The following is a 108,126-nucleotide window of genomic DNA, read 5'->3' as shown; positions in this document are numbered from 1 at the left end:
ATAACCCTGAGGCAGCAATGGGATGGGTAAAAGAACTTGAGAAAATATTCCTGGTAATGGACTGTCCTAATACTTATCGTGTAAACTTTGCCACATACTTGTTGATTGGAGAAGCAGAGCATTGGTGGACAAATACCAAAAGATATTTTCAAAGCCAAGGAATAGAGATTACTTGGACAATCTTTAAAGATGCCTTTTTGGAAAAATATTTTCCTCAAAGTGTAAGAAACAGAAAAGAAATAGAATTCCTTGAACTGAAACAAAGAAACATGACTGTTGGAGAATAAGTGGCAAAATTTGAGGAATTATCCAGATATTCTAATTATGTACAGAATCAACCTAATGAGGAATGGTTGACAACTAAATTTGAATATGGACTAAAACATGAACTAAAAAGTATAATAATAGGACATCATATCAGGAATTTTTCATCATTAATAAACTGGTGTAGAGACATTCAAGCAAGCATGAAGGAAGCTGAGGAGGGAAGAGAGAAAGACAGAGTTTCAAGTCGGAGAAAGAACGATGACAACAACAAAGGGAGGTTTTCACGGGCACAAAACTCAAGAAATAACTTTGCTAACAACAGAGGAAGGAAGAATACAAGTCAGATGAATCCTCAGATTTAGGTATGTCCAAAATGCAATAAGAATCATGCTGGAGAATGCCTAGCAGAAAGAGGCGTATGCTTTAAGTGTGGAAAGCTTGGACATATGTTGAGGCAGTGTCCTCAGAATCAAGGTCAGAATTCATCAACCCAATCTGCAACAAGAGGAAGAGTTTTCACTCTTAGTGGTCAGGAAGCGACTCAAGCTTCAAATTTGGTTCAAGGTACTGGTCTAATACAAGATTCTCTTATAACTGTATTGTTTGATTCCGGGGCTACTCATTCTTTCATATCTTTATCTTCTACTCAAAAGTTAAAGTTACCAATATCCATTCTATCTTCTTATCTTGAAATCTTTCTTCCTACTGGAGAGAAAATCACCACATCTCAAGTCTGTAAAAATTGTCTTCTTCAAGTCGAAGGGAAAGAATTTAAAATAGATTTAGTTTGTTTGCCTATGATTGACATTGATGTAGTCCTTGGTATGAATTGGTTGTCTGCAAACTGTGTGGTCATTGATTGTCATAATAAAAAGATAATTTTCACAAAAGAGTTAGAACTTCCCAATCAAATTTTCTTTCTTGTCAACTTTCCAACTTAGAAAGAGTTTGTTAGATGGAGCACAAGGATATGTTCTCTTTAATCTTTCAGAAGCAAAGGCTAAACCTGATGCAGCCAATATCCCTGTTGCCTCTGAATACTCAGAGGTTTTTCCGGATGAAATTCCAGACAAAGAAATTGAATTCTCCATTGACCTGATACTGGAGTAGGTCCAATTTCTATTGCGCCTTATAGAATGTCACCAATAGAGCTTGTTGAACTAAAGAAACAATTAGAGGAACTTCTATCAAAGCAGTTCATCAGGCCAAGTGTGTCACACTAGGGAGCACCAGTGCTGTTTGTAAAGAAGAACGATGGAAGTGTGAGGTTGTGTGTGGATTATAGGCAACTAAATAAAGTCACCATTAAAAATAAATACCCTTTACCTAGGATAGATGACCTTTTAGACCAGTTGAGAGGAGCCACAATATTCTCTAAAATAGATTTGAAGTCAGGATATCACCAGATTAGAATTAAAACTGAAGATATTCCAAAAACAGCCTTTAAGACTAGGTACGGACATTATGAGTATCTAGTAATGCTTTTTGGATTGACAAATGCTCCAGCAGTATTTATGGATTATATGAATAGAATTTTTAGACCTTACCTAGATCAATTTGTAATGGTATTTATAGATGATATTTTAATATATTCTAGAAATAAAGAAGAGCGTAAGGAGCATTTAAGGACAGTATTACAAATTTTAAAAGATAGGAAATTGTATGTCAAACTTTCAAAATGTGAATTCTGGATGAAGAAGTTAAGTTCTTAGGGCATGTTATATCAAAAGAAGGAGTGACAATTAATCCTAGTAAGATTGATGTTGTAATACACTGGGAGAGACCTAAGACTATCACTGAGATCAAGAGTTTCCTAGGATTGGCAGGATACTATAGAAGATTTATTAAGGGATTTTCACAATTAGTGTTACCTTTAACTAGGTTAACTAGAAAGGGAATTCCTTTTGTTTGGACACAAGAATGTGAAGATTATTTTCAAGATTTGAAGGATAAGTTGACATCTGCACCAATTTTAATAATCTCCGATCCATTAGAAAAAAATTAGATTTACAAAGATGCATCTAGGAAGGGATTAAGATGTATCTTAATGCAAAAAGGAAAAGTTGTAGCTTATGCATCAAGACAATTGAGATCTTATGAGGAAAATTATCAAACTCATGATTTAGAATTGGCTGCAGTAGTTTTTGCCCTTAAGATTTGGAGGCATTATTTGTATGGAGTCAAGTTTGAGATTTTTAGTGATCATAAGAGTCTTAAATATTTATTTTACCAAAAAGAATTGAATATGAGGCAAAGGAGGTGGATGGAATTTTTGAAAGACTGTGATTTTGAACTTAAATACCATCTAGGAAAAGCTAATGTGGTAGCTGATGCTTTAAGCAAAAGCTTTCTTCACATGTCACATTTAATTGTCAAAGAAATGGAATTGTTGGAAAAATTTAGAGATATGAAATTATTTGTCACTGTATTACCTCGAAGTTTAGGTATTAGTGAAATAAAAATAGATAATGAGTTGATAGATAAAATTAGGAAAGCTCAGCAGGAAGATTCTGGTTTAGAAAAATCTTTGAAATTGGAAGGATTTACCAATGGGGAAGATGGTTTGGTGAAATTTCAAGGAAGGATTGTTGTACCTAAGAAGGAAGAATTGATGAAAGAAGTTTTGAATGAGGCACATAGCAGTAAGTTCACAGTTCACCCTGGTTCCACCAAAATGTATCAAGATTTGAAAAAGTTATTTTGGTGGCCAGGAATAAAAAAGGATATTGCTGAGTACGTTTCAAAATGTCTAGTTTGTCAAAAAGTGGAAATTGAACATCAAAAGCCTTCAAGATTACTTCAATCATTAGACATACCAGAGTGGAAGTGGGAAAGTGTAGCTACTGATTTAATCATGGGTTTACCAAGAACCCAAGAGGAGTATGATGCAATTTGGATAATTATTGATCGATTAATCAAATCTGCTCTTGTTCTACCAATTAGGGCTCAATATTCTATTGAGAGGTTAGCCCAACTATATATTAAAGAAATTGTTAAACTTCATGGGGTACCTCTAACTCTCTAAGTATTGTATCAAATAGAGACCCTAGATTTACTTCTAGATTTTGGGGATGTTTACGCAAGCCTTTGGAACTAAGTTGAGACTTAGTACAACATATCATCCTCAAACTGATGGTCAAACTGAGAGAACCATTCAAACTTTAGAGGATATGCTGAGAGCTTGCATCCTTGAACATGGAGGTAGTTGGGATATATACCTACCATTAATAGAATTTGCTTATAACAATAGTTATCACTCTAGTATTAGAATGACTCCATATGAGACACTCTATGGAAGAAATTGTAGATCTCCAGTGTGTTGGTATGAGAAAGGAGAAAAACAGTTATTGGGACCGGAATTAGTCCAAGAAATCTCGAGACAAATTCAGATGATAAAGAAAAACCTTGAAAAGAAACAAAGCAGACAGAAAAATTATGCTGATAACAGGTGAAAACCTTTGTCTTTTGAAGAAGGAGAACATGTCTTTCTTAAACTTTCTCCTACCACAAGTGTAGGCAGAACCCTCAAAGTTAGGAAATTGAATTCTAGGTATATTGGTCTGTTTCAAATACTCTGAAAAATAGGGTCAATTGCTTACCAACTTGCTCTTCCACCTCATCTTTTCAATCTCCACAGTGTTTTTCATGTTTCTCAACTTAGAAAGTATGTCCTAGACCTCTCTCACATTCTTGATATAGACTCAGTACAAGTTAAAGAGAATATGACTATTAGTACAAGGCCAACTCAAATCCTTGACAAAAATCTAAAGCAACTGAGAAATAGGGTGATTTCGTTAATTAAAGTACGTTGGGAAGGACTTTCACCACACGAAGCCATATGAGAAAAAGTAGAAGATTTACGAGATAGAGTTATCCAGAATTTTTTTAGAAGGTATGTCTAAATTTTGAGGGCAAAATTTTATTTAGGAGAAGGGAAATGTAATAACTGAATAAAAAATAAAATAATAATAATAATGAAAGTAATAATGTATAAAATCATAATGATGATGATGATGATGATGATGATAATAATAAATAAATAAATTATTATTATTATTATATTTGCTATAAATAAATAAATTATTATTAATAAATAAATTTTATTTAAGTTACATCTGTAACTACATAAAATGATAAGTGCAACATTAAATGTACTATATGATAAGTCTTATGATGAATACTATTAACTTATAAATATTTAAATACATATGATAAATATAATATTTAAATTTTAACATGTAAATATGTGAATACATTATAAATATACATTATACCACTAACTGTAAATAGTAACTAATATGACTTTTAATATGAGACATTGATTAGTTAATAAAATATTTAACTGAATGATAGATAAATTATAATAGATATGTACTGTTTTATTTATTAATTTAATATTATAACAACTGTTAATAAAACTATATGTGTTTAAAATCATAAGGAAAATAAATTGTACCAGTGGAAAATATTAATAATAATCAATAAATATATATTAAATTATTTTCTTAAAATTCTTATAATAATCACAGTAAATTATTTTTATTTAAATATATTACTAAACCACCTAAATCATTATTTCAAAATAATAACAATACTATAATTATTATTTATAAAAATTAAATGAATATTATTTATTATTAAAATGAATAGTATATAAGATAATATTATAATTATATATATATATATATATATATATCGCAAGGAGGGGGCACGTGGAACACCCCCTCCGAGCCACAATCGCAATGCTTTTTAATTAGAGTGATGTAAGTCAAATGATGTAACTATTATGATGTAAAAAAAAGAAAAAAAAAAGAAAGGAATGAATCAGCACCTAATAACATGTATATATATAGATGCAGTGCTAAATCAACACCTAATAACATGTATATATATAGATGCAGTACTTCACTTTCATTTGGATAGGAAGGTAAGAAAAATTTACAGAGAAGAAGAGAAAACGTAAGGTGAAGAAGACGAAGAGATAATAGGGAAAAGGTAATATTGAGAGAGTAAAACCTTATCTCTATTTTCTTCTTTTTAATTATATTTTTTTTATTTATGTTTAGAAAGTTGTAATGTTGTTGTTCTGCCAAAATATTTTATGAATTTCTTCTCTTCTTTAATATTGTTTTCATCTATAGTTTTACCTTAATCTTTCTTTTAATTTTGTTCTACTTATCATGTTAACGTGACTTTTACCAAATTTTGAATTTTTTTATATTTGATACCAAATGAATATTAAGAGAATGTGTAAATTTTAACTTAATGATGCTGTTGTGAAGTGACCCACAAAAGTTTGGGATCAGAAGGTTTGAGGGTAAGGGACGCCTTATGATGGCTTGAGCTCTGCCATATCATAACCTTTCACATGCAGGAGACCCACAAAATTGGGTATTAAATTAGCTTCAATTAAATATTACGCAATTCAATATTAATATTTGTGATATTATTTCAATGTATGAAACATACTTAAGAGATTGATATTTTTCGTTATTACGGTTGAAAATGGTTATAGTTTAAAAATTTCAATATTACTGAGAATTATCTCACATTGTTTATTTTGTGCTAACCTTTCCAGAAAAACATCATGCCTAACTTATCTTTTTCTGAAGAAGGATGAACTGTGAATATTTATTTTTATGACGATCGTTGGGAATTCTACATAATAGTTGGAAACCAATTAGGAGCAGTAGCCATATTCTATGCAGGCAGTGTGGAATCTACACATGTAGGCTACACTAGAATGAGAAGTATGTATTGAATAAACGTTGTAACCTTAGATAGTTAGGAATGTAATATATGTGTGGAACAGATGTAAAATATTTAGAGTGTAAAATATTTGTACTAACTTACATCATGTATAAATAATGAAGGATGTTAGTATTTCCAGTTAATCTTTCTAGATTTATTTTCTCAGATTTTTTATTTATTTACTATTATTATTAAATATATTGGTTGCGAACAATGTGATATTCTCTATATTGGGATAATTAGAGGATGTTACACCTCTCACATAATTTTTCTATTTTACCCATATTTTTTATCTGCTTTTTTATTTTACCCTCTATTGAACTCAGGGAACATGTGGTATAGGACCACTCCTTTCTATCCGCATAAGAAAGTAAAAACATTCATAGAATAAAATTATAAGAAATAAGTTATTCTATTTATTTTTTTTCCTTATATTTGCTTACCATTTTTTAATATCATTATATTAAAATTTCAACTATTCTTATTATTCCTTTTTTTATTAAGATTCTGATTTAATGATGTTGAAAAATAGTAAACAAAGATAGACTGAAAAAAATAAAAATAAAAAAAACTATTTTAAATAATAAAGTTGTTAAAAGAAAAATAATTTTGAGGCTACGTATATACTGAACATTCGGTATAATTTTAATTTAAATATAAATAAATAATATTTTTATATTATAATTATCTTCTTTGAATTTTTTTTTTTTTAGAAAGGAAGTACTTTAGGCATCGAAAATGTGTCCTTTGAAAAGATATCAATATTTGAACACGCGACATGACAGTGGATTGGATAAACTTAATTTTTTTTAGTAAATAAACTTAATTATTATTGATAAACCTTTAGTTTATCTTGTTTTATAGACTAAAATTATATGAATTATCAAGTTAAATGAGTGAAAACTAGGGTTTATTGACATAAAAGCATGAATTTGTGAATTATGGATTAAATAATATATATTTGCTTATTTTGAAGGTATTTGATGATAATTGAAAGCAAATATGAAGATTCAAAAGATGAAGATCGAGAATTGAAGATATGAAGATCTTATTTGAAGAAAAAGAAAGAAAATCAAATTCTTGAAGAGGAGGCTTAAGCCTCCAATCTGGGGCTTAAGCCCCCAAATACTCCAAAATTGTAAAAAGCCACTGCTTAAGGGTGCTTAAGCCCCCAAATTCAGGCTTAAGCGCCCTCATACAAATCTGCACTACTGTCCTAGGAGGCTTAAGCCCCCAAATTCAGGCTTAAGCGCTCTGAAAGACCCAACTTTGGCCCACTTGAAGTATCTACCTAGGGCAAGGATTCTTTGCCCATAAAAACACAATTTGGGGCAGAATTACACACTTTTTCACATTCTTGGTGAGTTCTTCGTACTTGGAGGCAGAGGGAACACGGAGAAATCAACAGTTCATGTTCGTGAGAGGCAGAGACGGATCAGAATCAAGTCTGCACTTGAGTTATTGAAGAATTCCCCTTCAAATATGGGATTTGGGGAAGTCTTCTATTTTCTTTCTTTCTTGATTTCACCATTTCCGGCTAAGTTTTTATAGTAGTTAGGGTTAGATGGAACTCAATTAATCTGTTATGTTTTGAATAATTCTTTATGTTAATTTTTCTTTTTATCATGAATGAAATTGTCTTTTCGTAATGCTTTCTATGAGCTTGAATCTTATAGATTGATCTTAGATAAATATATGGAAATAGGAATGTTGGTGCATGATGCTTATCTGACAATTTCATCTTAAACCTTATGATTCTAGGGATAGACATAGGTTTTTGCGCAATCTTGAGATTCTTGAACTTAATGCTTATTTTCTTGGAGAATAACCGGGGAACTAGGGTTCTTGCAAGATTATAAAGATTTAGGGTAACAAGGAATTGAACCTTAATTAACTTAGAAAGAATCGTTGAATTGATATTAAGGACGATTAACTTAAAGAAAGAACTCAAACATAATAGATAAATTGAGGGAAATCGAAGCCCTAGCTACATTTTTTCCTATCAAGTAATCAAATCTTTAAATTCTTGTTTTTATTTTTGCTCTTAAGTAGTTTTAATATTTTAATTTTTAAATCAATTCTTGATCCAAATCCAATTTTGATTGTCCAACTTAAGTTGATGTAGTGAATTAGTGCTTGAATTATAATCCTCGTGGGGACGATCTTTTACTTAATCATTATATTACTTGTACGACCAGTGCACTTGCCGTGAGTCGCAACAAGTTTTTGGCGCCGTTGTCGGGGATTATTACTTCAACATTAATAGTACCTATAGATTCTTTAGATTGGACCTTATTTTCTGCTATTTAATTTTTTGTAATTTCAATTCAGTTTTTATTTTTTATTTCTATAATCTATTTTTCTGGTTTACGCGAGGTACTGTTGACACCGATTCCTTACAATTCGATCCTGAGATAGAGAAAACAGCAAAAAGAAACAGAAAGATCGCTAGAGAAAGAAGGCAGGAAGAGAAAGAAGCTTCAAGCTCGACAGAACCGAAAGAAGAAGCTATGGCGGATAACGATCAACTCCCACCTATTCAGAGGACGTTGGGAGATTACATGAATCCTACCCGAGTTCCGCAGACGACAAGTATTGTTAGGCCAAACATGGATGCTAACAATTTTGAGCTTAAGCCAGCACTGCTGCAATTGATTCAAAAAGACCAGTTCGCCGGAGGAAGCATAGAAGACCCTTACATTCATCTCGAGAATTTTCTTCTTTATTCTGACACCTTAAAGATGAATGGAGTCTCTCGTGATGATATCTTACTCAGGCTCTTCCCATGCTCACTGAAGGAAGAAGCAAGAGGTTGGTTGCAATCACTGCCTCAAGGAAGCATCACCAACTGGGATGACTTGGCAACCAAATTTTTAGCTCGATTTTTCTCATCTTCAAAGATGGCAAAGCTCAAGGCAGATATCACTTCTTTTGAACAAAAAGAAAGTGAATCTTTATATGAAGCATGGGAAAGGTTTAAAGGACTGCTTAGAAAATGTCCACAGCATGGTTTTGAAGCCTCGGAGAAAGGGAGAATTTTCTTCCAAGGGATGACGCTTAACACAAGAACCTTGGTGAAGGCTGCATCAGGAGGTTCTTTGAAAATGAAAACTCCCGAGGAAGCATTAGAATTGCTGGAATCTCTAGCTTCTCAGGAGTTCGATAATGCTCCAGTATCACAGAGGAGAGCGGGGATCATGAAACTTGATGGTTATGATGCATTATTGGCCCAAAATGAGCAAATATTATAAATGAACAAGAAGCACCAGCAACAGTTAGATGCCCTCACAAAGCAGTTCACAAACTTCCAAGTCTCTTCTGTCAAGACTCTTCCAGTTAGTTGTGGAATTTGTGCAAGTGCTTATGCTACAAAAGAATGTGATTTAATGAAGGCACCTGAAACTGCTGAAGTCAACGGATTCTGGTATAATCAAAAGAACCAGAATAATCCTGAGAGGAACCAATATAGGAATGCCTACAATCAAGGGTGGAAGAATCAGAATCAGCATCCAGGATTCAGTTACAAATCCAACCATCAGCTCAACCCTCCTTTTCTAGTGCAACCACATCCCCCACAACAAAGTAAAACTTCTGAGTGGGAGAAAACTTTTGCACAGCTATCCAAGACCACTTCTGAATACATACAAGGTGCAAATGCTTTCAGAGAGGACACATCTGCTTTCATGCAAGAAACTAGATCAGCACTCCGGAATCAAGAAGCTTCCATAAGAAATCTGGAAATTCAGATTGACCAGTTGTCAAGGCAATTTGCTGAGAGAACCAAGGGTACCTTCCCGAGAGACACTGTCATTAATCCTAGAGAGCACTGCAATGCAATTTCCACAAGAAGTGGGACGGTGATACAACCTATAGAGAAGCAACCTGAAGAGAATGAGAGAGATGTGGAGGCATCAGTTGAAGAAAAGAATAATGAAAAGGCAAAGGATACTATTGAAGTTGACAAGAGCAATCCTGAAAATGTTGAAAGGAAACTATTTAAATGGGAGAAGAAGAAAGCTTTAGAAAGGAAAGACAAGCCTTTGGATCTCTCCCCATATGCTTGAATCCCTTATCCTCAGAGATTAAAGAAAGAGAAGCAACAATATTCAAAGTTTCTAGACATATTCAGGAGGTTGTAGATCAACATTCCTTTTGCTGAAGCTTTAGAGAACATGCCCAACTATGCAAGGTTCATGAAGGATCTATTATCAAAGAAGCATAAGTTGCCGGAATGTGAGACGGTAAATCTGACGGAGGAATGTAATGTTATCATCCAAAAGAAGTTACCCATCAAAGTCAAGGATCCAGGGAGCTTCAGCTTTCCATGCACTATAGGCAAAGTGGAAGTGGACAACATTTTATGTGATCTTGGAGCTAGCATCATTGTCATGCCACTCTCCATGATGAAGAAGCTGGGGATTCCTGAAGTGAAGCCCACAAGAACAATAGTGCAACTGGCTGACCGCTCTACAAAGCAAGCTTATGGCATCATGAGGATATATTGGTAAAGGTTGACAAGTTCATCATTCCTGTTGATTTTTTCATCCTTGATATTGAGGAAGATGCCACAATTCCAATGATCTTCAGAAGACCCTTCTTGGCAACCTCAGGAGCGCTGATTGATGTGCTTAAAGGCGAGTTGATCTTACGGGTAGACGGAGAGCAAGCAATTTTCAAGTTCTTTGACAAAGAAGTCCCATCACCTAAAGCTCAACCGGAAGATCAAGTCTACTATATCAGTGAAAAGAAAAGAGAAGAAGAGCACAAAGAGAATTCTCCTCAAGATGGTAAGCTAAAGGTTAAAATGGAAAAGCTTAGGAGAAAGGGAAAGCACATAAAAGCCAAGTTTAGAGTTCCTGAGGATACTTTATCTCATCTATATGCACAGGAATATTATAGAGGGACACAACTTTTTAATGAGAGGGCTTGGTCATCACTAAACCAATGCTTTGAGCCACCATGATCGCAAGTCAGGTGTGTCAGGCTCGTGATGTAAAACAAGCGCTTATGGGAGGCAGCCCAACAATTTATAGATTTCATTAGGTTAGTTTTAGTTATTTTATTTGTTTTAATTGTTAGTCAAATAAAAATACAAAAATATAAGCATTGAGACTAATAATCAATTTGTCTTGAGATGAATTTGGTAGGTAAGTCTGAGAATAAAGCACACAGGTATAAAATTCTCATTATTTACTTATTGATGTGCAATGTTGTCATGAGAAGACTTTAGAAAATAGAGAAGAGTTGTGAAGAATTTTTTTGTTTAGGCGGCTTAAGCCCCCTAAAATCCTGTAAGAAACATTTATTCTCTGCCCCAGAGCGCTTAAGCTCCCAAAAAAATGCTTAAGCACGTTTCGAAATAAATAGTCTGCATTCGCAGTGCGCACTTAAGCGCCCAGAACGGGGCTTAAGCGCGGTAATGTTAAAAATAGAGCATCATTCGCTGCAATAGAGTGCTTAAGCGCACAATAGAGCGCTTAAGCGCGCTCCATCAAACTAGATTTTTAAATTTCCTTGTTCTTTTTTCTTTTTATATTTCCATCAGTGCTTTAATTTTTGTTCTTTACGTTTATTTTCTTTTATTTTGATTTTGTTTTCATGATGATACGTGATGTATATTGAGATTGTTCTTGACAATTTTGGGATATTATGATATTCTGTCCAGTAGTGTTAAGATCTGTGATATGTTTCAGAGTACGATTATTTTTCTGATTTCTCGCTAAGGATTATTTTTAGATTTAAATTATTTGTTGAGGACGGCAATATTTAATCTGGGAATAGGTACCACGCGATCCATCAGACCACAAACTTCACATGGTAGGAAGAAAATCATGATTATACAGATAATATCCAACTATACAGGGAGCTTTCTCAATTTGCCTTTTCGTATTATTTTACATTAATGTTTAATTTTATTTTATATTATTTTCTCTTAAAAAAGTTATTAGAATTTTAGTTTAGTTTTAAATCCTCATTCATCCTCAATCACTAAATTTTGGTGATTTTTTTTTTTTAAATTTCCATTGTGCTTGATATATATGCGTAAATGAATAATTACATGAGATTGTTTATTTATTAGATCAAGAGTATAATGATGCAACCTCTGTTTTCACAAATAAATGAGCATCAGTTAAACAAGTTTAATAAGTCACTGGAATAACAAAAGAATAATAAGAGTGATCTGGATAAAGAGTAGAAGATAAGTCTTGCACCCATGGTCGTGAGCTTTTGAGCCTAAACAGAGATTTTATTTTGTGCACTTTACTGTTTGAATCACTCTAGAACATGTTTTGTTTCTGCTTGAAATGGTCTGTGGTATGCATTTGATGAAATGATATAGGCAGTTCTTTCTGAAAAGCTAGAAAGCCAAATAGCCACCCTTGATGTTTATCCTTCGATGAAGCCCCTTGAGCCTAGGCCTATTTGTTCATTGACAACTTATTGTGAATAAGCTACTCCATACACATCCTCACCTGAACTGATATATTTTCAAATTTGAATGAGGAACTGAGTATAGTTGAAACAAAATAGAGAAATCAAACTCTAGTGTATGGAAGAAAAATGTGAAAAAAGAAAAAAGCCAAAAAGTGGTAGAATAATGAAATGAAAAGAAAAAGGTTGAAATGTGTATTTTTACAGAAAAAGAAAAAGGAAAGAAAAGACTCATGTTATATGAGTAAGTGAAAAAAAGAAAAGAGGAGGAAGCAAATAAGAAAATATGTTTGCTATGTGTTGAACAGTTATATTAGTTCCTCTTTGAAATTGAATTTTGATCAGTAAGTCACTTGCCCAGATAATTCATTCCCTCTACCTAAGCCACATTACAACCTTAACAAAGACCTCTTGACTTTGTATACCAATTAGACTCTGGAGAGTGAGAATATAAACAAGTCTAGGTTATTGTTAATTCAGTGAAGCAAGAGTGAAACACATACCCTCACACACTTGAGAGTGAGTGAATAAAAAAAAAATCCCAGTGAGAGGGTGTTGTGGATTTAAATTATACTACTCTTTATCTTGAGAACTCATGTTATGATTTTATGACTAATGAGTTATGAACGTTTGCTTGAAACTGATGTGTCGTTGATTTTTATAAAGTCTGAATACTCTGATATCTTATTATTGATCAGTTTCCTGTTGATAATTCATTGAGCATGATCAGCCATCTCCTTTCCTATAGTTTTATTCTAGTTAATTGCTGAGGACAGCAATCTTCAAATCTGCGAATTGTTTGATAAACCTTTAGTTTATGTTGTTTTATACACTAAAATTACATGAATTATCAAGTTAAATGAGTGAAAACTAGGGTTTATTGACATAAAAACATGAATTTGTGAATTATGGATTAAATAATATATATTTGCTTATTTTGAAGGTATTTGATGATAATAGCAAATATGAATATTGGAGAGATGGAGATCAAGAATTGAAAATATGAAGATCTTATTTGAAGAAAAAGAAAGAAAATCAAATTCTTGAAAAGGAAGCTTAAGCCTCCAATCTGGGGCTTAAGCCCCCAAATACTCCAAAATTGCAAAAAGTCACTGCCATAGGGCGCTTAAGCCCCCAAATTCAGGCTTAAGTGCCCCGAAAGACCCAACTTAGGGCCACTTGAAGTATCCACCTAGGGCACAAATTCTTGCCCATAAAAACACAATTTGGGGCAAAATTACACACTTTTTCACATTCTTGGTGAGTTCTTGGTACTTGGAGGCAGAGGGAACGTGAAGAAATCAATAGTTCATGTTCGTGAGAGGTGGAGACGGATCAGAATCAAGTCTGCACTGGAGTTATTGAAGAATTCCCCTTCTAATATGGGATTTGGGGAAGTTTTCTATTTTCTTTCTTTCTTGATTTCACCATGTTCGGCTAGGTTTTCATAGTAGTTAGGGTTAGATGAAACTCAATTAATCTGTTATGTTTTGAATAATTCTTTATGTTAATTTTCCTTTTTATCATGAATGAAAATGTCTTTTCGTAATGCTTTCTATGAGCTTGAATCTTATAGATTGATCTTAGGTAAATGTATGACAATAGGAATGTTGGTGTATGATCCTTATCTGACAATTTCATCGTAAAGCTTATGATTCTAGGGATAGACATAGGGTTTTGCGCAATCTTGAGATTCTTGAACTTAATGCTTATTTTCTTGGGGAATAACCGGGGAACTAGGGTTCTTGCAAGATTATAAAGATTTAGGATAACAAGGAATTGAACATTAATTAACTTAGAAAGAATCGATTGAATTGATATTAAGGACGATTAAATTAAAGAAGGAACTCAAACATAATAGAGAGATTGAGGGAAATCGAAACCCTAGCTACGTTCTTTTCTATCAAGTAATCAAATCTTTAAATTCTTGTTTTTATTCTTGCTCTTAAGTAGTTTTAATATTTTAATTTTTAAATTAATTCTTGATCCAAATCCAATTTTGATTGTCCAACTTAAGTTGACGTAGTGAATTAGTGCTTGAATTATAATCCTCGTGGGAATAATCTTTTACTTAATCATTATATTACTTGTATGACCGGTGCACTTGCCGTGAGTCGCAACAATTATCATTAGTAAGGAAAATGATTCGTTTACAATTTTTTTATAAATTATACTAAATCTAACCGGTCATAACTAGTGATTAAAGTATGACCAATCAAATATAACATCAACATCAACATCAACAACACCTTTATCCCAAATTAATTGGGGTCGGTGGTAGATGAACCCACATGAAAGATACAAAACGGTTGAAAAAAAGTTAAAAATAAAAATAAAATAAAAAATAAAAAAAATAAAAAAGTAAAAAAGCCAAAAATAAATAAATAAAAATAAACAAATAAAATAAAAATATAAAATAAGATAAAATAAAATAACAATATATGTATATATAAATAAATAAAAGTAAAAAAGAAAGGGACAAGAAGAAGTGGGGGAAATGAAAGGGAAAAGGACTAAAAAGGGACCATCTGGAACATAGGAATAACAGCGGGTCTAACCCTCCACCATACTTATAGCTTTTCTCCATTCCGTTCTAAGACATACTGTCCGCCAATCTATATCTCACTCCATTAAATCTTGTTTTACTACTTTCCCCCAAGTAAGCTTCGGCCTACCTCTGCCTCTTTTTGTGTTGAGCTCTTGGTAACAAACTTCTGTTCTTACAGGAGCATCCATGGGTCTTCTCATCACGTGCCCAAACCACCTCAATCTATGTTCTCTCATCTTCTCGGCTACCGGTACTACTCCGACCTTTCGTCGAATATCTTCATTTCTTATCTTATCCATCCTTGTGTAACCACACATCCACCTTAACATCCTCATCTCTGCTACTCCCATCTTATGCTCATGTTGCCTATGTGCTGGCCAACATTCTGCTCCATATAGCATTGTCGGTCTTACTGCCGTTTTATAGAATCTTCCTTTTAACTTCAGGGGGATTTTGCGGTCACACAAAAATGCAGATGCACTGCGCCATTTCATCCACCCTGCTCTGATTCTGTGATTTACATCCTCATCAATCTCTCCACCGTTTTGTAAAATGGAGCCCAAGTATTTAAAAACATCTTTTTTGGGTACCTCTTGACCATTTAGATGCACAGGTTCTTGGTCCTCATCTCGTACCAGAGAAAACTCACACTTCAGATACTCAGTCTTGCTTCGACTTAATGTGAATCCTCTGGATTCCAATGTGCTTCTCCATAATTCAAGTTTTCTATTAACACCCTCCTTGCTCTCATCAATAAGCACAATATCGTCTGCAAAAAGCATACACCATGGCACTTCCTCTTGAATATCTTTTGTTAGTTCATCCATAACTAAGGCAAAGAGGTAAGGACTTAGAGCCGACCCTTGGTGTACACCTACCGTGATAGGAAAATAACTTGATGATCCGTTACAAGCTTTTACACATGTAGTAGCCCCATCATACATAACATAATTTATAAAAATTTATAAAAAAAAATAATTGTAAATATAACTTTCACTTATTAATAAAGATACAAACGTTACAACTTACAATCATTTATGGGCCAACATTCTAGATTCTGCAAAAAAGTTGTTGCATATATGTAGATTGATTTGTGGATAGAAAATCAAGGCTGAGGTCGCCTCTTACGGGCAAGAGGTTTTTCATCTCTACAACCTACGACTCTTATTCGTATTATGTTTTTTTTTAAGAAAAAGTATAGTCCTTATAAAGGATGTAAGGTTATATAATTTTAAGTGAGAGAAATAGATTGATCATAGGAAGAGAGTGGACAAAAAAAAGTGTGAATCTCACTTCTTTATGAGAGTAAAATGACACAAGTTATATCATTTAAAAGGATAAATATTTTTCTCTTTCTTTAATCAAAGATAATAAAACGTTTTTCAAGATTCAAAAGAAATTGTAAAAATTATTTTAAAATTAAAAGGAAAGTGCTAAAGAACTCGTTGCAATTTTACTCATTATTTATGTTTTTGAGCATATCTTTTTTAAGGGAGCTTAATTCAAGCTTGACTATAATACAAATAAATAAATAAAAGGATAAATTATATATAACCACCTTCAATTTAAGTGCTTTTCAAATTACCACTATTCTTTTATTCAAATAATTAACCCTTTATAGTATAAGATTAAGAGGGAAGATATACATATAACTTAAAAGTTTTACAATCTCTTTTCACCAAATTTTAATGGTTGATTTCCATCAATCTAACGGTTATAATTTATAATTTTAATCATAGTATAAGAACCAATGTGATATGGGATCACGAATTCGATTCTTACTACAAAAAAATGGACTTATGCAATATCCACGCTTCAAGCCTAAAGGACTCTTCTTGCATGAAGGGATTGTTATAGAGATATTATATAAAACTATTGAAGGCTCATCACTTAGCTTAAACTTTTGGTTGAAATAGTTCTTTATATGGTATTAGAGTGATACGAAGGAAGGAAGAAGAATAACAAGTGCTCCTTCATGGATGAAAGACTTTGTAATCATGTAATAGAGTTACTGATAGGATATCTTACTTTGTATCACTGATATGGGTCCTATACCTTGTATTACTGATATGGGTTCACAGTAGGTAGTTAGTCTGTGCATGTGATGAGGTGGCTAGGTAGTTTGTTTGGTGGTTGTATATAAAAATGACACATGTATTCGATGTGGCATTCAATTGAGAAATAACAGAAAACAATTTAGTTCTTAAATTCCTTTTCTTTTCCTTGTAAGGGTTCTGCACCCTTAACATTGGTGCTTTCATTACCTTGAACCTCAGAAAGTGCATCATGCGGCTTCAAGATGTGGCGGAGGAGTTGGGTTCCTTTCAACAATGTGTGGATCGAACTTTAGAGGAGATCCAACAACGTTTCACCGATCATCAGAACCAGTTTCTGACCATAAATACCCAGCTACAGCAGATCCATGCAGCCGTAGTTGGAGGGGGAAATCAAACGGGGGAGCATGTGCAACCGCGAGTCAATCCGGGTTCTTCGAGCAATGACAATTCTGGAGCAATTCATTCAAGGTTTGATCCGAATGACCCACGAAATATCATGAAATCAATCAAAATGGAGTTGCCTTCGTTTGTGGGTACAGATCCTGTTGGTTGGATTTTTAGAACAGAATTGTATTTTGGGTTGCAATAAATACCAGATTCCCTTAAAGTTCGATTAGCAGGAATAAAGATGGAGGGAATGGCAGGTCCGTGGTTTCAATGGTTATTTAGTGGGGGTATCATTCAATCGTGGGAGGAATTGAAGAATGTTGTGAAGCAACGTTTTGGAGGTACATTCTATACTGATTTGAGAGGGTTCTGTCCAAATTATCTCAAGTGGGAGCCCTTAATGAGTATATTCAAAATTTTGAGGCTTTGATTAATCAAGTGTCAGATTTCTCAGATGAGGTATTGATGTGTTTTTTGTTTATGATTTACAACCAGATTTGAAAAGGGCCATTCAACTTCATAGACCAACCTCTCTTCATCAAGCAATGCAAGTAGCCATTACTTATGAGGCTCATTTTGCTGAGTTAAGGGGTTCCTTCACTTCTTATAATAAGGAGTATACACCAAAACCAATTTCAATTGTGGAGCAGTATAATCATTCTAATAATCAGGTGAAACCAGTGCCTCCCAGCTTACCAGCTTTTCCTTCTAATGTTCCTATCAAGAGGATGCCACAAGAAGACTTACAAAAACAAAGAGATATGGGATTTTGTTATACTTGTGATGAGAAGTGGACCTCCAAGCATCGTTGCAAAGCTAAGATGCTGCTACTAGTGGGAGACAGTGAAGAGGTGGCTGCAGACATGGAGGAACAGATTGTTTGGCAACCAGATCAGGTTCATCAGGAATTTCAGGATGCAGCTTTTCACTCCTTGGAAAGTGAACAAAATCCTAGAGCTCTGTAATTCCAAATTTATTTTGGAAAAAGGTTAGTTCCCATCCTTATAGATTCAGGAAGTACCCATAATTTTGTTCAGAAAAATATTGCTGAGGAATTGGGCTTGTCTATGGTCAAGGTTCTTAGAATGAGAGTATTTTTAGACAATGGAGAATTTTTAAACTGTGAAAGAAAATGTCCAGAAGTTCCTTTGAACATACAAGATCGTTTTTATATACAACCACCTAACAAACTACCTAGCCACCTCATCACATGCACAGACTAACTACCTACCGTATGACCCATATCAAAAATACAAGGTATAGGACCCATATCAGTGATACAAAGTAAGGTATCCTATCAGTAACTCTATTACATGATTACAAAGTCTTTCATCCATGAAGGAGCACTTGTTATTCTTCTTCTTGCCTTCGTATCATAGAGCCTCAGTATTACAAGTTCAATCTTTACCGTCTGTCATTTAATTAATAATTAATTAAGTATCGTGGAGTAGGTAGGTTGGTCTGTGCATAATCCACCCTTCAAGTCCAATAAACTCTCATGTGAAAGAATATATTAGAGAATAATATAAATTATTAAAAACTACCTTATAATATAAATCATTAAAAACCACCTTACACTTGAAATGAATCTTCTTGTTATATTTTTGCCTATTTGGGTTCTGAGTTCTTTTTCTTTTTTTTTCAACAATTCTTCTTGCTGCATCCTCCATTTTTGTTTCTCAATAATATTCATCAATTTTGTTTCGTTGTTCCTGCATTTTCTTTCTTCTTTTGTGCCGAGGATATGTGATAGAACAACATAGTACAGATTTATAGTTATTTTATACAATATAATGTTTTCTTATATTACTTCTTGTTATTCGAAAATTTGGGAAAAAGCACTAATTCATGGCATTGCAAGTACTCTCATGGCCTCGACACTCTTTGCTGACAAAAATGGCAGATTGTGAATATCTATTTTATTTTCTTTTTTTATAGGGTCTTTTTCAAGTATTGTTAGAAACTACAACGCATCCTACTATTTATCTATTTAGGCCAAGCTTTGAGCTTTCTTCTTTATGCAAATTAATCGAAGAGTACTGTGATGTTCTGTTGGGTTGTAAACAATTTTTTTTTCCAGAAAAAAAAAAAAAAAAAAACTAGGTGGTATAGTGTTGCATGCTTTACTCTTTGTTCCTACATTTAAAAATACAATTAATGATAATTGATGAATCAAAAACCTAAAATAGTCATTTCCTTTGTCCAAAATTTCTCTAGCGAGGACCGTTTGATGGCATATGGCAGAGGCAGCCTTGGCTGCTGAGAAATGTACAAAAGAAGTATAATTTGAGAAATGTACAAAAACCTAAAATAGTCATTTCCTTAGTCTTGCATATCTAAGATTCAGTCGAGTGTCATGCATCATCACGTGTTATTAAAATATTTGGCATGCCCATTAATTAGACGGTAGAAAGAAGAGAATCAAAAGCTAATAAAGCCATTAATTAATGCTATATTGCTATGGTCATATGTCCAAAGCCCCAAGCCGAAGGAGAGGGAATAGGGAAACTTCACAGAAGACAAACTTTTAATCATTTCTGTACTCGAGCATTTGAGAGGTGCTTATAATTATCCTGAACCGCGGCTGTGTTTAATTGGTTGTTGAGAAAAAGTAAGAGAGAAAAATATTGTCGGCAAATGTCATGGGAGAGAAAATAAATTTCAGTGAAAAATAATACTATTAAGTTTAAGGCAATGCTTTTCTCATGTTACATGAGATAGCATTGTCATTGTCTCACGTAGAGACATAATTAGGTGGGTTCTATAATTAAAAGAAAAAAAAATTATTGGCTCGGATTTCGATATATGTGTAACATAAAATAAGATTTCTCATGTGACATGAGAAAAAAAATTTCTAAGTTTAATTGTAGGGTGAGTAATTGACTTATGATTTGTACCAACCCTTACCCACATTCAGTTGCGGATCTATGTGTGTGCAAGTGTCCACACAAATTTTTTGGAGAAAAAAGAATAAAATATATTTTGGATCATCAACAAAAATTACAAGACCCAATTTAATCTCTTAAAAAAAAGTCGACTCGTGATCCCTTTAAATTCCAAAATACACTCATGTTAGTCTTTTTGAGGGATTAATGTGGGTCAGAGGACCATGATTTTGATTATCTAGGTTTATTTTTGAATTCTGAGGGATCAAGAGTAGACTTTTTTTTTCCTAAAAGATTAAATCGAGATCCGTAATTTTTGTTGAGGACCCAAAATGTTCTATTGTAACAGTTTAATTGACTCTTGATTACTTTTTTTATATTAAGTTAAAGTTCTCTTTTCTTTTTTGTTTATATTATTTTGTATTTTAATATATTTACAATTTTCTTTAAAAAAAATTCCTTTATTCTTTTATTCTAAGTGTGTAGACATTAAAAAAAAATTATAGGTCCGCTATTGCCCACATTGTTTGAGATTTGCAGATAAAGGTTTAAAAAAAAATCAAAGTTATTAAAATCGGATCGTCCAGCCGATCCGATCAGTTGGTTTAGAAATTGATCCATTAATCGGTCTAATTTCAACAATGGATTTGATATGATGATAAACCGTGGTTTAATCGGTACCGATTTTCTTTCTCAAACCAGTTTGTGAAAATGCATACACAAAATGTTTCACATATTTCATCCAATGTTATTAAATTTGGAGTGGTTATCGACTTGATCGGGATACCAATTCAACTAATGAATCACTGGTTGAACCGCATTATCCGGATAGATATATATATAAATTTATACTCAATTATATAATAAATATTTTTAATGCAATTTAACAAACAACCCAATATAGTGTAGTTGTAACTTGTAAGTACTATGATTTATATTCCCCTAACAAGGATTCGATACCACTTGCTATAATTTCAATAACAATTTGCATAAGTTGGGATTCGAACCTGCATTGTTGAGAATAACAAATATAACACTTACATCAGTTAGGCTACATTTAGTTGTTTATTATATAATTATAAATATTTGAGTATAATTGAGTTGTTTGTTAAATTGCACCATTAAAAATATTTATTATATAATTGAGTATTGTTGGGCTGTATAGGGGAGCTCATGGAGGGAAGAAACCGTCAACCATGAGCCAAGTGAGCAATGACATTAAGTGGACTCGAAACACTACAATCAAACTCAAAATCTTAAGGTATTAGGTGCATGGGATCCATCCACTTATATAGTGCTCACTTAGTCCATTTTTAATAAATATGATATTTTTCACTCAATCATTCACATTTAGATTCATCAACAAGTATAAATTATAAATTTATATATATATCTATTTGAATCATGCGGTTCAACCAGTAATTCATTGGTTGAACCAATGATCCACTGAATCGATATCCCGACCGAGTCGTTGAGCGGTCCGAATTTAATAACATTGAAAAAAATTATTATCTAGGAGGGCAGAAGAGATAGAGTCATGCTAAATGTGAATCATGGAAAGTAGCACATATTGAGGGCACTAGTTTAAATAAGCTAAATGTGACAAAATTGATCTTCTCGAATAATATTTCATTTGTAGAGGATGTCAGTCATGGAGATATAAATTAATAATAATTTGTTTACTGTTTATTTTAATATATTATTTTATCATCGTTGATTTATATTTCATGGCTGAAATATTGTTACCACAGCTCATGTAAAGGTGAGAAAATCGATTCTGAAACCCACTACTAACAAGTAATAAGATGGAAGCGCGTGTAAAAGTCCAAAACCATTTCTATTTATAGCAGTCTCCCTTGGTTTGTAGTGGCCCGAATCGCTTATGCATGTTAATTTTGTGAAACCATTCTCCATCTGTTAAGATTTGCCTCAGGATAAGAGGACCCAGCAAACACCATTTAGCAAAACCTGCCGACATCATTGGGGATTGCCCTTTTCCTAGTATAGAGAATAATTTGCATCCTCTGTTTATCTTTAACAACGTGGTTAAGCTTATAAATGGCATGTCAAGAGATAGGAAAAATACTGGTATAAATTCTGCACCCATAGAAATCACTTTCAATCCTTAATCGGCAAATTCATTTTTCTTCTTGGATTGATCAATATGTCATGTTTAAAAGCCCAAACTGTTCTATTAACACCCCGTTTCTCACTGAACAAAACAGAGTTATTATAAGTTCAAGCTGATAACTACTAAACAAAAAATAATAATAATAATAATAATAAAAAACCGGAATTCCGGAAACAGATCTCCCTGATTTGTTTGGGTACGAGTAAGACTAGAATATATGTAGCTTTATCTTATCTATTTTCACAGAGAAATTATTTCATGGATTCGATATTCTTTCCCCAATTTGCTTCAGGGAGTGATGTATAAGCATTGATTATACATAACCTTACTTTTACATCTCTACAAAAAGAATGTTTCCTAGATTCGACACCCTTACCCTTACATTTTTTGCAAAAAGATTTTTTTCTGAATTCAAACACCTTCCATTCACAACGAACATCCTTTCCTCTAATTTTACACAACTTGAAGGAATTTTTTGCAATCTGTTCAAATGCCTAGAATAAAAGTATATAAACATGCAATTCTAAGCTTCATTAGTCTTCAACCAGTGTAGGATTCAGTAGTTGTACAATATCTACGGAGTAACAAATAGCCAATCCATATCAAGTGGCAAAGACAATAAGTTGGAGAACAATAGACGCATTGATAAATTCAACTCTTGTACAAAATAAGCTTTACTTTCATCAAGGTCGAGCAAATTTTATCTATGAATGGTGCCTCTTCCCTAGAAACTCAAATTGGGAGGGTGAACCAAAATGAATGGTGCAGTTAACTACAAGAAAAGTGCCAAAAAGAAAAATAAAAAATAAAAAAAGGTACTTTCATTTTAGTAAAAGTAAAGGGTTCAGTACATACAAAACAGAATGCTCAAATGACATCTAAAGTTGTTAAATTTGGTGGCTATTGTTTTGCTTCAAGGGCTGCAAAGGTTCTTCAAATCCTCTTCCTTTGCATACCAGGTTGGTATTATTTTTGAAACATGGGGATAAAGATCCTTGTACGAGTTCCTAATGGTTCCTTCTGCAACTCCAGTGGCAAACGATATATCTGCACCAACACAATGGGTCAGATACATATTCACAACAGCATAGCAGTTAACTCTTATAATAAAGAATAGCTGCATACATATGAATGTTTCTCTAGAAACCTATTTGAAATCATTTTAAATTCCAAATTTAAATTCACCACATCAACAACTAAGAAATTAGAGAGACAATTTTCACAAACAATTAATCCAATTAATATGTTTGTATTCCACGCCTTCATGTTTCCCTCTAATAATTGGCACAGACCTTTGAGAGGTTTTTTATCTTCTGAAAGCTGAGTTATGATGTATATAACTGCTGCAGCAATTGATATGGGACTCCTCCTGGCAGATTAAACATGTTATTAGAATCAACCATAAGAATATAATAGCATCCATCCGAAGATCATGGGGTACAGAAAAAAATTAGGATTCAGGAAAACATTAAGGTAAAGTGGAACAGAGTACGAGTTTATGACAGTGAAACCTAAAAACGTGAGAATGGATTAAAAGAGGATATGCAATAATTTATGTCCTTCAGAAGTCATTGTTGTAAATTTTAGGAGTGACCCAGTTACATGTGTAACACATGGATACATGGATATACATGTCTCCCAGAAGTTCTGAACCCAAAACTCACCCTTTGCCTAATTCATAATAAATGGCAAAGGAGTTTAAAACCAAAGCTATTTTATACAACCCTTGACCATTTCCTCATTTAACACCTCAGAGGCTTCACTTATCTATCACACACACTCCTCAGAGTTTCCACTAATCTCAAACATGCCACATGCTCTTCACAATTGCACTACTTATAATTTGCGGTGACTCAGTTACATGTGTAAGTGTAACACATTGATACATGCATATACATGTCTGACAGAAGTTCTGAAACCACAACTCACCCTTTGCCTAGTTCATAATAAATGGAAAAGGATTTTGAAATCAAAGCCATTCTATACAACCCTTGAGCATTTCCTCATTTAACATCTCAGAGGCCTCACTTATCCCACAAACTCCTCAGAGTTTCCACTAATCTCAAACATGCAACATGCTCTTCACAGTTGCCCCTTCTCGAAAACATGCCTTACACTAATCATAGTTTCCACTTCTTCCATAGATGCAACACACCCTCCAACTTCTTCCCAAAGGGCAATATGGCTAAATCTAAAGCTAATTGCACAATCTAGAATACTTATAAAGCCCTAATCTTTAGCTGATATTATTGGTTAATTTTATCACAGAAACACTGCCCAGCGTTTTAACTTTTTCACCTAAATTTCCTCTTAGAAGAGACATTAGGTTTCATTGAATTCATAATCAAGAATAGCTGTACACATATCTTGTATTAGTATGAAAAAGTAAACTATACGACAAGTCAATATTTAGCAGCGAATATCTATTTCAGTCTCTAAAGAAATACAAGACAAAGTAAAAGTGACCTTATATCAAATTCTTCTGATTTCTGAACAGCCTCCTGTGCAGCTTTAACAGCTTGATTATTCATACCAAGGTTTGAACAAAATCGCCTCTAAAGATTGAGATGAAAATAATGTTAATGGTACAAAAAAAATAAAATTATATAAGCAAACATAGCAGGCTGTGCTACACAAGTACAGATCAATAAAGAAAACTCACCATAAAGTCTCCAGCATGTATTGTTCCCATCTCCACAGATTGACCTTTTTCCAAACCCAGTTGTTTCACTATGTATTCTTTTGCTCTGCCAATTTCCTTCTTTGTTGCTCCATTGGCAACAGAGCAAATTTCTATTTGAAATTCATAGGTTAAGAATAACTCGTTCATATAGGAAAAGATAAACCGGAAAGCATCTAAATATTAGAAGAATCATAGGCTGTACCCTTTACAGTGCGAGGCTTGTCTTCTTGTCGACAAGCTATGTAGAGGCAGGCAGCCAATAACGCGTCCTGATTTCTTCCTCTACTAGACTTCTGATCTTCAACCCTCTTGTATATCTCATTAGCTCGATCCTTCAAATCAATTGCAAAACAATGTCAAGAGGACTAAAAAAAATACTAACTTTACATGAAATTTGAAGGTGAAGAAGATAAGAGAACAAAACTAAAATAATTGTTTCAAGGTGCAATTGACACAATGCAAGGAATATTGACATTGTTCTTATAAGCTTCACATAACGGGAGGGTGTGAAGAAACATTATCCAGTCCTTCTCTCCATCAGTTAGCATCTAGTCATTGCTCGTAACTACTTGCTTTACGAACATCATTGTTTAAAACAGCATGCCCAGACAAGTTTCACCAGCTTTGGGGACAAATTTTAAACTATTTTATATATTTTCAAAAGAAAGTTTTTATGTTTTAGCTCCCATCACTTCTGCACAATGCATAATAAATTTTTCAAAGCTCAAAGGCCAAATGATCCAAACCACACTAAAAGTAGGATTGCAGTCTCTCCTTTTTTTGGGCATAAAAAGCATTATAGTCTCTTATCAAACAGCCCTGTTGCTCAATACTATCCAATTTAACAAAAGCTACAATAAGAGGAGGATAATATCATTATAGCAAACTTAATTGGAGCTTCCATGCCTACAGTCAATCACAACGATCACATATGCAGTGCATACACATATATGCAAGTTCATGAAACTTGTCCTCAAATGATTTAAAAAATATGGGAGGAAAAAAGCTATCCAGATGAGAACATGCGATACCTTGATGGTTGCAACGAGTCCCAACCTGAAATTTTATCAGCCACGTCAGCAAATTTCACAGTTGTCTCATTCAAGAAAAAATAAAGACAAATAGTCACATTTTCTAAGAAAATCTAGGGGGGGGGGGGGGGGTGGAATTTGAGAATTTAGCTTTAATAGGTCAGGATCATTGTACACCGTTGTAGATTGTACACCTATTTATATCTAACAATTCTGATTTATTAGATATATGAGCTGTTAGATGAATCCAAGATTTGGGGTAAGATTTCTTATTTTTATTCTTAATTTTACACCGCTGTAAGAATAACTTCCATGTCATACTGGTTAAATTGAACAAAAAATAACCAAAGATGTTATGAGAAGGGAAAGACAGTATAATGTTCAAGGCTAAAATTTTTAAAGTAATAATAATCGCAAAAAAACAGATTGATCAATTTGGAATGTCAATGTAGACATGCTGAAACCTGAAACATAGCTTTTGATTTCCTTTTCCTCCACCAATCACTTAGGTTAAGATTAAGATAATGTTAGGTTCATATCTTTAGCTGCATTTATATTATTGGGTTGCGATGATCCTGGTACTCAGCCCTGCCTTGCTAATCTCTGGCAACATTGAGTAGCCAGAATTTACATCCCTAAAATGATTTTGAGTCGCTAATCATGTTGAAACTATTTCAACACTAAAACAACCAATTGGATTCATGAACAAAAACAAAGTAATTCCTTCACCCTTAAAAAAAAAAACCGTTGAAAATTTTGCGTTATGACATTCTTCTCCTACTTTCTTTCCTTTCAGGAAGAAACCAAATCAACCTTCAGGATAAGTCAAGAGATTACATCAACAAACTGATCCGGATTTAATTTTAAAATCTGAGTTTCATTTCGAAGGCATAAAATGAGGAAACCCTAGCTGACCTATCGGACATGGTGGCGATGGTCTTGAAGGCGAGGATCAAGCCGCGATCGGGGTTGGAACCGCGATTCTGCCAGCGGCCGAGGGAAGAGGAGAGAAACTCGCCGGAGGCGCCGTTGGGTTTGGCGATGACGGTGGAGAGGCCACCGTCAGTGAGGAGAGGGTTTGTGGGACCCCCGACACGAACGGGATCGTTATCGCCGGACTCGTTGGCGAAGGTTCGCCACTCAGAGGTCTCATCAATGGAGTGCGACTCCAAGACGAGACCGCACTCCGAACACACCGTGTCCCCCGCCGAGTGATCGCACACCACCTCCGTCTGCCTCTTACAATCGGAGCAGAACGCATCAGACATGGTTCCTTTCTCTTTCTCTTTCTCTTTCTCTCTCTAGGGTTTCAGGAACAGAGGGAAAATTGTTAATGGTTGGTTGTCGTTAGATTAATTAGAGGGAGTGAATTTTATTTTTTTTCCTTCAGTTTCTTACTTTCTTTCTTTTCTGGGTCGTTTTGTGTTTTTTCTTATGAAACGGTAGAGAGAGGATTGAACAACGGAGTTAGTGTGTGTGTGTGAGAGTATTTATTTAACATTGCGAGTTTTTCTTTCGCATTTATAGCCTTGAAAATAAGAGGGTGAAAAAATTTATTAATAATAAAAATTAAAAAAAAGAGTGGGTTGAGTTGTTTTGTTTTGTGTGTGAATGGTTTTGGTTTAGGAAAGTCATGTGGTTTTCGTGGAGTTGGGAGGATTAGAGTGTGTTTGGATATTGGATTAAGAAATTGAGATTTTCACAGGGATTTGAACATTTATCAATTGAATCAATTTCTTTTGGTTAAATTTTTATTTTTTTTCTCTTGGATAAATAATAATTATCCTTCACATGAAGTAATCCTAATTAAATCAAGAACATTCATATTATAATGGGATTAATTCTCTAAAAAAAAAAAAATCTTTAGCCATTATTGACTTGAATAGGATTATCCTCCATGAAAAAATACATGCGGCTCATCAAAACAAACAAAAATTTAGATTTTCCGTGATATCTCTCCTTCCCCAATTGGTTGGTTCCGACTCCGTTTGCATGCTTTCTTTATTGTCATTTGCTCTGATTGTCAAAAAATTAAATTTGTTAAATTTTTTTGTATAAAAAATGGAAAAGTATGTATCATTTTAAAAGATACAAAATTATATCATTTTAAATAAAAAAAGATATACATCATAAAAGAGAGAGCGGGAGAAAAAAGTTTTAAAAATATAAATCTTGTCTCTTTGTGAAAGAAAAAAAACACAAGGTATGTTATTTAAAATGAGATATATTCTTCCTTAAAAAAGAAAATAAGTAATATCTTATTACATAATTCATACTTTTAAATTTCTAACTTTCCTTTTTAATACACAGATGCTAATATAATAATAATAAACATTAGACCCATGTTCATTGTCAAAGGGTATTCAAATTGGACCCCTTCTTAATAAGTGTGTGGGACTCTTCCCATCGACATAAAATACACTAATACAGCACGCTCGTCATATTTTCTTTAATTATAATTTTTTTAATTAAACAATGCTTTCATATATTGATTTTACTATTTTTTTATTTTTGGTTCCATTTTTTTTCATGTTATAAGAGAGAATTATTTCTTGTAAAAAAATAATCCTGTATTACGATAGTATATAATTATAATGATAAAATTATTTTTTTTCCGCCACGTCAATCTACAATATCTGAATAGAGAAAAAAAAATAACTTTAATATTATATTTATGTACTATATGTAATATATAGTTATTTTTTTTTAAGAAAAATTTTCTTTTTCAATAATATAAGAAAATGATTACTTTTTTTTTTACATGAAATTGCATTAAGCCGTAACAAAGAACAATAAAATAGGGGCTACTTTTTTTCCTATTGCAACAGAAAAACATCTCCTTTTACAAACCCATAAAAAAATTTGCCTAATCTTTTTTTTTTAGTATGGCGGGTTCCATCATTTTATTTTTTTGTCTCCAAAGTTAATAATTTCTTCTGAAAAACTCTGGGAAAACTAACTAAGCTGGATTTACCACAAATAAAAGATTAAGGTCTGCAGGAAAAATCCAAAAAATTTGTAATCCTCCTGGACAAATGGTGATAATAGGTGATTTACCAGACAGTCAGCACTAGTGTTCGCTTCTTGATACACATGCTGCAGTTGGATGTTCCATGGTCTAGCTAACTATTATTTACTATTATAAAGAGAGTTGATTATTCTTAAAATATTAATATTCCACTAAATAAATATATAATAAACAATAAAATGATATATATTACCATCCTATCCGTTAGAATATTTAGAAAATCTCGACATATCATATGATATTTTGATTATATTTTAGAATAATTTTGTTTAGCATTAGAATAGTGTGGGGAGGAAGAATCAAAACCCCTCCTTTTTCCTCTAGTGCGCCACATGGTTGGCGTGATGAATTCCATTTAGCAGGCAAAGGCATTCTTCTAATGGTGGATTCATTACAAGACCGTGCAATACTTTTGCCATCTTCCTTAACAAGAGTTATGAGCTTGTCCTGACTTCTAAGAAGAACTACATCATTCTCGTGGCAAGGGATGAATGACTTTCTCTTATGTGATGATCCCAAAGATGATGTAGTAAGTGTTGAGTATGGGTCATACTTCGTATTCTGATGAGAGTCCTTTGATGTTGGGGTCGGTAGAAAGGCAACTGGGGTCTCGCTCTTTGTAATCCATTATTCTTAGTAATTTGGGCTTGAGCCCATAAATGACTTTTATTAGGGTTTTCTAATTCTATTTATATTCTCTTTGTAGATCGAGTGACTCGTAACTAATGTCGGTGAAGTGAATATAGTACAGACAAGCTTGACGTAGCCTATATTAGGTGAAACAGGGTAAATCACCATGTGAATATTCTCTCTTCCTTTTCATCTTTTTCTATTTTGCAAATCATGTTTTTTTTTTTTGTCGATTTCCAACAATTGGTATCAGAGCTTTGGTTTTGCGACCGGGGTTCCTGTGGCAAAATGGGGTTTCGCAATTTGGGGTTTTTTTCTTGGCGTGGAGAAAACTGCGAACTTGATCTGGAAAGGATGGCGATTGGCCAATCATGGATCGGAGTTGAAAAATTTGAAGGAAAAAGGTTCGAGTTATGAAAATTGAAGGTGGGGGCTTTACTCGTTAACAGGGACGTGTGGTACATGATCAAAGATGAGAAGTCATCGGGTACTAACAAAAAATGACAGTGACGGAACGTCAGAGGAAGGCTAGTCGAAGGAGTCGGAGGATTTGAAGGAGTGGACTAGAGACAATCGAAAGGTGTGAAACCTGATCTTGTTATGCCTGACAGATAACGTTCTCGTGAACATAACTTTTGAGAAGACCGCGAAGGATCTATGGACAAAGCTGGGAAGTTTCTATCAAAGCAAGTCACACGTGAACAAGATGTTCCTACGAAGGAAGCTGTATAATTTGAGGATGAGCGAAGGTAATTCTTTCTCTGCTTATTTAAATGAAGTTAACATTGCGTGTGCGCAACTTTCATCTATAGATATAAATCTAGATGAGGAAGATAAAGCTTGCACCTTGTTGTGTTCACTACCCAACTCTTGGGAGCACATCATTGTGTAAATTGATACTGGCATTAATAAACTGCCATTCGAGACGATTGTTGCTGCCTTATTGTCCGAGGAGATGAGAAGGGTAAGTTCTGAAGGTACCAGCAATGAGGCTCTAGTTGTTAGAGGGCGGAACGATGACAAATCAAAGTCGGGTCATAGAGGAAGATCGAGGGAACGGTCAAAGTCTCGTGATAAATCTAAAGTATGGTGCTGGAGGTGCAAACAGGTTGGACATCTAAGGAGAAATTGCAGAAATAAAAGCGTAGGTCTTCCTAAGAAGCGGGATGATACATCATCTTCTAGTTCTGGTACAAAGAAGGATAATAGAGATAATGCAGGAGATTTGTAAATGGCGTTCGATAGTCATAGCGACTGCAAATACTGGATCATTGACATTGGAGCATTGTTCCATATGACACCTCATAGGGAGTGATTCTGCACCTATGAATCATATTTTGGCGGAACTGTCATAATGGGAGATGACACGACTCATGTTATTATGAGGCGTGGAAAGGTAAAGCTGAAGATGAATGACGGAACAGTCAAAAATCTGCCGGACATGATACATATTCTAGTGCTTACCAGAAATCTAATCTTCGTAGGAAGTATGGCAAATGCAAGTATTAATTTCAGCAGCGATAAATATTTTGGCAAGCTAACTCGGGGAGCTTTGGTGATTGCAAGATAAGAGTGCCAAGGTAAACTGTTGAAATTGCTGGGTAGCATAGTGTTCAGTGGTGAAAGCTACATAATGGAACAGGCAGAAAAGGACACTGTTATGTTATGGCATATGAGGCTGGGGCATATTGTAGAAAAAGATATGGAAACTCTGACATCAAAGAAGCTGATGGATGGAATTTCGAGTTGCTCTATGGAGTTTGGATTTTGCGAGCATTGCCTACAAGGGAAGCAAAATCGGATATCTTTTGATTCCATAAGAGAAAGAGCTGAGGGGATTTTAGACCTGATACATAGCGATGTGTTTAGCCCTACACCTATTGCATCACATGGAAAATCAAGGTATTTTGTTTCTTTTACTGGTGATATTCCAAATATGTGTGGTTATATTTCTTGCGTAGCAAAGATGAAGTGTTCGATAAATTCTGCGAGTTCAAGGCTTTGGTGGAAAATTAGTTTGACCGAAGAATCGAGGTGTTGAGAACTGACAACGGAGGGGAGTTTGTTCAACAAAATTTGATCAGTTCTGTGCGAGCAATGGGATTGTATAGCATAAGACTACGCCCTACTCATCTCAATAGAATGGGGTGGCAGAGAGATTGAATTGTTCTCTTATGGAGAAAGCACAGAGTATGCTGAGCAATGCAAGCTTGGCAGCTGAGTTTTGGGTGGAAGCAGTGACTACTGCTTGTTATCTGAAGAACAAATCTCCTACAACGGCCTTGAAGGAGAAGACTCTGTATGAAACACTGTTTGGGAAAAAGTTAGACGTATCTCATGTAGAGTGTTTGGTTGTGAAGCATATGTGGATGTACGCAAAGAGAAAAGAAGCAAGCTTGACATTAAATCTGAGAAGTGTATCTTTATTGGGTACAAGGATGGCATCAAAGAGTACAAGTTATGGAATCCTGATACTCGAAGTGTAACTTATAGCAGAGACGTTGTGTTCAGGGAATCTAAGCCGAATAAGATTTTTCCGAAAGCTCCTCAAAAGCAACAAACTGTGGAGTTAGATGTGGGATTTTAAGAGGATGCAGTAAACTCATAGGTTGGAGTGGAAAGTTCAAATTCTGAAGAGGTTGAAGATGAAGATTCTGAAATTGAGGCTAAAGCTGAAGCACCAATATTGAGAAGGTCCACAAGGGATAGAAGACCATCTGAGAGGTATACACCTGAAAACTATATTCTCTATGCTAGTGATAATAATTGTGCCTTGAATATTACGGATGATGATCCAATCACTGTAAGACAAGCTAGGAACTCGGAGGATGCCAAACAGTGGGAGGAAGCAATGAAAGATGAGATGAAGTCTCTGATGAAAAATCAAACTTATAGTTTGGAGAAACTACCCGCAGACCGAAAGACAATTGGTTACAAGTGGGTGTTCAAAAAAAAGGTTGGTGCCAATGGGGAGATTGAGCGCTACAAGGCTCGGTTGGTTGCAAAGGGATATTCACATACATAAGGGGTTGATTATGGTGAGGTGTTTTCACCTGATGCAAAGTTAAATTCCATAAGGCTGGTTTTGTCTGTAGCAGCTGCATATGACCTAGAGGTGGAGCAGTTGGATGAGAAGACGACTTTCTTTCATGGGGATTTGGAAGAGGTTATTAACATGAAGCAACCAGAGGGGTTCATAGTAAGAGGTAAAGATAAGCTAGTATGCAAGCTGAATTAATCTTTGTATGACCTGAAGCAGTCCCGCAGGATGTGATACATGAAGTTCGACACCTATGTGGTGAAGCTTGTTTGTGACCGCTGTGATGCTGATCATTGTATTTATGTGAAAAGATTATAAAGTAACTTTGTTATTCTAACTTTATATGTTGACGACATGTTACTCTTCGACTGTGTCAATATCCTTTTCTCTAATTTCTTGGCCACCCAATCTTGAGTAGCCCTTTTATTTTGGAACACTCTGTAGCATGTGTGTGTCTTATTAAATATTTTTATTTGGAATGTGCTTAGTATGGTGTTCCAAACACAACATACCATCCATTCACAGTCTTCAATACTGCATTTTGCCCTCACTGTGACATTGTCATTCTTTACCCAGATAAACTGTCTCCCAGGACTAATGTTATAGTCTTTCACTGCACATTTAAAATGCTCCAAATTCAAAAACTCCATGCCAAGTTCTAAATAAACATGACCAAAGGCATCATGTTCATTAAACTTTGGTAATACAAGTTCACAAGTCATCATTATCACTTGCCTCCTTAATTCCTCAGAAAGATAAGTATATCCATCTTCTTCAAATGACATGTGCTCTTTTTCTTCACCAATAATTTCCTTTGAGTCTTCATTGCTGCCATCCTTCTTACTACTCTTCTTCTTTGGGGTTTTTATTTTGCGGGCTTCTTTTTTTTTTCCACAATGTGCAAACTGATCTCTTTCATCATCTGATTGGTCCTCAACACCTAGGGGGAGGCTTATATGCCTCATCCTCTGCATTTTTATATGAATCCGAAGATGCAATATCATTATTTGCACTGTCATGTTCCGAAGAATGACCACCATCCTTTGCACTCTGATGCTCGGAATTCACCCCATCATCATCTGCACTCTCATGCTTAGAATTCACCCCATCATGCTGTGCATTCTCATTATAGGTAGAATTAACCACATCATCCTCTGCACTGTCATGTCCAGGTGAACCAAACTCAGGAATTGAAATGCAGTCTTCGAAATAGATATGTATCTCATTGCCATTACTAAGGCAACCTCACACATGACACATACATCAGAATCCTTACTAAGAGGTTTGAGACCTCGCTCTAAATCAGGTTCACCAAGTTTTTGTCACATCATTTTTTTACATTTTTCATACCCAAATTCCTTAAACAGAGTGTCAAGGTCACGCAAATTAACATAGTCAATAACCATCTCAACCAATGAGTCAACTTTACCATTTACATAGGTAAGCACTCCATCATCATCTCTAACTAAAACGCAACCATGATGATAAAAAATGACTACTGTATATTCAGTCATCTGTACAAAACAAAAAATAACATAACATTCTTTAATCCGATGAATTCCAAAACTCCCAACACACCGTAATGGAAATAATTTATAATAACCTAGGAATAAAAAAAAACCTAAATAAACAGACAAAGGAACATGCGTTTGTGTCCACTTTGCATGTGGTTTTTGCTAACACTTGGGTCAAAATTCGACCACTTTACTGTAACAGGGACCACTCACTTTAAAGAGTTGCTTATTTTAAACCCTAAACTGAAACATGGACCACATTGTCCACGAAACATGGACAAAAAAAACACATTACACAACAAAAAGTACAGGGGACCACAGACAACAAAGAGCAACTGAAATAAAAAATTCTGCAAAATTCATTACACTTAACTTAAACCGAATAAAGAGCCTTGTACTACACCCAAGTGTGCAAAGCACGAATTCCCTGCGAGTGCTGAAGCGCTGTAGAATCAAAACGAAAAATGTGCAAAGTATACTAGCCACAACGTGATTCACAATTCCTTCTCAACAATGGATGTCAAACTTCCAAGTCTGGGATATGGTAAAATGAACAACGGTTAGGTGAAGGGTACATATGGGTTTTTACTTGTTTCTGCAGCAATGTGGAGGTTGTCCTCCATACGACGACGTTTCTAGTCCAACGTGGTAGGTGAGTTGCCTTACTAACGATACACATCAGCTCAGTTTGTGACGTTGTCGGATTGTGAGCAACGGAAAGACTAACGTGGGACCACTTTTGTCTTTGTTGGGGATTTACAAACTAATTTATTTTTGTTAGGGACCAATAAGGGGATCGTATTTTTTGTCACGGACCCAAATGAGTATTTACTCTTTTTAAGGCGTGGTTTTGACACGTAGGCTACTATTATAAGACACTAAGGGGTTGTTTGGTAAAGGTATGTTTTTAAGAATGCCAGAAAAGTGTAAATGGGTTTCGTAGTTACCTATGTTTGGTAGGAGTTTTTAAATTATTTTCTCAGTCATCGAATTTACCCAAGAATTGCCTTTAGGGGCCGTTTGGTACAAGGGTTTTTTTAGGATTTTCGAGAAACTGAAAGTGGTAATCTTATTTATCCACGTTTGGTACAAGATTTTTAAAATTTTCCTGGGAATTTGATTTTCCCAGGATTTTATTTTGTGTGTAATTTTTTTTGAAAAAACCATCAAGGAATACCATCCAGGAGGTGGTATTTTAAGATTTCTATGATAAGGGAAAATTTAATACAACTAAACATAGCATCAAGAAAATTAACCTAATATTCCCGAAAATATGTTAGTCTACCAAACAACTTTTTGGTAACATTTCCAGAAAACTCATTTTCACATCATATTCTTGAAAATCGTGATTCTCAGATAAAACAAAATTTCTTCTCTGCCAAACGCCTCCTTATGAAAAAAAATGTGTGCTACTTTCCCTTATGAAAATACCACCAAAGAGGTGGTATTTTTGGAATACTAGATGTAAGGATTTCTTGTCAAAAATTTTCAAACACCCAGTTACTTTATGAGGTTATTTTCGTAAAACTCTTCCATATTTTCAGTAATATTTTATTATCAATCAAACATACACAGAAAAATTAACCAAAATTTTCGATAATATTTCAACATACCAAATAACTTTTTCATAACATTCTCGGAAAACAAATACTCTTACCATATTTCCATTAATCAAAATTCCCGATTAAAAACAAAATTTCTCCTATATCAGAAGCGCTAACAGAGATAGCATGTCTTTGGTATAATTGCAACTGCAAGGGATATTTTAGTCTTTAGGGTGGATGGTCAAGTTTTGCTTTGGACTCTGTAATACTATCACTAGTTTGGTAGTGGTTGGCTGGGATTTTCATCTTTTTAAGTTGAGGGCATTCCAGAGAGATCTGAAATCATTGGTGCCGATGATTTGAGAACTACATATGTGTCCTGTGTTTGGACTTTGATCATTTCGAACGATTCAATATCTTATTGGATTTTCCAGTACCAGGTTGTTGGGCTCAAACACTTTCATATTCTCTTTTTACTCAATTGAGCCAATAATGGGTTTTCATTTTTTTATTTTTTTTTTCATGTTGCCATATTAGAGCCTTATAATCTTTATTGATAATGTGATTGTTCAGAAATTTGTGAACTTTCATACATTGGAAGGATAGAGAATTAGAGATGAGAAGTCACTTATTTCTGGGATTCAATCTCTCTCTAATTTTTGGGGATTTTCTCCTCTCTCTCTCTCTTTTTTTGTTGTTGATGAAATTCACTAATTCAGGTTATATATACAGTGAAAAGCCTCTGATCCATTTTGCATAAATTGCAGCCCATCAGCCATAAATAAAATCTTTATGTAAATGGGAATGAAGAATTGGGTTAGGAGTTTGGACTTATTATGACAAGAAAAAGTGGTGTACAATATAATGTGTGCACACATGTGATTGTGAAGTTCATTCCACTAGTGGTGTGCTGTGTGTATAGTCTTCATCTTTTATCTTCCTCTTTTCTGAAGCTCTTAATTTGTCTGTCTCTCTGAAATTTGGAGCAACAGCGAGCACTTTATGGAGTCTGTGCTTGGTAATTGGCCATCGTACAACCCTCACAACTTCAGTCAGATTCGACCTTCGGATCCTTCTAGTTCTTATGTAAGTTGTTTATTTTCTTCAAATTAAATCAAACCTTAATAAGTATTTGATAATCCTTGTGGAACTCATTCAAGTATTCAAACTTTATCACTTATTGAAAATTCTGATTGTGTATGATCCTGAGTTTATGCTCTTCTACCATCTATTGTGATTGAAAGTTTGGTGAAAAGAGAATTGCCTTATTCTTTTTCTTTCATTCCCCTTCTCCCTTTAGTACAAAATTTGGTTGTTAACCATCAAGATAAGACCTTCTTGTTGAACACACTTGCATATTTGAATCCCACCATTCAATTTTGAGAATATTTCTGAAATTGTTAAGTTGGTGGTACTTGGTGTAGTTGTTGTAATCAAAAGAACTTATATTTGCAATCTTTAGGTTTTTTTTTTTTTTTTTATCACATGGAGGATTATCTCTTGACATTCTGATTGTTATTTCGACTTGGATAATTATAATTCGTAACAGACTAACAGTGATTTTCAATTTGTTGTTGGCCTGACGTTGAACTCTTTGGCATTGTTGTTATATGCAGCATTGTGTCTGGGAAGATATCCTTTTCATCGCAATAACATTACTAATTTATCTTCTTCTTTTCTTTATATTTTTGCTACTTTGTCAAAATAGCCATAAAGTAATTGTAAGTTTGAAACTTTTCAAGCATGGGATGATTTTCTATCCTTTTGTTTCTTCTGATTTTTGTCTCTAAATATAATACTGTAAAATTTGACTTTCTTGCCCAATATTGGAGCAATAATAAATTCTTCAGTAACATAAGAGTTTTACTCTTATTTCTAGTTAGTTGAAAAACTGGAATTATATTTAATTTGTCCTTTATAGTATAAAAGTTTCTTTTTGGCTTTCAGCCATACTTGTTTCCATGATACCCTGATATAAATTTATTTGTTTTCAAAAAATTTACCTTCTGATGTATATAGTTGTACTTGTCCTTTATATATACTTGCTTAATGTGTTCCATAAACTATTTTAATCTAAATTTCAAGCAAAAGACATATTACCCATGAAATGAGCTGTTAGCTGTTGAAAATGAAGGTCATTGGATTCATATTGATACCTTTGCTGAAGGATATAAGTACGATTACATGATACATACATAGTTCTTGCTTTTTTATTAACAATGTTATCAATGGGGAGGATGTTTCTCTAATCAATTGCATTTGATAAGGAAGCCCAAATATGACAGATATGATTTCCAAGATAAAGATACTTAAATGTGTCACTGCTTTTCCTTACCAAGTTGCAGAGCTGTGTGTATCTTTTGGAAATTGAAATTTGCTATTTTTTAAATGAGCTATTTTCGGGCCAACTCTTGTTTTTTATGCAAGTTGCTACTTGTTTCATTCAAAAGCATATTATTGATCACCTAATCATATTTTTTATTTGCTTTAAATAAGATGAAATTTCTGTTTCTGAGTGTAGAAAATGACACCAGCCACTTACCATCCTACTCACAGCAGGACCCTTCCATCACCTGATCAAGGTAGTGAAAAGAACTTTCTTCTACTGACTTCCCTAGTTATACTTTGCTGTTTTTAGTTGATTGATAATCCGTTTGAAAAATATGTATATTCCCTTCGGATTTTCCCCTTAATCATGTTTTTGGAGGAGGATCCAAAGTGCATACATTAAATCTTTCAATCACAAAGAAGCAATTTTACCACGGTTCCATTGCATTAAAACCACTCCCTGTTAAACCCGACTAGCGAGTGTGGGGTGGAGAAAATCCTTGTATGCAGCCTTACCCTTGCATATTTTCAAAGAGGTTGTTTCCTGGATTCGATTGCATTACTTAAAAAAATTTGTTTGTTTACTCCCAAAAAAAAAAAAAAAGTTTGGCTTATATAGGAAAGGTAAAAACTAAAAGATGAGGAAACATGATTATTCTTGGTTGCACTTTTTTATTTTGACATAGATGTACATTCAACATTTGCTGTCATGCTCACTTTTTTTTTGTTGTTGGTAGATTCACCGGTGTTTTGTATTTGAGAGTTTGCTAACCTGTCAAAATTTCTTCTGACAGTGATAAGTACCGAGGCCAAAAATATCCTGCTAAGACACATATATCAGCATGCAGAGGAGAAGGTTAGTCTTGTAAGTTAAAGCTCTTATATTTTGGTGCAGGTAGATATGCACATGCTTGTGCACATACCTATACCTACCCATCACGGTGCAGGGATCTAACAGCTGCACATGGCCATTTTCATTGCAGTTGAAACCAAAAAGAGCTGCATCTGATAGCCTTTTACCAGAGCATGCATGCAAGCAACCAAGGGTTTCCACCTGACACTTTTCATTGACCAACTGATGCATGTGATTGTGAGCTACTTTCTCAATGATTCACAAGTGCTTGACGAAGAAGAAGAGTTTGGTGCTTGTTTGATGTGGTGAACTATTTTGGCAGCTACAGACTTTGGAGTATGTAAATTTGAAGTCTATTAACCCGCATCAAAATTTTACAGCAAATGAAATGATGATATGCTTATGTTGTGAATTTGTGTGCCATGCTTCGTGTGCTACACAGTTAACAGCTGCTTCTCCACATAAGTTTGAAAGAGATACATGCTTTCTATTTTAGCATTTTCAAAATGCATCTTTATCTTCTGGATTCTGGAATATGTGGTGCCATAATTTTTCTCGTTAATTTGTTAGTTTCAAAAGTGATTTATTTATATTAGAGAGATATAATATAAAACAATTGAAGGGTCATCACTAAATAGCTTAAGCTTTTAGGTGAGTTGTTTTATTTACAATTTATGTGGCGGCTTTTACTCACATTCCTAACCTTCAAGGGTTCATCATTTATCAACCCATTAAGAATTCAAAGTTCCTTCTAAGATTTAAGTCATCTGGTTAAATAGCAGTACTTAACAGGATTGGTCTAGAAATAAATGGTTATGAATAAAGTTTGATAATCTTGTAACTTGTATTAAAAGAAGAGAACTGGAACTCACCTCATCAATCTTATAACAATTATACTTTAATATACAAGTTGTCTGATGGTTAATCAGCCGTTGTAAATAGAAATATTTTTCTCTTATGAAAAAAAAATGGATAGGTCATCTTTCTCCAATATAAGGGCTTATGGTATTTAAAGAGTATTGGATCAAGCCCATTTTAGAATGTTATACACTCAAAATGCATATAATGAAGATTATGTCTTCTGAAGCGACTAATATTGGTCTAATAATAAGGGATTTAAGTAGTCTTTATGAGTTTATAGATTCAAACTTTACTGTAACTATTGTATCAAAAAAGAGAAGTTGTGTCTTCTGCTCTCAGCAAATTAAACAAACAGAACCGCAAAGAGGTTATGAAACTCAGGAACAAAGTTGACCTATGTTTTCACTAGTCGTAATAATTGTGTATTTCATGAACAAGGATGACTAATTGTCAAAGGTATATAAACAAGTGTTGATTTATAAAAAAAATTAATTTTGGACGACTAAAATATAAATATAGAAGAAGGACTTTGAAGAAAAATCATGTTTTAGGGAAATAAACACACATATAACAAACAATTTTTTTTCTTTTGTAATTTTAAAAATTTTAGTCCCATTCCATAAATATGGAATTACCAATGCAAATTGGGAGGCTTTATATATTAAGTTTCTGGATATTTCGTTCATACAAAACATTTTGAAATTGGCAGTGGAAATTGTTGCCTAAGTAGGAAGAAACAAAAATTTTAAAGCTCTTTCTAGTTTCAACCATGAGATGCCTTTCCCACTTATCCTAGTCATTGATAATTTGTTGTGAATACCAAAACAGAAATCTTCACAAATTACACCTAAAATGAGATGCATTTTCCATTGATACTTTGGTATGTGAAGAACCAGTTAATGTATAATTTTGTTTTGAGGGTCATAATCAAAACCTTTCACATATATACACGCATTATTGTTATTATTGTAAAATAAATATATAGTACTGACTTAAGTAAAAAGAAAAAGAAAATATTAATTTAAAAAGAAATGTTATGATAAATAAATTAAAAATATTCATATTGCTATTGCAACCATAAACGATCCAGAAATCAAAAAAATAAGAGGAAGAGAAGTGGGCGAAAGGACGCCGCCATCATCGCCTCTGGTTTTCAACATTTTGCCGCTTTATGTTATGGGTGGTGGCACACCAGACAGACACTATTATATGGTTCTCTTTTCATTTTAGTTAGTATTATATTTATTGTGGATAACATACATGCATGTGCAGTTCAGTTTGGCATTATGATTCTCTTGTCTTTCTTTGGTGTATTTTTCTTTTCTTAAGTAACATTAAGTTTACAATATTTTTGATGTTAGTTAAGATTAATATATATATATATATATATAAAAGAAAAAAAATTAAAATTAAAATTTAAAAGAAGATAAGATCATAAAGTTATATATGATTTTTTTAAAAAAAATAGAGTTATGGGTATTGTTTTTGGAGAAGGATATACTTGCCACCAAAAAAGTTTACTCCTTTTACAACTAATCTAATTACCGTTGATTTTCGTCAATCTAACGGTTATAATTTATTTGAAATTATTGGGTCGTATTTATTAATTAATTATTAATTCTAAATAAACCTAATAAATTATAACTGTTAGATTGACGAAATCAACAGTGATTAGGTTGATTGTAAAGGTTGTAAACTTTTTTGGTGTCAAGTACATCCTGCCCCATTGTTTTTTGATAAAGAAATTTTGATATTTAATTAAGATTTTAAATGATTATAAAAAATTTATATAGTATTTCATTGTGGCAGTTAAGATTTTTTTAAAAGTCTATCTAAATTCAGTAATACTCGATCAAAATTTTAAAAAATAAATAAATCATCTTTTAGTATTCAAAAAACTATAAATTTAATTGGATTTCATATTAACATAAATTTTTAAATAATTTTTTAATAATATAAATATTTTTTTAACACAAATATAAATATTATTCCTGCCTCATAATTCCACCCTAACGTTTTGAATTTAAAATTACTTATTAATTTGTGAGAATTTACAAATCAAAATAATTATAATTTATATATACTCAACATTTAAGTATGTATTCTCTAAAGTATATATTGTAAATAAAAAATTTCTAAATATAACTCTTTATATATATATATATATATATATATAATATTTTCAAAGCGGAGTTTTTCTTCTAGATAAATTAACCGCCATTTTCTTTGTATATTGTTTTTTTTTAAATGTGTTTACATGCATTGTTCTTGCAGATTCTTTCTTTATTTCTGCCTTATATATGTTAATTTAATTTATTCTATATTAACTAGCCGCCATTTCCTTTATATATTATTTTAAAAAAATCAATTGATAGGCATTGTTTTTTTGCTGCCTCTTTCTTTATTTCTTTATTTTATTTGCTAATGTAATTGCTTTCTTTGTTACCGAGTTGGTCTACGCATGCTATAGTAGTGGATTTGTAATAATTATAAATTGCACTGAGGTATATTTTTAAAGGATATAATTTGTATTTTTTTAATGAGTTTATTTTATGTCTTGCTGATAAAATAAAGTGTTAATACAATTTTTTTTTTCTCTCCAATTACATCAGTTGATGTTAAAGTGAAAAAAAGAAAATTTTCACATAATAACTGTCTTATTGATAAGATATAATGTAAGATACTAAGATGACATAAGTTATGTCTTTTAAAATGACATCGACAGCACCCTAAATTGTAATTTAAGATTTTCCCCCATTAACACGGATACTTAAATGAGTGGTTCTCTAAAAATTATTTTTAACTAAGGAAAATAAATTTTTTATCACTGAAATCAATAGTTATTTTAAAGTGATCCATCTTGTATGTGAAACAAACATAGTTCGAATAAGATCAATCAAATAAACAATAAATAGATTGGAAATAAATAAAAAAGACAATTATCAGTTGGTGGAAATTTTCTTTAATGTTGATTAGCCGTCATTCTTTATATAATTTTATAAAAATATGTTTACAGGCATTGTTGTTGCAGCCTCTTTCATTATTTCCTTATTTTATTTGCTAATTTAATTGCCAGTTTGCCACTGCTTCAATTACAGGTTTAGAGAGTTTTATATTAGCATTTGTTTGGAGAGTTGAGTCATTATTGCTGTGGTAGATGGCAGTTTTGGAAACAATACTTCCACTGATATTCCCAATTTCTCTAATAATTTCTTAGTTGGCCAGTTGTTGCTACCACTGCTTTTCTGGTGGCGTTATTTTATTGTCTTTCTAACTTTTCTGGTGGTGGCTCTTTGAATTCCATTTTTATGTGTTTATATATATTTTTTGCTATTTATTTTTTCATTATATTCAGCATGTTTCGAGGCTTGCACTTGAGATATATTTTGTCATTTTTAGGTGAATTTTTTAAAATAAATTATTTCTCCTATTATATGAGATTAAATTATCTTCAGTAATTTCAAAAATACATCATTTTAAATATATCACAGGAATTTTGATTGTTTATTTGTTAAATAATTTAATTTTCTCAATCCTCAAAATGATTTAATTTTAAATTTGTTGAAAGTAACTTCATCTTTTTATGACACGAGAAACGATAAACTTTTTTTTAATTGTGGTTAAATGAAGAGAATGCCTCTTGTATTTTGGTGTACACAATTTTCTCGCAACAAAATCTTAGATGATGTGTTAATGGCTGTAAATACGTTAGTTGAATAATTAACATAATACTTTCTAAATGTTTAGAAAAAAGAGAAATTCTAGAAGATAATTATGGAGCTGACTTACCTTCAATTTTAAACGAATAAAAATAAAATAAAATAAAATATACAAATATTAATTTGCTGCTCACGCCAGCCGCGTAAAATAAAGCGGTTCATTCCTCACATCCCCCATATGCGAATGGGCAGAGAAATTTGTGGGTTACCCAATCAGGAATTAGGCGATCTTACTGGAGGGTGGAGGGGAAGGATTCATTTATTTTATTTTATTTTTCAGAAACTTACAAAGATCATTGTAAGATGGAATTATTATATTCAAGTTTATTTTTGGCTTTATTTTTTTGAAAAGATTCTCTTATCATTTGACAAGAAGAGATAACCCCCCAATAAAAATATATATTTTCATTTAGATTATTCAATGTGTATTATATTAGGTAAAATATTAAAATTGTAAAGTTCTAATCTTTTTTAACAAAATAATAAATATTATATAGGAATTCAACAAATTAATAATTTTAACTTTCTTCATTAAAAATTATAACCGTTAATTTTGTGAATATTTAAATAATAGTATTATTCAACCAGCTCGGCTCAGTTCGATTTGGTTGGTCACGCGTGTTAGATTCAAATGATTTTTTATCCAAAATATTTGTTGTTTCTCTCTAATTTTTTCAAACTAAAACGTTACTTCGTGTCAAATTTTTGAACCAAACCGGTTATTTTTTGTTTCATTTCAAGTCTGAACTGAAATGGTATGTTAGGTTAATTTTGAAACGAACTATCACCGGTCGTAGTGGTTCAATGCCGTCAATTATGACGGTTCGCCGGGGGTGGTTCACCAGTTCATTATGTTCGGTTAGTGTCTATATATAGACATTAGACCCTTTATAAAACTATTCGAATTTTTCTATCCTTACTCTGCCGAAATTTTTCTAAGTTATACCTATACATCCATACACGTGCCTTAGGCTTAAGAAAAGTGCAATTCTCTATGGCATTCAGTTGTGTTTGTTGGGGCTCCTTCAAAATATTATCCGAATTTTTTTTGTCCTTACTTTGTCGAAATTTTTCTAAGTTATCCCTATGCATCCATACACATAGTGCCTTAGGCTTAGGAAAAGTGCAATTCTCTCTGATCTTCAGTGTTGTTCGTTGGAGCTCCAGATTGTCAGTGTCGTCACACTCTAGAGACGTACATCTGTTCTATCTTGGGAGTAATTGTTCATCAAGCCTTCGGCATCATTGTGGGGAACAAATTATCTTAAAGAGACAACTTCGTTGGGCTCAAATTCTTCCATTTTCTACATACTTATTTTTGATTCGTACACATTTCTTGTGAGTCTGTGCCTTTTCTTTTTATTGCACTTTATTTTTACAATTAATTAGTATATCTAGTTTCATACCTATGTTCAAATCTCTCAATATTTTATATACCACCCACTTTCTTTTACAACATAGTATTAAGTATTAACAAAATTTTCATAGTCCACATAGACTTTAAATACGGGAATAATCCAACAAGTGGTAAATATTTGAAAATAATATAAATTATTAAAAAAAAACTCCCTTAACATCTTAAAATTTTGGATTATAGTGATTCTTTACAGTAAATAAGAAGTGAGTTCTAACTTCCACGGTATTCAAACCCACCATATCAGATAAATCAGTCACTTCTTGCACGTATTATCCACATTGCTTAACATTCATGATTTATTTGTCCTTTTTTTTAATAACAGGAATTTGTCTTTGAATAGAAAATTTACTCAAGTCAAGCACACATACATATAATAATATATTCCTCTATTTAAATAGGTTTTGAATTTTGTTCAAATTACAATCAACCCATTGAATTCCAAAGAGCCTTAAAAGAAATACAATTATAAATTCAATAAAAAGGTTTTAGGACATAATTTTTAAGGGAAAATTAAATACGCACTATAATTATATTTTTAATTTAAAGAAGTCAATAATAATAATGTACAAAGAGTTGCTCAGCAAAAAAAAAAATGTATAAAGAGTTAATAGTTTTGGGATTCTCCCTAATATTCCACAAAGACAACTATCATCACAAACTCTGGATACATAATAGTGGATAGTCGAGAAAACTAAGGAATTAAAGCATATATGATTCTGTTATCAAAAAAAAAAAAAAAAAACATATATGATTCCGTCGCAACAATTATCATTTCTTGATGTATTTGAATTTTTGGAATAGTCAAATCACCAAAGTATAAATATTTATGTGAAAGTTATCTCTCGACGAGGAAAAAAATTGTCTAACATGATGCATTATATCATGTCGAGACAATATTGGTATTAGGGGTGTTAATAGTAATAATTTGGTATCGAACTCACTTTCATTTGAATCAATTGAGTTGCCTTTATAGGCATTACAATAGCTGTTATACATTTGAATACAAACTTATCTACAACTATACTATTTTATCTTTTACTTAACAAACTCATCAGAGAAAACAAACTAAACAAATAAAATATTCTGCAACAGCTAACAACTACTAAATATCTAACGGCTAGATGACTGTTACAAACAGCCTACTAATTGCAATAGTTAAGCTAACGACTTGATGACTTTGATGACTGTTACAATCCTTGCTAACAGCTTGAGCCTACTAGTCCAATATCCTTGCTAACACTCCCCCTCAAGTTGGAGCATGGAGACAAGAAATGCCCAACTTGGGAAGAAATGTAAGAAAGGATGTCTTGCTCAATGCTTTAGTGAAAATGTCAGCAAGTTGTGAATGAGATCGAATGTAAGCAGTGCGGATGGTGTTGGCTAGGAGATGCTCACGCACAAAGTGACAATCTAACTCAATATGTTTGGTCCTTTCATGGAAGACAGGATTGGCAGCTATATGCATTGCTGCTTGATTATCACAAAATAATTTCATTGGTTCAGTTTGATCAACACCCAAGGAGGCGAGGAAAGACTTTAACCATATGAGCTCTGCTGTAGTTGCAGCCATTGACCTATACTCTGCCTCTGCGGAAGAGCGTGACACAGTCAATTGTTTCTTTGTCTTCCACGATATAGGTGAGGTGCCTAGCATAATAAAAAAACCAGATACAGATCGGCGCGTCAAAGGACAACTTGCCCAATCTGAATCACAATATGCATGAATTTTGAGATCACTCGCACTAGGTAAAAGAATTCCTTGGTCGGGGTTAAGCTTGAGATACCGTAATACCCGTATAGCTGCATCATAGTGTGCTTCCTTTGGCGACTGCATGAACTGGGATAGAATGTGTACGACGTAACTGAGATCCGGACAGGTTATAGTGAGATAAACAAGTTTCCCAACAATCCTGCGATAACGCGCAGGGTCACCAAATTCAGGACCATCATCAAGAGCAAGGCGATGGTTTTGTTCCATAGGAGAATGAGCTGGTCGACAATCAGTCAAACCTGTGTCACGCAAAATATCTAATGCATACTTCCTTTGGCATAGAAATATCCCATCCTTGTTCCTTGCTATTTCTATTCCCAAAAAATACTTTAACGTGCCTAGGTCCTTGATTTTGAAGCAATGATTAAGGTAGGTCTTTACCTCTTGGCAAGCTTGGTGGTCGTTCCCGGCAAGAACGATATCATCAACATAGATAAGTAAGGCAAGAAAAGTAGAGCCACGTTGTAATGTAAACAAGGTGTAATCCGCATGTGATTGAACAAATCCATAAGCTTGAAGTGATGAACTCAACTTTGCGAACCAGTTCCTTTGGGATTGTCGTAGCCCGTATAATGATTTCTGAAGACGACAAACTTTATTCTCATAACCTGAACTGAAGCCTGGCGGAAGTCGCATATAGACTTCCTCGTCAAGATCACCATTAAGGAATGCATTGTGTACATCCATTTGATGAAGCTCCCACCCTTTTGCGACAGCAACAGCCAAGAGAGTTCTAACGCTCACCATTTTTGCTACAGGAGCGAAAGTTTCAGTGAAATCCTCACCTGGAATTTGACGATTCCCAGCAATAACTAGCCGTGCCTTATACCTCTCAATACTGCCATTAGAATGGTACTTGATCTTATAGACCCACTTACATGGAAGTGCATGTTTTCCAAACGGCAAGTCGGTAATACGCCAAGTTTTATTTTCCTCAAGAGCACGTATTTCAGTACTCATGGCATCCATCCATTCCTTACTCTTCATTGCCTCCTTAAAAGAACAGGGTTCAGATCTTGCATCAATAGCTGCAACAAAGGCTTGATGTTGATTAGAGAATTTAGTTAACGTGACATAATTATGTATTGGATATCGCATACCTGAGATGGGAGTAGGTGAGGTGATATCGTGACTTTGTGCATGTGTTTCCGCCAAGTTACATTGATATTCACTAAGATATTGAGGCATCTTACGGACACGTGTAGGACGTGATGCTCCCCTTTCCTCATGAGCTGCAAGTATTGGTGTTGTTGGAATTACATCAAGAGGACTAGGCTCTGATGTGCTCCCCCTTTCCTGCAATGGTTCTTGGTATGTCTCTGTGGTACCTTCAAGAGAAATGGTAGCTTCATCATCCTCATTTTCAGCAAAAAAACCAGCCACTGGTCTTTCATCAAAAGGCATTGTCAAAGGAAGTTGAGGAGGAGAGGAAGTGACTGATGTTATAGCAAAAGGGAATTCTGTTTCGCAAAACTGCACATCTCTTGACACAAAATATTCATTTGTCTCAAGATCATAAACTTTCCACCCCTTTTGTCCATAAGGATACCCTACAAAGACACATCTCCTTGAGCGCGGACTAAACTTATCTGTGGGTTTGGGTTGTGTAGTGGCGTAGCACAAACACCCAAATACTTTTAAATTGCTATAGTTGGCTGCATTGCCATGAATGAGCTCATGTGGAGTCTTTCCACCAAGGACCTTAGAGGGTGTTCTGTTGATGAGGTGTGCTGCAGTTAATACACTTTCTCCCCAAAATTCGATTGGCATATGAGCTTGGAACAACAAAGCTCGTGACACATTCAATATATGTCTATGTTTGCGTTCGACTCTCCCATTTTGCTGTGGAGTATACACACACGAAGTCTGATGGAGAATACCTTTCTCACGGAAAAGCTCAAGCATATTTTTAGACTTAAACTCAGTTCCATTGTCTGAACGAATGATTTTTACTGATTTACCAAATTGATTGTGCACCATAAGAAGGAACCTGCGCATTTTCTCATAAGTTTCACTCTTCTCGCTCATTAGACAAACCCACACTGAACGGCTAAAATCATCAACTATCGTTAAAAAATAATGAGCACCAGAATGAGAAGAAGTACGATAAGGTCCCCATATATCACAATAAAGAAGTTCAAAACAATCATTGCTATGATGATTACTGACAGAAAACATAGTTCTAGTTTGCTTGGCCCGACAGCACACATCACAGGCCTTATTATCTACACTATCAAATTTAAATTTTGCAACAAAAGGAATCATTGAAACAGCTTCAAGAGAGGCATGACCCATCCGTTTATGCCATAGCTCTAGAGATTCATGGGATCGAACTGCAAACGCTGCTGTTTGGTTCTGCCGAATCACATACTCTCCGTCTTTGAGATCACCCAACCCAATCACCATCTTCAGCTTGCGGTCCTGCAAAACACAATTCTCATTAGTAAACAACACATCTTCTTCTTGTTGTTGCACCAATTGAGACACAGAGATCAGATTGCATCTCAGATTGGGTACAAATAATACATCAGATAAAAGAAAATGTGGATTGAGTGCATCAGTTCCTTTCTTTATGGCATGTGTTACAGCTCCATTAGGTAGCCCTACTGCAAGTGATTCAATATTTTTAACATTCTCCAACAGTTCAAGTGAGCCAGTCATGTGACGAGACGCACCACTATCAATGAGCCAATCATAAGAAACAACGTTACCAGATAATTTTTCAGCAGGAGGATGAGGTTTATCCACCAATGAAAGCAAGCGCGTCACCACGTCTGTCACAACTTCTGGAGTTAGAGCAGAAAAGGCAGCAACATGTTCCTGTGACTCCTTAGTTGTTGCAGCATTTGCACTATTCTGTGTAGTGTGAAAGTTGCTAGAGTTTGGATGACTTCGTCCTCCTGCAAAGCGCCCACGTCCTCGCCCCCTGCCACCTCCACGATTGGGATAGCCAAAAGTTTGCCAACATTTAGATGATTCATGGTTAGTCTTTCCACAATGGCGGCAAGGTACACGCTCGGCGAACTTCTCCATCCCTGTAGGTGCTACAGTTTGTGCAGCACAACCTATGACATCAGCTCTTTCATTTTGTGTACGAATTATGGAACGATGTGTTTCCTCCTGTGTGACAATGGCATAAATCTTGTTCAGTGATGGGAGTGGTGTGGTATTCAATATCTGTGTGCGTAGGTGCCCGAATGTGGCTTCATCGAGTCCCATAAGAAACTGGTATACTCTATTGTTTTCCTTCTCTTCCTCTACTTCTTTTGCATATGCGCATGTATCTCCACAAGTACAAGACTTGTACACTTTACTCCCTTCAAGCTCGTCCCATACGGCTCGCATTTTTGTGTAATACGCTCCCACACTGCTACCTTGTTGTTTAATTGCAGACAAACTTGCTTTAAGCTGATATACTCTTGGAGCATTTGCAACTGAGTAACGCTCTTTTAAGTCGTCCCAGAGGTCCTTGACATTATCAAAACACTTGATGAATGGCTGGAGCGTAGGATCAATAGTGTTGTGTATCCAACCATTAATCATTGAGTTACACATCTCCCATGCATTCCACTCTTCAGTGTCGTTCTTTTCTGGCGTCTTCACAGACCCTGTAATGAACCCCAATTTGTTTTTGGCCTTGAGTGCGTTTTTCATGAGCTTAGCCCAATTCTCGTAATTGGCTTCACCTTTTAGCATCACTGTTGTCAACAAAATCCCGGGATTATCAGACCCTCCCAGATAGAAAGGAGAGCCATGATCCGAGATTATTTTTGTTTTGCTACTTCCCTCCTTAGCCATTCTCAACTGACCAAGCTTTCGCACTTGACGTAAGGCACTCACTCAGAGTTTCAATTTTGCGGAAGTGTTTAACAGAGATCGTGCTCTGATACCATAATACTTTGGTATCGAACTCACTTTCATTTGAATCAATTGAGTTGCCTTTATAGGCATTACAATAGCTGTTATACATTTGAATACAAACTTATCTACAACTATACTATCTTATCTTTTACTTAACAAACTCATCAGAGAAAACAAACTAAACAAATAAAATATTCTGCAACAGCTAACAACTACTAAATATCTAACGGCTAGATGACTGTTACAAACAACCTACTAATTGCAATAGTTAAGCTAACGACTTGATGACTTTGATGACTGTTACAATCCTTGCTAACAGCTTGAGCCTACTAGTCCAATATCCTTGCTAACAAATAGGCCGAGCCAAATCGAATTTTGGTCTTAAAAAGTTAAGTCTGTGTTTAAATGTGTCAGTCTGCTCAAGTTTGTTACCTGTTATAAATACTACTATAGGCCAGTGGCCTGGCTTATTTACAAAAAGTAAAAGCCTGGTTTAGCCTGTTTAAAAAAAATAAAATAACAAAAAGTTTATCCAAACAGAATATACAATCATCAACACTAGTAATTCCATAAATATCATAAATTCAATATATATCCAAACAACATAATATAGAATAAAATCATTCAAAAAGTCTATTTAACCAATAAAATGGGGTGAAATGGATTGAGGAGAAAGAGAGGTTATTACAAGTAGTATAAAAAAAATAAAAAAATAAAATAATATAAGAGGCCAGGAGAGGCTCTAAGGCCGAGCTTTTAAATTGGAGTCTGAGGCCTTTTTATTAAACGAGCTTTTATACAAGTTCAAGCCTGGTGTGAACAACCAATTTTAGACATGTAAGCTCAGGCCTTCACGAGCCGAGCCAAAGGCCCTTGAAAGGCCCCTGGCTCGTTTAGCACTCCTAATTGGTATCCATTCATTTAACCCATATTTATTGTGAAATTTAATTGAATTTTTTAATAAATCACTTAATTTGTTCAATAATTAAATAATATGATATAATTGATAATTAAATATGCAGCCCATAATAATATAGAAAATACAATTTTCTAACATATAATAAATAATTTATTAACTTAATTAATCACTTGAAAAATTAATTTTTAAAATCAAAACAATTCTGGAAAGCTTTGGATATTCAAAAGCAGTGTTAATAAAATCGGACTGACCCGGCCTAATCGATCCGGGAACTGATAAATCGGTCATATAACCGGTCCGGTTGAAGCAACGAACCGACCATGCATCATAACCGGTGCGACCCGTCCGACCTGGCCGGCTTTAATGAAAAACGGTGACTTGGCCCGATCCAAAAAAAAAAAATTCCAAAATTGTTTAAAAAAAATAAAAAATCATAATAGATATATTTGAATATTTTTTTGCTTATTGACTTACATAAATAATGTACCTACAACACTAATATTATCTTAATTATGCACTATACAGAAAATGTTGATTTGATTTATAGTTAGAATTATCGTTTTCCGAACCTAAAATCTCGTATCACGATCATTATATTTTTGTTTGATTCTTTATTGGATAATAATACGAGATTTATTATTTTTATATTAAAATATTTGAAACTTTTATCATTTTTTTAGATATTTATATATATTTATAATTTTTTAATATAAATTATAAAATTATATATAATTATCGGATCATACGATTAAATCAGTAGCTCACTGATTGAATAAGTGACCCTTACTTTAATAAGATCAATCACTAAACCGATTTTAATAGCATTGTTCAAAAGCGTAAATTTTGCGACATAATGCAATTACGCAAGGAAAGGACGGATGATATTGTAGTGTCGCAGTCGCTACGATTCAACGCGAGCGCGGGCTTCGATACCTGAATTAGCGCGTCATTTGATTAGCTTTTCAAGTTTGAACTGTTCACATGGTTCCCCAAGTTCAGGGCCATAAAGCACATGTGATTTTGTTATTTTCTTTTTCTTTCAAAAAGTTTCTGCATTAAAAACTACAAGATTTAGTAATTTTTTTAATAAAAATCTTTTAAAATAAATTGTTTTTTAATGTGTAAGTAAAAGTTAAATATTTAACTTAGAAAAAAATATCTATCTTTTTAAAGAATATAAGCTTATATTATTTTAGATCATAACAGTTTATTTTCATCCATCAACGATTATAATTTATTGGGTCAAACTTAATGGGCTAAATTTATTATTAATTAATTAATAATTTTTATCCAATAAATTATAACCGTTGATGGACGAAAATCAACGGTTAGGATCTAAAATGATATAAATTTATATCCTTTAAAATGACAGATGTTATTCCCTTTAACTTAATATGTTAAAAATTAAATTATTAATATTTAAAAAAATATGCAATTGCTCAACTTAAAAATAAAAATACAATTTATTTGCCATCCAGGTCATAGAACTTGTTGGCAATGGTATGCTGCCATTAGCATTATTTACGAAAACCGTGATCCTCTTAAAACAGGTTCAAGTCTAGCTCTAACGTACTTTAATTTATTAAAAATATGAAATAATAGAGCGTTAAAAGTTTTTATTAATTAATTTCTTCAAAATAATATAAATATTCGTTAAAGAATAACTTAAAATAGTATAAACTTCTAAAATTTTATCAGTAAAAAAATGTTAATAACCCTTATCTTTATTAATCTTCTTTTAATGCATATAAAATAGAGAAAAATATTTTTCAGTCAATGGAGATAAATTTTTCTTTATGAGTTAAAAATGATGTTATTTCGAGGTTAGAAAAAATATATTTTTGTAATTCTATTTTATTTCATAATTATAATTTTTTAATCTTATAATTCGAAAATGACATTATTTTAAGTTTATTGAAAATAACTTTAACTGGAGAAATATTTTTTACTATAAAATAATATGAAATATAAATATTAATGTAATAAATTTTTATTTTATTTATAAATATAATAAAATTTATAATTTTATGTATTCATCGTCAAATAATTAGAGATATAAAACACTGTGATGTAACTTAATCGCTTGTAGTATACAATATACAATTAGTTTTCTTTATATTATCATATATTATCAATCCATATCTATCAAAAGCAACGATTTTTCCCCCCAAAGATGAAGTTTTTTTCCCTATATTGATTAGCCGTCATTTTCTTTATATATTATTATTATTTTAAATACAGGCATTGGTCTTGCAGCCTCATTATTTATTTCGTAATTTTATTTGCTACTTTAATTGCCTGCTTATTTGTAATTATCAAACGTAACCTAAGAGATTTTTTTTTTCATTGATGGAGTTTTTCTTCTATTAATAAAATCACATGATACAAAATGAAAGTAAAATTATTAAAATACCATACATTTTTTTTTCCAAACCCCCCAAAATGATGTTGTTTTAAAATTACTAAAGATAACTTTATCTCAAGTTATAAGATAAACACTTTTTCCATCATTAAAAATCTGTTTTACATGCAATGTTCATGCAGCCTGTTTCTTTATTTTTGTATTTTATTTACTAAATTAATTGCTGCTTCAATCGCTGGTTTACTTAGTGGATTTGTATATTATTGTAACCTAAGATTATGTTTTCATTTGGTGGAGTTTCTCTTCTATATTGATTAGCCGTCATTTTTATATATACATTATTATTATTATTTAAATCTGTTTACAGGAATTGTTCTGGCAGCATCTTTCTTTATTTCTTAATTTAATTTGCTAATTTAATTGCCACTGCTTCAATAGCTGTTTACTTACCATATACTGGTGGATTTGTAATCAATTGTTTAGGAGTTGAGTCATTATCGCTGGCGGATGATGGTTTTTGAAACAAATCCTATTCCCAATTTAGTTGCCTAGTTGTTGCTACCACCCTAACTCTGCTCTTTCTGGTGACGGTCCTAACTTTCATCTTCCTATTCTTTTATCCTTTTTTTTAGCTCTTATTTTTCTTTTCTTATCTTTGAAGGAAATATTTTTTTACTTTTTATAAAAGAAAAGAAAAGAATGTCTACTAAAAACAAGAAAAGAAATTTGATCAAATCGAAATTTAACAAAAGTTATAAATTGAATAAGATACTCATGTCAAAATAAAGAAAGAAGCAAATATAATTTACATTTTAAAATAATTAATTATCTGTAACTTTGTTTCTAATTCTCCAAAATTATCATGATTAAGTGTTTTCACAACGAAAATCAATAGAAAAGTATTAGAACTTGAAGAGTATTCGTTTTATTCCAAAGTAGATATGAAACTCGCTATTATTGCAAAACCATCACGATAAAAATAACCAAAAGGGAAATAATAAGAAGATGTTTAATAAAAGGGACAAAATTAAAATCGTGCTAAAATGAATAACAAAGACAAAGGATCTGTTATTGAGAGAAGCCAATTTCAACATATTCAATAGGGAAAAAAATATCTAATGTTACTTTAGATAACTTTGTCTAATGTTCATCGAAACGACGTCGTTTTGGAGTTGAAAAATTAAAAAATTAGAACAACAAAAATTATTATAACCCTGAAATAAATTAAAATTACAAAAACACCATAATTTCTGTCCCAAACGACGTTGTTTCGATAAACATTAGATAAAGTTATCTAAAATAATTTTAGAAAAAACAAACCCTATTCAATATGTAATAAATTTGAGCACCCTATCAAAAAATTGTAAAAAAATGAAAGAGGAAGAAGATGAAGAGTCAATCACAAAAAAATAATCATGACAACCCCAGTTCCTATATTCCAACACACTAAAACTTCTAATCAGAGAAAATAGGTTTTATTAACGTGAAAACAACACTTATTATTTCCATTAGATGATTTTAATTACTTAAAAATGAAATTATTAACTACTTTTTCACTTTTAAAAAATTCAGTACATTTATATTTTATTTTAATGTTTTAAAATTATTTCTGTATTTTTCGGGTGATTTGTGCTAGACTAGTTTTTCAATTACGAAATATTATAGTTAGGTCATCCTTTAAAAAAAATTTGGGCCAAGAGTTGAATATTTACAACTTGCAACAGCCCTTATTTCTGATTAGTCTCATATTTAATTTGAGATTGATTTCATATATATGCAGATTTTTTTCTTGTTCGGATTATGAAAATATGTGTAGATGAATATTTGTAGTACATAACTGGCTGCAAAGGATAATTAATGTCATGAAATTAAAAAAAGAAATTGTGTAATTGGAACAAGAATAATTTTTTTTCCCCTCTGCATCGCGTAAGATGGTAGAGCCAACCAGATTCCAGAAACGAAACAAAACATTAACTTAGTATAAATAAATAAATGAATGCATTCTTGGGGAATGGGCTGAACCTTTAGCCATCACTGTTTTCCCGCATTCCGGATTAGTTCCATAGCCGGCTCAAAGAGTCGAAGCTCGTGAGGATACCGGAGGGAGCCAACTCGTCTCAAAGAGATAATTAGAGTTGAGTAACTCCAAAAATAAATAAATAAATGAAATATTACTCTTTCTACGGAAAGAAAAAAAATTAATTGAAGAAATTTTTTCTTATATATTCACAAATTAGGAGAGAGAAGAGACAGAATAAAAGAGAGGGAAAAAAATATAAAGTAGATTCCATCTTTAATTTGTAAATGTATGAGATAATTTTTCTCTTATATAATTAAGGATGTTAACGAGTTGAGTCAGGTCAGACTTTGATATTAAAAAGTTAAGTTTGTGTTTAAATTTGTCAGATTAATCTAGTCTATTAAAAAAATAAGACAATAGAAATTTATCCAAACTAACAACACTAATAATTTTACAAAGATTTATAAATTTAATGTATATCTAACAATATAATATAGAATAAAATCATTCAAAAAATTTATTTAACCAATAAAATATGGTGAGGGTCATTATGAGAACTTAAAAAATATAAAATAAAAATAAGAGTTAGTATATTAGCCAGGCTGAAACACTCGTTGAACTTTGGATCGGAATCCTCTCATCATGTCATGTGGGGAATCGTAACCCTATAAAGTGGATCAATAGTAATAAAAGAGGAGAGAGAAAAAATGTTAAAATAGATAATTACGAAATCATAATTGTTGATTTAACTTTGTATGGTTGTGATATTCTCACATAATTATATCATATTTTTTTTGAACATGAAAAAATCCATTTTCATTAATTTTAGATATGTAAGTCAACGACTTCACGAGTCATAATAAACGCCTCTAGTTTATTTAGCATCTCTACATATAACATAGAAGAAATATTTCCTGAGAAGCCACTGCGATTGATTTAATAATTAAGAATTTGAATAATTTGTATTATATTGTGTTTTCAATTTTCTTGCATTAAAAACAAAATTTCCTAATAAATAAACACTAGTTTTGAACAATAAATAGGAAACATTCTATTCTTGTATAACACGCGGCTGACGTAGTTGACTGAGAACAGCGAAACCACAGCAGAACATAGAAAACCGAGTTCCCCAACCAAATGAAACACCTCTTCTCTTCTTTTAAACCCTCCTTTTCACACCTTCTCTTCCTTCTTCCTTCTTCCTTCTTCCTTCTTCTTTCCTTTCTCTCTCTCTCTCACTCTTCCATCAAATAACAAGTTAAATCATCTCAAAGCAAAGCACTTTCTTCCACAACCTCACACCCTTTTTCTCTCGCAACAAGCAAAACATCTTACGAAAGAACACTTGGGCTGCACTCATTTGTTACTTTTTCTTTTTTTTCCCCCTCTCTGTCTTGTTGATTCTGATATTGTCAAAAGTGTCAAATATCGTGACTTTAGACAGAGAAAAAAATGGTTCACTATCACCGCTACCATCAACCCAGAAAGGCTTCAGAGTTTGTAAAAGATGAAGAGTCACAGAATCTTGTGTTGGATTGCTCAGGCTCTGGTTACTACAGGAGAACCAGGCCAAAGTTGTTGTCTTTTCTCTTCCTCATCAGCTTTCTCTCATGTTGCTATGTCTTGGCACCTCTTTTCCTTCGGGATTCTTTCACTTTTTCTCTTTTGTGTAAGCATCTAACTAACCTTGTGCTCAACCTGAAATTTCGTTGTTTTTTGTTACTTTATGCTTTGTGTGTTGATCTTCTTCTCTTGCTTTTCAGACTCTCCTGGAACTAAAAATGATGGGAACGAAGATGGGGTTGATGTAAATGCTTCTTCATGTTCTTCAGTTTCTAGTGGTAACTATTCCTATTCCCTTTTCTTCTATCTAGTTGTTCTTGTTTCTAGTTTTTTTTTTCATGTATTCAATTTTAGATGTTCAGTCATATATAGTATTAACAAAATGAATAGGGGTTAAACCCTTGGATTTTCCTTGCTTCAGTTGATAGCTAAGAAAATTAAGCTGGTAAAGTAATGGAATTTTTGTCTTTTACCAAAGAGTTTACATTTTTTGAATCATAAACTTCAGAAATATAGTTTATTTCGTTGTTTCCATGTCATTTTATCCTAATAATCTTTCATGCTTCATTTGTAATGCAGGAACTATATGTTGTGATAGGAGTGGTCATCGTTCTGATATCTGTGTCATGAAAGGTGATATAAGAACACACTCTGCTTCCTCTTCAATCTTCCTCTACAACTCAATAAGCACCAACAATGTTTCAAGGGCTGTTGATGGCAGAAAAGATGAAGAGGATCAGCTACTCCAACATGAAAAGATCAAGCCCTATACTCGAAAATGGGAGACAAGTGTCATGGACACCATTGATGAATTGAACCTCATCTCAAAGAAAGTGAAATTAGGTAATGCTCGTCATTGTGATGTCCAACATGATGTTCCAGCAGTGTTCTTCTCTAATGGGGGCTATACTGGCAATGTTTATCATGAATTCAATGATGGAATCATACCTTTATACATTACTTCCCAGCATTTTAACAAGAAGGTTGTGTTTGTGATTCTTGAATATCATAATTGGTGGCTCATGAAGTATGGAGACATTCTTTCTCATCTATCAGATTTTCCTGCAATTGATTTTAGAGGAGACAACAGGACACATTGCTTCCCTGAAGCCATTGTAGGTCTTAGAATCCATGATGAGCTAACGGTGGATTCTGCGTTGATGGAGGGTAACAAGGGCATTGCTGATTTCAGAAACCTTCTGGATCGAGCTTATTGGCCTCGGATTAGGGGCTTGATTCAAGATGAGGAAAAGGAAGCAGAAAAGAAATTGAGAGAGCAAATCTCTTCATCCCCATCATCAGAAACCTCACAACAAGAGTATATTAAGCAAGAGGTGCAAGAAAATACATGGAAGAAGCCTAAGTTGGTTATTCTCTCTAGAAGTGGGTCAAGAGCTATAACTAATGAGAATTTGCTGGTGAAGATGGCAGAGGAAATTGGGTTTTTTGTGGAAGTTTTAAAACCTGGAAGAACAACAGAATTGGCAAAGATTTATAGGGTACTCAATGGAAGTGATGTCATGATTGGGGTTCATGGGGCTGCTATGACACATTTTTTGTTCTTGAGACCAGGTTCTGTGTTTATTCAAGTGGTTCCTCTTGGTACTACATGGGCAGCAGAAACTTATTATGGGGAGCCTGCAAGGAAGCTTGGTTTGAAATACATTGGCTATGAAATTCATCCTAGAGAGAGCTCCTTGTATGAGAGTTATGACAAAAATGATCCTATTCTAAGAGACCCTGCAAGCATTACCAAAAAGGGGTGGGAATACACAAAGAAGATCTATCTTGACAGCCAAAATGTTAGATTGGACCTCAAAAGATTCAGAAAAAGGTTGCATCGAGCTTATGAGTACAAAGTCTCCAAATCAAATCTGAATGTTCAACACCAACCACTGTAAATTTCAATGGTTTCATTTACCTCTGTATGTTCATTCTTTAATGTGGAAAAATTATAGTTTTGAAGTCTTAAACATTCTTATGCAGTCCAAGACAACCTGAAAAGTTCCTAGTGTGATATCTTGTGTACAGCAAGCATTTAGAAATATATACTAGGATGTGTAAGTAAAAGCAGCAACTTTTGTCAATTGTCACTTCCCTACATTTTGGTGTGAAAAACAGTTTGTGTAACATTGTTTACTTCGGATTAATAAACCATAGAGGGTGGTTTCAAATTCTGTTGAGAGGTTAAAGTTGATCATGAGATACTTAATCATTCTAGAATTTATTCTTGGAGGACATTTCTTGAGTAAACCCATGCATGTTCCTTTGGAACTTAAGTATGCTATTAACAACCTTAACCGTGAGGTTCCTTTCGAATTCAGATATGTTACTAGGCTGTGACTTATATTAAAGATTTGAAGTAACTTATCCTTATTAAACTAATGACATTTTTTTAAGTAAAAAGAACAAAGGTCATAGACTCATAGGGGAATCTGAAAAAGCACATTACAGCAGTGCAAAGCTGTCAACAATTTGATATGCAGTTACAAACTTATCCTACCATAGATGTTAAGTCTGTGTCGAGCCAAAAACAAAATGAAAAGTCTCTGTTTAGGTTTTGGACTTGCATTCCTGTTTAACATAAGCCAGAAGGCATTTGAATATGTAACATTTCAAGACATGTAAGTGGAGTCAAATTTTAAAATTCTCACGCAAAATTATGAGTAGATAAAGTAATCCAATAATAGTCATACGAAATTGGAAATTTTAGTGAGCATCAGAAAAATATATAATGTAATATACCAACGTTCTTGGAACCCAAATGCATATGTCATTTCTGTCATGTGGCAACGTTATCCTCGAGGGTTGTGTGTACTTGTGTTGTGCATGTGATGATACTATCAGTGAAGGCATTATTGTATCTCAGTATGGCAAGTCCATTATGGACATGTGATATGTTGGCAGTTTCAACGGGGACCACTAACGGTTATGAACTAATAAGAAGTAACATGCATGTATTGTCGGGGTTTTTAATATAACAAAAAAAATTGAACATATAATCTAATATAAATTATTCAAATATCTCATCAGTAGACCAATTCTAATGGCTTGTTATTAATTATAGATATCCTTGTTCATAAAATTTTATATAAAATGTTACCCTCATTAATATTGAATCTAAACCATTCTCAGGATTTATGAGTTCGTTAACTAAATCGTTTATTCGTAAGTGCTTTGTAACAAAAAGTAAACAATATAATACAAGTAATTCACTGCCATGTGATAACTTGTATTGAATGTTTACCATTTAAATTGAGTGCTTAAGTAATACCAAATGAATTTGTATTTTCATTTTCTCAAAATTCAAGCGAAAGTAAGAATATAAAACTAGAAATAACTTTTGACTTGAGAATGTTTTTGACAGAATTGTTGCATTTTATAATAAAAAAAAAAAAACTTGTATGAACTATTTTAATGATCCATGTTCTAATATTTATTTAATGGGATAAGATATTCTATCTATCTTTTTTTCTTATCTACTCATCTTCAATACCATTAGATCAGAATTTCACTTTCTTTCTCCTCTTGAAATTCTGAATCAATGGTGTTGGAAATGGTAGGCAGAAAAAAGAAAAGAATAACCTATCTATTTTTTAATATGTAACTATCATGTGATTTACTGATTTGGTCACATGGGATTTGGAAGGACCCTTTAGTCCAAGACTCGAGCATGTAGGGGCACAAGGAATTGGGCTTGAAACTCCGTTCAAAACTTATCCAACATTATACAATTTTGTTCAATTTGGAGACATATCTATGATTATGCGAACTTGGTTATCATTTGCATTAGAGGTGGCAAAATGGGCTCAGCCACCCCGCCCGTCAAACGGGACGAAGCGGGTTGAGTTTTCCAAACCCGCTGCCTGTGAAGCCTGTCCCGCCAAGCCTGCCAGCCCGTTCAGGCTGAATTTTTTTATTATTTTTTTTTAATTTTTAATGTAAAATGTCACGAACTTGGCGGGCAGCCTGCCCCGCCCGCCCAAACGGGACGAAATTTCTAACCCACCTTCGAAGGCAGGGGAAGGGGGGAGGGGGGCAGTCCAACCCACTTTTTTGACGGGCTTATGGCGAGCTGATGCGGGGCGGGACAAGCAGCCCACTTTACCACCTCTAAATTTTGCATTGAGAAACATTGTTGAGTGCATTATATATGTCACTTGCTATAGCTCAAGCCTTATTTAGCCAAGCCCAGTGGATTAAGAACAACCTTAGAAGAGGTTAAAAGGATAAACTTGATCCTGCCTACACTTGAAGTTTTCAATTTATTTTTGTGTATGAACTAAATCATAATTACAAGAATGCCCCTTTGGAAAATGTAGATAGCCTCCTTGAAATATTATATCTACATGTACTTTCTGGCCATCTTTGCAGAATGTTAGTTAATTCACAACCACCACCACAACCCCCGTAAAAAAAAGAAAAAAAAACATGTTTTTTGATCTGAAAACAAAAACTCCGACAACATTGGAGCATGTGCTAAACTACAGTCAGCATTATTTGAGTGCTTCGAGTCAAAGCACCACAGGCAGTGGGACTGATCTATAGCCACCGTTTTGAAGCCTTGGTGGCTGAATAGTCAGGAGGAGGTGTTCTAGCATTTCTGTCCTTTTCATCTACAAATATGACACACAAAAATAAAATGGGCTTAGTACATAACATAACATAACATAACATGATTGATTTTCTCTATCTTTCATATCACTGAGAAAATGGGAAGTTCTAGAGGGTCCAACTTACATGCTATTGGCTTCCCTCCAATAGAAGATCTGCGGGAGTAGTTTGGTCCTTCAAGAGATTGCCTCCTTACACCTCCCTTGATGGGTGACTTGACTTCAACCATAATAATTTGTTGGCCCCTGCAAAATAGTGGAAGATTGAGTAAAACACAGTGTAATAATCAAAATGAAGGTTAAAAAACACTATGGTTATAAGTTAAAACACACCTCTTATCAGGGCCATTAATCAGTTTACCAATTGATCTTAAGGATTTTCTTATCTGGGATGCTTTTCCATTTGTGCTACCTAGCACCTTTGTTGTCTGGGAATCATTGCAAGATGTAATAAGGTCACTCGGCACAGCTCCTTGTGCATCATTTCTATCTAGCACTGGTGGTTCAGGTTTCTGAGGTAGTTCAAGAGGATGAATATGGATTCCATTATCCACTTTAATCAATCTCTTCTGACTGATAATGCTTTTAGGACTTTTAGGAGCTTTGGCTTGCAACTCTGAACTGGAATTGACATTGCTGAAATGGCTATTTAGCTTTGACACTGCTTCTGGATCTTGCAGTGGACGATATTTCAGCAGAGACATTGACTCATATTGTAAAGTTTTGCTTATATCAGCTGATGCTTTTCGTTTAACAATTTTTGAACCTTCCAAGCTTAATCTTCTTGAACGAGGTATGAGAAGCGGTGATTTGGCTCCACTTTTGTCCTCAGGTTTCACAGATTTGTTGTCTGGCTTTGTGGCGCTGCAATTCTCAATGCTAAGTCTTCTTGAACGAGGTATGAGAAGCGGTGATTTGGCTCCACTTTTGTCCTCAGGATTCACGGATTTGTTGTCTGGCTTTGTGGCGCTGCAATTCTCAATGCTAAGTCTTCTAGGGCGGAATGGAGTTTTCTCAGACACCAGTGTTGGTTTCTCTAATGGAGAGTACGGTTCTTTAGTTCTATTGAACATTGCTTTGTGAGCTTCCATTGCTTTGTGAGCTTCCTTATTTGCCAGTGCAATCTTAAGGTTTTCAACCTAACATTCATATAAAACACAGGGAAACCAGTTTACTTTAACTTCATTTGAGTTTAGAACACCACTCAATACTTTAATTCTTACATATGTCTAAACATGATCTTTTGAGAAATGTCAAGCAACCTATGATGCTGGGAGTGTTTAGGCTCAAGAAAAGTTAAGTCCGCATGCTTGGAAATAATAACCAAATGGTGTGGCTTTAAGTAGACATTCTTACCTGTTCTTTAAGTTGCATAACCTCGCTGCTTTCTTTGTTCAAACGGGCCACCCCCAGTTCCACAGTGGAAACTCTCTGAGCAAACTTTAGAGTAGTCACTGTTTCACCAAAGGAATCTGCTTCCGGACTCACATGAGCAAACATCAACGTTTTAGCATGTCCACCTAATGCAGAAATCTCAAACTGTCATTAACATATTGCCATATCGTAGAAAATCAAGGTAGTCAGTCTCCAAAGCTTTTCTGTGACATAATCTCGTTGTGTAAGAATATGAAAATTGGAATACTGTAAGAGAGTAAAAGCTGGAAAAGAGCATGAAAATGATAGGAAACTAGTGTGTACCTAAGGAGTCCTGCAATAGAAGTGTGAGCTTGCTGTTCCTGTAAGGGATGTGAGAATTCTTTTGAGCCAGGGCTGTGATCACATCTCCCAAACAGGAAAGAGACTTGTTAATAAATTGTGCTTCCTTTAGTCTTTCCCCTGTGACTTCAGACTTGTCTACTCGTTCACTTCCAGCAAGGTCTACTAAGTGCAGGCAACTGCGAATGGTGCTCCCAGATGTATCTTTGCCATGAACATGCACAGTAAGTACACTGAGACACATTGAACAGCCTTATCGGTGTCTAAATCAAACTCAACTACTTTATGTTTTAAAGTTCTGAAAGCATTATTGAAGGGGGAATGCAGTTACTAGAACTCCTGAAAAAGTTAAAAACTCACCTGTGAGAACGACTACTCCTATTGTTGATTGCAGTGGAACTGACGGCACGATTAACCTCACCAAGTTTCATGAGGGCCATAACATCAGCTGTAGACTTCACCGGACGCAATATAGCATCAGGAAGGCTCAACCCGTCGTCATTGCAGCTACGGATCTCTAATTTGAGGTTAGTTAAGGAGGCAAACTACTTGCAAATAGTAAGACAGACCAGAAGACTAAGAATAAAGAAGCTTTCTCTGCCTTGTCTCTTTAGAAAAATGTGAAAAATGTTTCTGATCCTATGTAATGATCAGAATATGAAAAGGATATTTGTTGTCTGTTTTGTCCTCTGCAAGTAGGTCTCTAACTTGTTCATTGTAAATCTCAACCATTTGAACATAAATGTCATACTGTATAATGTCCTTCCTTTGATTAGAAATTTGAAACAAATCTTTAAGAGCCAGAAAATTGATCCCCATATCCTTAGATGTTCCACCTTCAGGACCACTCTGCCACAAGAAAGAAACATTAGATGGAAATATCCTGGCTTTCTGTTTGCAAATACAATAATTAGTCATTGCTGGTTCTTGTATTGGTCAATGGCCAAGATAATAATACAAAGGAACCAGTAATAGTATCTTTCCTATCTGAAATGTAATTTTCATCACGATTTTTCATCTTTTATAATCAAATTAAATAAAACAGATCCATGGTGCAACTGAAGCAGAATGATATCAAGCATCTTACCATGGTGTAAGTCTTCCCGGATCCAGTTTGACCATAAGCAAAAATACAGACGTTGTACCCATCCATCACGGATCTTATTAATGGTTTGGTGTCCTTAAAAACCTCATCTGAGTACAAAATAGTAAATTTCAATAAAGAGATGGAAAGAGGGGGAAAAATAGAGATAGTTAAATTGGTGCCCAAAATATGGCCAAGAGCTTGTGGAACTCTACCTTGGCCAGTTGTTGGACCAAAAACCCGATTAAACTGAAAAAGTTTCCTTGCATCTTTTAGTGTTCGTGATGGATCTAAAATGAATAGAGAACCGTCTTCCCCAATGAAATCAATAACATTCTTGCATTCAGGCCGGAATGAGGGCCTGATTCTGCAGTACACTCTAATATTACCTGATTTTGAATTTGAACAAGTTGACAAAATTATCTTTAAGGTCAAGAATAGACAAAAAGAAAGTGACCCTTTAAATATTAACATTATTAAAACTAAAAGTAAGTCAACCTTTCAAATCTTGGACCATGTTGTATAGTTTCCTATTCTCTTCTACCACTCTGTGATATCCCAGAGCTTTGGTTGACATATCCCGTATTTGACTTCCTGTATTCATGCAGTAACACAACACCAGACTATCAACAGAGTTTTCAGAGACAATATGCATTATAAAAACAGGTAAGCAAGAAAATTTATCTGTTCGAAACACCTATCTATTGAAATTGATCATTATCTTATTAATTTTTATCTTCTCATTCATTAGAGACTTTTGTCAACGATGACGTAAAAAATAAGAGACTTGCAAAGTTAATGGCTATTCATACCAATATCATTAAAAAATCTCTGAAACTGTGACTGCATCTCTTCAAACTCATTCTTAATTTTCAACTTCAAAGCCTTGAGATCCTGAAAAAACACATGATTTCACAGGTAAATTCTTAATAAATGTATTAGACCTCTGTTGAAGGCCGAGTCATGCTTTTACCAAAGCTATTCTATGTTTTACTGGGAACAGAATATAATAAACAACCAGATTTCTGTGACCTTGCATCAAAAAGACAACTCAATCCATATTTCTATGGTCATTAAGGCAACAAGTTTATTTCATCAAATATCATTCTTGCTTGTTGCATATATATTGTGCTGTATGTGAAGAACTCCAGAAAGTAATCATGCTTCAACAGAACCAACATATATTCAATATAAAGAAATTGAAGTTTAAGTGAGATACTAATGACCATACAAAATAGTGAAAGGATACACTATTTTGTTATAACCTTTGCAATCAATATTACCCACTAATGCTTTCAGTTTCCCGCACGATAGGATGCTACACATTAGTTCTAGATTCAGACAGGACTAAATTTAACTGAGAAACAAAAAAACCTTTTTAACAAAATTAGCAATTTACTTCAGTACGATGGTATTTAACCTCATAATTTTATTTTCAAATACATTGTCTACTTTTCTGCGGTTTGTTAAATTGTTCTTTCCCTCCTCAACTGAACATAGTTCTAACTTCTAACTTCTAATTTAATCACATTTACTGATCACATTTACTGCATTGGTTAAAAGTAAGCGCGAACAAGCTGCACATATGCCTACCAGAAGTTCCTTTTCCTGCATGTCTAAGAGATGCTCCTGATTGCAAGTGCACTTTCCAGGGCAAGCTCTGCCACACTGTACGAGATGCAAATTGGTCAAATTAGAATCCAAATTTGAGATAAACTATATCAATTTCGTAATAATATTAATGATCTAAATGTGGTAAAAAAAACACAATAATGCATTTTAAAGTGAAGAGTTTAAATAAGTTCTTTTCAATTTTTAGAGTAATGATATGTTAGCAAAAGGACATCAACATGTCAAACTATGATAATCAATTCAATTCCCTTTTTTTTTTAAACAAAAAAATTAGATATTACTATTGAAAATTTATAGGTATTATAACCATCATTTAGTAAATATTTTTGTATAAAGTAATATTACAGAAAAAATAAAGGTACCTTGGAACTTTCAGGTGCAGATAAAGCATCAGATTGTGTGTTTGTGGAAGTGAAATGAGGTGGTAAGCTACTCCTTTCTTTTATTAAATCCTTTAGCGGCAATGACAACTGTGTTTGGTCAAGAAGTCTTTTTATTAAATATCAAAGCAAAAGCTTTGGCAAACATGATTTGCAGATTAAAGAATTGTTTCCTTAAACATAATTATCAGGTTTATCTTAACCTAATATAAAAATAAAAATCAAGGATGATCGTTTTCAATTATTTATCTGAACCTAAAATAATTTCCATCATGAAGACTAGACAGCAATATGACTCATTAAAAATTAGCATGCAAAAGGATTATGTTTGATCATATCAAACTAACCTCAGGGGACTTTGTAGGTGGCTGTTCCCTACTACAACTTGTTATGATCTGATTCAATAGCTTTATTGGATCCTGCAGTAAAGTTTAAATAATTAGATGGGAGATAAAACACTCAATTGCTAGCCGATATATTTCAATATGTCAATTTCAATAAAACACATTTGCTTACATGATTAAAACTAATCATTACCGGGTGTTCAGTACGAAGAGATTCAATAATGTTTCCATCAATATTTTCTTTGGCATCAAACATACGGTCAACCAGCACCTTGACAAGTGATTCCACAATTTCTGCTGCATCCAATAAAGGTAGTAAGCAAGAATACAATTTATGCGAGAGCAAATGAGAGTATAGGGAAAGTTTTTCAAGTTTTGAATGGATATAATAACTATAACAATTCACATGCAATCAAAACAAAATATATATTCTTTTTGACATCAAGTAGAATATGATTCTTTCTTTATATTCCAGTAGTAGGAGATGAATGATGATATGTTAGTTTGACATTATTTTTACTTGAGGATTTAAGTATATTAGCTCATGACGTATACAACAAGAAAAAAATATTTCCAGCTTTGAAAAACTCTGATCATATAATTAGTTTCTTTTCCCAACATTTTTTATGTACTATCACAATATGAATAATTTATTGTTGGATTAAAAATTTACAATTTTAGTAAATTGCTACATGCTTTATACTACCAATGACCATATAAAGGTCCCCATCATTCCAAACTAATTTTCCTTAAAAGTGAAAAAATTAACACTATCGTGTGCAGCGGGCCATCAGTTTACAGATGCAAATCAGATACACATATATGAAAAAGATTTTGTGACTAAACCTTCTCGTTTCTCAAAATTACTCTCAACAGGAGGCATTTTTTCCAATGTGTCAGGCAAATCCAAGCGCCTACATGCATCTGATGGGAATGCGGTTGTGGCTCTTGAATGCATTCTACTCAATGACTTCATAAGTAAAGGAGATTTTATGTTGGATCCATTCTGATTGTTTATCTGCTTCAACTTTTGAAATGATTTAAGTGCTAGAATGCAGTCAACAACTTTTCCTGCTGATCCCATATCTACACTATCCTGAAAATAAATAACCAATATACTTGTTCAAACATACTCATCTATAATCGAAAGCTTGAAAGCAACTAGGTAAATGCAAAGTTACTCATACTAGCATTGTTTTTACATTACACGATTTGCACATACATTATAACAAGCACAGTAGCATTTGGACATGCATATGGAAGATGTGCAAGCTATAAATAACATACCCTCTCAAGATCAGAAGCCTCAAAAGCTGGAATCTTTAATTCTTCTGCTGCAACCAGAAAGTTGCGGACATTTTCAAAATACTGATAGGCAGGTAAAGGCTGGGAATCCCAGGCAAGTGACTGTGAAGCTACTTGATTATCAACAACCTTAGAAAAAATCAAAAAGTGGTATCAGCATTTATGAAAACATCCCAAACTCAAACTTCCTAATTTGAACTTGCTATTTATGAAAATACCCTATCTATATCTATATATATAATTAATCATTTGATAAGATAATTAAAATGCAATCATGTATTATATTGGTGAGAAGAAAACATGAATTTGATATGAGATTGTAATTGTAATACCTTAGGTACTGCTCCTGGATGAATCTTGTTAATGGCATTGCAAAGAATCAGACCATTTCTCAAGCAAGAAATAAGTTCTCTCTCTGTGGGCTGGTTGGATATGCCAAGAGGACCTATTTGGCTTTCTAGCCACTGAGTTGCCTCATATCGTCTCCAAGCTGCACAAGTTATTATTACAACATTGTTTGAGACAAATCAATAGTACAGGAAAATAGAACTATAAACTTCACCAAAAAAATATAAAATCTTTTTTTTCTACCATCATCATTGACAGTAATAACAACACCACCAAGCAAATAAGAACAACAAAACCAACAGAAACATTGTAATCTAACAAAACCCTGACAAGAATGATTAAGAAAAACAGAAACTGACCCGCTTCTTCAGCTTTTCTTGAAGCCATGTTGAAATCATGAACCCCATTTCCAGAGCAATTCTCCATGATTAACAACAACAACAACAACAACAAAAAAGAGACCCAAATCTTGGTTCCTGCAGAGTTGTCATGCAAAGCATAAAAAAAAAAATGAGAGTGACAAAGAAAATGATCACGCAACACTAGACAAAACCCAAGATAGTATTTTTATTTTTTTTCCTTCAGGAACTCAAAACACATACCCAAGCAAAAAACCAAGAAACAGAGGAGAGAACTAAAAACAAAAAGGAAAAAAAAAAACGATCTTTCTTATGCGGGTCTTCTGCGAAAGACTCAAGAAACCCAGAAAGCAGAGAGATTATAGGAGCAGTGGTTTCTGGAGTTAGAATAGTGCAGTGTGTGGCGTTGGTTCGGAGAACAGTAAGGGGTTAGCTTTGGGTTCCGAACCTCAGCTACGGGATCGTAACGTTAACTCGTTGATTTTGAATTCAAATTTGGGTCCGCGAAGCGATGGATTATAGCCCGTTTGTCTTAAATACTAAGTCAACTGATCACGCGGTGCACATTTTTATGATAGGAAAGTGCTCAAAATCAGGTCAAATTTTATGCGTAAATAAATGGAAATAAGATCTTAAATAGAATATTTTTTGGGTTAAATTTTAAGGAAAAAAATCAGTAATGAATAATAAATGTTGGAAGAATTTATTTTGACTTTGTTTGGGGTCTTATGAAGTACATTTATTAGTTTTAAAATGTATTTATAAGAATAAATATTAAAAATTACTAGGTCATCGTTTTTTTTTCTTTCTAAAATAAATAAGGAAAGGTAAATTCTTAAATAATTTAATTTATTATGGATGTTCTGAAGACAATACTAGCTAAGCTTAAAATCGTAATAATTGTTTATTTCTGTGCGGGAATAGGTAATGGGGTGAAAAACATTCCAGGAGGTGGATGTAGGTGAGTGAGAGGATGACGTTCGGGAGATCGTGAATTGTAAACCCACGACTCGGGTTGATAGGCTAAAACAAGCTTAGTTACCTAGACCAGTGGGTGATTTGGATACCTAGATCATACCTCAATGGTTCAGGAAATTTTTTTTGGAATATTAGGGAAATGAGATAGATAGAGAAATGATTGGAAAAATAGATAAAGTGGGATAGATAAAAAAATGTAAAAAAAAGTTGTTTGGTGGGGAAAAACTTTACTGGAAAAATTAGGTAACTTTATGAAATCAATAGTGCATTAAAAGCCAGATACCCGGTTTTCCGAAAAATCCCACCTTCAAATTGAGTTTCTAAACAGTGCGGATATCTATGTTTCTCATAAATCCAGACAAATTAGATAGATGGATTTTTGGTGAAAAATGTTAAAACAAACATGGTATTTCTAAAAGCCATACTTGAGAAAGATAAATATCCGCTGAAAAGTTCCCAACCAAACACCACCTTAGTGTTTCATAGCTAACAGATTTAGGTGGCTAAATGATGAAACTCTCTCAACCAAACATGGCCATTGTATTTCCTCACTTCACATTTTCCTATCATTCTTCTCAAAAATCTTCAACCAAACGCCCCAAGCTCTAATTGGGCATTCTCCCCAAAACATGATCTTAACTAACAGTGAATACACGTTTGGTCAATTTAGAAGAGCATTTTTCTTTATAGCCGGATACTTTGTGGAAAAGTTATGAGATTTTAACCCAAAATCAAATTTACTAATTGCAAAATAATTTCAATTGAAATTCATTAAACCTTTAATTTGGTATTTTGGAAATTAAAATGCCTCCCAATTAGTTTTGTAAGTACTTTTATCATCAAATCAGTCTCTCTAAAATTAAGTGTCGCATATTATATTTTAAAGATTTTTTTTATATTATTCTCTCAAATATATAAAATGTTGATCAAATTGAAACAAATTTATCCATTATATTAAGAGTATATTTGATATTGAGTACTTTTGTTGACTTTATTTACTTTACATTATGTTAATTTAGATGACATTGTTTTGATAAAGAAAATCATAATCCTTGAGATTGAATCATTGTTGGATATGTAAGTTTCTTTTCTTAATTTTTATTATTAAGTGGATTGAACCCCAACCTATGATGCACGGACACTGACACGGGACACGAGACACGACACATTAATTCTAAAAAATGATATATTTCGACACGTTGGGATACGTTTTGATATTAAATAATATTTTTAATATATATAATATAATTTATATTTAATACATATAACAGTTCATAATTAGTCATATAACCAATTAAATATTCAAATTTCATAACATAAATATAAAAAATAATAATTTTTCGTACCTTGTTAATTTTTCATGTCAAATTTCATATCAGAAAAAATTGATTTATAAATAGTTTTTTATTTTTAGTTATGGATGAACTAACAAAAGATATTCAAGAGGAAGTGCCATGGTGTATGCTTTTTGCAGACGATATTGTGCTTATTGATGAGAGCAAGGAGGGTGTTAATAGAAAACTTGAATTGTGGAGAAGCACATTGGAATCCAGAGGATTCACATTAAGTCGAAGCAAGACTGAGTATCTGAAGTGTGAGTTTTCTCTGGTACAAGATGAGGACCAAGAACCTGTGCATCTAAATGGTCAAGAGGTACCCAGAAAAAATGCTTTTAAATACTTGGGCTCCATTTTACAAAATGGTGGAGAGATTGATGAGGATGTAAATCACATAATCAGAGCAGGGTGGATGAAATGGCGTAGTGCATCTGCATTTTTGTGTGACCGCAAAATTCCCCTGAAGTTAAAAGGAAAATTCTATAAAACGGCAGTACGACCGGCAATGCTATATGGAGCGGAATGCTGGCCATCACATAGGCAACATGAGCATAAGATGGGAGTAGCAGAGATGAGGATGTTAAGGTGGATGTGTGGGTACACAAGGATGGATAAGATAAGAAATGAAGATATTCGACGAAAGGTCGGAGTAGTACCGGTAGCCGAGAAGATGAGAGAACATAGATTGAGGTGGTTTGGGCACGTGATGAGAAGACCCATGGATGCTCCTGTAAGAACAGAAGTTTGTTACCAAGAGCTAAACACAAAAAGAGGCAGAGGTAGGCCGAAGCTTACTTGGGGGAAAGTAGTAAAACAAGATTTAATCGAGTGGGATATAGATTGGCGGACAGTATGTCTTAGAAAGGAATGGAGAAAAGCTATAAGTATGGTGGAGGGTTAGACTCGCTGTTATTCCTATGTTCCAGATGGTCCTTTTTTAGTCCTTTTCCCCTTCATTTCCCCCACTTCTTCTTGTCCCTTTCTTTTTTACTTTTATTTATTTATATATACATATATTTTTATTTCATTTTATTTTATTTTATTATTTTATTTGTGTATTTTTATTTATTTATTTATTTTTTTTTTACTTTTTTTCAACCGTTTTGTATCTTTCATGTGGGTTCATCTACCACCGACCCCAATTAATTTGGGATAAAGGTGTTGTTGATGTTGATGTATTTTTAGTTAATAAAATAAAATTAAGACTAAAAAAAATATATATGTGTCCGAGCAACGTTGACCACGTGTCCGAAAAAGTTGACTGCATGTCGAAAAAATGTGTCGGAGCGTGTCAGAAAGTTGACCACGTGTCTAAAAATGTTGACCACATGTCGAACGCGTGTCCGAACATGTCAGAGCGTGTCTGTGTCGGACACATGTCCGACACACCAATTTAAAAAAAAATTGCGTGTTCGAGTTTCTTAAACCCCAACCCACCATAAAATGGATAAATAAGTATTCTTAATTTTTTTGCAAATGTGAGTCAACTTGCTCACCCATTTTTGTTGGGTTCAGGGTATGTTAGGTCAAGTTGGGACAAATTTAAGTGATAAAGAATTTATTTTCCTTAATTAGAGGTCTCGAAATTGAGCCCCATAAATAGAAAAAATGATTTTGGAAGAGTCACTCCTTATAATATGTTTGACAATACTCGTATCAAACTAATCAGGTAATTTATAAACTGGTAAATATTTTTTTTAAAATATATCAATATATGCTTTAATAAATCTTTGTTTTCTAAAAGTATAAAATGAGATTGCTTCAAATTTTTGTGTGTGTGGATAAATCATAGATATCCTCCAAAAAAAATAATCCTGTTGGGGCGAGTGTATGATTAAAACTTTAAAATCCTCCTAAAAATAATATTAGGAAGGATATTTCAAAATTTATAAACAAACTAAACCGACAACTAAGATATCAAAGTTAATTTCGGTTATTAACTCACTCCATCTATTTGTATTGGGTTAATGGAATTCTCATTTAATCAGTTGCTCACTGATTAACATTAGCTTTATATGTAATTATCTTATAAATATAATAATAGAAATATTATGATAAATAAGTTGCAATGATTTAATGATTGATGTCACATGAGATTTGATCCCTAACGAGTGAAGTTTTCAATTATTTTGCGCAAAAATCAATAATATTAATGATTCAGTTTTTTTTTTTGACACAGAATGAATCAGATTTAGGAGAAGAGTAAATACCATTTTTGGTCCCTAGCAATATTAGCGAAATCCATTTTAGTCCCTGACAATGTAAAAGTACCAAATTGGTCCCTAAAGTTATGAAAAAAGGGCCATGTTAGTCCTTCTGTCAACTCCTCCGTCACGGTCAAACTAACGGTGCTCATGTGGCACGTTATCTGCTGACGCAGACTCCATGGTGGACACGGTGGAAAGCTGGACGACGACGGTGGACACCCATGGAAAGCACGACGTCGTTTTACTTGAATGCAATTAATTGATAAAACCCAAATAATGAACCCTAAAATTGAAAAAAACCCAAATGCCTTCAATAGAACCCTAAACCGGAAACTCCATCCCCCAAATTGATGAGCAAATCTGTAAACAGCAAAACGCCGCCAGAAAGTTTGCACTTTGATGATTGAAACTCGACGAAAGACATTAAGCCATCAACCAGATTTCTGGGCCTGGGAGAAGATGAGTGTTTTTTCTGGCATGGGGGGGGGGGTCAAGTGAGAGTAAATCAATGGGGGGAAGAACAATGGCAAGGACCACTGGTTGGAGGTGCAAATGTGGGAGACAAAGTATTGTCTATACCTCCAAAACTGAGAGGAACCCAAACAGGGCTTTCCTTGGGTGTCCTAACTTCAAGGTACGAATTTGTAATCTACTCCTTTATTGAGTTGGAACACTTGCTAACCATGGTGTTTATTTTTTCAGGTGAAGAAGCCCTATTGTGATTTTTTTAGATGGGTAGATGACATGTGTAATGAACCCATGGAACTGGAAGAAGCAAGAATTCACACTGTGGAGTTGGATGTTGCTGAAATTAACTTCAAGTTGAAGTATGTGGAGATGATGATGAGAGAGCAAGATGTGAAGATTACTGAGCAAGGAATGAAGCTTCATCAGCAGGAAAGAAAACTGAATGATGTATACCTGAAGATGGTGGAGGAGTTAGTTAGGATGGACAAAAAAATTAGGACAGTTGATAGGTCAGCTAGGGTCTTAGGTGCTTGTGTGGGTATGATCATGATCTGTATGTTTGTTGTTAGTGTGGTAAAAGTGAAAAAAAGTGACCCAAATGTATTTTTGCTTCAGTGAATTGTAATGAGTACTCCTTCCTGTTGTTATACAAATTATGTGTTAGTTCAAATCTGTTTGTGTGTATTATCATATGGCCTATTATAAAAAAAGCCTTGAATGTATTCCTTAATATATTATGGCATTATATATTATTGCATAGTTAGGCATCGAATGAAGGATAAAAGATTGCTACATTGTATCACAAACAGATATAGATTGCTACTGATATAGACACATAACTCATGACATTGCTGATACAGAAGTTGCATACTGTTATGCATATTTTGTTACTGATTGCAAAACACGAGAACCAATTAGGTCCCTGGCAATGTTAGTCGAGGGTTGTTTTGGTCCCTGACAAAGTGCACGGGGCACTTATTGGTCCCTGATTCCAGAATTATAGGACATGAGTTGTTGATGTCCAAATCAACAAAATGCAGCACTCATTTTAAAAAACAGTAGTGCATTACATCAGATACACTTGCTGTCCCTGACTTATATGCTTTTGAATGCAGTCCAGATCAACAAAATAGAAGTATCACAAAAATGCAGCATGTAGAGGTCCAAATTGGTCCCCGACAATGATTGTCGGGGTCCTAATTGGTCCCTGCATCCAGAAAATTGGACATGATCTGTTTAATCAGTAACACAGCACAAACCTGCACCAGAATGCAAATATGGCAGCTAAATGACCAACAACAAGCTAACTCAGTTAAAAAACATAAAATGGACATGAACTTATCACATTCATCAACCCTGCCACATAACATGCATGTCTAGAAATAAACCAGTTACATATAATTGTCTTCCTACAACTACAAACCAGTAGTGCATTACAAATAAAAGCCAACTGATAGAAATTACAAGTGAGGCCTATAAATACAATCTTGGCCATGCATCAAAATGATTACATTATATCTGTAAAAGGCCTCCCAAAAAAAATGGCCAGAATGTACAAAAAAAGGGCATTATATCCACTCATTTTCAGTTGGCTCATGCACTACTCCCTTGTTCGTCTTCATCAGCAGCTCATTTTCTTGAGGATCGCCTTGGTGGCATAAAACCAGGTGTTGTCATGAAGTGCATAAATCTGCTTCGTGTGCCAGTGCTGGCTGCCTTAATTGTCTCTTCAGTCAACACTGCATTTGCTTCTTCTGGATTTGAAGGAGGTGGGCTGCATCCTCTCAAGTTGATTTGTTGTGCCCGAGAACTACCAATTTCTGACGGGCCTCCTTGACTTAATGGGATTTCATTTACTGAGTCTGTGCCAATCCTCACAGATTGTGGTCTTGCTTGGCTCTTGTCTGTTTTGGAAGCTGCTGGCCCCTTACAACTCTTGCCATAGTGTCCAGTCTGACCACACTTACTACACTTGGCTTCATATGTCCTTTTAACTTTCTTTGTCATGCTTCCTTGGTCTTCAGTTGGGTCCTTCTTCCTGTGTTTCTTGGGTCGCCCAATTGGCCTTTTCAGTTTTGGTGGAAGAGGTTTGGGTTCATCAGATGCAGGCCAATACTTGTCCGAGTTCACTGGGTTTAAGGTGTGCTCATATGTGGCATGCAATGCATCAACTGTAAGCCATTGATGGACATAGTTCTCGGCTGGCTCGTTTTTGTGACAAATTGCTACTATAGCATGCTCACAAGGCAGTCCAGTCAACTGCCATACATTGCATGCACATGTATGTGTTGTTAAATAGACTCCAACTCTATCACCTTTCCCACTGACCTCATACATATCTTGCTGCAGATTTCCAGTCCAAGTGGGTGTCCATGAATTGCTAAGAACCTTTAACTGATCCAGTTTCAATTGCTGAGCAGGAGCTATTTTACCCCGAACAGTTCCTAACACCCTCTGATGTGCAGCCATCCTCCTCATAATGTAGCATCTCAGTTCCTCCAATAGAGTGATAATCGGTTTTGACCTATATCCAACGATCTTGGCATTCCATACCTCTGCCATGTTGTTTGTGATATTATCACATTTAAACCAGTGGCTGAAATAAGCTTTCACCCAACTTGAGGGCTGGATGCCATCCAAGTACTTCCATGCAGCCTCATTCTTTACTTTCAATCGTGTCATGCATTGCTGGAACTGGGGGACAGTGGTGCATCTTGAACACTCCCAAACCATGGCTCGAATTGCCTTGTCTTTCCATTGCTTTATGAAATTCTTCCAAACGTGCTGCACACAAAAACGATGATATGCACCAGGCATCACCTCTTGCAGTGCTGGAATCAGCCCCTACACACAGACACAAAAAAAAGGTATCACAAAAACATATATAGATTGCCATAAAGTGTTGCTGAATCAAATAGACGAGGATCAAATAGGTCCCTGGCAATTTCCATCGAGGGTCGTTATGGTCCCTGACAAATTGCACGAGGGACTAATTGGTCCCTGACATTATCAGGAATGCACTTAACATCAGAAATGCACTAAACATCAGCAATGCACTTAACATCAGCAATGCAGTTAAAAATGCAGTTTATGTAATCATGATAGGGTTAATAAGCAGGTAAATAACAACAGAAAAAATCATTCAACAATTGGATCAATCTGAATACTTAAGCAAGTTGAAATGAAACAAGCTTAACACACCTTCTGTTGGTCAGAAATAAAATTCCATCCAAACACTGCGTGAGGGCCAATGTCTTCCTGTAATAGGGTTAAAAACCACTTCCAGTTCTCTTTTGTTTCACTATCAACAATTGCATATGCAATGACATAGAAACTTTTGTTGGCATCCTCACCAACTGCACTTAACAATTGACCTCCATAATATCCTTTCAAGAAACATCCATCCAAACCAATTAAGGGCCTGCAGCCAACTTTGAACCCTTTCTTGCATGCATCCAGACAAATGTACAACTTAGAAAATATGGGAGAGGAGTTCGGATCAGGTTGTGGGATCACTTGCATTTGACATGTAGACCCTGGATTGCTTCTCAATAGCTCACCTAAGTAGTCTCTCAATTTTGCGTACTGTTCTTTTTCGCACCCTTCTATTTTGGCCTTGGCTTTCTGAAGTGCTTTGGTCACTTTCTTCAAATGAACATGAACTTTGTACTCCTCTTTCATGTGGTCGTAGGCCTCAGCCCTTGTCATGTTCGGCTGTGTCATTAGCCTTTTTTCTAACTTCTTCGCAACCCAATCCCTACTTGCCCTCTTGTTTCTAAAAAGTCTGCAGCAAGTGTGTATGTTATTAAAAGTCTTGATTTGGAAAGCTTTCATTTTGTTGTTCCACGAACAGTAAATCGTCCAATCACATTCATCATTACTACACTTTGCTCGAGCCCTTACTTTGTCATTCTTCAGCCACTTGAATTGTCTTCCTAGATCAATATTGTAGTCTTTGACAGCATTTTTAAATAATTGAAGACTCGCAAACTCCATTCCTACCTCTAAGTGCACATGACCAAACTCCTCATGCACATTAAATTTTGGATTGACAACCTTTTCATCCTCTTCAGCACCACTTGAAGGAGGCGTGTTCAACTCTTCAGAGTTATACCCATACCCACCCTCCTCGAAAGTCATTGACTTCTCCTCCTCTTCCATTGTATCTTCCCTTGCCACATCTTCAACCTTCTTTTTTTTCGTTCTCTTTTGCTTTTTTTTTTCCAGCAGCTTTACCCTTCCCCTTGCACTCCTCTTCACTCTCTGTTTCTGTATCATACATAGGTGGAGGAGGATTATTTGCCTCATCCTCCACACTATCTTCTGAATCAGTAGAAAACCCATGACCACTGCCACCCTCATCCTCCGACCCATGACCACTGCCACCCTCATCCTCCTCTCCACCATTGCCACCCTCATCCTCCAACCCATCACCACTGCCACCCTCATCCTCCTCTCCACCACTGCCACCCTCATGTGCATGTGCAATAACTTCTTCTGGTGAAACATAGACAGGGGTTGCAATGCAATCTTCAAAATAAATTTCTATGAGATTGCCATTACTCAATGCAGCCTTGACCATCTCCACAATATCAGCGTCCGTATTCAAAGGCCTTAAACCTACATCTAAATCCGTTGCGTTTGGCATGAGCCACAACATTTGCTTACACGTCTCATACCCATAACCCTTGAACAGAGTATCAAGGTCACGCAGGTTGACGAAGTCAGCATCCATCTCAGGTAAGTCAACCATTTTTCCATTTACATAGGTTAGGACCCCTTTATCATCTCTCCTCAACACACCCCCATGATGATACCTTATCACTATGTATTCATCCATCTGGAAAAAAAGCAACACAGGGCTGTAAATTACAATATATTCATGCGAACATCAGGGGCCACAAACCAATTTAAAAAATGGCAATAACCATGTACATCAAACTCATCACTGCCGAGAGGGGGGACAAGCCAATAACGTGGAAAAAAATTGCACCTTTACAAATTATGCATGCTCTAAAAAATTGGTGACCACAATGCACTAAAAAATGGCAATATACTTTACAAACCGGTAGTGAAGGGGACCACATACATAAATGGGTATTTTTTTTTAACCCTAACCATGATAACTCACAATGGAGCGCACATGGGGGACCATTCTCCAACAAAGAATAGACAACATCAGGTGATGGGGGACCACAAATATTGAAGATTTCCTAAAAAAACACTTACCTGCATGTAAGAAAACCAGCACACTCGAACTTCCCTTAACCACCACAGGACCAGCCTTTCGACAACCTTCAAAGTCCACGCTTGATTGCCTTCCCTGCAACCACCGTCTTCGACAACCCTCACCGTTCAACGAAGCTTCCAGTGGAGGTCAACAATGGTCTTCCAATCATATGCAATAACTTAGTGAAAAAATGAGTCTCCACGGTTACTTGCAGTGTTGGTGCCTCTTCATTTCTGAAGAATAAAACGACGTCGTTTGTCCTTTGGAAAGCTTTACTATCCTTTTCATTCAAAACGTCGTCGTCCAGCTTTCCACCGTGTCCACCGTGGAGTCCGCGTCAGCAGATAACGTGCCACATGAGCACCGTTAGTTTGACCGTGACGGAGGAGTTGACAGAAGGACTGACGTGGCCCTTTTTTCATAACTTTAGGGACCAATTTGGTACTTTTACATTGTCAGGGACTAAAATGGATTTCGCTAATATTGCTAGGGACCAAAAAGGATATTTACTCTTAGGAGAATTTATTTCCTGCTCTCTTCTTCTTTTCTTCTTTCTTTCTCTCTCCTCTCTCATCTCTTCATTCTATTTTCTTTAGAGGGACCATGAAGGACGGGAGCTCAAAATATTATTTCCAGATTTAGATTGAACAATTGTATGTTATTTAACATGATGCTTTTTCTCATCTCTCATATTTAACATATTATTTGAGACGACATGTCACTATTAATTTATTTGTGGACGAGATCATGTTAAATTAAATATGAGAGAGGATTTATTCATGTTGGTGATGAGTAGCGGTGAAACTGGGTCAGACCGGCCTACAGAGGCCTACGGCTCAGCCTACGTCAGACCAGACCTGACCTAGTATATTTTGTAAAATAGGCCGGACTTGGGTTTTGAAAAAGCTTGTTTAATAAAAAGGCCGTAGGCTCACTTTCACAAAGCCTGGCCTATAAGCCTACAGACCGGCCTATATTGTATTATTTATTTTATATAAAATAAAATAGAATAAGTATGACTTGAAGAAAAAACAAAAGATATATATTTAATCAATTGCAATTATTTATAACTTAATTATATTTTAATAGAAATCTGACTTTATTTCTTATGTAGGAGAAACCAACATCTCAACATGTTAGATTGTGTATATGAATACATTAAAAGGTTTTTGGGAGATGTTATACTTATTACAAGCATCATGACATGTTTGTTGAATTCACGTAGTTATTTTAATTTACATAGATTTGTTTGTTGAATCTGATGAAATATATGTTATTTAGTTTGAACATTTTGCTTTTGAAATTGACTTAAATGCATATTGTATGAGTTTTGTTGTGATTCATGATTCTGTTTGGACGTTGAAATTATGATTTTTTGTTTAGCAACAAAATTTAAGTATTTTGTAAAGTTGATTTATGGTTCTGCTTGAAAGTTAAAAATTAACAGGCTAACGAGCTAGGTCAGACCATTTGTTTTTTATAAACGGGTCAAGCCAGACTAACAGTTAGACTCGTACTAGGCTTGGGCCAGGCCAAATTAAAATTTTTTGACGTAGGCTTAGACTTTTCAGAACAAAGCTTGGCCCAGCTCAGTCCACTTTCACCCCTACTGATGAGATGAGTTAATGCGAGACCAATTTCGGACCAATTTAATTTTATAGTTATTCCGTTTTCGGATTGGACATCGGTTCAGCCCAACACGCACAAAGTGAGGCAGTTTACATTGCATTGGGCCGTTGGGCCGGCTCGTTCAGCCCAAAGATACATTGACAGTTTCTGCTTTTCAATTTCTTCAAAGAAGACACACACAGCCACTGCAACTGCAACCAGTGGTAGTTGACATGGCGGGGTTGAAGGGATTGTTGAAGAAAGGGTTAGGGTTAGGGTTAGGGTTAGGGTTAGGAGAAATGGGGTTCAACGCTGATGGTGGAGCCATCAACTGGTTCCCTGGACACATGGCAGCAGCAACACGCGCCATTCGTAACCGCCTTAAACTCTCCGACCTCGTCATCGAAGTCAGAGACGCTCGCATTCCCTTGTCCTCCGCTAATTCCATTCTTCAGCCTCACCTCTCCGCTAAACGACGCGTCGTCGCACTCAATAAGAAAGACTTAGCCAACCCAAACATCATGCATGTAATGTAGCAACATTAACATTACTATCATTTTTCACAATTATGAAAATTATTATTATTATTATTATCATTCAGCTATTTATTATTTCATTTTGTAGAAATGGATAGATTATTTTGAATCGTGCAAGCAAGATTGTATTCCTATAAATGCGCATAGCAAGAGTTCAGTTAAGAAGCTTCTGGAGCTTGTGGAGTTGAAATTGAAGGAAGTTATTTGCAAGGAACCTACTCTGCTTGTTATGGTTGTTGGTGTTCCTAATGTTGGCAAATCTGCTTTGATTAATTCTATTCATCAAATTGCACAGTCTCGCTTTCCTGGTAATGCTTTTTTGCATATCAATTTCTGATTTTGATGGAATTTTGAGGTGTTCAAGTGATAAGTGTTTTGATTTTGATTTCGTAGTAGTGCAGGAGAAGATGAAGCGTGCTGCTGTTGGTCCATTACCTGGTGTTACTCAAGATATTGCAGGATTCAAGGTCTATTTATTGCTTTGGTTTTTATTATGAGTTTGTGGTGATCATAGTTAATTTTCTGATTTTGAATTTATGTTTCAGATAGCAAATAAACCGAGTATATATGTCCTAGATACCCCAGGGGTTTTGGTTCCGAGTATCTCAGACATAGAGACGGGGTTAAAGCTCGCTCTTGCAGGTACTAAAACGATCAATTAAATTTATATATCCTGAATGCTTTTATTTTTTTTTAATTAATGAAAATTTGGACATCTCAGATTATGAATAATGGCATGACTTTGTTTCCTAAAAGTAAGTGCTGAAAATGCATCTGTTTCTTCTTGATATGTTCTATTCCTGTGGATTTGTTTAAGGGTTTATAGTTTCTCCATCAACTTAAATAAACCATCAACCTTTAAAAATTTCGTAGTTTTAGTAATGAAGGGCGTTTTGGTCAAATTAATATAACAAGAAACAAACGAAATTCGTAAAATACTCTTCATTAATGCTCCCAACCCCCAAAATGACGTAGTTTTAGGGTTGCTGGAGATGACTTTATCTTAAGTTGATGAAGAAACTTTAAACCCTTTATTTAAAGCCTGTTTACACACCTTTTTTGTGGACTCAAATTATGAACTGGAATTTAAATATTTGCTTTGATTTGATTTTTTCCTTCCTCTCAGTTTCCCATCGGTCTGCAACTTAATTTGCAAATTGTATAAGGCTGAAAATGGATTATCTTTCAAGAGTTATGCAAGAAAGGTTTTGTTATGAAGGATATGATCTTAGATATCTGTTTTTTTTTTTTTTTTTTTAAATTTTATATATAGCTTGAGTGAGACTTCATATTTGATGTCATGGTTAGCCAACTTGATTGAAAGTTCTGTTATAATAATAATGTTTAATTTTTTTATTTTTTTTATGTAAAAGCCTGTAGTTTCTCTAATATTTTTAATTTTTTATGTTGTCTATCTTATTGTTCATATGTTTTGCTTAGAAACACAGTATCTGTTTACTGTTTTTTGTTTGCATTTTGTAAACTTGCAAGGTTACTATTTGAATTTTGTGTTTTATTTTTTTAAAATGGTTTCAACAGCATTTGCAGTGCTGATCTATCCCCATTTCTGTAGATTTGATTTTGAAATTGCAATCACTGTTTCCATTTAGATGCTGGATATAGAAGTTGTTTATTGATTACTAACTCCTGCAGTTCCATTTCTATATGGAGATTCTGCTTGAATTGTACTTTGTACAATCAGTTTCCTTGTTTCGTATTTCCCACTATCTTTTGCGGACAAAGTGACAGGAGTGTGGTTCTCTATTTAAGTTTAAGAATTTTGTCTTATTGCATACCTCGTGCCTTTTCTAACATTTAGATATAATACTGAATTTCCTTTCCTATGAAATTTAATAACTATTGAGGTTCTAAATTATTATCATGATAACATAAGCACAAGGCTGGTTTTAGTGTGTGAATATTACTTCATGCCGAAAAAGGAAAATCATTTTATATTATCTTGCTTTTGAATGTAAATATTAATTAAGGGCACTCCAGGTCAATGAATCTCTATTGAGGTGGTCATTTTCAATGTGTGAAAAACTTCATTCTGAAAGAAAATAAAATTATAATCCACTATAGGAAATTGAAAAGGTACTTGTGCATTTAATGAATTTCATGATTCTTTCTTCCTATTTTCTTTCATACTTATATTCCCGGATTTGAATGTGGCATATTTTGTCTTTTTATTTTTATAACCATCTCTAGCAGTCTTACTAGATCTTAGTTGTTAATTTTGTCCCACATTTTACATTATTACTATTTTCTTTTCCCCGAACAATTCAGGCAACTGAATATCACATCTCATGAGCTTCTTCTTCCATATGAGGCGTGCAAATTAACTTGAGAGGGGTCTGGATGGAGCATCTGCATCTGTTGGGTTTCTGAATCTGATATCCTCTGTAGCACATGTCCTGGTATATTTTATCATCCAAACTTTGTTGTTGCATTGACAGGGTCAGTGAAAGATTCAGTGGTGGGCGAGGAGCGTATTGCTCAATACTTATTGGCAGTTTTGAATACCCGGGGGACTCCACTTCACTGGAAGCATCTAAATAACCGGAGAATAGACGGGATTGAATGTGAAGCTCAAGCTGAGGAAAGTTATGAATATAATCTGAAAAATCTTAAGCCAAAGAGAAGAAATCTGCCAAATAGATCTGACTTGGTATATGTTGAGGTAACAATGAGCACTTTTCAGTATGCATAATTGAATATGATGCTTTTAACTACCAATGCTGGAAATTTCGGCACTTTGGTTGATAAAGTCAAAGTATATTAATGTTCCCGAGTGTTGTAAACCCGTTTGATTGGGGTACATTTGACTGTAGCATAGCTGTTTAATCCTGAGTTGTTTCATAATTTATTTTTGTCTTGAATGATGTTAAGGTTATTACTTTTTGGGATTTAATTCAAATCCAATTATATTGTAAAAACTAATAAGTTTTACACCATTAGTGATCCATGTGATGCTACTATTTCGAAAACTATCAGAAGAAGCTTATAATAGTAGTAAAAAGCCTTAGTTACTACAAATGCATTGCAATACTTTTGTTACTTGAGTTGGGGATATCTACTTATCTGGCATCTCTTATGTTAATAGTGGCCAACGACTACTGTCTTGGTGAAACCAAGCTGACACACACTTGATGTATATGTTCTTAATTTTGTCTGAAATTGTAAATAATTTGATGTGTTTCTTGAAGATTGGCTGTCTCCTTTCATCGTAAGTTACGGCGATGATGGAACTTAGACAGTATATCAATGTGAACTGCAATGGTATTATTTTTGTTAATTTTTCTTTTTTCATTCTTTAATTCTTATTCCATTTCTTATTCCATTATAGGATCTTGTAATGGAAGTTCAGCGAGCACTCTATCTGACTCTGGCAGAATTCAATGGCAACGTTGAAGATGAGAGTGACTTAGAGAGCCTTATTGACCAGCAGTTTGGTGCACTGCAGAAGGCATTGAAGATACCTCACAAGGCTTCAGAAGCCCGGTTGATGGTATCCAAGAAGTTCCTTACTTTATTCAGGACTGGTAAACTTGGACCTTTCATTCTTGATGATGTCCCCGATGTAAAACCTGTATCATGAACATATATTGATGCTTTGTATTTTTTTCTCCTCCCCTTTTCTAGTTTATTAGATTTCTCATATGTTGTACTATATTTATATTAGGGAAATGCATGACAAATGAATTCTTGTTATTTTAAGAAAAAAACAAGATAAATTCATTGAATAATATGTCTTCTCACTTTTTTAATATTATATAATTTGTCTTTTTCTTAACATAACAACTATTCATTTGTCATGTAACATGACAAATGCATTTCCCTTTATATTATATTCCAAATTTTTCTGTAACTTGCAAATAGTGATGAATTTAGTAAGAGATTGAACTTCCCGTGGAAGTGTGTAATTTGCCAGCATTACAGTTCAGACGATTGACAACTAATACACCCTGGGACACTGCAGAACCTTTAAGCATATTAGCTAGGTAATAACCGTGGAGTCCAAAGCCTGTAAAATTTGAAGGTTACTGCCCAATGGGAATTCATAATTGATAATTGGAATGCCCTTAATTGTTTTGGTAAAAAAGTAATAAATTACTTAAATATTCTTAAAGTCGATATGAAAAATTCTATTTCGGGAACATGCATTAATTGCTTTTTGTTGGAATTAATGAAAGAATTAATGTACAATGATCCATTGGTTATGAATAAGAAGTGAGTTAATAAAGAAAAGAGAAAAGGGAAGATGAAGAGGTGTGTGGGTTTAACAAGTCCTACATTGGACAATTAGTAGGAAGTGGGAGAGTATATAAGCTCCCACCTCACTCTCATAGTTTGACCCTTGGGTCACTACATATTTTATGTAGGGGGAGGAGCTAGGTGGGCTTTGGTCCACCACACACACGCGCACCGCCGCCGCCGTCTGGCCGGCTCGGTTCGGTTCGGCCGAATGGCTTCGTAATTTTATTGAGGATGTTCCTAATTGGCCAAGACTGGTACCATCCGTATGCATACATTGTGATAGCCAAGCACCTATTGGAAGGGCAAGAACGTCATGTATAACGGTAAGTCTAGACACATACGTCGTAGACAACTACTCTCGAATGAAATCATTTCAATTGACTATGTTAAGTCTAAGGAAAACATAGCGGATCCCTTAACCAAAGGGATTCCTAGAGAGTTGGTTGAAAATTTGTCAAAAGGAATGGTTTAAGGCCTATCAATTGTTGAGCATTGCATGTATAACGGTAAGTCTAGACACATACGTCGTAGACATGATACCGTAAGACAACTACTCTCGAATGGAATCATTTCAATTGACTATGTTAAGTCTAAGGAAAACATAGCGGATCCGTTAACCAAAGGGATTCCTAGAGAGTTGGTTGAAAATTTGTCAAAAGGAATGGGTTTAAGGCCTATCAATTGTTGAGCATTTCGGTAACTCTACCTAGAAGAGTGGAGATCCCATGAACTAGGTTCAAAGAGACAACTAAGTGATGGTCGACTGTTCAAACACTGTGGAGTTTTTAAACTCATACTCATTCCTAAGACAAGACGGTGTATTTATGAGGGTAATCATTAAGGCTTTTAATGATTTCTTAATCTGTTGTGTTCAAATGATGTATAGTGAGTTACATCACAAGAAATCACCTATGTGAGTGTGAAGTGAGGGCCGCTTCTATGAGAATTTTCAAAGGCCGATTCTCTAAAACACTCGCAGAACCAGACAGGTGTCCCACGACCAAAATGGGCGCAACAAAAGACCAACAATGCTAGAGAAGCAATTGTGTGACTCCTATTGTCTAGGTATACACTAAAGGTTGACGGCTCAAGTCGACCTAGACCACCGATTAACCGAGTATATCGGATAGGTTTTCACTAGAGAAGGTTCAAAGGTAACTCCACCTATCTCGATGCAGTTGTTTCTCGTTGAGGAATTTACACTTTGCATTTATACTCTTATGCATTTTGTCACGATGATTTGACTTCTTATCCATGTGGGGGATTGTTGGAATTAATGAAAGAATTAATGTACAATGATCCATTGGTTATGAATAAGAAGTGGGTTAATAAAGAAAAGAGAAAAGGGAATATGAAGAGATGTGTGGGTTTAACAAGTCTCACATTGGACAATTAGTAGGAAGTGGGAGAGTATATAAGCTCCCACCTCACTCTCATAGTTTGACCCTTAGGTCACTATATATTTTATGTAGGGGGAGGAGCTAGGTGGGCTTTGGTCCACCACACGCGCCGCCGTCTGTCCAGCCGGCTCGGTTCGGTTCGGTTCATATTTTTTAATCTTTGTGTCCAAAAAGTATCAGTTGCTTCCCTCCAACCCAAACGTTTCTACCTGCCGGATTTTTGAGCAGTGTTTAACCGAACCGGTTCTTCCCCTTCGTGAACCAGTCACCGGTTGTGTCTGCTCGCTGAACTAGTCACCGGTTATACCTGTTCGTCGGAACGGTCACCGGTCGCACCTGTTCGTCGCCGTCAGACACGGTGGTTCGCCGCCGGCGACTGTTCATCGTGACCGGTCAGTGTCTATAAATAGATACTGACACCTTCAGAAATTTATCCAGTTTTCTGTGTATTGAAACTCTGCCGGAATTTTTCTCCTTCCAGTTTTGCATACTGCCTTTCATCCTCCGGTGTACTTTCCTCTGGCAATTGTTGTGTTCGTTTGGGTTGTTGATTGGTAGTGCCACCATTCTTCAGACGAAATCCGTTCTATTCTGGGAGACAAATGTCCATCAACCTTTGGCATCTGTGAGGGGGTAAATTGTCTTAAGGAGACACGTTCTGTGGGCTCTGATTTTAATTCCTCTACTGCATACATTCATTCCTCTAATTATGTCTGCTTTATCACACTCCTCAAGTAAGTCTATTTTAATTATTATAATTGCACAATGATAATTATGATCATCTACCTCCTCTGTTTATACATGTGTTCAAATCTATTAGTGATGTAATATCACCCACTGTCTTCATAAATAACAATCTTAAGACAATTTTGGTGTTTTTGAACCTGTGATCAGTATATTCTATTTTTCGTTTTATATACTGTTTCTGTTTTATTTACTGTGTGATTAATCCGTGTGATTAATTTCGGATTATGTTTGTGTAACAGAAATGGCTACTGTAAGTACAAACAATGCCAATGTTACTGCCTCTGTTCCAATGCATGCTGACAAGCCTGAAAAACTTAATGGCACAAATTTCAAACGCTGGCAACAAAAGATGTTGTTCTATTTGACAACTCTGAGTCTGGATCGGCCTCAAGGAAGATGCTCCTACACTGAATGAGGGAGAACAATCTGACAAGGAAAAGGTTGTTGCAATTGATGCTTTTAAGAATTCTGACTTCCTTTGCAGGAACTATATTCTCAATGCTCTGGACAACTCACTGTATAATGTGTACAGTACCCTGAAGACAAGTAAGGAACTTTGGGAAAGTCTGGACAAGAAGTATAAAACTGAGGATGCTGCCTTGAAGAAATTCATAGTTGGCAGATTCTTGGACGTCAAGATGGTAGACTCCAAATCTGTTGTGAGTCAAGTTGAGGAACTTCAAGTGATTGTGCATGAAATTCATGCAGAAGGAATGTTTCTTAGTGAGTTTTTTCAAGTTGCTGCTTTCATACAGAAATTACCAAACTCTTGGAGAGACTTCAAGAATTATCTGAAGCATAAGTGCAAGGAATTGTCACTTGAAGATCTGGTTACCAGATTGAAAATAAAAGAAGACAATAAGATGTCTGACAAGAGGAATGGCAACAATCCTATGATCTCCAAGGCTAATGTAGTTGAAGAGGGATCAAAGACAAAGAAGAGGAAATATTCTGAAGATGGAAATGCTAAGCAAGGAAAGGGCAAAAAGTTCAAAGGCAACTGTTTCAATTGTGGGAATCCTGGCCACCGTGCAAAGGATTGTAAGAAGGAACAAAAGAAAGATCAAAGGAAGCCACAAAAGTTCAATAAGATGAAGAAGAACACTCAAGCCAATATGGTTGATATTGCTGATCAGGTTGAAGAACTGAATCTGGCAGCAGTGGTGATGGAGTGCAATCTGATTGGAGACTCCAAGGAATGGTGGGTGGACACTGGTGCCACCAGACATGTCTGTTCAAACAAGGGGATGTTCTCATCCTATACTCCTACTGATAATGATGAGAAACTTTATATGGGTAACTCATCTACTTCAAAAGTTGAACGTGTGGGTAAAGTGGCTTTGAAGATGACATCTGGCAAGATAGTGACACTGAATGATGTGCTCCATGTGCCTGATATTCGCAAGAACTTAGTTTCTGGATCTCTATTAAGCAAGAATGGCTTTAAATTTGTATTTGTTTCTGATAAGTTTGTACTTACTAAGAATGATGTGTATGTAGGAAAGGGCTACCTTAGTGGGGGCCTATTCAAACTGAATGTGATGACTGTAAACAATTCCAATATTATTAATAATACTAGTACTTCTGTTTATTTGCTTGAGTCTTCTAATCTATGGCATAATAGATTAGGACATGTTAATTTAAAGTCAATTAAGAGTTTAATTCATTTAGATTTATTACCTAAATTTGAATGTTTAAATAACAAGTGCCAAGTATGTGTTGAATCAAAATTTTCGAAATTACCTTTTAAATCAGTTGAAAGATCAACCGAGTTGTTAGATTTAATACATACTGATATATGTGACAAGAAATCTACACCATCTAGGGGTACTAAGAAATATTTTATTACATTTATTGATGACTGCAGTAGATATTGTTATGTGTACTTACTTAATAGTAAAATGAAGCGATTGTTGCTTTTAAGCAATACAAAAGTGAAGTTGAGAATCAACTCAACAAGAAAATTAAAATGGTAAGGAGCGATCGTGGGGGAGAATATGATGGCCCCTTCGAGAAATTCTGTATAGAGTCTGGTATTATACACCAGACAACAGCTCCTTATTCACCACAATCAAATGGGATTGCAGAAAGGAAAAATCGGACACTTAAAGAGATGATGAATGCTATGTTAATTACGCCCGGTTTACCACAGAATTTGTGGGGGGAAGCCATGTTAACGGCTAATTATATTATTAATAGAATGCCCCACAAAAAGATAAACAGCACACCATACGATATATGGAAAGGAAAAAAGCCATCCCTGAAATACTTTAGAGTGTGGGGGTGTTTGGCTAAGGTTGCGGTTCCTAAACCTAAAAGGTTAAGAATCGAACCTAAAACCGTGGATTGTGTATTCATCGGTTATGCACTTAATAATAATGCTTATCGGTTTCTAGTGTATAAATATGATGTCTCAGATATACATGTTAATACAGTTATTGAATCAAGGGAAGTTACTTTCTTTGAAGACATATTTCCGTATAAGAAAATACATGAATCAAGTGGTAATAATGATGATCAGGTTGAGATACCTCGAGATGCTACAACTGATACTGATCCTGTAGAGGATATAGAAGATGAATCTAGACGTAGCAAGAGGCAAAGAACCGCTGCATCCTTTGGACCTGATTTTATGACATATTTATTAGAAAATGAGCCTCAGACGTATAAGGAAGCTATAACGTCCCCGGAAGGACCATTCTGGGAAGAGGCTATCAATAGTGAGATAGAATCTATCTTGTCCAACCACACTTAGGAATTGGTAAATCTTCCTCCTGGCAATAAGCCTTTAGGAAGTAAGTGGGTTTTCAAAAGAAAAATGAAAGAGAATGGCACTATTGATAAATATAAAGCAAGACTTGTGGTAAAAGGCTACAAGCAACGTGAAGGTCTCGATTATTTCGATACTTATTCACCGGTTACAAGGATCACATCCATTAGGATGTTGATCGCGTTAGCTGCATTGAATGGATTACAAATACATCAAATGGATGTTAAGGCAACCTTCTTAAACGACGACATGGAAGAAGAGATATACTTAGAACAACCTGAAGGTTTTGTTGTTCCAGGACAAGAACGGAAAGTTTGTTGCTTAATAAAATCCCTTTACGGGTTAAAGCAAGCTCCAAAACAGTGGCATGAGAAATTTGACAAAGTTATGTTGTCAAATGGATTTCGAATTAATGAATGTGACAAATGTGTTTATGTTCGAAATACTGAAAAAGGTTTTGCCATTGTCTGTCTTTATGTAGACGACATGTTGATCATGGGTAGTAATAATCAAATGATTAATGCTACTAAACAATTACTTAAAAGTAAGTTTGATATGAAAGATATGGGGATAACAGACGTTATCCTAGGTATTAAAATCCATAGAACATATACAGGGTTGACCTTATCACAGGCTCACTATATAGCTAAGGTTCTTGAGAAATTCAAGAGTTTGAATATAACTCCTGTGAGGAACCCTGTAGATTCTAATATGAGTTTATTAAAGAACACTGGTAAAGCTACAACATAAAAGCTATATGTTCAAGTGTTGGGAAGCCTTATGTATGTTATGAACTGCACCAGACCTGATATTGCTTATGCAGTAAGTCTGTTAAGTCGCTTTATCAGTAATCCAAATGAGAATCATTGGAAAGCTGTGGTAAGAGTTTTGGGATACTTGAAGTATACTCAGAATTATGCTTTGCATTACGAGAAATACCCCGTGGTTATAGAAGGGTATTGTGATGCAAATTGGATCACCGACTCTAAAGACACTAGATCCACAAGTGGATATGTGTTCACCCTTGGTGGAGGTGCTGTGTCTTGGAAATCGTCCAAGCAAACCTGCATTACAAGGTCAACCATGGAAGCAGAATTTATTGCTTTAGATAAGGCCGGTGAAGAAGCCGGATGGCTTCGTAATTTTATTGAGGATGTTCCTAATTGGTCAAGACCGGTACCATCCGTATGCATACATTGTGATAACCAAGCAACTATTGGAAGGGCCAAGAACGTCATGTATAACGGTAAGTCTAGACACATACGGCGTAGACATGATACCGTAAGACAACTACTCTCGAATGGAATCATTTCAATTAACTATGTTAAGTCTAAGGAAAACATAGCGGATCCGTTAACCAAAGGGATTCCTAGAGAGTTGGTTGAAAATTTGTCAAAAGGAATGAGTTTAAGGCTTATCAATTGTTGAGCATTGCGGTAACTCTACCTAGAAGAGTGGAGATCCCATGAACTAGGTTCAAAGAGACAACTAAGTGATGGTCGACTGTTCAAACACTGTGCAGTTTTTAAACTCATACTCATTCCTAAGACAAGACAGTGTATTTATGAGGGTAAGCATTAAGGCTTTTAATGATTTCTTAATCTGTTGTGTTTAGATGATGTATAGTGAGTTACATCACAAGAAATCACCTATGTGAGTGTGAAGTGAGGGCCGCTTCAATGAGAATTTTCAAAGGCCGATTCTCTAAAACATTCGCAGAACCAGGCAGGTGTCCCACGGCCAAAATGGGCGCAACAAAGGACCAACAATGCTAGAGAAGCAATTGTGTGACTCCTATTGTCTAGGTATACACTAAAGGTTGACGGTTCAAGTCGACCTAGACCACCGATTAATCGAGTATATCCGATAGGTTTTCACTAGAGAAGGTTCAAAGGTAACTCCACCTATCTCGATGCAGTTGTTTCTCGTTGAGGAATTTACACTTTGCATTTATACTCTTATGCATTTTGTCACGATGATTTGACTTCTTATCTATGTGGGGGATTGTTGGAATTAATGAAAGAATTAATGTACAATGATCCATTAGTTATGAATAAGAAGTGAGTTAATAAAGAAAAGAGAAAAGGGAAGATGAAGAGGTGTGTGGGTTTAACAAGTCCCACATTGGACAAATAGTAGGAAGAGAGAGAGTATATAAGCTACCACCTCACTCTCATAGTTTGACCCTTGGGTCGCTACATATTTTATGTAGGGGAGGAGCTAGGTGGACTTTGGTCCACCACACACACGCACGTGCCACCGCCGTCCGTCCGGCCGGCTCGGCTCGGCTCGGTTCATATGTGTGTAATAAAATAATTTTTTAATCTTTGTGTCCAAAAAGTATCTGTTGCTTCCCTCCAACCCAAACGTTTCTACCCGCCGGATTTTTGAGCAGTGTTTAACCGAACCTGTTCTTCCCCTTCGTGAACCAGTCACCGGTTATACCTGTTCGTCGGATCGGTCACCGGTCGCACCTGTTCGCTGCCGTCAGACACGACGATTCGCCGCCGGCGACTGTTCATCGTGACCGGTCAGTGTCTATAAATAGACACTAACACTTTCAGAAATTTATCCAGTTTTCTGTGCACTGAAACTCTGCTGGAATTTTTCTCCTTCCGTTTTTTCATACTGCCTTTCATCCTCCGGTGTACTTTCCTCTGACAATTGTTGTGTTCGTTTGGGCTGTTGATTGGTAATGCCACCATTCTTCAAACGAAATCCGTTCTATCCTGGGATACAAGTGTCATCAACCTTTGGCATCTGCGAGGGGACAAATTGTCTTAAGGAGACACGTTCTGTGGGCTCGAATTTTAATTCCTCTACTGCATACATTCATTCATTTGATTCTGTCTGCTTTATCACACTCCTCAAGTAAGTCTGTTTTAATTATTATAATTGCACAGTGATAATTATGATCATCTACCTCATCTGTTTATACATGAGTTCAAATCTATTAGTGATGTAATATCATCCATTGTCTTCAAAAACACTTTTTGTGAATTCGCAACTTACTAGGTGGTAACCATTGCTTCAATAAAATTGAAATATTAATTTTTTAAAAATCAAACAAGAGGATTAATATACTAACCTTCATTTGGTCCACCGACCCGTGCTAATAATTTGGACTGAGCTTACTTGCGTTAATATTTCAAAATTCTTACAATAGGTCTAATCTTGCAATTGGGCTGAACTTGAAATATATTAATCTTGATTAGGCCCACCTACCAGAATTGACCAATGTAATCCAAATTCCAAGCTTGGTTTCCTTATCATTTTCCCGCCTCCTCCATAGCCACGGGATTTGGTCCATTGCATTGTGGATTTGTGGTGTTGGATATAGAAATAGGCCCACATTGTTGGAAAAGTCTTTAGGATTTTTTAATTTTATTTTGTTTTAGATTTCTTTAGCATTTCATCAATTAATCGACTAAATCAGTTGAGCCGAGTAGGAACTCAAGGGCGTCAAAGCTCTTATTATTAAGTTTTCAATACAGTTGGGTATCCAAAATTTGAATTCAAAATCTCTAATTAAGCTGGAACAATCTCATCAGTCAAATTTGATAGCGTCTTTAGGTATTTTTTAAAGATGGTTTGAACTTGCATTAGGATGGGGATATGTGATTCAGTGTTGTTACAGTACTAATGCAACTCTTGTGATCATTATGCCTTGAATTACGTTTTCTTTAGATATCAACTGGTTTGTTTTGTTTGTCTTGATTCAAGCTCCTTAGGGGGTATTTTTTATGGGGAAAAAATGTCCGGACATATTGTATCTTCTGAAATGAGTTTTAATAATAGACTTAGGCTAGAGGAATATTGTTTCTTGGTTTCCTATGCTTTCTGTTCTTTTGCTAAATCATGACGAAGATACGGCTTGTATAGCCTTCCTCCAGTCAAGGAAAGAATTAACCCTATGAATTTCACCATATCAAGTGTACTCGGTGCTTTTGCTGAGTTGGGTTCTACTTGGTGTCTGTTTTTTTGTGGGGGCAATTTCATTCAAGCTGATATGGTGGCTTGTATTCCTCTAGGAATTTACTTTGTTTCCACTGATTGAGGTACATTGTCTTTGATTCGGTATCTAGTCCATGCTGCTTGTGTTACTGGTGGTTATATATATATAGGGTCAGGATCATTTTACACCAGTGTAAGTTACACTCTCAATCTTGTCCGTTGATCCCATTTATATCTAAGGGTTCAAATTTTTTAGTAATGTGAGTCATTGGATACAAGTGGATCAATGATCAAGATTGAGTGTAAGACTTCTAACTCTTACACCGGTGTAAGAATATCCTGCCCCACACACACACATATATATATATACCTTATCGTTTCTCAAGCTGTTTGAGATAATTTTATCTCCAGCTACAAAATCATAACCATACAAAAACGGATCAATGGTGATAAAGGAAAAGAGAGAAAAAGAGAATCATAACCATTCAAAGGTGAATCAATTAATATAAGAAAATAAATAAATAAAACGACGTAGTTTTGGGGTGGCCGGAGATATAACTTATCTCAAGTTATATGCAGTAAGTCCAATACGACGTCATTTTGGGGCGGAAATCATGGTATTTTTGTAATTTTAATTTATTTCAGGGTTATAATAGTCTTTATATTTATACTTTTTTAAGATTTCAATAACAAAACGACGTCGTTTTGAGAAAAAATGCAGATAACTTATCTGCAGAAACATTTTTTCATATATATATATATATATATATATATATATATATATATATATATAAACATTGGAGTCAAACTTTAAAATTTGACACCAAATCCTAACCGTTATTTCTCATCATTTTTATTACATGATTTAAGTTAATCCCACAATTGTTTCGTGTATACTACTCCATTAATCAATAAATCTTTCACATCTTATTAAATGTATCAATATTTTTCACCGTAACTTTCAATCGACTTAAATGAGGTCTAGAGATCAGAACTCATTTATAATTGTTATGAGCCCCACATTTTAATAGCCCATGACAGACAATAGCTAAGAGATATAAGAAAATAATCTCATATGATAAGATACCAATCTTATAAATCAAATATCAGGCTCCCAATATTTCTAAGAGATTAAAAATTTCACTCCTACCAAGTAATCATCTATAAATAAGAGATTAATCCAATTAGGTGCACACTTTATACTCTATCTCCTATCTGTCATTATGCATACACTCCAACTCTCTTACTACGCCATTTATTATAATGCATAATGATTTGCAATCTTCTAAGATTTCTCTTTCATAAACACCTAAGAGGATACTGATTTAATGAGTTTATCATCTATTATTTAACATGACCACAAAAAGTTTTCTACACACATAACATTTTGTGGGACCCGCAGCAAAAAAAAAAATCCTTCGACACGCAAAACGAATCTCTATAACATAACACAATCAATTTTCCTACAACATAACTCTTATAAAACCCTTAAATATAGACTAACCAATCTCTGATTTGGCATCTTTGATCCTCTAGGATCGAACAACAACCAAAAGTACACATTAATTGTTTTTTTCACGAATAAATATTTAGTGTTTACTTTTTCTGAACAATAACATTTTGTTATTATGTTATTAAAAAAAATGAATTTGAATATTATATTAGAGAAAAGTTAATATTCTTTATTTTTCTTAAGAAAGTATTGTATATATATCTTTTATATCAAATTTAATTATATTTCATATTGATTCAATATACAGAACAACTTTAAGAACAGTCATTTCATCATAATTCATTCCGTTCATTTTCATTGTGCTCCTGTCTCAAATCTATCTTTATTGTTTGCTTGTATTCAAAGTTTTAAGTTCATCTGTTCTGTCCTCGAGACAGAGATGTCTAGCCCAATAGGCTAATATGTTGATATTGGATCTAGTGCCTTTTCCAAGGTATCTATGAAGGAGATACCCTTGAGTCAAGCAGATCACTGTGCACAAAATACTATAACGGCGTTAGCCAATGGGGGGTGTGTGTGCACAGTGACAGGATAACAGTAAGAGAGAGCGTACGTACCTTTAGGGTTTACCTTTGTATTTATACAGGTTACCTGTAGGTAGTGTGGATGGGCCTTTGGTTCCTCTGGTGAGGGTCCAGGCCTGATAGCTATGATGTCGTATTAGGATTAGTATCCTTAATGGATATCTATCCTTTATTAGCATCAATCCATATCTTGGATTGCCCCTTGTTGGGCCTGCTACTTAATGGGCCCATTATACGGATCCATAACAGTTGCCCCTCAGCTCGGCTACCGGGGTGTCCGGGTAGTCGGGGTGAACTTATGTGTGCATTTCTCCAGGTTTTTTGCCCCTGAATGGGTTTGCGTTGTTGTAGATTTGCATGTTCTGCTTACGAGAGAATGTTTTTCTCGCGGGGTGTCCCTTGCCCCCTTGTGTCGACGGGTTGAGCATCAACCCGATGAGATATTTTGCGTACCCCACTGTTCGGGCCGGGTACGACCTTGTTCTATCAGGTTGCCTCCTAATGTCGGCATTCATGTTGATTTCGAGTTCTTGGCCTACGTTATGTGTTGCGCCATTTCCCTCGTGTTGCTTTGCTGGTTGGGCATCAACCATATTGCTCCTCCGAGTTAGGAATACGCTTAAGTTGTTTTAATCCCACTTGCGGGTTTCCCTCAAGCGGTATTCCTCATCTCGGAATGTATCTGCATGTTTATTTGGTGGACGGGTTGTGCATGAACCCGTCAATGCTTTCATGAAGTAACCGGGTAGATGACGCGTGATTTAACTGTATGAACTGCCCCCATCGTTGTCATCTTATCTGGGTTGCTGGGCTATGCATGTGTGCCTCTTACTTTGTTGGACGGGTTGTTGACGAACCTGTCCAGGGTTTCATTGTGTAACCGGGTAGAAACTGTGCTTGAATAATCGTGAGTTGACTATTATCCCAAGTGTCAGCTTCGAACTCGGTAATCAGCTGTATGTGCATATACACCTTGTCTTATATGTAGTTTTTTGAATTATACTTGTTGCCTTGTGCCACGTGTTCCAGCCCGCGTGCTTTAGCGTGCTGCAGCCGTTCTTATGCCGTCGTTGCATTTCGTGCGCATTTATTGCAACATCGTTTCAGTTGTCTAATCATTGCTTTATGGAGTGAAGTGGCAGTTTTGCCCTTGCCCCTTAGCCTCCTCCGTGCTGTGGTTTCCGCGCATGATGATTGCGGTTTCCACCCACGATGTGACAGTTATGACTTGCGGGCGAAAGGACCTAAATAACCCTTACCTTTGCTATTCGCAAGTCAGTGGTCTTGGTCCTGCCTATATAAGTCCTCATTTCCTCTTACATGGTTTCGTTTTATTTCTGAGCGTTGTGCATCAGCATTATTTCGTTGTTTTTGCCTGCGTGCTTACTGATTGTTGCACATAAGCCTTGCTTCATCTGCATTTTGGCATTTTCGTTTCACTACTTCAAGAGGTATGTCGCACATTATCTCCTTTTTGTTGCTTCTTATTGAAGATTCTGCATTTTGGCATTTGCTTTTCAACATTCATTTATAAATGCGAAGTTGCATAATTTCTTCGCTGATTTGCTGGCCTTTTTTCCAGAATCTGTGAATAGCTTGCATGTCTTTGAACCTCATGCTGACACTTATCCTTTTTTCCAGAATTCGTTGTACTGGTGATTAGCGCCATGTCCTCTTGCTTACCCTCCCTTTGTATTTGATACTTAGCCTTTTTCTGTTTCTTGACCGAACCAGGAAAAAATTCTCCTTCTTTAGTTCTCTGTCTGTTTTTTGAAAAACGTTTCTCCTGGTGTTCGTTTCTGGCTTTGGGAAATCCCTAGGACCGAAGAAGAAGAGCAAGAAGCTATTCTACGAGCTTGCCGTGGTGGCAAGTCTCGGAGCGTGTTCAGGATGTCTAGTAGAGGTTCGCCATATTCTCCTATCCTGGGCAATGGCCCATGTTACTCCTGCATTTATTTGAGTGGCAAGCTTGCTGACCGAGGTTGTGACTCTTTACTCGAGTCCACGTTGGCGACTTGCTGGCATGGAGATAAACCCATTCGCCCATCAGAAGGAGTAGATGATCCTATTACAATTGCTGATTTGTGATCATCATCTAGTGATACCTCTGATAGCGTTTGTGATTCAGTTACTATGATTCTTTCAAGATTCCTCCCTTTCCTTGTTTCTAGGTATTATGGCATATCCTCCATCAGATGTAGTAGGAGAGTCAAGTTCTACTGAGTCATGTTCTTCATCTCCCTCATCTTCTTTAATAACCCAGTTTCCTTGGGTAACACATGAAGTTTTAAGTACTGTATCGGAGATGGCTTTGGATGACGTTGCCGCCCTCTCAGTGGGGGACTTAGTGAATTTTGATATAATCTCCCCTAGAAAAGACGAACCTGTCTGCTACAGTGGGAGGCCAGGAGAGCCGCATTCTTTTTTCTTTTTTCGAGATGTTGTGACTCAACTCGGCGTTCGTTTCCCTTTGACGGATTTTCAAATTGATCTTCTGAACCACCTTCAAATAGCTCCCACACAGCTTCATCCCAATGGATGGGATTTTGCCAAAGCCTTTGAGCGTTTCTGCTCATACCTTTCTATTCCAGCTTCTGTCTGTGTATTCTTCTTCTTTTTTCAAGTACTAACTCCTCGGACTTGTCGTGAACCAGCGAACCGAAAGGGGTGGGTTACCCTTCGAGGTATTCCCCACCGTAAACTTTTTCAGGTTTATACTGATTCCTTTAAAAAAATTTAAGATAAATTCTTTAAAATTTCTGCCCATCCCGACAAGAGTGTCTGGTTTGTTGACACTTCTCATGCCGAGGATGGTGAGGGGAAATTCCCTTTGCATTGGTCTTCTGATATTGATAGTGCCATCGCCATTGGCACGTTTCTGCTATCGCATAAGCATGCTAGTGTCGCATCCCTTTTATTCAAGTCCAAAGAGGAGCTAGACGCTGAATTGAGTATAAACTATTTCTTGCAACCTGGCATTTGCATATTGGCCATGTTGCTTTAATACTAACTTCTTGTTGTTTCGCTTGTAGTACCTCAGATGGATAACCAACAAAATGATCCTCCCAGCTGGTTGGCCGCTTTGAACCAGGCCAAGACCGGTTCCACCGAGTCTGCCAAGAAGAGGAAGGCACCTGACTCCTCTCAAGGCGGTCCTAGTAAAGCCAAGGTTTCGTTTGCTGATGCGTCCACCGCGGCTACTGTAAAAGAAAAATCCAAGACTTCCGACATCCGTGCTTCAACTGGCACCCATCAAATTATGAAAGCCCCTCCTCTTCCTCCAGCGCCTGAATTTGTTAAGCATATGGTATGGCAGGGAAAAATCAACAATACTCTCTGGGATGCGGTATGCGCCCCCGAGGTCTTCTACAACTCATCTCTTCTCACCCCAGCCCAAGTAAGGGAGGTGGAAGATTTGGAGCTGTGCTGTTTGAAGATGGCTGCGTTAGCCAGGCCTTTGCTTATTCTGAAGCAGAAATACGTGCATACGTTAAGTGAGGCTGCCGCATCTCGGGAGGAGAAAGCCAAGACATACGCGGAGCTGCTGAAGGTGAAGGAGGATTTGTCTGCTCTGAAAAAGGATCATGACGATACTACCACCAAGCTGACCCAGATTACCGCCGACCATGGAAAGTGCCTAGATGAAAAGGCGGCGAAGATTGAAAAAATGCATGGCTTTCAGAGAAGTTATGAAAGATTGGAAGACAAGGTGAAGGAAGCTGAACGTACTGCTCAGCTTTGCCAAAGTGAACTGGAGAAATCAGTCACTGGGTCCTTCTATAATGCCTTGAATCAACTCCAAATACTCAATCTGAAAGTCCCCTTAAATCTGGTCGGTTTGAATGCTCGCGCCTATGTTAGCAATGGCCAAATCATCACTCCTGCTGCCGATTCTCCTTCCCATGTGTCAAACGTCCAAACCGAGAAGGGAGTTGGCTTCGAGGATGGCGAGGAGGCAGTTGACAAGCTGGAGAAGGAGGTCGAGGTGGTTAATCAATCCGGCAAGGAGGCCCCAGCTTCAGAGGATCCTCCTACCAAAGAGATATCATGAAGGGCCGGAATGCCGGTTGAATTATGTAACTTGCTGGGGTCCTTTGGGCCCCTTTTGGATTCCGCTTGAATATTTCCGATTTTACTCCGGTTTTAATTTTGCTTTCCATACATTTATTACTTCGTGAATATCTTGATTTATGGTTTATTCTTTGCCTTTCTTAATTCCAAATTCACCATAGATGCATTTATCTAGGTTGTCGAGTTTTCGGAACTGGGCATGTCGGTGCAGCATTACCTTTGCTTTTTTGATTAGCCAACTCCTTTATGTTTTTTCGAAGTGTATGACTTAACCATTTGTGGCATATGCGTGACCCGGATAGCGTTCCTTTCCATGCCCGGATTTGCCCTATGCCTTAGGAGCTCCTAAGTTGCTTAGATTCAAATCCGATTTATATAGATATATTTTTCCCTCGCACTTGACGAGTGATATACCGAGTTTTCATTATCTTACAACATTCATTGGGTGAACTCTGCATCCCAATTTAGTTTTATAAACCCGTGCATCATACGAGTTTTTAATTCATGACTTGGCCGAGGTCAGTGCATTAGACGAATTTTGTTTTATGTCAATTCGATGATGCATGTTTGTTTAACTTACTCGTTCTGGTAAGCTTGTATACATAATGGACCTTGTCTCTTTGACTTGGCCATTTAATTGAATTTGAATTTCATAACTCAAGTTATCTAAGGTAAAAACAATTATGACATCTGTCCTTTTTTGGTATCATGACCAAAATAGGGACAATTTGACTTGATCAAAGTCATTACGACAAATTGTATTTGTACCTCGGATTTTGTATTGATGCATCAAAAGTAGCAAAGGATAGATCTTAGAAAAGAAAAATTCCTCATTTATTGATATCAAATTGCAAGCTACATGAATTTGCCGGCATATTCGGCTTTAATTAAATCCCTAATAGAGGAAAATGTAATTAAAATAGCACCGCAAGTGAATGAAGGTGGATCCCGGATTTAGCTATAGTATATCTTAAGCTTATCCGCATTCCAGGTTCTCTTAATTCCTTTGCCTTCTGTCGTTTCTAGGACGTAGGCCCCCTTGCCGAGTTTTTCTTTAACCCGATATGGGCCTTCCCAATTCGCAGCAAGCTTTCCATCTCTGGCATTCTCAAAATTTCTTGGTCTGACTTTCTTGTTATACTTTGCTGCTGTTTGTTGTTTAGTCATCATATTCCGATAGTGAGTTGTAACCCTAGCTTCATCCACAAAGTCTAACTCTTCAGTAAGCATTCTACCGTTTTGTTGTTTGCCTTGTTCAAGAATATTCAGTCTTCTCCAGGAGGGTTCTCCAATCTCTACCGAAATCATGGCTTCACATCTATACGGTGCTCGTTCTGTAACCCCACAGCACAAAGTATAGTTGTTGAACACAGCTTTCTTCTGCATCAAACATTCATTTTTTAAGACCTTCCATAATCACTTTGTTGGCTGCTTCTGCTTGTCCATTCGATTGTGGGTGTTCCACAGATGCGAAGTGATGCGTGACGTGTAGGTCTGTCATTAGCTGCTGAAGTCTCTTATCAGCAAACTGTGTTCCATTGTCAGTAACCAACTCAGCTGGGATTCCGAATCTTGAAACAATGTTTCGTTCAAAGAATCTTTGTACTCGAGCCGAGGTGATCGTGGTGATTGGTTCTGCTTCTATCCACTTTGTGAAATAATCCACAGCCATGATCAGCCACTTAAGTAGCCCTTCAGCAGCTTTGAAAGGTCCTAGTAGGTCCATTCCCCATTTGAAGAAGGGCCATGGAGCCGACATGCATTTCAACTCTTCAGGTGGTGAAAGAATCAGCTTGGCATGCTTCTGGAAGCTATCACATTTCTTGACGTGTTCTTTGGAGTCTGCCCCCATTGTCGGCCAGTAATAACCAGCTCTTAGTGCCTTTCTGGCCAAGGCTTTGCCTCCCATGTGATGGTCGTTTATTCCTTCATGGATCTCGGCGAGCACATACTCTGCTCTGTCCGAGTTCAAGCATTTTAGCATGGGGTTGTGAAAACTTTTTCTAAATAGTTGGTCATTCACGACTGCATATTGTGTCGCATCTCGGACCAGCTTCCTGACTTCCAGGTGGTCTTCTGGCAGTATTCCTTTCTCCAGGTAATCTACTCGAGGTTTCCTCCAGTCATTTGCCAAGGTTATCACCACCACGCAACTCGGGCTTGCTATGATTTGCTGAACCACAGTTCTGTGGTTACCCTGATTCTTGGAGCTGACTAACTTTGACAAGATGTCAGCTCAACTATTCTCCGCTCGTGGGATGTGAGTAACCCGCACCTCATCGAAGTCGGCCATGATTTCTCGAACCCGACTCAGGTACTTCATTAGCAAAAGACCTTTAGCTTGGTACTTTCCTTCTATCTGGGAAGTTACCAACTGCGAGTCAATGAAGACCTGCACTTTCCTAGCTCCATGCTCTTTAGCATGCATCAATCCGGCTATTAGAGCTTCATATTCAACTTGATTATTTGAGGTTGCGAATCCCAAGTTTAGAGAATGTTCAATTGTTACTCTTTCTGGGGTTTCTAATATGATCCCAGCCCCACTTCCTTTATTGTTGGAGGATCCATCTACGTAGACCTTCCATGCACTGCCGGATTCCTCGTTTTCTGAATTTACCGGCGTTAATTCCATTATGAAGTCGGCCAGAGCTTGTGACTTGATTGCTTTCCGGCTTTCATAAGCTATGTCGTATTCGTTGAGCTCAATTGCCCAGTTAGTCATTCTTTCTGCCAGGTCCGGCTTGTGCAACACCTGCCGGATAGGCTGATTAGTCCTGACGACTATTTGATGACCCTGAAAGTATGGCCGCAATCTCCTGGCCGTGACCAGCAAAGCAAAAGTCACTTTCTCTAGCTTTTGATATCTGATTTCTGCGCCTTGTAAAGCTCTACTGACAAAGTAAATCGGCTCTTGGCCCTCGTTAGTTTCCTTGATCAGTACATAACTTATCGCTTCCTCCCCTACTGCCAGATACAGGATCAAAATATCTCCTGGGTTTGGCTTCGAGAGGATTGGTGGAGTTGCTAAACATTTCTTGACTTTCTCAAACGCGACTTCACACGCCGGGTTCCATCCGTCAGTTGCTTCCTTCTTTAAAAGTTTAAAGAACGGGAGGGCATTTTCAGCAGACTTCGGAAGAAACCGGGTTAACGCAGCTAATCGACCGGTTAGGTGTTGGACTTCCTTTTTGCTTTGGGGTGCTTTCATATCAAGTACTGCCTTGCATTTGTCAGGGTTCTCTTTTATTCCTCTATGGGTTAGCATCAATCCCAAAAATTTTCCTTCTGCAACCCCAAACGCGCACTTTACCGGGTTGAGGCGGATGCGGTACTTCCTGAGCTTTTGAAATGTTTGTTCGAGGTCCTGGACATGATTCATCATATCAAATGACTTTACAATCATATCATCAATGTATACTTCTATATTTTTTCCCAGCTGATCTTCGAAGACTTTATTCATCATCCGCTGATAGGTTGCCCCTAAATTTTTGAGTCCAAATGGCATCACATTGTAGCAATAGTTGGCCTTTTCAGCAATAAAGACCGTTTTTTCTTGATCCGCCGGGTACATTGGGATCTGGTTGTATCCCGAATAAGCATCCATAAAGGACAACAGACGAAATCCAGCCGAGTTATCTACCAGCTAGTCTATGTTAGACATAGGATAAGCATCCTTTGGGTAGGCCTTGTTTAAGCCTGTGTAATCAGTACATACTCTCCATTTCCCATTTGCCTTTTTCATCATCACCACATTGGCAAGCCACGTTGTATACTGTATCTCATGAATAAACCCGGCATCCAAGAGCTCTTTGACGTGCTCTTGTAGAACTTGCTTTTTTTCTGGTCCCAATTTCCTTTTCTTCTGGGAAACTGGCGTGGATCCTGGATAAGCTGCCAATTTGTGACAGCAAAAGGCGGGGTCGATGCCAGGGATCTCTGACGACTTCCATGCAAATACATCTGTGTTGCTTTGAAGAAAGTCGGCCAATATTTGCTTAGTTTGGGGGTCTATGGCCTTACCAATCCGGGTAAACTGGCCGGGGTCTTGCCCGAGTGCCAGGTTTTCTAGCTCGTCGTCGGGTTCTGGCCTCGACACAACTTCTTCTCTCATGTCGAGTTCCACCACATTGACGGGCTTGTTGGGATGGTGCTGGATTATGTTCTTTCCTTGCTTTTCCCCATGAACTCGAGAAGGACCTGCATGCCCATCCTCATTTTCCTTGACAGTGTCGAAGTAGCATCCCCTGGACTTTTTTTGATCTTCACAAACAGTAATTATTTCGCCTTTACTGCTTAGCATCTTTATCTTTTGGTGCTTCGTTGAAACCAGCATGTCCCACTGGTGTATAGTTGGCCTGCCAAGAATTATATTATATTCTGATGGGAAATCGGCCACTATGAACCTTACTCGTTCTGATTTGAACGCTTCTTTGGTTCCCAAGGTCAACCTGAGATCTACATAGCCTTTAGGGGGCGTATGTTCCCCATTAAAGGCTATCAAAGTAGTTTTGCAAGGTTTGAGGTCCTCCTCATCAAGGTTCATCTTTTTGAAAGCGTCCCATAGGATGATGTCGGCACTACTCCCTGCATCAACAAAATTTTTCTTAACCTGACAGTTTACCAGAGTACCAGCTATAACAAGTCCGTCAACATGCCCGGGTAACACGCCATGCATGTCCTCCTTTGTGAAATAAAGCAAAGGGGGATCTGGCTTGCTTGAATCCTCCTTGAATCTGGGGCGGTCCCGGATTGAAAAGACCTCCTTTAAGTACTTTCGTCTTGCACTTATGGTGTCTCCACCTCCTCCAAGGGCTCTACTGATTACATTGCAATCAAATTCCACTTATGGGAACTCGTCAAAGTTGGGATCACCTTTGCGATCTCGTTCATCCTTGTTTTTCTTTTCAGGAACCGAGCTTCTACTTCTCTTTCTATTTCCCACCTTTCTTTTGTTGATTTTGGACCCTTGAGTTTTGATCACGTATTGACACAACCGTCCATCTCTTACAAATTTCTCCACAGCATCTCGGAGATCCCAGCATTGGTCAGTTGTATGTCCCGGTCCATCATGGAAAGCACAATATTTGGACTTATCCAAACCTCCTCTGTCAAATATGGGCCGGGGTCTGTCCACCTTCTTCATCTCCGTCATGGCTACTTCTCTCCAGATTTGAGAACGCGAAGCATTAAGAGGTGTGTATTTATCATATCTCCTAACCCGATCCCTCATGTCTGGGATTCTTGGGCGAAGATCTTTCTTCTTACTGTCAATTCATTCTTTTCCCTTTGGGGCTGGTCTCCTCCTTCTTAGGCTTATCCTTTTGCCCTCATTAGATTGCGCATTTGCAATATCCATTTGCTCTAGTTCGAGATATTTCTTCTACCGAGTTCTGAATTCCTCCAGAGTCCTCACTGGGTCCTTATAGACCGACTTGGCAAGCCTGGATGCACCATCCAGACCCGCCACAATGAGGTGTACGTGGACATTCTCTTGCAACCCTGGGACCTGCAATGCAGCGTCCTTGAACCGGTTAAGGTATTTCTGGAGGGTTTCTCCGGGTTGCTGTCGTATCTTTCCGAGAGCGAACTCGGACTTCGGATGCTTCTTACTTGTTGCAAAGTTCAAGAGGAACTTCTGTCCGAATTCCTCGAAGGATCCGATGGAATTAGCAGGAAGGGTTGAAAACCATGCCTGTGCTGCCCCAGTTAGGGTTATAGCAGATATTCGGGATATGAGAGGTTCATCAATTCCTCGAATGTACATATCCATGTCGAAAGCATCTATATGCACCTGTGGATCCTGGCTCCCGTCATACTTTGGCAGACGTGCCGAATCAAAATCCTCCAGGAAGACAACGTTTAGTATTTCACCAGTAAAAGGGCTATTGTTGTACTGCCCCCTGCTGTACTTCCTCCTATACCCGCCAGGTTCTACCCGACCTCGGATATCTTGAGCATTCTGCGCAGGATGAGTTCTAACTCGGTCCTCCTGACCGTCAGCTTGCGTCTGATGGTTTTGAGCATTTTGGCCATTAGCAGCCTGGTTTCCCTGGTTCTGGTTCACAACATTCACGGGGTAGGGTCTTTCATGATTTTCTGCATGAGGAACCTGGTTTGGCTGAATTACGTTCCGAGCTCCTTCTCGGCCATTGGCAGGTTGGCCTTCCACGTCGGCTGTTCCTGGTCCAGCCAGCCGCGTTAAGCGCTGCTCCAGGTGTTGCATCCCCCTGTTATTCTCCTCCCGTATAGCCCTGAAATCCTGCTGCCGTTGCAAGTTATTGCGGGTCTCCAGTTCTGCAATTCGTTCCATGATTGCGGCGAATGCATTATTGGCCAACCGAGTATCCGGATCAGCCGATTGGGCAACACGCGCAACAAGATCTCCTGGATGCTGGGAAAGGTTGTTTCTGATTGGAGCCACGTTCGCCTCCACCCCTCTACCTCGACGCGCTGGAGTAGATGCAGTGTCTGAGACGTCGTCCTCGACCTGGACGTGATCGTAATCCATGTTGTTTCTGATCTGGTTCTGAGGCTGGTTTACCTCCTCCAGGACTGGATCCAACGGTTGATTCTGGTTTGGGGGTGGCTGCTAACTACTGCTCCTCGTCTGGATTTCCATCCCTTATCAGATTGGTGGGAACTTCAAATTTAGAGATGAATTCCCCACAGACGGTGCCAATGTTCTGTCCTTGAGACAGAGATGTCTAGCCTAATAGGCTAGTATGTTGATATTGGATCTAGTGCCCTCTCCAAGGTATCTTAGGAGATACCCTTGAGTCAAGCAGATCACTGTGCACAAAATACTATAACGGCGTTAGCCAATGGGGCGTGTGTGTGCGCACAGTGACAGCATAACAGTAAGAGAGAGAGAGAGATCGTCTATACCTTTAGGGTTTACCTTTGTATTTATAGAGGTTACCTGTAGGTAGTGTGGATGGGCCTTTGGTTCCTCTGGTGAGGGTCCAGGCCTGATAGCTATGCTGTCGTATTAGGATTAGTATTCTTAATAGATATCTATCCTTTATTAGCATCACTTTATATCTTAGATTGTCCCTTATTGGACCTGCTACTTAATGAGCCCATTATTAGGATCGATAACATATATAAATTTTTTTTTGGGTGAAATATGTTTTCGTAAAGAGT

The 108,126-nt window shown here is 35.6% G+C and overlaps 7 protein-coding genes and 1 non-coding gene across 11 annotated transcripts; 4 read left to right on the top strand and 4 right to left on the bottom strand.

The window, feature by feature from the left end:
- Positions 1–8,924: 8,924 nt before the first annotated feature.
- LOC133302033 (small nucleolar RNA R71) lies at positions 8,925–9,031 on the bottom strand. Its single transcript, XR_009750281.1, has one exon. It is a non-coding gene; the product is annotated as a small nucleolar RNA R71 (small nucleolar RNA).
- Positions 9,032–23,060: 14,029 nt separating this feature from the next.
- LOC133302025 (transcription initiation factor IIB) lies at positions 23,061–27,638 on the bottom strand. Its single transcript, XM_061501743.1, has 7 exons — positions 27,088–27,638; positions 26,173–26,197; positions 25,344–25,473; positions 25,121–25,251; positions 24,925–25,013; positions 23,751–23,827; positions 23,061–23,505 (listed from the first exon to the last, which is right to left on the bottom strand). The coding sequence occupies exons 1-7, from the start codon at positions 27,438–27,440 to the stop codon at positions 23,372–23,374; spliced, it is 939 nt and encodes a 312-aa protein (XP_061357727.1). The 5' UTR covers positions 27,441–27,638; the 3' UTR covers positions 23,061–23,371.
- Positions 27,639–36,176: 8,538 nt separating this feature from the next.
- LOC133302027 (DET1- and DDB1-associated protein 1) lies at positions 36,177–39,670 on the top strand. 2 transcript variants are annotated; one of them, XM_061501745.1, is made up of 5 exons: positions 36,177–36,368; positions 36,921–37,014; positions 38,450–38,510; positions 39,051–39,121; positions 39,240–39,670. In XM_061501745.1, the coding sequence occupies exons 2-5, from the start codon at positions 36,931–36,933 to the stop codon at positions 39,312–39,314; spliced, it is 291 nt and encodes a 96-aa protein (XP_061357729.1). In that variant the 5' UTR covers positions 36,177–36,368; positions 36,921–36,930; the 3' UTR covers positions 39,315–39,670. The 2 variants fall into 2 exon arrangements, with proteins under 2 accessions (XP_061357729.1, XP_061357730.1); XM_061501746.1 differs by having other exon boundaries at positions 36,189–36,368; positions 39,051–39,112; positions 39,240–39,665.
- A 17,493-nt stretch (positions 39,671–57,163) lies between these two features.
- LOC133302028 (xylan glycosyltransferase MUCI21-like) lies at positions 57,164–59,759 on the top strand. Of its 2 annotated transcripts, none has more exons than XM_061501747.1 (3): positions 57,164–57,708; positions 57,803–57,880; positions 58,182–59,759. In XM_061501747.1, the coding sequence occupies exons 1-3, from the start codon at positions 57,492–57,494 to the stop codon at positions 59,501–59,503; spliced, it is 1,617 nt and encodes a 538-aa protein (XP_061357731.1). In that variant the 5' UTR covers positions 57,164–57,491; the 3' UTR covers positions 59,504–59,759. The 2 variants fall into 2 exon arrangements, with proteins under 2 accessions (XP_061357731.1, XP_061357732.1); XM_061501748.1 differs by lacking the exons at positions 57,164–57,708; positions 57,803–57,880 and having other exon boundaries at positions 58,181–58,300; positions 58,343–58,858; positions 58,931–59,759.
- A 2,385-nt stretch (positions 59,760–62,144) lies between these two features.
- On the bottom strand, positions 62,145–69,450 carry LOC133302026 (kinesin-like protein KIN-14L). The gene is made up of 20 exons (XM_061501744.1): positions 69,384–69,450; positions 69,009–69,166; positions 68,659–68,757; positions 68,218–68,467; positions 67,565–67,668; positions 67,375–67,446; positions 67,010–67,117; positions 66,609–66,683; positions 65,828–65,909; positions 65,514–65,609; positions 65,231–65,404; positions 65,019–65,125; positions 64,625–64,780; positions 64,292–64,476; positions 63,914–64,164; positions 63,572–63,735; positions 63,160–63,354; positions 62,549–63,069; positions 62,343–62,461; positions 62,145–62,218 (listed from the first exon to the last, which is right to left on the bottom strand). The coding sequence occupies exons 1-20, from the start codon at positions 69,448–69,450 to the stop codon at positions 62,145–62,147; spliced, it is 3,057 nt and encodes a 1,018-aa protein (XP_061357728.1).
- A 4,978-nt stretch (positions 69,451–74,428) lies between these two features.
- On the top strand, positions 74,429–74,991 carry LOC133302030 (uncharacterized). Its single transcript, XM_061501750.1, has 2 exons — positions 74,429–74,539; positions 74,608–74,991. The coding sequence occupies exons 1-2, from the start codon at positions 74,429–74,431 to the stop codon at positions 74,989–74,991; spliced, it is 495 nt and encodes a 164-aa protein (XP_061357734.1).
- A 1,011-nt stretch (positions 74,992–76,002) lies between these two features.
- On the bottom strand, positions 76,003–78,534 carry LOC133302029 (uncharacterized). Its single transcript, XM_061501749.1, has 3 exons — positions 77,575–78,534; positions 77,355–77,411; positions 76,003–77,217 (listed from the first exon to the last, which is right to left on the bottom strand). Exons 1-3 carry the CDS (start codon positions 78,532–78,534, stop codon positions 76,003–76,005), a joined length of 2,232 nt encoding a protein of 743 aa, XP_061357733.1.
- Positions 78,535–81,463: 2,929 nt separating this feature from the next.
- Positions 81,464–85,598, top strand: LOC133302032 (short integuments 2, mitochondrial). Of its 2 annotated transcripts, none has more exons than XM_061501752.1 (6): positions 81,464–81,738; positions 81,836–82,055; positions 82,144–82,214; positions 82,293–82,389; positions 84,204–84,427; positions 85,094–85,598. In XM_061501752.1, the coding sequence occupies exons 1-6, from the start codon at positions 81,511–81,513 to the stop codon at positions 85,343–85,345; spliced, it is 1,092 nt and encodes a 363-aa protein (XP_061357736.1). In that variant the 5' UTR covers positions 81,464–81,510; the 3' UTR covers positions 85,346–85,598. The 2 variants fall into 2 exon arrangements, with proteins under 2 accessions (XP_061357736.1, XP_061357735.1); XM_061501751.1 differs by having other exon boundaries at positions 82,141–82,214.
- The last annotated feature ends 22,528 nt before the right edge of the window (positions 85,599–108,126 follow it).

The sequence above is a fragment of the Gastrolobium bilobum genome, unplaced genomic scaffold (genome assembly GCF_033153095.1).
Source record: "Gastrolobium bilobum isolate Gb01-03AN ecotype WA unplaced genomic scaffold, APGP_CSIRO_Gbil_v1 utg21186, whole genome shotgun sequence".
NCBI lineage: Eukaryota > Viridiplantae > Streptophyta > Magnoliopsida > Fabales > Fabaceae > Gastrolobium > Gastrolobium bilobum.
The sequence above is the reverse complement of the archived record's forward strand: the minus strand, read 5'-3'. Positions and strand labels throughout refer to the sequence as shown.

Excerpts from the sequence above, each read along its gene's own strand:
- LOC133302025 (XM_061501743.1), bottom strand. The coding sequence starts at position 27,440 with ATGTCTGATGCGTTCTGCTCCGATTGTAAGAGGCAGACGGAGGTGGTG. Across the intron at positions 23,828-24,924 it reads TCAGAAGAATTTGATATAAG|GAGGAGTCCCATATCAATTG; the intron begins GTCACTTTTACT and ends TTAATCTGCCAG. Across the intron at positions 23,506-23,750 it reads AGATAAAAAACCTCTCAAAG|ATATATCGTTTGCCACTGGA; the intron begins GTCTGTGCCAAT and ends GTGTTGGTGCAG.
- LOC133302029 (XM_061501749.1), bottom strand. The coding sequence starts at position 78,534 with ATGGAAGAGGAGGAGAAGTCAATGACTTTCGAGGAGGGTGGGTATGGG. Across the intron at positions 77,412-77,574 it reads TTATTTCTGACCAACAGAAG|TGCATTTCTGATGTTAAGTG; the intron begins GTGTGTTAAGCT and ends GCTGATGTTTAG. Across the intron at positions 77,218-77,354 it reads GGGACCAATTAGTCCCTCGT|GGGCTGATTCCAGCACTGCA; the intron begins GCAATTTGTCAG and ends GTCTGTGTGTAG.
- LOC133302026 (XM_061501744.1), bottom strand. The coding sequence starts at position 69,450 with ATGGAGAATTGCTCTGGAAATGGGGTTCATGATTTCAACATGGCTTCA. Across the intron at positions 68,468-68,658 it reads AGGCTTCTGATCTTGAGAGG|GATAGTGTAGATATGGGATC; the intron begins GTATGTTATTTA and ends ATTTATTTTCAG. Across the intron at positions 65,405-65,513 it reads CATGGTCCAAGATTTGAAAG|GTAATATTAGAGTGTACTGC; the intron begins GTTGACTTACTT and ends ATTCAAAATCAG.
- LOC133302032 (XM_061501751.1), top strand. The coding sequence starts at position 81,511 with ATGGGGTTCAACGCTGATGGTGGAGCCATCAACTGGTTCCCTGGACAC. Across the intron at positions 81,739-81,835 it reads CCAACCCAAACATCATGCAT|AAATGGATAGATTATTTTGA; the intron begins GTAATGTAGCAA and ends TTCATTTTGTAG. Across the intron at positions 84,428-85,093 it reads CTGACTTGGTATATGTTGAG|GATCTTGTAATGGAAGTTCA; the intron begins GTAACAATGAGC and ends ATTCCATTATAG.
- LOC133302028 (XM_061501747.1), top strand. The coding sequence starts at position 57,492 with ATGGTTCACTATCACCGCTACCATCAACCCAGAAAGGCTTCAGAGTTT. Across the intron at positions 57,709-57,802 it reads TTTCACTTTTTCTCTTTTGT|ACTCTCCTGGAACTAAAAAT; the intron begins GTAAGCATCTAA and ends CTTGCTTTTCAG. Across the intron at positions 57,881-58,181 it reads ATGTTCTTCAGTTTCTAGTG|GAACTATATGTTGTGATAGG; the intron begins GTAACTATTCCT and ends TTTGTAATGCAG.
- LOC133302027 (XM_061501745.1), top strand. The coding sequence starts at position 36,931 with ATGGAGTCTGTGCTTGGTAATTGGCCATCGTACAACCCTCACAACTTC. Across the intron at positions 37,015-38,449 it reads CGGATCCTTCTAGTTCTTAT|AAAATGACACCAGCCACTTA; the intron begins GTAAGTTGTTTA and ends TTCTGAGTGTAG. Across the intron at positions 38,511-39,050 it reads CCTTCCATCACCTGATCAAG|TGATAAGTACCGAGGCCAAA; the intron begins GTAGTGAAAAGA and ends TTCTTCTGACAG.
- LOC133302030 (XM_061501750.1), top strand. The coding sequence starts at position 74,429 with ATGGCAAGGACCACTGGTTGGAGGTGCAAATGTGGGAGACAAAGTATT. Across the intron at positions 74,540-74,607 it reads TTGGGTGTCCTAACTTCAAG|GTGAAGAAGCCCTATTGTGA; the intron begins GTACGAATTTGT and ends TTATTTTTTCAG.